The sequence below is a fragment of the Tiliqua scincoides genome, chromosome 4 (assembly GCF_035046505.1).
Source record: "Tiliqua scincoides isolate rTilSci1 chromosome 4, rTilSci1.hap2, whole genome shotgun sequence".
NCBI lineage: Eukaryota > Metazoa > Chordata > Lepidosauria > Squamata > Scincidae > Tiliqua > Tiliqua scincoides.
In genome coordinates this window covers 2,037,275-2,173,184 of record NC_089824.1, presented here as the reverse complement: position 1 = coordinate 2,173,184, position 135,910 = coordinate 2,037,275, and the positions used below count along the sequence as shown (strand labels likewise).

General features: G+C 49.0%; 3 protein-coding genes across 6 annotated transcripts; 2 read left to right on the top strand and 1 right to left on the bottom strand.

The window, feature by feature from the left end:
- The first annotated feature begins 20,189 nt into the window (after positions 1-20,189).
- LRRC24 (leucine rich repeat containing 24) lies at positions 20,190-49,295 on the top strand. The gene is made up of 5 exons (XM_066625822.1): positions 20,190-20,248; positions 40,714-40,888; positions 44,833-45,111; positions 46,466-46,634; positions 47,331-49,295. Exons 2-5 carry the CDS (start codon positions 40,727-40,729, stop codon positions 48,350-48,352), a joined length of 1,632 nt encoding a protein of 543 aa, XP_066481919.1. The 5' UTR covers positions 20,190-20,248; positions 40,714-40,726; the 3' UTR covers positions 48,353-49,295.
- Positions 49,296-67,097: 17,802 nt separating this feature from the next.
- Positions 67,098-86,078, bottom strand: LRRC14 (leucine rich repeat containing 14). Of its 2 annotated transcripts, none has more exons than XM_066624350.1 (4): positions 86,002-86,078; positions 84,563-84,915; positions 71,780-72,415; positions 67,098-70,705 (listed from the first exon to the last, which is right to left on the bottom strand). In XM_066624350.1, exons 2-4 carry the CDS (start codon positions 84,883-84,885, stop codon positions 70,135-70,137), a joined length of 1,530 nt encoding a protein of 509 aa, XP_066480447.1. In that variant the 5' UTR covers positions 84,886-84,915; positions 86,002-86,078; the 3' UTR covers positions 67,098-70,134. The 2 variants fall into 2 exon arrangements, with proteins under 2 accessions (XP_066480447.1, XP_066480446.1); XM_066624349.1 differs by lacking the exon at positions 86,002-86,078 and adding an exon at positions 85,047-85,119.
- A 170-nt stretch (positions 86,079-86,248) lies between these two features.
- Positions 86,249-125,863, top strand: RECQL4 (RecQ like helicase 4). 3 transcript variants are annotated; one of them, XM_066624122.1, is made up of 25 exons: positions 86,249-86,272; positions 87,864-88,025; positions 90,408-90,441; positions 92,591-92,700; positions 93,195-93,338; positions 93,719-94,797; positions 96,477-96,576; positions 96,906-97,044; positions 97,955-98,065; positions 99,041-99,190; positions 100,174-100,266; positions 103,328-103,464; positions 104,009-104,092; positions 105,305-105,493; positions 107,112-107,294; positions 111,037-111,244; positions 113,064-113,341; positions 114,601-114,738; positions 115,572-115,719; positions 116,525-116,654; positions 117,789-117,961; positions 118,654-118,840; positions 119,659-119,827; positions 122,227-122,335; positions 125,141-125,863. In XM_066624122.1, exons 2-25 carry the CDS (start codon positions 87,870-87,872, stop codon positions 125,260-125,262), a joined length of 4,371 nt encoding a protein of 1,456 aa, XP_066480219.1. In that variant the 5' UTR covers positions 86,249-86,272; positions 87,864-87,869; the 3' UTR covers positions 125,263-125,863. The 3 variants fall into 3 exon arrangements, with proteins under 3 accessions (XP_066480219.1, XP_066480218.1, XP_066480220.1); XM_066624121.1 differs by having other exon boundaries at positions 86,268-86,496; XM_066624123.1 differs by lacking the exon at positions 86,249-86,272 and adding an exon at positions 90,200-90,299 and having other exon boundaries at positions 87,890-88,025.
- The last annotated feature ends 10,047 nt before the right edge of the window (positions 125,864-135,910 follow it).

Genomic DNA, 135,910 nt, shown 5'->3' with positions numbered 1-135,910 from the left:
TCACAACTGAAATGGGCAAAAGGCCTTGCTGGCCTCAGCATGGCCAGAGCTCTGTGGTGCCTGAGTGGGAGACCTGTGGTTCTAAGCAGGGAGCTGCGTGAATCCTCCTGGATGTCATGCACAACACACACGTTTTTGTGCTTTCTGCTTTCAGAGCGCAGCATCTCAACAAGCCAGTGCAATGTGTGAAAGGCACCCGGGGGAGGGGAGCGGTCTCCAGTTTGGGCACCCAGCAGTCGTGATCCAGCACCTGGCCTCATGCCCCATCTTTCTCTCCTAAGAACCCAGGTGACTCAGAATGCGCCTCATGTGCTGCAGGAATTGTCAAGAGGCCCCAGGAGGCCAGTAGCAGCTCTCCTAGAAAGCTTTGGACTCAATATTCTGGATTTAATATTGCTCTGGATTTAATATTGCTTAATAAGCTTAATAAAGCTCTGGATTTAATATTGTGTGGTACTCAGGACCTGGTTAGAGATGTCAATGTTACTGAGCCATTGGGGAACAGTGATCATGCTGCGATCCGTTTCGACATGCACGTCGGGGGAAGAATACCGGGCAAATCTCTCACAAAAACCCTTGACTTCCGAAGGGCAGACTTCCCCCAAATGAGGAGGCTGGTTAGAAGGAGGTTGAAAGGGAGGGTAAAAAGAGTCCAATCTCTCCAGAGTGCATGGAGGCTGCTTAAAACAACAGTAATAGAGGCCCAGCGGAAGTGTATACCGCAAAGAAAGAAGGGCTCCACTAAATCCAGGAGGTGCCCGCATGGCTAACCAGCCAAGTTAGAGAGGCTGTGAAGGGCAAGGAAGCTTCCTTCCGTAAATGGAAGTCTTGCCCTAATGAGGAGAATAAAAAGGAACATAAACTGTGGCAAAAGAAATGTAAGAAGGTGATAGGGGAGGCCAAGCGAGACTATGAGGAACGCATGGCCAGCAACATTAAGGGGAATAATAAAAGCTGCTCCAAATATGTTAGAAGCAGGAAAATCACCAGAGAAGCGCTTGGCCCTCTGGATGGTGAGGGAGGGAAAGAGGGGAAAAAAGGAGACTTAGAGATGGCAGAGAAATTAAATGAGTTCTTTGCATCTGTCTTCAGATACCGCTGTCCAAACGCCCCCCCCCCCCGAGCAATTAAGTCAGATAGAGGTTAAAAGAGAAGATGTTTCAGACCTCATTGATAAATTAAAGATCAATAAGTCACAGGGCCCTGATGGCATCCACCCAAGAGTTATTAAGGAATTGAAGAATGAAGTTGCTGGCTCTTGACTAAAATTTGCAACTTGTCCCTCAAAATGAGCGCAGTGCCAGAGGATTGAAGGATAGCAAATGTTACACTGATTTTTAAAAAGGGAAGGAGTGGGGACCCGGGAAACTATAGGCAGGTCAGCATAACATCTGTACCGGGTAAGATGGTGGAATGCCTCATCAAAGAAAGGATCTCAAAACACATAGACGAACAGGCCTTGCTGAGGGAGAGTCAGCATGGCTTCTGTAAGGGTAAGTCTTGCCTCACGAACCTTATAGAATTCTTTGAAAAGGTCAACAGGCATGTTGATGTGGGAGAACCTGTGGACATTATATGTATATCTGGACTTTCAGAAGGCGTTCAACATGGTCCCTCACCAAAGGCTACTGAAAAAACTCCACAGTCAGGGAATTAGAGGACAGGTCCTCTCGTGGATTGAGAACTGGTTGGAGGCCAGGAAGCAGAGAGTGGGTGTCAATGGGCAATTTTCACAATGGAGAGAGGTGAAAAGTGGTGTGCCCCAAGGATCTGTCCTGGGACCGGTGCTTTTCAACCTCTTCATAAATTACCTGGAGACAGGGCTGAGCAGCGAGGTGGCCACGTTTGCAGATGACACTAAACTTTTCCAACTGGTACAGACCAGAAGGAATTATGAAGAGCTCCAGAAGGATCTCTCAAACCAGGAAAATGGGCAGCAAAATGGCCCATTTCAATAAATGTCAATGTAAAGTCATGCACATTGGAGCAAAAAAAAATCAAAACTTCACATATAGGCTAATGGGTTCTGAGCTATCTGTGACAGGAGAGCACACTGGGTCGACACTTTCATCAACTTGTCCATCACCACCCCAAGGTCTCTCTCCTGATCTGTCACAGACAGCTCAGAATCCATCAGCCTATATCTAAAGTTTTGATTTTTTGCCCCAATGTGCATGACTTTACACACTTACATTGAAACGCATCTGCCATTTAGCTGCCCATTCTGCCAGTCTGGAGAGATCCTTCTGGAGCTCCTCACAATCACTTCTGGTTTTCACCACTTGAAAAAGTTTAGTGTCATCTGAAAACTTAGCCACCTCACTGCTCAACCCTGTCTCCAGGTCATTTATGAAGAGGTTGAAAAGTACTGGTCCCAGGACAAGAATGATAAAACTGAGTCAGGAGGAGGGAAGAGAATCTCTTTCACGCTCAGGCAGAGGTTTTATAAGCAAGCCACAACTTCTTTGTGCTGTTTTGGGATTTGTTGTGTTGGCTTTATGATGCTCTTATTATTTATCACCAGTTGTTGGCATTTGCTGTTCTAAACTGCTCTGGGTTCTTTGGGAGAGGGTAATAGATGTCAGCTTTTAACCCCAAGGCATCTAAAGACATTGCATGGTCCCTTTTCTAAGGCCACAGCTGTGGCCCATGATGCTCAGGAAGGGAGACACTGCAAATAAATAAGGACATACATCCAGAGTCCTTCTCCTTGTCCGTCCACATCATGCACAGTTTCAGATGGGACCAAGAGCTTCACAACTGTGCACAGGATACTTGGTATATTGATGTGCCCAATTGCATCTCCTTTGAGAGGGAGTTGCTGGGTGGGCTTTTTCAAAGACTTGCTCAGTTTGGGGTCTGGGGATCCCCCCCCCCATTGCTCAGAATGGCAAGAAGCATCTTCCTGCTAAGTCAGACCACTGGTCGTGACAGGTGGGACACAAGGAAGCCTGGGATAAGGACCTGACCCTTCTCCCTGTCACCTCCCCTTTTGTAGCTGAGAAGCCCTGAGAACCAGTTCTGTCTCAGCCTAGGGGTGGGGCAGGTGATTGAAGTGACTTCGCCTGACAAACGTCTGCCTGTCACAAGTTTTGCCTGCTGAGATGACTCTCTCCAGATCCCACTAGAACCCCATTTTCTAGCTGGAGTTTCAAAGAGCAGTACAGGTGACACTGGCAAGACTGGGCATCCACAGAGTGACAGCAACTGCACTTGTCAGCAGAGTCCCAGGACAAGCCAAACCCTCAATGGAGAACTGACTGAAAAATATCAAGCTTCAATATCAAGTTTCTGTCTTTACATCAGAAATTCTGTTTATGCATTTTCTGTTGTAAGCCACTTTGAATCTCTATGAGGAAAGTGGGGTAGAAACAAAATCCAGCCCGGCTGGGGGCATCTTCGCAGCCAGGGAGGGGCCTTTCCCAGCTCTGCAGCCCTGTGAAAGCCTTTAAACTAGGGGTGCTGCCAGTCAGGGAGTGAGCCCAGAACGTTCTGCCTACCAAACGGGGCTCTGCTGCTGTGAGACAGGGCCTCCCCCTGAACGTGGTTCACATGATTAACTGCTTCTTCTATCAACGCTGCACAAAAAACCAGCACTAACATCACAATAATACATTCCACATACAAGCAGGGGAGTAAAAAAGAACTTAAGCCCTCAATCCCCCAGTGACCCACAACAGCGACAGCAGATGCTCAAAGATGAGCTAGTGAAGTGACCAGGCAAGAGCAGCGCTTAAGCCTCAAAACACGGACAAAATGTCTTTTCACAAGCCTCTGGAGGGAGTATTTTTAAAAGCAGTCCCATAAAACTCTCCTGGGACAGACCAAAGGCCCATCTGGCTTCCCGCAGCGGCCCCCCAACTGCCTCTGGGAAGCCTCCAAGCAGGAGAGGAAGGCATCCCTGCTCTGGCCACTATGCTCCACCTGCCACAAGTGCTCAGAAGCAGGCAGGCTGCACCAGATCTAGAGGGCACATGACCAGCACAGCCAGTAGCCAGGGGTGTTTGCATCTGCCCTCCATGAAATTTCCCAACTCCCCCCCCCCCCTTTTAAAGCCATCCAAACTAACAGCCTTCTCCAGGTCTTGCAACCACAAATTCCACTGGCTAATTTTGTACTGTGCAAATAAGTCCCTCCTTTGGCCTGTCCTAAATTTCTTGTCAACCAGTTGATTGAATGATCCTTGGTTCTTGTCTAGTGAGAGCAGAAGAAACTCTCACTCACTCACTCATCATTTTCCACTTGTCATCCGCATTTGCCATTTGGTTGCCCATTCACCAAAGTCTGGAGAAGTCCTTTCGGAGTTCCTCACCATCTGCTGCGGTCTGTAGCACCCTGATCACCAGTAGCTGGACACGGCTCCAGGGGGAAAGGGTTTATTGAGACCCTTTGTTGTTGAGGCCATGACAGAGAAGGCTGACGCATGTCAGAACCTGCCATTCACCTCAAAAACTCTAAGGTAAAATCAACAGCAAAAATGTCCATTAAAATAAAACAAGCCTGAAGACAAGAAATATAATGAAAATAAAATCAAGTATTGATTTTTGAAATATGAAATGAAGTGAAAATCAATGCAAATCAAATCAATTCTATGAGACTGGTAGGACTAGAGCCAGACTGTCCATAATCAGCATCAATAAGCAGCTGGTTCCCAACCCCCAAAGGCCAGCCCCCCTTCCCCCCGCAATATCCAGTTTTTACAAGTTCTCCAAAGACTTCAGAGGTGGAAGTACCTGGTTGGCATGACAAGCATCTCTAGGAAACGGAGCAATTGGGCAAAAGTCACACCTGCTGAATCTGGACGTTCCGACCAACCCACTGACCCAGGTGACTCTCTAATGCCGTGTCTCCAGTTTGGGAGGCTGGCACACACGCCCACTGCTCTAGCTGCAGAAATGCAGGTGTAGATCAGTGGTTTCCCTCTCACAATTTCCTTCTACAGAGATGTTCTCTATATGTTGTTTGCAACCTTCAGTCTCGAAAGACTCTGGTATCGCGCTCTGAATGGTGGTTCTGGCACAGCATCAAGTGTGGCTGAAAAGGCCGATTTGGGAGTGACAATCCCTTCCACACTGGGAGCAAGTGCAGTCTGTCCCTGGTCTGTCTCCCTGGCTGTGGGCCTTCCTTCTTTGCCTCTTTGCCTCAGTCTGTTGGCCAAGTGTCTCTTCAAACTGGAAGAGGCCATGTTGCACAGCCTGCCTCCAAGCAGCCGCTCAGAGGCCAAGGTTTCTTGGCCAAGACCAAGGTCTCTATATGTAACCCTGTGCAATCGTATGCATGTTTGTTCAGTAACTGCATAGTAAAGTGATCCCACCAAGGTCAATGAAGCTGAGTCCCTAAGAAGTATGTTTGGGGTTGTACTGTAATAGCCTTGTAAAAAGCAAAAGCATCGACAGAGACGCACCAGATGTTTCCAGCAGCAGCAAAGCTTCCTCTCGCCAAGAAATGTGCCCAGGAAAACAAAACCCCCACTTATGAAATCTTTAATTAGCAAACTGATTGATACACTGATGATGTTTTCAGCACTAATTGCAACATAACTGTGCCCTTTATCCCTGCTGTGTTCTCTCGATCAATATAGCAGGGCAGGAAAAAGACTTGGCGGCTGGCTCTGTTCATCTGCACGCACGAGTACACACACACTGAGCAGGAGTGTGCTGGAAGGAGCAGACTACTTGGCCAGGAATGAAATGCATCTCTCTTTTTATTCCCCATCAGTTTTATCTTTGTTTCTCCTGCCCTCCTCAGCACATCAGGAAGAGAAGGCAATCCATTCTGTGGGATGAAGAAGGCAGCGGGTTTTGGGGGGGGTGGAGGAAGAGAAGAGAATGTACGTACATTGCCATAGCAACACTGATGAAGCAATATTTTTGCTCCTGACTTCAAAGGCACAATTCCCTCCGCACAGAGGTCTTGGATTCTCCCTGCATATTACCAGGGCATGCTCAAATAATTTTGCAGCCTGAAGATATGGCACCACTACCCTGTCCATTAATTAGCAGGTGGCTCTCTCCACCAGGGAAGTGCTGCAACGCAAACCTCTCTGGAGCACCAGGCCTGCTCTGGCCCTGCCGGACTGGATGCTTGACAGGCAGAAGCTGTCTCTCTTGATTCCTAGCACCCAGTTCTGTGGATTCACTGCAGTCCCAAAGCAAGGAGACCAAATGCTCCTTTGAGGGAAGAGCCTCACTGGATGGGGAACAGCAGTCACCTACTGTTTGCAAAACTGGAGGTTATTGCAATGGGGGAGGGGTCACCTAGACAATAACTGTGGTCTGGTCAAAGACTTTTTTGTGCTGGATCAGTGATGGAGCAGCATCTGAAAGAGAAATGCACAAGCAGGGTTGCCAACCTTTTCCTCCCAGCAGGGCTGTTGTGCCATTCCAAGTTATCCAACAGGCAGCCAAGTAGCAGGTGCCAGTGAGGCCTGGCAAAAAATGTTTTTGCCAGTTGTTTGTGCAAAGTGCCCCCTTTGTGCACCAAATTCCCTTTCAGCATGGTTCCCTGAACCAAATTTTTTCCTTGAAGGACCAGAGAGTTATGGCCCTGTCACACATCTGATCACTTGAGATGTGGTCCCCTTGGCAGGGGCTGCAGTACTGGGGTTGGTGTGCCACGACTGGCTGTCAAGTGTAGTTTGTATCCCATGTAGTAGTAGTAGTAGTAGTAGTAGTAGTAGTAGTAGTAGTAGTAGTAACTTCATTGTCATTGTGCTACAGCACAACGAAATTTATGCACCTTTGAGATACAAGCATAAATACGTATATACTACAAATCCAACAATCACACTCTACACACTCACCCACACATTCTATACAACATCCATCATAATATAAAAACAGTATAACAGACCATAATGCCCAAGAGCATGGTAACAACTTTGAGTTGGAATCCTTCAGTCTCGGAAGACTATGGTGTCACGCTCTGAATGGTGGTTCTGGAACAGAGTGTCCTCTCCAGTGCGCGAAGCCTGGGTAAAGTAGGTATGGAGGATAGGCTGTTACCCATGCAGCAAATCCCCCCTCTCCACGTCGCTGAAATGGTCCAATGGAAAGGCAGAGGCCAATACGGTTGGTTCCAGCTGCGTCGCAGGAGTTGCCAGAACGTGACTGTGTTCACCCATGAACTGCCTCAGGGACTCCAGCTCCGGATTTTGCCTCGAGGTTGACTCCTGAAGCCTTTTCCATAGCTGGATGTAGCCACAAGGCAGTGGAGGTTTGGGATCAGAGTTTTCCTTCTCTCAGATGAGCTGCCTTCCCAGGCTGACGAGCCCCATCTACCCGGTGGCTGTTCAGTCGCCTCTTACGACAAGTACAGCCAAACCGAGGGCCTATTCTTATCCCCAGCCCCCAGGGGAAGGTAACAACTATATCGCCTTATTCAACGTAATTATGGCTGTGGGATAAAAACTGTTCAGGAATCATATGGTGCTGCTCTAATAGTTCTGTATCGTCCACCCAAAGGCAACAGTTCAAAGAACTTATGAGCCGGATGGAAGGGGTCTCTCAGAATACTATGTGATTTCTGCAGACAGAGAGATGTATAGATGTCCTCCAAAGCTGGTAGATGAAGGCTGATGATCAGCTTCGGCTGATTTGCCAGCTGCGACCGTACCTGAGCTGCGCGGACCTGGCCACAGTAACCCATGCCCTAGTGACATCTAGATTAGATTATTGCAATGCGCTCTACATGGGGCTGCCCTTGAAGACGGTCCGGAAATTACAACTAGTACAGAACGCGGCTGCTCGTGTGGTTGCTGGGGCACGTCGGTTTGACTCTGTCAAGCCGCTGCTTCGGCGGCTACACTGGCTGCCAGTTCTGTTCCGGGCCCAATTCAAGGTGCTAGTTTTGACTTTTAAAGCCCTTTACGGCTCGGGGCCGGGGTATTTGAGGGACCGCCTCCTTCCCTACAATCCTGCCCATGCTCTTAGATCATCTAGGGGGGCCCTTTTGACTGTGCTGCCACTAAGAGATGTGAGAGGGGCGGCAGCCAGGAAGAGGGCCTTCTCGGTGGTGGCCCCCGAACTGTGGAATACCCTCCCCTTAGAACTGAGAACTGCTCCCTCGTTGCTAACGTTTCGGCGTGGACTGAAGACCTTTTTATTTCAAAAAGCTTTTAATTGTTGACAGGCTGGCTGGCGTTCTTGCTTTTTATATGAAAATCCACAGGGTTTGTTTGTTTGTTTGTTTTTAGATTTTTTAATTATTGTAAATTGTTTTTAATAATTGTTTTTAATGTTGTATTTTTAAAGTGTTGTGAGCCGCCTTGTGTGCCCGTTGGGCAAAAAGGCGGGGTATAAATTAATTAAATAATAATAATAAAAAATAATGATGTGCTGCGCGATCTTAATAATTCTCTGCAGAGCTTTTTTGTCCCCTGCAGAGCAATTTTCGCACCACACCAAGATATCATAGGTTAGGACACTCTCAGTGGTGCAACAATAGTAAGACACAAGCAGCTGCTGTGGCAAATTTAACCTCCCAAACTTCCTCAGAAAATATAATCGCTTTTGTGCCTTTTTTATCAACATGCTGGTGTTAATAGTCCATGAGAGGTGTAGGAAAGTGGGTGGGGAAGGGGAAAGATGAGTAAAAGGCACAACTACCTGCTGTTTTTCCCTTCTCCCTTGTTCCCTTTTGGTTACTCCTCCTACATGTGCCAAGGCTTTGGTGTGGTCCAGCAAGGCTCTACTTTTGTTCTACTAGCTAGCAGACACAGATCCTTCTTTGCTTTTTACCTCATCTGGCCTCTGGATGCTGGTCTCTGCAAGGGGAGGGGCCCCATCACTCCCAGGGCTGCAGTATCCACACTCTACAATTCCCTGGGCTACAAGGTGGGGGATCACTCTGTGATCAAGAGCCCCTGGTTCAGTGCTGCAGGGATGTGTGGTGGTGGGGAGGCAGGTGAGGCAGAGCCTCCTCACCAGAGTCCTTCGAAAAGCAGCGCAGGCACCGTGTGAGGCGCCCAAGCACTCACAACCCACATGCAGAGTGTCTGATGGGTACCCAGCCTGTGCGCTGGAGAAAGAGACAGTCCAGCCTCACAACGTCCAGCTGCAGACGCGTGTGGCCTCTGGGAACCAAGTGCCTCGGGAACTAAGTGCCAGGTAAGGCACAAGAGTTTAGCATCTGGGCGAGGAGAAGGCAAGGAGACCTCTGAGTTTTGGAGAAGGAGAGGAGGAGGAGCAGGAGGAGGAGGTAAGTGTACTCATTCTAACGCTTTGTCTTTCTAACTCCCTGTCTTCTAACCTTAACCTTACCTTTAAAGCAACCTTAAATCAAAATTGAAAGTTAGCACCTAAGGGAGGTACATAGGGCTACTCGTGAGTAGGAGCAGAGTCCTACTCGTGAGTAAGAGCCCAAGGGTCAGGCATTTAAATCAAAGTTGAAAGTTAGCTGCACCTAAGGTAGCACCTAATCGAAGGAAGGGAGGAGGATAAAGTGGAAAGCAGGTTTTTCTACTTGTTTAAATTAAACCTATACTTAACCCAGGTTAAACTTAATCTAAGTTAGAACATAACCTAAACAGGTCAGTAAATTGGGACACAGGATCTAGAGAGCAATAAATAATTAAACAAACTCAAATAAAAACTAGCTTGAGGTTACAAAAACAGTCCAGCCTAAGAAAACAGAACTAGGAGGGAAAGGACCTAGGAAGGGCCAATTCCCAACCCATTAAGAGCCCCATTAGGCTAATCCAAGCAGTCCATTCAGGAGCCTGCAGAGTAGGTCACGCCCATCAGCAGCCATTTGCCTTCCTGAGCTTCTGTAAACTCACCTGGGAAGGCCAGCCCCCTTTCAATCAGGAAGGAAGGAGGGGGGAGGAGCCAGCCAGGAGTATAAAGCTAGGCGGGCTATCGCGTGAGGCTCTCTGCAGACGTGTGTGGCCTCTGGGAACCCAGTGCCTCGGGAACTAAGTGCCAGGTAAGGCACAAGAGTTTAGCATCTGGGCGAGTTCAGCAGCAGGGCGAGGAGGCCAGGGCCCCATACACTGCCCTTCCTCTTCCCTTGAGAAAAGGGCTCCTATCCAGTGTATGGTTTTTAAAAGGACCCCTAAATAAAACAACAACAACAACAACAAAAAAGCTATGCAGTCAGACAGCCAGCAGCAGGGTGGGGGCTATCCAGTGTTCTGCATCGAGTGCCACATGTATGATTATATGCCTCTGGGGCATAAGTCATGGGTGTGTCCTCGGTGCAAGGAGCTCCAGGCTCTCAGGGAACACGTCCGCTCCCTTGAAGCCTTGGTGGCCGACCTGGAGAAACGCAGGCAGCCAGAGGAGGACCGTGGGGAGACTTCTGGGGACGATCAGGCTTCGTCCCAACCTCAGGCGTGCAGCTCCTCGGCTGCCCGGGTGGGAAGTCTCGGGACTGGAGGACGTCATCCTGGAGAGGAGGGAAACAATCCCCTAGGGGGGATCCCTTCTCCAGGGGATGGGCCCGTATCCGAGTGCACTCAGGATACTCCTCAGCGGGAGGGGGGTCGGGGGCTTCTTGTAGTGGGGGATTCGATTATTAGAAACATAGAGAGGGGGGTTTGTGACGGATGTGAGGACCGCATGGTGACTTGCCTGCCTGGTGCGAAGGTTGCGGACATCACTTCTCGTCTAGACAGGCTAGTAGACAGTGCTGGGGGAGAGGTAGCGGCTGTGGTGCATGTCGGCACCAACGACGTGGGCAAGTGTAGCTGGGAGGTCCTGGAGGCCAAATTTAGGCTTTTAGGCAGGAAGCTGAAAGCCAGGACCTCAAAGGTAGCGTTCTCTGAAGTGCTACCTGTTCCACGCGCAGGGCCAGCTAGGCAGGCGGAGATCAGGGGTCTCAATGCGTGGATGAGACGGTGGTGTAGGGAGGAGGGCTTTAGATTCGTTAGGCACCGGGGAACGTTTTGGGACAAGCGGGGCCTGTACAAGAGGGACGGGCTCCACTTGAACCAGAATGGAACCAGACTGCTGGCGCATAACATTAAAAAGGTGGCAGAGCAGCTTTTAAACTGATCCCTGGGGGAAGGCCAACAGGAGCCGAGGGGCATCCGGTTCGGGACTCCTCATCCCTATGGGATGAGGATGGGGAGGTTAGAGAACAACAAGACAAAGGCAGGGTAGGAGAAGAAATTGGGAAAGGTAGGGTGATGGGATGTGATAGACGGTTTGGCACAATGAGAGGATGCGGGGACAAAGGAGCGAATAAGCAGCCCATCCTGGGGCATTCCGTGTATAAATGCTTTTATGCGAATGCCCGAAGTCTACGAGCAAAGGTGGGAGAACTGGAATGTCTGGTGACGAGGGAAAATATTGACATAGTGGGCATAACGGAAACCTGGTGGAATGCGGAGAATCAGTGGGATACAGCAATCCCGGGCTATAAACTCTACAGGAGGGACAGGCAGGGGCGTGTTGGAGGTGGGGTGGCCCTTTATGTTAAGGAAGGGATAGAATCCAGCAAAGTAGAGATTGAAGGTGGGTCCGACTCCACCGTAGAATCTCTGTGGGTTAAATTACCAGGCTTGTGCAGCGATGTAATACTGGGGGCGTGCTATCGTCCTCCAGACCAGAAATCTGATGGGGACCTTGAAATGAGGAAACAGATCAGGGAGGTGACAAGGAGGGACAGGGTTGTAATCATGGGGGACTTCAATTATCCTCATATTGACTGGGTCAATTTGTGTTCTGGTCACGATAAGGAAACCGGATTTCTTGACGTGCTAAATGACTGTGGCTTAGATCAGCTAGTCACGGAGCCCACCAGAGGACAGGTGACTCTGGATTAAATTTGTGCGGTACGCAGGACCTGGTTAGAGATGTAAACGTTACTGAGCCATTGGGGAACAGTGATCATGCTGCGATCCGTTTTGACGTGCACGTTGGGGGAAGAATACCAGGCAAATCTCTCACAAAAACCCTTGACTTCTGACGGGCGGACTTCCCTCAAATAAGGAGGCTGGTTAGAAGGAGGTTGAAAGGGAGGGTAAAAAGAGTCCAATCTCTCCAGAGTGCATGGAGGCTGCTTAAAACAACAGTAATAGAGGCCCAGCAGAGGTGTATACCGCAAAGAAAGAACGGTTCCACTAAATCCAGGAGGGTGCCCGCATGGCTAACCAGCCAAGTTAGAGAGGCTGTGAAGCGCAAGGAAGCTTCCTTCCGTAAATGGAAGTCTTGCCCTAATGAAGAGAATAAAAAGGAACATAAACTGTGGCAAAAGAAATGTAAGAAGGTGATAGGGGAGGCCAAGCGAGACTATGAGGAACGCATGGCCAGCATTAAGGGGAATAATAAAAGCTTCTTCAAATATGTTAGAAGCAGGAAACCCGCCAGAGAAGCGGTTGGCCCGCTGGATGGTGAGGGAGGGAAAGGGGAGATAAAAGGAGACTTAGAGATGGCAGAGAAATTAAATGAGTTCTTTGCATCTGTCTTCACGGCAGAAGACCTCGGGCAGATACCGCTGCCCGAACGGCCCCTCCTAACCGAGGAGTTAAGTCAGATAGAGGTTAAAAGAGAAGATGTTTCAGACCTCATTGATAAATTAAAGATCAATAAGTCACCGGGCCCTGATGGCATCCACCCAAGGGTTATTAAGGAATTGAAGAATGAAGTTGCAGATCTCTTGACTAAGGTATGCAACTTGTCCCTCAAAACGGCCACGGTACCAGAAGATTGGAGGATAGCAAATGTCACGCCTATTTTTAAAAAGGGAAAGAGGGGGGACCCGGGAAACTATAGGCCGGTCAGCCTAACATCCGTACCGGGTAAGATGGTGGAATGCCTCATCAAAGATAGGATCTCAAAACACATAGACGAACAGGCCCTGCTGAGGGAGAGTCAGCATGGCTTCTGTAAGGGTAAGTCTTGCCTCACAAACCTTATAGAATTCTTTGAAAAGGTCAACAGGCATGTGGATGTGGGAGAACCCGTGGACATTATATATCTGGACTTTCAGAAGGCGTTTGACACGGTCCCTCACCAAAGGCTACTGAAAAAACTCCACAGTCAGGGAATTAGAGGACAGGTCCTCTTGTGGATTGAGAACTGGTTGGAGGCCAGGAAGCAGAGAGTGGGTGTCAATGGGCAATTTTCACAATGGAGAGAGGTGAAAAGCGGTGTGCCCCAAGGATCTGTCCTGGGACCGGTGCTTTTCAACCTCTTCATAAATGACCTGGAGACAGGGTTGAGCAGTGAAGTGGCTAAGTTTGCAGACGACACCAAACTTTTCCGAGTGGTAAAGACCAGAAGTGATTGTCAGGAGCTCCAGAAAGATCTCTCCAGACTGGCAGAATGGGCAGCAAAATGGCAGATGCGCTTCAGTGTCAGTAAGTGTAAAGTCATGCACATTGGGGCAAAAAATCAAAACTTTATATATAGGCTGATGGGTTCTGAGCTGTCTGTGACAGATCAGGAGAGAGATCTTGGGGTGGTGGTGGACAGGTCGATGAAAGTGTCGACCCAATGTGCGGCGGCAGTGAAGAAGGCCAATTCTATGCTTGGGATCATTAGGAAGGGTATTGAGAACAAAACGGTTAGTATTATAATGCCGTTGTACAAATCTATGGTAAGGCCACACCTGGAGTATTGTGTCCAGTTCTGGTCGCCGCATCTCAAAAAAGACATAGTGGAAATGGAAAAGGTGCAAAAGAGAGCGACTAAGATGATTACGGGGCTGGGGCACCTTCCTTATGAGGAAAGGCTACGGCGTTTGGGCCTCTTCAGCCTAGAAAAGAGACGCTTGAGGGGGGACATGATTGAGACATACAAAATTATGCAGGGGATGGACAGAGTGGATAGGGAGATGCTCTTTACACTCTCACATAATACCAGAACCAGGGGACATCCAGTAAAATTGAGTGTTGGGCGGGTTAGGACAGACAAAAGAAAATATTTCTTTACTCAGCGCGTGGTCGGTCTGTGGAACTCCTTGCCACAGGATGTGGTGCTGGCGTCTAGCCTAGACGCCTTTAAAAGGGGATTGGACGAGTTTCTGGAGGAAAAATCCATTATGGGGTACAAGCCATGATGTGTATGCGCAACCTCCTGATTTTAGGAATGGGTTAAGTCAGAATGCCAGATGTAGGGGAGGGCACCAGGATGAGGTCTCTTGTTATCTGGTGTGCTCCCTGGGGCATTTGGTGGGCTGCTGTGAGATACAGGTAGCTGGACTAGATGGGCCTATGGCCTGATCCAGTGGGGCTGTTCTTATGTTCTTATGTACAAGCGAACCATTCAGTTGGAAGAGCAGCTAGTGAATCTAGCTGGTAATGCTTGAGAGCTGTTCATTTTTCTCCTAGCAGCACACTAGGATTGTGTTTGTTTTTCAGATTCCAGCATCCTCACTATGCTCACTATCTTTCCTTCTGGCTTGAAGCCGTTAAAGATGGAGGCCAACATGCAGTTCATTCCTAATGGCAGAAACATGGTGTCTTGCCAAATACCCTTTCCAAGCTTGTTCTAGAGAATTTGTGCCCACTTTAAGCTAATTAACTCCACTGTCTCAAACATGGTTAGCTCTAGCAGCATACAACCTACCACTGCACTCCAGCTCCAATGGGAAGTAGGTAGCTTGCCTGTGGGGGCTGCAGGTCCCTCCGTCCAGTCAGCAAAGCAGCAGTACTTATAGTGCCCCCTCAGCTCTCCGCTACTCAATAGCCTCCATTCAGCTAGTTTGCCAGGCAGTTAGTCACATACCAGAACCAGGGGACATCCACTAAAATTGAGTGTTGGGAGAGTTAGGACAGACAAAAGAAAATATTTCTTTACTCAGCGTGTGGTCGGTCTGTGGAACTCTTTGCCACAGGATGTGGTGATGGTGACTGGCCTGAACGCCTTTAAAGGGGGATTGGACAAGTTTCTGGAGGAAAAATCCATTATGGGGTACAAGCCATGATGTGTATGCGCAACCTCCTGATTTTAGAAATGGGTTATGTCAGAATGCCAGATGCAAGGGAGGACACCAGGATGCAGGTCTCTTGTTATCTGATGTGCTCCCTGGGGCATTTGGTGGGCCGCTGTGAGATACAGGAAGCTGGACTAGATGGGCCTCTGGCTTGATCCAGTGGGGCTGTTCTTATGTTCTTAGTTAATCTGTCAATGGGTGCTTCTTCTTGGGCTGCTTTGCTGCTCACCCTTATTCTCACCTGGTTAATCATCATCTCTAACTGAAGTGAATCCAGGATATTCTGCCAGCCCAGACTGCCTGCACCCTGCTAGCCAGAGCTCTGCCATGATGATCACAGGAAGCTGCCTCCAACTGAACCAGACCATTGGTTCATTTTGCTCAGACCCTGCCTGGCAGCAGCTCTCCCAGACTTCAGAGAAGAGTTTTCCTTTGCAGTGCCTGGGATAGAACCCAGGACCTTCTCTGTGCAGAGCATACCCTCTGCCACTGAGCTATAGGCCCTCTCTCACTGGAAGCAGTGTTTCTGAACAGTGCCTATCCCGTTCTGTACTGATTGAGGAAGACTGACTCACATCTATCATTTATTATCTTGCAAAATACACATGCTGGTTTTTGCTCACTGGGAATATGACCCTTTCTAAAGTCATCCCAGCATTCATGGAAGCAAACACTTTCAGTAAGTCAAGTACAGCCATTCCCCATGCAAAGGAGGAACAAGCAGCCACCTCCACCCAGCAACGGAAACTCTCTTAGATTCATCACATGGACTTTGTCTGTCACGCTGGAGCAGTTCTTTGGCTTTGCCACAGCCCCTTCTGTGCTGCCATTCAGGCCCTGAGTGATGTGGCTTTGTCTGCAGCCAGAGGTTTCCCCTCCTTCTTGAATAAAGATGCAGATAATGCCTGGGAAGAGATTGACAAGGATATAAAAGATCTTCAAAATGAGACTCTTTGGAAAAGTCAAGAAGGTAGGAGGGTGTGTGAGCTCAAGAGAAAAGGGCCATGGGGACAGGAGGGGTGGGGGGAGAGAAAGGATGTGATGATAGGAGCTGTTCCTAAGAACGATAGGAAGCTGTTTCTAAAAAAGGGAAAGCAGATCAATTGTTCCCGGTGCCCACTGAGGAAACAAGATCAAATGACAGAAAGGAAGGTTTGTGTTTACGGACAGAGGGGATGAAAGTACTTTGAGAGCATCATGACCTGAGAGGTCCATTGCTGAAATTTTCCACAGAAGCAGGTGAGAAGCACAGAACCAGGTGGCTTCTTTCATGGCCTGGTCCCTTCTGATGGAACCTTGAAGAAGCAGACCCCACCAAAGGAGTTGTATAGTGTTTGGGAGGGGGAGTGCAACACACATGCTGCATGAAGTCATCTCTCCATTCTGAAACCAGATGTGGGGGGTGGCTATGGCAACTGGGGGTCATTCCAGGGCCAGAGTCACCAGCTCCCGCTTTGCCCATGGGAGAAACAGCACTTGGGGTTACCAGTACAAACTGCAAGCCACAGAGGACAGGTTGTGTTCTCTGAAGGGGATACTCCTACACCCAGGAAAGGGGAGTGATCAGACACTCATGGAGGACAAATATACACATTCCTGTCAATTACTCAAGATGCGTAGAAGACATCCCTGAAGAGAATGATCTCTGAGCACTGTGTTTGTTCAACATGCTGCTCCAGGAATCACCAACGGGGGGAGGGTGGCAGCGGACAGTGGGTGCAACTCTGCTGGGTGCTGCACGGTGGCAGCTGCCTCTCTCTCTTTCTCTCTCTACAAGTGGAAAAACCAAGTTCCCAGATTTTTCACACTCTGTTGTGACCAAGAAACAAAACGGAGGGTGCGGCAGGCTTGGTGTGAAGGGCAGGAATCTGGAGAGCGTCTGGCCCAGAATCAGCCCAGGTGTCCAACCTGCTCTGTGCTGCTGTCATGACCAGCAGGGTCCCCCTCAGCTTATCTGGAGATGCAAATGGGAAACCCAGCAATTAGTAAATTAGTAAGTAGTGATCTTTTTTGTCTGTTCTGACTCCTCCTCTGGTCAATCTGAGTGGATGACCCATTTCAGGCATTGTGTGACAGGGAAGAGAATTTCCCTCTAATTTTGCAGGTCTCAATCGTGCCTCACCTCAGGCGCCTTTCCTCTAGACCAGCCTTTCTCAGTGCTTGTCCTGCGCTGGGCCACTTCACGGGGTCCACCTGCTGGCAGTTACAGACCTGGCTCTGTGCCGCCTGGGGCACAGGGCTGCAAAATGCCTCCCCCACCTTCTCAGGACTCTGGGGGGCTGTGTTCAGGGGCCCTCCAGAGATCTCCGAAGGCTCAGGGGGCTCTGGCGGTGTGGCGGGCACAGCCCCAGGCATGGCACCCGGGGCTTTTGCCCCCACCCCCAGGCCCGCACTGCCTCTTGGAGGCAGTGCCAGAAGGAATCGGCCACTGGGGGGCAGAGAGAACATAAAAACAGCCCCACTGGATCAGGCCATAGGCCCATCAAGTCCAGCTTCCCGTATCTCACAGCGGCCCACCAAATGCCCCAGGGAGCACACCAGATAACAAGAGACCTCATCCTGGTGCCCTCCCTTGCATCTGGCATTCTGACATAACCCATTTCTAAAATCAGGAGGTTGCACATACACATCATGGCTTGTACCCCATAATGGATTTTTCCTCCAGAAACTTCTCCAATCCCCCTTTAAAGGCGTCCAGGCCAGTCGCCATCACCACATCCTGTGGCAAAGAGTTCCACAGACCGACCACACGCTGAGTAAAGAAATATTTTCTTTTGTCTGTCCTAACCCGCCCAACACTCAATTTTACTGGATGTCCCCTGGTTCTGGTATTATGTGAGAGTGTAAAGAGCATCTCCCTATCCACTCTGTCCATCCCCTGCATAATTTTGTATGTCTCAATCATGTCCCCCCTCAGGCGTCTCTTTTCTAGGCTGAAGAGGCCCAAACGCCGTAGCCTTTCCTCATAAGGAAAGTGCCCCAGCCCCGTAATCATCTTAGTCGCTCTCTCTTGCACCTTTTCCATTTCCACTATGTCTTTTTTGAGATGCGGCGACCAGAACTGGACACAATACTCCAGGTGTGGCTTTACCATAGATTTGTACAACGGCATTATAATATTAGCCGTTTTGTTCTCAATACCCTTCCTAATGATCCCAAGCATAGAATTGGCCTTCTTCACTGCCGCCGCACATTGGGTCGACACTTTCATCGACCTGTCCACTACCACCCCAAGATTTCTCACCACCCCAAGATTTCTCTCCTGATCTGTCACAGACAGCTCAGAACCCATCAGCCTATATCTAAAGTTTTGATTTTTTGCCCCAATGTGCATGACTTTACACTTACTGACACTGAAGCGCATCTGCCATTTTGCTGCCCATTCTGCCAGTCTGGAGAGATCTTTCTGGAGCTCCTCACAATCACTTTTGGTCTTCACCACTTGGAAGATTTTGGTGTCGTCTGCAAACTTAGCCACCTCACTGCTGAACCCTGTCTCTAGATCATTTATGAAGAGGTTGAAAAGCACCGGTCCCAGGACAGATCCTTGGGGCACACCGCTTTTCACCTCTTTCCATTGTGAAAATTGCCCATTGACACCCACTCTCTGCTTCCTGCCTTCCAACCAGTTCTCAATCCATGAGAGGACCTGTCCTCTAATTCCCTGCCTGTGGAGTTTTTTCAATAGCCTTTGGTGAGGGACCGTGTCGAACGCCTTCTGAAAGTCCATATATATAATGTCCACGGGTTCTCCCGCATCCACATGCCTGTTGACCTTTTCAAAGAATTCTATAAGGTTTGTGAGGCAAGACTTACCCTTACAGAAGCCAGGCTGACTCTCCCTCAGCAAGGCCTGTTCGTCTATGTGTTTTGAGATCCTATCTTTGATGAGGCATTCCACCATCTTACCCGGTATGGATGTTAGGCTGACCGGCCTATAGTTTCCCGGGTCCCCCCTCTTTCCCTTTTTAAAAATAGGCGTGACATTTGCTATCCTCCAATCTTCTGGTACCGTGGCCGTTTTGAGGGACAAGTTGCATACCTTAGTCAAGAGATCTGCAACTTCATTCTTCAATTCCTTAATAACCCTTGGGTGGATGCCATCAGGGCCCGGTGACTTATTGATCTTTAATTTATCAATGAGGTCTGAAACATCTTCTCTTTCAACCTCTATCTGACTTAATTCCTTGGTCAGGAGGGGCCGTTCGGGCAGCGGTATCTGCCCGAGGTCTTCTGCCGTGAAGACAGATGCAAAGAACTCATTTAATTTCTCTGCCATCTCTAAGTCTCCTTTTATCTCCCCTTTCCCTCCCTCACCATCCAGAGGGCCAACCGCTTCTCTGGCGGGTTTCCTGCTTCTAACATATTTGAAGAAGCTTTTATTATTCCCCTTAATGTTGCTGGCCATGCGTTCCTCATAGTCTCGCTTGGCCTCCCCTATCACCTTCTTACATTTCTTTTGCCACAGTTTATGTTCCTTTTTATTCTCTTCATTAGGGCAAGACTTCCATTTACGGAAGGAAGCTTCCTTGCCCTTCACAGCCTCTCTAACTTGGCTGGTTAGCCATGCGGGCACTCTCCTGGATTTAGTGGAACCCTTCTTTCTTTGCGGTATACACCTCTGCTGGGCCTCTATTACTGTTGTTTTAAGCAGCCTCCATGCACTCTGGAGAGATTGGACTCTTTTTACCCTCCCTTTCAACCTCCTTCTAACCAGCCTCCTCATTTGAGGGAAGTCCGCCCGTCGGAAGTCAAGGGTTTTTGTTAGAGATTTGCCTGGTGTTCTTCCCCCAACGTGCAGGTCAAAACAGTGAGAGGCTGGCTGGACGGGGCGAGGGAGACTCCCCTGCGGTGGCGTAGCCGGAGGGGGGCGAAGCACCGGTCCGGCAGGGAGCCTCGGCGGGGGCGGGGGAGCAAAGCGGGGGCTGCCAGCCTGGGTGCTCCGCCCCCCCCCGACGACGCCACCGCTGCTCCGTGCCGCCGGAGAAGAGCGCCGTCCTCAGGAGCCCAAGCCCCGCCGCTGCCGCGCCTCTCCGGCTCCGCCGCTCCTGCCCGGACGCGCCGGCGAACTCCAGCCCCGCACCTGCCTGGGGCGCCCCTCGGGGCTGAGCCCCCTGCGCTGCGCTGCGCTGCTCGGCCTGGAGCGGGAGCGCCGATGGGGGGCGCTGACGTCAGCGGGGAGCGGCCTGGTTGGCGGGCGGCCGTCACGCGGGTCGCGGCGCCCCGGCTTAAAAGGCGAGCGCGGCGGCGTTGACGGCGGACGGAGGCGCCTCTTGGCGGGCGGGCGGGCGGGCGGCGGGACGTGATGATGGGGCTCCCCTGGGCGCGGAGCCCGGCGCCGTCTTCGTGGCTGGTGCTGCTGCTGCAGGTGAGCGGGGCCGCGCGCGCCCCCCGGCCCCTGCCCAGCCCCGGCCGCCCCCCGGGAGGTCGTGGCGTGCCCCGCGCCGAGCGCCCCGCCTGCGCGGCGAGCAGCCGGGGGCAGGGCGGCGGAGGCTCTTCGGGCGGCGGCCGCGCGCCTCCCTCCGCCCCCCGAGGCGCAGGGCGAGCCGGTGCGGGCCGTGGCGCCGGCGGGAGCGGCTCCCTGATGCGGGAGCGGGGCTGCCGGCGCGGCTGTCCGGGGAGGGCGAGCGACGGCGGCGCCGCGGTCCCAGGGAGGCGCGTCCCGGGGCGCTGGGGGGGCTCCAGGTGACGAGAGCGGCCGCCAGGTGAGCAGGGGGCTGGCCTGGCTTGCTTGGCCCCTGGCCGCGGGGCCTCCCGCTCCCCCCTCGCGCGTGCCAGCCCGGAGGGCTCCGTCCCTGCGTGCAGGCTGAAGCCAGCATCCGGAGGGCCTCCGAGCAGTGAGCAGCCCCGGCCCGGCTCCAGCCCTTGCGTCGCCTGGCGCCCGGACTCCGGTGGCGAGCGGTGCGCCTGGCCGCCCCCTGGTCCTGCACTGGCTCCTGCGGGCCCCCTGGCGGGGCTGGGTCACTCCAGAGGCCCCGGGCGCCTTGGCACCTGCACGCGGGCCGTCCAGGGCCGCTCCTATGCAGGCGGTGGCCCGCTTTCCCCCGGCTTGCTGGGACCGCAGGGGTTGCTGTGGCGGCTGCTGCACGATTGGAACAAACGGGCGTGGAACTGCTTCCTGACGTGCACTGCCAGAGCCTGGAACTTCTTTGGACTCCTGCAAGCCCAGGCACCCTGAGGCTTGTGCTGCAGGACACTGCCCAGTGCCGGCATCACCAGCTTCCTGGGCCCTGGCACAGCTGCCTGAATGCAGCAGCTGAGCTTCCCCTGAATGGCATCTCTGTGCAGGAGCTGGTTGATTTGATTCACTGTGGAGCGTTCCCTTGAGGTCAACAGAAGACTCAGGGCCCGATCCTGTCCAACTTTCCAGCACTGGTGCAACTGTGATGCAGCCCCAAGGTAAGGGAACAAATGTTCCCATCCCTTGCAGAGGCACCAAAGGAGGCAGCATATGCCCCATTGGCACAGCTGCTCTGGCACTGGATTGGATACCAATTTCCCAGCGTTGGTGTAGTTGTGCCAGTGGGGTGTGCACGGCATCCTGTACTGGGGGCAGTCACTGAGGACTTCTTAAAGTAGGGGAACATCCATTCCCTTAGCACAGGGCTGCATTATGACTACACTGAAGCTGGAAAGTTGGATAGGATTGGACCCTTAATGACTGATTCTGTTCTCTTCCTCATTTCAAGGGATCCTGGGGAGCATGCCTACTTTGTTCCCCCTCCACCCAAAACACGACTGCCCCAAGTCACTGTTCAGGTTGTTGGCACATTGGGACTGAGCCCCCCTGAGTCTGACCACATAGATTGTCTTGAGTTCCCAGTGCCTTCTATTTAAAATGATAATCACCTGTGATTATAGACTTTGCGAGTTTACGTCAATTTAGAAATTAGGAGTCAAGTTTGTAGGCCACACAGGATGGCTTGCTTGCACACTGGTGTTTAGAAATGTCTTCCAGTATTATTGGGGTGTTTTTTTAGTTGGCAACCTTCAGTCTCGAAAGACTATGGTATCACGCTCTGAAAGGTGGTTCTGGAACAGCGTCTAGTGTGGCTGAAAAGGCCGATTCGGGAGTGACAATCCCTTCCACACTGGGAGCAAGTGCAGTCTGTCCCTGGCCTGTCTCCCTGGCTATGGGCCTTCCTTCTTTGCCTCTTTGCCTCAGACTGTTGGCCAAGTGTCTCTTCAAACTGGGAAAGGCCATGTTGCACAGCCTGCCTCCAAGCGGGCCGCTCAGAGGCCAGGGTTTCCCACTTGTTGAGGTCCACTCCTAAGGCCTTCAGATCCCTCTTGCAGATGTCCTTGTATCGCAGCTGTGGTCTACCTGTAGGGCGCTTTCCTTGCACGAGTTCTCCATAGAGGAGATCCTTTGGGATCCGGCCATCATCCATTCTCACGACATGACCGAGCCAACGCAGGCGTCTCTGTTTCAGTAGTGCATACATGCTAGGGATTCCAGCATGTTCCAGGACTGTGTTGTTTGGAACTTTGTCCTGCCAGGTGATGCCGAGAATACATCGGAGGCAGCGCATGTGGAAAGCATTCAGTTTCCTCTCCTGTTGTGAGTGAAGAGTCCATGACTCGCTGCAGTACAGAAGTGTACTCAGGACGCAAGCTCTGTAGACCTGGATCTTGATATGTTCCGTCAGCTTCTTGTTGGACCAGACTCTCTTTGTGAGTCTGGAAAACGTGGTAGCTGCTTTACCGATGCGCTCGTTTAGCTTGGTATCGAGAGAAAGAGTGTCAGAGATCGTTGAGCCAAGGTACACAAAGTCATGGACAACCTCCAGTTCATGCGCAGAGATTGTAATGCAGGGAGGTGAGTCCACATCCTGAACCATGACCTGTGTTTTCTTCAGGCTGATTGTCAGTCCAAAATCTTGGCAGGCCTTGCTAAAACAATCCATGAGCTGCTGGAGATCTTTGGCAGAGTGGGTAGTGATAGCTGCATCGTTGGCAAAGAGGAAGTCACGCAGACATTTCAGCTGGACTTTGGACTTTGCTCTCAGTCTGGAGAGGTGTGTATTGGGGTGTATGTTCAGGCCTACAAAGATTTTTCCCTAGAGTCCACCACAGTTGGAACTGTAGAAAGCTGCTGGCTCTGTGGCCCTTGTTTTCCCCGCTTACTGTGAATTCTTTCTTAGAAAACATTTTTTAAAAGACTATACAGGTATCCCCCACTTTTTCAGTTTGTTTTTTGGCTATCCGCTCTTTGGACACATTTCCGTTATATCCAGAACTCATTCATTCAATGCATGTTCTGTTCTTTCAACCACTCTGCTGTTTTAAAGGCTAAAGTTGCCCTCCCCATGTTGATTTGCATATGACATGTCGATTCAAACTGTTTTGGTGTGGGTGAGAGAGAGAGCGCGCGCAAGAGAGTGCATGCATGCCAACTTTTAGCTCTGGGTTTAGTCCCATTCCAGTAGTCATTAATAAGAATTCATTTGCAGAAATTTTTGTGTGACTGTAGGAATTCGCCAGATAAAAAGGCATTTGCAGTTTGTTAGCTAAAAAAACATTGGAAGCAACATTTGTAAACTAAAAAAAGACTTGGTTTCTGCTGTTCAACCATTTCTGCTTTTCAGCAGTGCTCCAGTCCCTAACCTGTCAGACAAGCGGGAGATGCCTTTACTTTTCATCTAATAGAAGCTTGGTGGTGGGAGTATTGAACAGAATAGCAAGGTATGGCAAGGAAAGCAAGTTCCAACATTATGGAACTCCCTTCCCCTTGACTTGAGAATGGCTCCCTCTCTCGAGAGCTTTCGGCGAGGCCTGAAAACACTATTGTTTAAACAAGCCTTCTGATTTCTGGCCTTCTTAACTTTTTTATACATCTTTTAGTTTTACAGGCTTGATTCCTCGGTGATCTGCTCTTTTACTCTTTTAATCTGACTACTGTTTTTATGGCCCTGTAGTGTGTTTTTAAATGTTTTTATCTGCTTGTATTAATGTTTTTAAAATCTATTGTTTTTTAATATGTTGTTAGCCGCCCTGGGTCCTGTTAGGGAGAAGGGCGGGATAAAAATAAAGTTTTATTATTATTATTCTTAGCAAAACTTGCTTTGAGGAGTATTTAGCAGAATAGTTTCATTATTTATGCAGTGCCTTCTAGCCCAAGTTGCCTTCAATCTAAATGCAGAATAACTCCCTTTCAAATAGGGTACAACCCAACTGGAGAAGTTGAGTAGGGATGTGCAGTGCAGGGGTGGCAGGGGAGGCAGAACCCCCCCATCTTAGTCCATGGAAAAGCACTGCAGCTGCCCTGCCTGCTTATGCCTGAGGAGGCGCTCTTTGCACTTGCTTTCTCAGGTGTAAGGAAAGCCTCCTCATGTTTAAGCAAGTGGAACAGCTGTGGTGCTTTTCCATGGACTATGATGGGGTAGTTCTGCCTCATCTGCCGCCCCCACACTGCATGTCCCTGTAGTTGAGGCATTGTTTAGAACACATTTTTCAAAAAGAAATTGAAAATCCTTCTTTATCTTGTTAAAAACTGCTCAAAGCACTTAACAAAAGCATTAAAAACAAGCAAGTAAATTGCACCAAGATAAGCAACCACAAGGAAACAATTGCAGTAACCAGCAGCAGGGGTCATTTTGCAAACCAAATGTTTGTTGAAGCAAGCTCAGAAGTAACAAAAGTTGACCTAGTGCAAAGCCAGACCTTGGTCTGAGGTGTGTGAATGGGGCGGGACAGAGCCATTGACATTCCAGTGTGAAGGGGAGGAGAGGGATGCTTCAGTATTGGGGCAGGAGTTGGAGATGATCCAGGATTTAGGCAGGGATGTGCAATGGGTGGGGAGACAGGTGAGGCAGAGCCTCCCTACTGGAGTCCTTTGAAAAGCACTGCTTGTGGTTGGCAACCTTCAGTCTCGAAAGACTGTGGTATAAGCCTTGTTTGTTGGCAACCTTCAGTCTCGAAAGACTGATATCGCGCTCTGGATGGTGGTTCGGGCACAGCGTCTAGTGTGGCTGAAAAGGCCGATACGGGAGTGACAATCCCTTCCACACCGGGAGCAAGTGCAGTCTGTCCCTGGTCTGTCTCCCTGGCTATGGGCCTTCCTTCTTTGCCTCTTTGCCTCAGACTGTTGGCCAAGTGTCTCTTCAAACTGGGAAAGGCCATGCTGCACAGCCTGCCTCCAAGCGAGCCGCTCAGAGGCCAGGGTTTCCCACCTGTTGAGGTCCACTCCTAAGGCCTTCAGATCCCTCTTGCAGATGCCCTTGTATCACAGCTGTGGTCTACCTGTAGGGCGCTTTCCTTGCACGAGTTCTCCATAGAGGAGATCCTTTGGGATTCGGCCATCATCCATTCTCACGACATGACCAAGCCAACGCAGCACCCAGTATTCGCAGGCTGTCTCTCATCCAAGTACTAACCAGGCCTGACCCTGCTTACCGTATTTTTCGCTCCATAAGACGCACTTTTTCCCCCCAAAAAAGTGGGGGGGGGGAAGTGTGTGCGTCTTATGGAGCGAATATTGCAAAAAAAAAAAACAAAAAAAACTCTGCCCCGCCCCCTGCCCGTTCTGCTCGCCTTCCCAGGAAATCGTGGGTGGGGTGGCAGTCTTGCTGAGCAAGCCCGCGTGTCTACTCAGAAGTAAGTCTCAGCATCACTGGGGCTCACTCCCAGGAAAGCGTGGGTGGGGTGGCAGTCTTGCTGAGCAAGCCCCTAGAGAAGGGGTGCTCATTATGTCGATTGAGAGCTACCAGTCGATCTCCAGGCGAAATGAGTCAATCGCAGGCTTCTCTCCCGTCCAAGCATCCCTAGGAGTGAGCCCCTGGCAGGCTTGTGAGCCTAGGGAGTGAGTCCAGGGAGCCCAGGGAGTGAGCACCTGACGGTTCTGTGTGGTTCCCCCCCACTTCCATCTGTTGGTTCTGTGTGCAAGGGGTTTTGCACTGGTCTTGCTGTGATGTCTATACAGAGATCTTCCCTCCCCCACACCTTTCCCCTGCTTTTGCACTGGTATGTATGGAGATCTGCGCCCCCCCCACTTCCATCTGTTGGTTCTGTGTGCAAGGGGTTTTGCACTGGTCTTGCTGTGATGTCTATATAGAGATCTTCCCTTCCCCACACCTTTCCCCTGCTTTTGCACGGGTATGTATGGAGATCTGCGCCCCCCCCCCCCACTTCCATCTGTTGGTTCTGTGTGCAAGGGGTTTTGCACTGGTCTTGCTGTGATGTCTATACAGAGATCTTCCCTTCCCCACACCTTTCCCCTGCTTTTGCACGGGTATGTATGGAGATCTGCTTCCCCCCCCCCCCTTGTATTGGAATCCAGGAAGATCTGGTGAGGAGGTAGATGTGGTGTCAGCAGTGGCCCCTTTAAGGGTAAGGCCTGGGCATCCAGCAGAGTGTACTGCACAGCTAAAGCCACTGGAAGGCAATAGGGCCCTCAGGGATATAAGGAGTACCAGAGGCAGAAAGGGTTTGTGGGTTTTGAAGGAGTGCAGGTTGGAGGTAGGAGAGGAGACTGACTGGGTTTATTGAATTTGGAATCTGACTGTGGATTGTGACTGGACTTGGATACCCTGATGGATTTGACTGACCTACCTGGAACCTGACCTTGGACTGTAATTTGGCTTGTTGGCTCTGGACTCTGATTTGGTAACTCTGATTGATGGGACTGATTTACTTGGCATCTGTGGACTGGAACTGGACTCACTTTTGCTTGCTGCACTGGTGAGTTGCACAAGGGGGACTGATCAGCCTTAAGCAGGCACGAGACCCAGTGGTTTGGAATTTGGCAGAACATCATTGTAGCAGAAAGATAATGTGATCCCCTATTTGTGTGCACCTGCTTTTGTGAGCTTCATAAATTCTGACTCTAGTGATGATGTTTTCTTGGGGTTTCCAGAAAACTAGAGTACTCAAACCTTTAAGTCTCTCCATTTGTCAATGACAGTGATAATGGTTCTTAATGCCACTGTTGACTGCTGTTCACTTTACATGGTTCAAATGTTATTCTGTTATAGTTTATTAAATATTTTATTACACTATTTGGTTCAGAATATTTTTTTCCTTGTTTTCCTCCTCTAAAAACTAGGTGCGCCTTATGGTCAGGTGCGTCTTATGGAGCGAAAAATACGGTGGCTTCCGAGATCAGACAAGATCGGGCATGTGCAGGGTAACAGTTGCTCAGGTGTACTCAATCCACGTACGGAGCTTCTACACACCCACCCCATGTCCCTGGATTTAGGACATGTTAAAGAACTGGGGAGAAGTGGAGGAGGCAAGCAATCCGCCTCTGTATAGTGACCAGAATCCTGTGAAATTCACCAGCATAGCCCCACTCCCAGGAGGAAGGAGGTTGTATGTGCTCAGGCTTCTCCAGTTGTTTCCATGCAAGTCAGTTTTTGCTTCTCCCCTTGTCTGCAGTCATCCCCTTGAACCCCTTGCAGATGAATATGGAAGCACGGGGATGCTTGTGATACTCTACCCTTAACAATAAGGCTCATTGCCTGAGCATCCACTTTCACCCCCTGCCCATCCCTGAAGGCTCTTCCCTGGCTAATGTACTTTAAACTGACTATGGGCCCAGTGCTATCCAACTTTCCAGTGCCGATGCAGCTCCAAGGTAAGGGAAACAACTGTTTCCTTACCTTGAGGAGGCCTCTGTGACTGCCCCCCTTCACCACAGGATGCAGCACAAGCCCTGCGGGCTGCATCAGCACTGGACAGTTGGATAGGATTGTTGCCCTTTATTGTTTTGAAAACTTAGAGTGCTTACTGTTAGAAAGACTAGTTGTACTGATAAATAGCTGCAATAAAATGTGTTCAGCGGAATTTAGTATCTGGTGAGGTTCTAGTGGGGGGTGAGGACTGAAGGGAAACAGTGCAGTGGCTTGTTATGCATGCACTGATGTGCAAGAGTGCTAAAATCAAGGTGTCTTTAACTCCCCCAGGAGACAGATCTGAAATGTGAAGGGCACTCTGAAATTAGTTGGAGTGGTGTTTAGTTTTGCATGTTTTTTTTAAAGAGCATCCCCAGTATCTTCCCTGAAGTAAAACAGAGATGGCATTTCCCAGGGACACCTGCCAGGAAGTGGTGACTGTCCCTGGTTCATGTGAAGGATATGCTCCAATTTATTTGTGAAGCAGCGTTGCTGGGATATACTCAGACGTAAAAATATCATTGCTTCCTCTTTCTGTCTATATGTGAATAAAGGCCCCTGTTAAACCTGGTTTATGAAATGCTCTAAATTGGTCTGACAGGCGCCTCCCGTACTGACAGGAAAACAAGGAACTCGTGCCCTGGAGAGACTTGCTTATTATGGCATCTGTGCAGCACCCTCCCCTTGGTGTCTCCCCAGTGTGGACATCATAGCCAGTGCCCTGCTCCACGGCCTGTGGGCTTCCCTCACTGAGCAGCACGTGCCTGGGTCACCACTTAAGCATGCATGCAGGCAAACACATGGCTTCTCCCTCACTCCACAGTGGGGCACGTGTGTGCAGCTTCAACTCCCAGGACACAGAGATTGCTTCTCATAGGATTGCCCCGCTAGGTTGGTTTTAAACTGCCTTGAAGAAGATAAAAGCTCAGTTTTGGTTCTAGGAGATGAAAAATATTAAAATGTTAATACGTTTGTCTAAATTGTTACACAGAATACACGTGAGCCGCGCTCAGAGGCTTGGACAGGATGGATGTCTGTGGGCAATTGCTTTGACTGCAGATGAAGCAGCTTTGTGTGATTTGAAGCCTACCGCCCTGTGGAGGCTGCTTGGAACTGAAAGAAATATGTTCACAGGCACTCTTTTGATTAGATCAGATGCAACAGGGCCCTGGTTTTACCACTGAGAGCATGTTTTAGAGCTGTGAGCTAATTCAAGTTATCTGTCCATAGGCTACATACATACTCGTACTAACCTGCCAGGAATTTTCTAAGTAGCATATACAAAAAAGGTAAAAGGTTAAAACCCAACCATCAAAATAACATAGCAGTAAAAACAGCAACCTAAAGCCAACTCTTGCAGTTATAAGTGCTATAATTAGGACTGACAGGGGTGTCTCCATATATACTTCATTGGTTGACAAGGAGCACTTCCAGATATGGTGTTTCGTCTGGATTGCTACACTTTGTTCATGTGCTGTTGATGGAGGGTTTGCACATCGTTGTCATTGCTTCGTCGTTCACCTGTTTTCCCTGCACTTGGATCATCACAGTTGTTAATGCCGAGAATCCAACTTTTTGGAACCAGCAGCGCAGTGACTGGAGCTTTGGTGTGTGGGAGTGTAGTTGCTGCTGCTGCTGCTGCTGTTCTTAGCAGCTGGCAGGCACTTGGGTGCTGTTGTCCTACTAAGCCTCCAGGGGTCCAGGCAGGGCTATCGCTGCTCTTGGGAAGCTAATCCAACTCCTTAGCAGGTCAGCTCTCAAATCCTCCCTATGCCCATAAGCTGCTTTAGAATTATTTGCAGCTCACTAAATATGCCATGAAACCCAACAGAAAGAGGCCTAATCGGCTCGGCACGCTACCACAGCCGTCTTTGTCTAGGGAAATTGAGGTGTTGCCCATGGCTCTTGGAGTCCATCACTCCAAAATAGCATTATTCCATTGGCAAAAATGTTTTTGTCTTTCTGGCACCCTGATGGATAGTCTTGCTACCCACAATCCTCTCTGGCCATTACGCCAACACATTGCTGCCCCTTGATTCTACTGTGCTATGTCCACCCTCAAGGTCAGGCTTGTGTTTTCCCTGTGCGAGCTTGTGATGAAACATCCTGCTTGATCCACTGTAATCTCAAAGGAGAATCCTTTATAATCCTTTATTATTAAGAGGCTGATAATTTCACATTAAATCCCCACTCTATTTGTTGAGGGTCAGAGCAGATTACAATATTTTAAAAACTACGTTAAGTCCGTACCTTATTTATAAGTGTATTGAACTTGGTAAGTGCATTTCAACCATGACTGCCCTACCCACTTGCAACAGCCCTGTGCAGTGGCATAGCTAGAGGGGGTGCAAAGCACTAAGTTTTCAGGCGCCTGAACATGCCATGCAAGCGGCCCCTCTAACTCCCCTGCTAAGGGCAGTGGGAGCACCTACCCGAATTGACTCCAAAGGGTTGAGAGAGAGAGGCTGTTTGCATGGCTTGTTCAGATGCCTGCAAAACTTAGTGCTTTGCACCCCATCTAGCTATGCCACTGCAGCCCAGCCTTCTGTTGGTTCCTAAGATTCCAAAGCAGAAAGGTTCTGGTATGACACATGGAATGCTGGCAACAAGCTATTTATTCCCAGTGGTAATCCCACTTTTTCTTACAGTGTGCACCTTTTGTTACAGGATTCCCAGTGTAATCCACTTTTTGTTACATAAGGCAGTTGTGTTTTCCTTTTCTGGTTTTTGGGCTATAAAGTTTGATGGAATAGAGATTTCACTGCAATTTGTTTCATTGCATTCTGCATGAAATTACGCATCAAGTGATATATAAATGTTGGTGGTATTCAAAAATACCTAGATTAAAAAAAATTGATAGGCGGTCTCTGTCACCCCCCTGCAGCTTGCCACCTGGGGCCTACAGTTTCCCCAGCCCTCCCCTTTGTATGCCACTGGTCAAGAGAGTCCATAATAAAGGCTATTTCACCCTTTACCTCTGCACCATGGTCCAAATGGAAATCCCTCCCCAACACATACTCACTTTGGAGCTAAATAATGTTGGCTTCCTTCCTTCCTGAGACGAGCAACCAAGGCTAGGGTTGGGAGGGGCGTTTTGTTTTGATCATGGTGCAGGAATAAAGGGTGAAAAAAACAATGCAACTTCACTGCAGCTGATCCTGACCATGGTTACCCCGCTTTCCATGTTACAGCAAGTGAAAATGGAAGAGTGCCAAGTTTGGCCTTAACATTGCAAAGCAAATTCCCCCACTTCTCAATGTTGTACCATCTGCTAAATGTGGTATTTCAAATTCCAGTCTGGGTCTGCGTCAAAGTGGTTTTTCCAGAATTCCATAATTGTGTAAAGTGCTATTTTTGTTGCCATTATAAAAAGTGGAGATACCTTCCAATCCATTTGTCAGATTGTTTCTTCTGCTTGTCACAAGGAAGGAGGATGGAGACATGGCAGGGCTTTTCAAACTGGGGCGTCTTGACACCCCAGCCAGAGAGCCCTGGCCACTTTCCCCCTAAGGGGCAAGGGGGGGAAGAAGTGACATGATCCCCAGGATTGTGCTGCTAAGGGGGCTGCAGGGACTGGGATGCACTCACCAGTTCCTGCAGCAGGCTGTCGGAGGTGCAGGGAGCCCTGCATGAGTGTCCCGCATGATGGTTTGGGCTGATTCGTGGAAGACTTTATAGCAGCAGAACACAGTTCTGCTGTCATTAAATAGCTGCCATTGGTGGCCGTTTTAGGTGTGCTGCTGCACTGGGGGTGGCAGCGCTGGAGACCTGCTGTCAGACCTACAAAGATAGTTGTGACAGCAGCAGGGGCAGAACAGGGTGGGGAGGGCTTGGGATGGAGGTGGACAAGGGAATTGACAGCACTCGCTGTGCCAGCACTCACACGAGCCAGTATCCTAAGCCCACCTGTCTCCCTTACTGCTGCCAGATAAGCAGGTGTAGATGCAAGGAGTCCCATGGCAATGGTGGAGACTTTTCTCATGGTATGTGAACAATATTCATTTACCCCAAGGATACCTTTCCAGTCTCTCCCCTCTCATGGTACGGTGCATGCTCCTTTGGGGGCGCTGCATTGGGTGGAATTTGGGTTGGATTGGACTGCCGTAGCTCACTCCCCTCTAACTTTGGCTGAATTTGCCCAATAGTTTTCATTTTAAATGGTGAGCCCCTTTATGGGCATGGGAAAGCCCAGAAGTGTTTCAGAAACACCTGGGGAAAGGTTGACGTATGTGCAGTCTCCTGATTTTAGAGGTGGGCTACCTCAGAAAGCCAGATGTAGGGGAGGGCATCAGGACGCAGGTTGTATCCTGCTGCCTTGTGTGCTCCCTGAAGCATTTGGTGGGCCACTGTGAGATATAGGAAGCTAGACCAGATGGGCCTATGGCCTGATCCAGCGGGGCTCTTCTTATGACATATCCTGAGATACATCAGGAGAAGGATCCTGCAGAGTCAGACTCCTCTTCCATTTGTCTTCTAATAATGCCTCACCCTGGGAAGTCCAGAAGGCAAGAAGGATTCAGACAGGGAGTGATCAGGCTCTACACCACGTTGGGGCAAACTGTTAAAGACCCTGCTGCTATTTAATTGGAGAACAGACATGTGCATCTCACTCACATGCAGCACATCCAATCCAACAGTGCGATGAAGCAACTATCCGGCTTGGTGTAAGTGACCGACATCTCACCTGAGGTAGTTAATTGTGTGTTGTGTGAAGAACTCTGCCCTGTTGTCGGTCATGCCGCTGGGGGTCACATTTTCTCTATCGTCCCTTCTTCGTGTGGGACTATATGCTTTTCAAGTGGGGAAGGTGCTCCAGTAATTCCCTGATCAATTTGGTTACCCTTTCTGTACTCTTCCAGTACTGCTGCTTTGGGGCACTAGCTCTCTTATTTTCAGTCCCCAACTTTGATCTTGCCCTTCACTGCCCACTGCAACCACAGCAGAGATTGCCCCAGGTAAGCTGGTTGGATTCTGCATCCTTGAGGCCCCTACTGTATGTTCCTGATCAAGTGTATAAAGGGGCCACTTCGCAGCCACCTGTTCCATTTCCCAACTGAGCAGAACTTCTTCTTGTCGTGATGCCAGGAATAACAGCTTAAGTCGGTGCCTGCTGCTTCATGTTTGGGTGACTCAGTCACAGAAATACCCCACCAGGATGCATGCAGGTAAAGCTCTTTAAAATGGCTTCACTCTTAAATCTTTGATGCCTCCATTTATTTTTCAAGCAGGGTTCCCCTGTGCATCTGCAGACCCGTGGCTACGAAAGCAACATTGGGACTGAGCCTCGTGAAGGCTTATTAGCTACTTTCCTTGAATGGTGTGGCCGGAGCACACTGCATGTGTCCAGAGGCATGCTTACTTTCTAGGGCTGAATCATGGCATGGAAAATTGGTCTTTCCTTGTTGCTTCCTCATTGGTCAGCAGAAAGAAGGTCATATCTGTAGCCAGTATTTTCACACTACAGCAGATGTGCTGTGGATGCCTAGAGTGGCACCAGGATTTTCCATCCCCTTTCTTGGCATCTTAGGGAAGTCCTGATGAAGGCTCCTTGCAGAGCAATGGCCAACAACGCACCATGAGAAAGCCCATTGCATTCCCATCTCACTCACCTCTTGGATGGCAGCTCCCACTCTGCTCTCTCCCCTTGCCCCATCTGTCACGGCTGCTGTGGGCTCTTGATGAAAGTTTAATAAGGCCTTGCTTGCTCATTATTTATTATGCCTGATGGAGCCTGGAAGGCAATTAACAGAGCAAGAGCAGATCACTGGCATGCTGAGAGGAGCCCTTTGGGCCAAACAGACAAGCAGTGGCTTCTTGGTTGGCCAAGTGCCTGAGCATTGAAGGGGTGCCCTGCACAAAATGCACAGTCCTTGCACATCTGCAACCCACCCTGCTGTTACTATGGTTGCAACACCAGCGGTGTGTAAAGTGCTACGTAGAAAGGTTCTTGCCCAGAGGTCAAGCTTGAGTTGGTGTAGAGGTGAGAGCTGAAGGCACCACTTCGAAAGTGATGGTTTGCTTATGGCAATGGTTCTCAAACTTGCTGGGAGAGTTTGTGAGCCTGTAAGTTCTTGCGTATGCGGGAGGAAGGCAGTAGAGGCGGGGGGAAGGCAGCAAGGCAATGCCCAGCATCATGCTGCTGTGGGGGGGGCGTAGGGGCACGTTTCTACTCACCCCTGCTGCAGCAGCCTCCTGGGGGTCAGAAGCCAGGACCTCCTGGGGGTGAGAGCCCGGCGCCAGTCTCAGCATGGCTCTCCACGCAGTGCAGACTCCTGCAGGACGTAATCGCAGCCACTTCAGTTTAGCGATCAAGAAACAGGAAGTGGTCGCTATTGCATTCTGCAGGGGTCTGCACTGCGTGGAGGGCCTTGCTGAGACTGACGCCGGGCTCCTCCAACCCCCAGGAGGCTGCTGTAGGTGGGGATAAGTGGAAGCATGCCCCTGAACTCCTCTACAGCAGCACGATGCTGGGCGTTGTGTCACTGCCTTCCCCCCTGCCACCCCTTAAGGAGGCAGAGCCCAGGGCACTCAGGCTGGGCATCGCGACGCCCCAGTTTGAGAATCACTGACTTGTGGGTAGGCAGGGAAGCAACTGTCTGTGCTCACCCTGGCATTGTCCCCCTCCCAGGGGCTGTTTGCTGGTCTCCTCTCTGTTGTTTTTTTGGACTATGAGCCCCTTTGGAATGGGGCATTGTTTTCTCATTTTTTGTGCTGTGTAAACTGGTTTGAACTTTGGGTTGTACTATGTAAATATTCACCATAACAGTATAAGGATGTACAAAAATGCTCTGAGGGATTCCTGCAGGAGAGAAAAGCCGCTTAATGAAGAGAGGCTGCCCCAGGCATCCGAAGCGGGTTTTGCTGTTGCTGCCCTTCTAACAGGAAATTAAGATTCTGTAACGAGAACTCAATTATCCACTTTTGACATCACTCATAAATCCATGTAGTTGTTGTTAACAACATAACACAAAAAATCAACTGATTTTTTTCTCTATAAGTTTGTGAGTGTGCAGCATTGCGAGTGTGCTAGTGGAGGACAAGGACGGGCACTTAGACCCCATGGCCATGCTCTGCTTCGGGTTTAGAGACGGGTGCATTGCTGAGTACCAATTGCTGAGAAGCAATGGCAGGAAAATGCCCTTTATCTTCAGCTTGGGACTTTTGCAGAGGCATCTGGGTGAGCAGTGTGGAAAAACTGGGTGCTGGGCTGGGCACCCCTTTGGTCTGATGTAGGAGGGCTCTTGTATGTTTTTTGTTGTGTTGGTAAGTTTTGCAGGGAGCCTCACCGCAGCGTGCAATTGGCCCCTCTCCTCCTCCTCAGAGCCATTCCAGGCATTGGGTGCAAAATGGAGGCAAACACCTTCATTTTGCTTCCACCACCCAGACTGGCTCCGAAGAGGAGGGGGAGGGGCCACTTGCATGCTACAATGAGGCTCCCTGCAAAACGTAGTGCTTTGCTCCCCCTCTAGCTATGCCACTGTGTGGTAGCCATTCACAAGTGCAAGTTGCTGCTTGTCACTGAAGTTCCCCCGATCAGCACAAGTGACTTGTGCCGGCCTAAACCAGGGGTTCGGATTGTTCTGTAACTCAGATGAAGGTTAAAAGACAAGATGTTTCAGGTCTGGGGGACAAGGACAAGATGTTTTCGGACCTTTGATTGAAAAATTAAAGATCAATAAGTCACTGGGCCCAGATGGCATCCACCAAAAAGTTATTAAGGAACTGAAGAACAGTTGCTGAACTTGTCCTTCGCAGCAGAAGGGCCGTGTTGGTCTCTGCATCCAAAAGGCATGGAGTTGGAAGAATAGCTCTTGGGGTACAACTGTCATAAGCAGAAGCCTACTTCATGAGGAGTATGAAATAGATCACGAAAGCAGTGGGTGGGTTCAGATGGGCTCAGGATAAACAAGGTCAATAGAATGAGGTCTAAAGATAACAGGAATGGAGGGGCACACACTGCATTGCTGCAGAGGGAGACGTTGGTGCAGGACACAGTCAAAATGTAATGCACATTTACTGGAGTGGCAATGCATGAATACTCACGGGGTTGCTAAAGGATGCTGGCTACTAAAGGATGGCTAATTACTTTTGTAGCCAGAGATTACACGAGTACAAAGCTGCTGAAGAGAAGTGGCCCCACAGTTTGGGTCAGCAAGATGGAGAGATGGGCATGTCAGGATAGAGACTTGGGGATGAATGAAGAAATGATCAGAAGATCCCTGAAAGATATGGGCAGGTGTCAGCCCAATTGCACAGGCAACCTGACCAATCACCTAGGGAGGGCAGCAATGCACAGAGCCCAATCCTGAAATCCCTAGGAGTGTCACCAAGAATGCTGGATGGTAGGGAGGTGTGGCTACTTGCAACCTGACTTAACCCAGCATTGTCTGCAGCATTGCAAGGAATCCAGGGGCATAGATAGTAGGTGGTGCAGTTCAGTCAGTTGGGGCAATAAAAGTCTCTGGTGGGCCCTAGATTGAGTCTGGTCTGGGAGGAGGTGCAGGCACTCTAAAAATTGCTGACCTTGAATTGTGCGCATAGTGTTGACTTGTCTAGTAAAGGAAAACCCTTGCTTTTTAGTTAACAATCTCTTCCCCCCCCCCCCCACATTTAGATGTTCTTCCAACATCCATAGCCCACTTCCTCCATTTTCTCTTCCGTCTTTCCCTCCCCTCCTGGCCACCATTCCTCTTGCCTAGACCCCTTACAGTGCACAGGCTGCTGCCCCACTCTAATCTCTCATCAGGATGCCTATAACATTATGGGACTTCGCCCTGATTACTGGCGACATTGGCCAAAGCCTGTAATGGGTTTAGGAGTGACTGCGCTATCTCTGCCCTTTTCAGGGCAGCAGGGAAACGGAGGTGGTCGTGTCAAGCCTAGACGTTGGATGCTGGGGGTACTGGGTGAGTGCAGTCTGCTTCCTCTGTCCCCTAAGCAGCAAGCCCCTACCCTGGTTTCTTTCCAGTTCATCCCTCTCGGCGGTTTCCTGAGGAGGCAATGATCCAATAGCCCCCACTTTGATTTTTATTTTTAGATGCTGGTCGCCATGGCACCCGCACCTTGGTAACAGCCAATAACTGCACCTAGAGAGTCCCTTTACACCATGGGGAAACTGGCTTAGCTTCTGAGGGCTGCAGCAACCCACAGTCTGCAAAGAATGCATAAGGACTTGTGGGTGTTGTGCGTAGGAGGGAGGTCTTTGCGTTGGCGCTGTAGTCCCCATATTTGTAGATAGGCTGTAAGTGAGTGTGAAAAATTCTAGAGATTGGAGCTGCAACAAGTTGGCACGACAAACAATACACCCCAAAAGATGTCAGACTAGCTCAAGAAGTGAGTCCACTGCTTTCCTCTAAGGAAATGCTTTGTAAGATCAGCTGCTTGCAGGTTTTCCCCAAATGCAGAATTCTTTGGCATTTGCACTGGAGCCTGTTGTCTGTGGCAGGTCTCCATCAAGAACACCCAAAGGGTAGTTAAAAGGAAGCGTGCGATAGAATGTGTGCTGAGTGCAATTCACCTCCGTCCTCGGAACTCATGGCTTTCAACTTAGTCTTTGTCCCCTACTGAAACTAAACTAAGCTTAAATATATAAGTACCTGAAATAGAGGTGCCTTCCTCCCCTCTATCCTCCTCCTCCATCTTCCTCTCCTTACCTTGCCAGATGCAAGGGAGGGCACCAGAATGAGGTCTCTTGTTATCTGGTGTGCTCCCTGGGGCATTTGGTGGGCTGCTGTGAGATACAGGAAGCTGGACTAGATGGGCCTATGGCCTGATCCAGTGGGGCTGTTCTTATGTTCTCTACTGTGTTCTCTGCATTGGAGTTTAGATTGAAAGGTCCTTGGGGCAGAGACCTGTCTTTTTGATTCCATACAAGGATCACGCATGTAAAAAGATCTCTAAACATGCATGATTGATAATAAGTCAGCACAGCCTTCCTCCAGCACTGGGGGACTGGCTGGTGTTCTGGCATCTTTCCCTTCCAGAATTAACCTCCAGGTTTTCTGCAGGCATAGGACCATTGAATTTCCCCCCAGGAACTGGAAGCGTCTCTTATTTAATCTAGTCCATCCAACACGCTTGGCCAGCTCATGTTAAATCACCCTTGGCTTAAACTTGATGAGAGTTTGGAATAAAGTACGTGGATTTGTAGGCCTCCTCCGTTGCCTGCTGTTTCCCTTGCTTCCGGTTGCTAAATCATTTTGCTTGGTTTCCAAGCCCTAATTGCCTCAGGCCATGGGGGATGGGGAATAGTTTTTTGACTCAGCATGAAAGCTGCGACATTTATTGGCTTTGGAGAACCACTGGTTGGCTTGAAGAAATTGCCTTGCATTGTGCTGGATTTGTGTCACGTCTGTCAGCTTCATTCACAGTTTGTGCTGTGAATGCACAACCTGTTCCTGTCCCCCTGCCGCTGCCCACCACATACAGCACGAGTTCATGGTCACTGAGGAGTGTCCCCCACCTTGTAGCCCAAGGAGTTGCAGAGTTTGGACCCTGGGAGCAGTGGGCCCCCTCCCCCCTACAGACACCCATCCCGAGGCTAGCTGAGATAAGAAACCTCAGAAGATGAGAAGGAATCCCTCTCTGCTCACAAGCAGACTATGGGTGTGATCCAGTCAAAGTTTCTATTGAACTGGATCAGTGATGGAGGAGCATCTGAAAGAGACATGCTCAAGTGGGGCTGCCAATCATCTCCTTCCAGCAAGGCTGTTGTGTCATTGCAGGTTATCCAACTGACAACCAAGTAACAAGTGCCAGTGAGGTCTGACTGCACCAGTTGGTTCATTGTCTGCCACAGAGTATGCAAAGCCACAGGGTCCTGGCTGGAAAGGTCAATAACCTTGCCGAGCATCAGGTGGGCACACCCTGGTCACTTCTAGGCAGGCTGTAGGCTTCCCTTGAGGTCTTTATGGTGCCTGTGGGGACTGAGAAGAAGCACAGTGGCAGGAAAACGGGACCCAACAGCATCAGTCACATCTGTGCTCTGGACAGTGTTTGTAAGGGAGAGTGGTGCCTCCAAAGTGTATCTTTCAGTGGTGCCCTGTAAAAGGTGAGAGCATGGTGGCTTGGAACATTACCCTGCACCAGAATTCTCCCCTAAGAGACCAGAGAGATGTAGTCTTCCTGGTGGGGCTTCAGTACTATGATTGCCTGCCAAATGTAGTCTGTAGCCAATGCTCCATTGTAGGAAAATGGATGGGTTAGTAGGGTAACGGGGTTGCAGTTTTCTGCGGTTTTCCCTTCCCCATTGTTACCTATGAGATTACTCTCACCTGCATCAGCCCTGTTTCCGGCGTCAGGTGTGTTCGTTGTGTGAAGGGGAGCTTGGATATGGCGTGCATGTGCTTCTCCTTGTCCTCCCATGTCATGCTAAAATCTCAACCCCATTTGGACCTCACTGATGGAGTTGTGCCAGCATCCAAACTATGTCAGCACACCATTTTGTCAGTGTTGCACTGGTATCTGGGACATGTCTGTCAGTGGACAGACTCCTCCACCAGTGGGGCTGTCATTATTGTGGCGCACATGAAGATATGCCAGTGAACCTTGAGGATAGGATTGGGCTGTAAGACACCTATTTTTTTGCATATGCTGCTGCCAAGTCAGGTCTCCTCCGAATGAATAACTTGAGGAACTGTTTGTTTTATACCCAACATTTCAAAAATTCAGGATCTAAAATATGTGAAATGGAATAAACATATCTTAATAAAATACTTCCACAGTCACTAAAATTCCTTCTGTGGAGCAGGGAACACTTTAGGGAACAGACCTGCTGATGAGGTCCAGTGCGCTGCTTTGGTTGTCTCCATGGAGGGGCAAGTCTGAGACCAAGAGGGCAGAAGGCGCTCAGTTCAGTGGGGTACTGACAGCACAGACCTGGGCACAGTTCCTTGGTTCTTTCATGCTGGTTCAAAGTGGGCGTGTTGGTTGCCCTCACTGAGATAGTATGTGCTTGAGTTGTGCTGGGTTTTCACTGTTGTCATTTTAATCTGTTTCTTAATTAAGTTGGTTACTGCTGTTTTTATGCTTTGCATGAAACTATTGTTGCTTGCTGCTATGCGGATACTAACATTTGGGAGACCAAAAGCTACAGTGTCAGTATTTTGATAACTAAGTAAATGCACAGCTGACTGAGGTTTTCAGAGCAAAGTTTTCATGTCCTCCTCTGAAAAAGAATGTCAAGGAGAAAAATGGGAAGCCCAACCTTAATCCATTGGTTTGTGCAGCACCATCTTTCATCTCCCCAAATTATTATTTGATGGGACTGAAAGGAGACTGAGGGCCCAATCCTATCTGGCCATTACACTTCCAGCACGTGTGTTCCAGTGGCATAACACACTTTCCATCTGTTGTAAATGCAACAGTGCCTAGCCACCACTGGAAGCAAAGAGTGTCTGGGTCCACGTGATGATGGACCAAGGATGCCTCCTGTTGCAGGTAAGGCCGTGTAGGAGGTTGGAGGGAAGCAAAGAGGGGATGGAATGGGGCAGGGGTAGGTGGGTGGAACAGGAAGGAGATGGGGCAGAGGAGGGCAAACTGGGACCAGGAAGAGGGCATGTTAGAACAGACAAGAGAAAATTAGAACAGACAAGAGAAAATATTTCTTTACTCAGCGTGTGGTTGATCTGTGGAACTCCTTGCCGCAGGATGTGGTGACGGCATCTGGCCTGGATGCCTTTAAAAGAGGATTGGACAAGTTTCTGGAGGAAAAATCCATTACGGGTTACAAGCCATGATGTGTATGTGCAACCTCCTGATTTTAGAAATGGGTTATGTCAGATGCAAGAGAGGGCACCAGGATGAAGTCTCTTGTTATCTGGTGTGCTCCCTGGGGCATTTGGTGGGCCGCTGTGAGAAACAGGAAGCTGGACTAGATGGGCCTGTGGCCTGATCCAGTGGGGCTGTTCTTATGTTTGGCTGCACTGGTGCCCTCCGAATCCTAACCCCCTTCCCAGGTCTGATCCACCTTCATGGGTCAACACAGATTTGCGATATTGCTGACGCAGGTCTAAGGTGACCCACTTTACCTCAGGAGTTTACTTGAGGCCAAAGCCTCCCCCACGGGATTCAGTGGGCACCACATTGGTGCTGCGTCACTGCTGCACAGGGAATTTGATAGGATTGGGCTACCCAAGTATTTTTAAATAAATAAATGAGATTATCTGTTACTTGTAGAGCATCTAGCCTAAGTGCTGGATTTTCTTTATTTCTTTCTTGCCAGGAGCCGGTCTAGGATGGCCTCAGCAGGGAACCCACTTGTCTCCCTCTTGCTGTTGGGGCTCATAACACTCCAGGCCCGCACATGCCCTGCCACCTGCCGCTGCTACAGCATGACTGTGGAGTGTGGGTCTTTGGGCCTCAGAGAGATCCCGGCCAGCATCCACCCATCCACCCAGGTAAGTTACAAGCGGAAGACCAGCTCCCACATCAGGGCTTCTGGTTCCTATGGAGGTTAAAAAGGCTGTTCAAGAACCCTGCAGTTCACTGACTGGCTAGTTGCTATGCAAAACACAAGGCCTCCTGCATTGCTGCCTCTTAGTGGCAAGAGAACAGCAGGAAGGACTTCTTCACACAGAGCCGATTTAGCCTGTGGAATGCACTACCATAAGATGTGTTGATGGCCACTAGTTTGAATGGCTTTAAAGGGGAATGGGGCAAATGTTCTGGATGGCTGCAGGCTGCCTCCGGGTTCTGAGGCATTGTGCCCGGGTGTAGTGGTGGGGAACAGTGGCATGAGAGGGGAATGTGTTCATGTCCTGCCTGCTTTCAAAAGCAGCTGGTGGCCACTGTGGGAAGCAGGAGGCTGGGCTGTTTGGGCCTTAGGCCTGGTCCAGTGAGAGGCTTCTCTTGCTGGGTCAAGGAACCTTCTTTTGATGGCCTTTGGATGTTCATCCCTGATGGCCATTGTGCACCTGTGCAGCAGCTAGTGCTGGATCCCGGGGGCTTGGTTTGTGAGAATTCCTTGGCTGAGTTTGGCCATGGAGCTGATAAGGGCAACCAGGGTTGGAGGCCCTCCTTTTGTGCCACTAGCAACTCTGTTTGCTCCAGGGCAGGGAGCTCCACTGTGTGACTTTGTCCACAGATCCAAATATGTCAGATGACCGAGGTGCAGCCAGCTGCTCAGGGAATTTTCCAAGAAGTGAAAACCAAGCATGCTGCTCCCCAGCCAGCCTGTAGGAGTGGGGAGGTGGGGAGTGATAACAGGTGGCCTTCCTTGAAGCCCGTGGGGTCTGAGGCCTCTTGCTATTTGGAAGTCTGCTTCCAAAATGCAATAAGAGGTCATGCTGGCCCAGCACGGCCCCAGCACCATGTTTGCATGTAATCAAGCATGCCATGTGGCCAGATAAGAGCAATGTCAAGGTCTTAAGAGCACCTTTATGTTATAGGGTAGCTAAGACTCACTGAGGTTGCTAGTTGACTGGGGGGAAAAAATGTTCATCCATTCACCTTCCTTTTCTAGTTTGTTCCAGAAAGTCGGGGCAAAGTGGTGGTGATGGGGCTGCTAGGTTTGTACTTACTTATATAAGCTACATGCCTACACCTGCCACATCCTGGGCAGGGGAAGCAAATGGGAAAGTAGGGGGTGAGGAGCGTGCAGCAGTTGCATGCAGGCTTATGAAACATCAGTTATTACCCAGCATGTGGAGCTTCACATTGCTGTGCACCCTCCACACTATCCTGCTCCCTTGTTTCATAGTGATGGAACCCTAACACAGTTAATGACCCAATCCCACTAGGGCTTCATGCCACCAGAGCAAGCATTCTGACAGCATAAGGCCCTTACTTCTGTCATAGAATGTGACACGCCGTTCAGTACTGCCTGGTCACTGCCACCAGCAACTGGAGGCCACCTGCTGGTATACGTCAATTTAGGGGTGGGAGGGAGGCGGAGTGGGGCAGAGATGGGAGTAGGAGGAGGGCGAATTGAGCCTGGGAAGGGGACGGTATTGGCAAGAGTTGTGCAACTGTTAGCCTATCCCACTTCCCAGCCTTGGTCCCCCAGGTCCTCTCAGAATGCACCTGTGAAATTGCTGGTGGAGGTCTAAGAAGACCCAGCAGATCATAAGAACAGCCCCCCTGCTGGATCAGGCCATAGGCCCATCTAGTCCAGCTTCCTGTATCTCACAGTGGTCCACCAAAAGCCCCAGGGAGCACAAAAAACAAGAGGCCTCATTCTGGTGCCCTCCCTTGCATCTGACATACCCCATTTCTAAAACCAGGAGGTTGCACATAAACATCATGGCTTGTAAGCCGTAATGGACTTCTCCACCAGAAATTGGTCCAATCCCCCTTTAAAGGCATCTAGGCCAGATGCCATCACCACATCCTGTGGCAAGGAGTTCCACAGACCAACCACACACTGAGTAAAGAAATATTTTCTTTTGTCTGCCCTAACTCTCCCAATGCTCAATTTTAGTGGATGTCCCCTGGTTCTGGTGTTATGTGAGAGGGAAAAGAGCATCTCTCTATCCACTGACCATCCCCTGCATAATTTTGTATGTCTCAATCATGTCCCCCCTGAGGAGCCTCTTTTCTAGACTGAAGAACCCCAAGCGCTGTAGCCTTTCCTCATAAGGAAGGTGCCCCAGCCCCGTAATCATCTTAGTCGCTCTCTTTTGCACCTTCTCCATCTCCACTATGTCCTTTTTGAGATGTGGCGACCAGAACTGGACACAATACTCCAGGTGTGGCCTTACCATTGATTTGTACAACGGCATTATAATATTAGCCATTGTGTTCTCAATATCTTTTCAAATGATCCCAAGCATAAAATCGGCCTTCTTAACTGCTGCCACACATTGGGTCGACGCTTTGATTGCACTGTCCACCAGCGCCCCAAGATCCCTCTCCTGTTCCATCTCGGACAACTCAAAACCCATTAGCCTGTACGTAAATTTTGATTCTTTGCCCCAATGTGCATTACTTGACACTTACTGACATTGAAGCGCATCTGCCATTTTGCTGCCCATTCTGCCAGTCTGGAGAGATCCTTCTGGAGCTCCTCACAGTCACTTCTGGTCTTCATCAGAAATGTTTGGTGTCGTCTGCAAACTTAGCCACCTTACTGCTTACCCCTGTCTCCAGGTCGTTTATGAAGAGGTTGAAAAGCACCGGTCGCAGGAACAGATCCTCGCTTTTCATTGTGATTGTGTGGTCACTGGACTGTGTGGGCTTATCTGGGGCAAGGGAACAAATGTCCAGGACCCAAAACCCCCATGGGATACAGCGAGCAGGGAGTTGTATAGGATTGGGCTGTGAGCTACATACAGCAACATGTGTAACAGAGCAGATGATCTTCCGCTGCTGGTGGAAGAATGGCAGAAAGGGAACCTGCGCATTTTGGAGGGAGGTGCAACCACTGCAACAGTCTTCTTGCAGGTTGCTGCTAGCTGCACTTCTGAGCAAGGCAGACACTGCAGTTGGGCCACCCTGAAAAATCTTGCAGAACAGGTTCTTGTGCTTGTAGCGAAACAAGGCAGAGGAAATCCAGAGTCCCAGGCTGTAAACCAGAAGGCTCATATTGTCATCCTGCCCACGGCTGAGCACTAGACTCGCACTGCAGTTTGAGGAATCCTACAGGGGTGCCCCCCAGCAGGAGGCAAGCAGCCCACTGCCTCTCAGTCACCTCTTGCCTGACGACTTCCTGCATTGGCAGGTGGGCACCGAATGATGAGAAATTCCTGGTATGTCAGGTTCCAAGCCCTCAAGTGAGCTTGACTTACAAGGGGCTGTTTCTCAGACCCTGCAGTGGTGCCTGGGGCATCTTATCAGCTGGTATCGGTAACAGGGAACATAGAAAGATGAGGGCACTGGGATCTGCCTTAGACCTTGTTGGCCCATTAGTCCATCTTGTTCAGCATGGACTTGCAGCAACTCCTGAATTTCAGGCAGGAATCTTGCTCAGCCATGCCTGGAAGCACCAGGGACTGACACTGGGGCCTCATGCATGCAGACTGCATGCTCCACCACCCTTCACTGTGATCTGACCAGCTCTTCTCCATCCCAGTCTGAATGCTCTCTGTCACCGAAATCTGGGGCCATCACCCACACCAGGATGATGGAGGCAGAGATGCCTGGGCCTTGGTCAGACATGGAAGGAACCTGAGAGTGCCTCAACATCTGCAAGGCACAGGGCATTAGGGAGCCTTTGCTGGACTGGACAACTGTACACATGATAGTGTGGTGAAAGGGCTGCAGTCTCCTGGGAGAGTCTCCTGAAAATGCCTGTCAGTGGACTACAAATTAGTTTGGGGCCTGTTGTGCATGTGTTCTGCTTACTGGAGCTGGGCTGCCAAAGGGTTGTTGAATTGAGCACTGCTTCTTCTGTCTGCTCCTGCAGACAGTCTTCCTGCAGGACAACGGCATCACGCAGATCCACCAGCAAGACCTGGCCTCCCTCTCGGGCCTGCAGTATCTCTACATGCAGAACAACACCATCTCTGCCCTGGAGCCAGGCGCCTTCCGCAACCAGAACCGGCTGCTGGAGTTGGCTCTCAACGGCAACCGCATCCACCTCATCAACAGCAGCATCTTCAAGGGCCTGGAGCACCTGCGTGTCCTCTACCTGGCCGGCAATCAGATCACCCGTCTGCCTGACTTCACCTTCTGTGACCTGGAGGTGAGCCCAGCAGGGGGCAGGACAGAAATGTGGGGCCTCATCTGCTGAGAAGCATTGGTTTGTTTTAGATTTATCCTGGTGTATTCTGTCCCTGCAATTTGCATCTCACAGGTAGGAATCGGAGCTCTCCGTTAAGCCCGTGGTTTTGCACAGAACCGACTCCCCATCTGGTCCACAGTGGCTCAGTGCAAATGGGTGGGTGACTTGGATGGCCCAAGTGCCTTTATGATTTGCTTATTCTGGGTCTGGTCATCACCAGGGAAGCCCTGTCCCTGCCTCCTTAAGGGGTGATACAAAGGCAGTGACACGATTGCCACGATCACACTGCTGCCAGGGATGAAAGGGTTTTATTAAACTTATGATTAGCAATAATCTTCTGGGGAGCCCATGGACCCCTCTGCTGGGCCCCCCAAGCCTCAGAAGCAACTAAAAATGGTGATTGTCTCCCATTTCTGGTTTTGTGATCACAGACTTGCACCTTTAAAGTGACTGCCGTGCTGTTCTGGACAAGCTGGTGCATGATCGCTGAGTCAGAGGGCTTCCTTACCAGGAAAATCTTTGTCTTGTCTGGATTTAATTTTAGCTTGTTAGGCCCCATCCAGGCCGACAGGACATTCACAGCCACTTCTGTAGGTGATGACATAGTGATGTGAAGCTGCATGCACACACTGATAGCCTCTCCCAGTGGTTTCATGTCAGTGTCAAAAAAACATAGGGGTCAGGGTAAACCCTGTGGGATGCCATTGGCTGTTGGCTATGATGGAGAGCAGGATTCAACCAGAAGGAATGGCAGAAGGAATTCCTTCTGGAATGGCAGACCAAAATCACCACAAAGCAGTGTCCCTCAAGTCTATTTCACTCAGGTGGTCCAAAAGGATGCCAAATGTCCAGAGGCCCTGTCTGGGCACTGCCACGGAAGGGCTCCACACAGTAGTGGGGATTCTTGGAGGGAATGTGGCTTCTTAGGCTCGTGGTCTGGCATTTGTAATGTCCTGCCGCCTCAGCTCTCATACTGCCTGCTGCTTCTGCACCAAACAACCTTCCCCCCGCCATTCCTTTTACTAATTCCTCAGGTCTTTCCTCCAGATATTTTCCAGAGGTTCTCTTCCTCCTGCAAAGCCATTCCTCTGTCCCCACAGGCTTGGGTGCCTGGACTCTCCTCTACCTCAGAGGATGGCCTGCACAACCAAGGAGGCAAAATCCAAATTATGCATGCAGATGTTTGTGCACATCTGAAGTGATCCTGGTCCAGAACAGTTTGTGTGGTCCACACAGTCCAGTACAAACAAACAAGTGAGGTGAAAAGGCAAAGCGGCAGGGCCACCTTGCCCATGGTCTGATTTTGCCTTTGCAGAGGCTGCAGGAACTTCACTTGCAAGAGAACAGCATTGAGACTCTGGAGGACCAGGCGCTGGCTGGGTTGTCGTCCTTGGCGCTGCTGGACCTCAGCAAGAATAACCTGCGCACCATCAGCCGGGTGGCCCTGCGGCCCCTCATCAGTCTGCAGGTGCTGCGGCTGACAGGTGAGTTCAGCATCAGCTCTTGCAGTTCCAGCTGCAGGTCGAAGGCTTTTATCACAGTACTTTGAAATGGCCCCCAGCAGGGAAAGTTGGGTTGGACAGCAGGAGAGATGCATAACCATCAATCCTGAGCCACTCAAGAAGAACAGGTGGGGGTCAAACAATTGTGCCTGAAGGAAGGCATTCTCTCCTAGGTCCAAAAGGCTAGTAATTAGCGTCGGGGAAGTGAGGTCCTGGGATTCAGTCACAGCCACCATCTGACTGTGCCTTTGGCAACACATTGAAGCCAGTTTCATAAGAACATAAGTTTCGAAGCCCCAAGAGCCATAGGGCTGTGAAGGGGCAGGGGATCTCCAGCAGAGAATTTTCAGCACCCTCCCAGGACTTCAGTTCCCAGGTTTCTTGGGGGAGGGTACCCACAATTAGTTTAAAATAGGTTTGTGTAGTAGATGTGTCTTTGGAATCCCTGTTCTCCTACTGCATTTCTAAGATTCTGCTCCAAATTGCGTGAGGAAATAAGGCTGAGTGGGTATCGAAACTAGGAAACCCCTGGGTTTGGAGCTCTTCTCTGTGGCATCCACCACAGAGCTGAACAATGATGAACGTTGATGGATGAACAATGGAGCTGACATGGGAAAAGAGTGGGTTTGGGTGAGTGCATAGTACTAACTGATTAGGCCTCCCTCTTTCTTCCACCAGAGAATCCCTGGCGATGTGACTGCTCTCTCCATTGGCTCCGCATCTGGGTCAAGGAAGAAGGGCAGCGGCTCCTAAGTCCTCTGGACAAGAAGATCATGTGCTCGGAGCCACCGCGCCTGGCCTACCAAAGCCTGATGGATGTCTCTGGGAACAGCTTGATCTGTATCCCACCTGTGGTGCAAGTGGAGCCGCTGGAGATGACAGCACGACTGGGAGATGACCTGCGTGTCTCCTGCCAGGCCTCGGGCTATCCACAGCCACTGGTGATATGGCGCAAGTTGGCTCACTGGCGAGCAGGAGGATCCAGGGCCAGCAGTCCCCGGCTGCCAGGTGGAACTTTTGAGCTGAGCGAGCGTAGTGTGGGGGAACGCTTTGAGCAGTCGGACACAGGCAGTGGGATGCTCTTTCTCAACAATGTGACAGTGGCACATGCTGGCAAGTATGAGTGTGAGGCCTCCAACCCAGGTGGGACAGCCCGGGTGCTCTTTCATCTCATGGTCAACCTTTCTCAGCAGCAGCAGCAGCAGCAGCAGACCTCGGGGGGCTACCCAGCCTCCGTGGACATCAGCCAAGAGCCCCTCTATGACATGGAGAGCATGGACTTCAATGCCCTCAGCATGGCCACGCAGACTGCCATTGCTGTGGCCATCTCTCTGCTGGCACTGGTAGCCCTCCTTCTGGTCATCATGATCTATCGGAAACATCGCAAGCGGAAAATGGCCAAGAAAGAAGAGAACATCCTCTATGTCAATGACTACTCGGATGGGCCCACCACATTTGCCCAGTTGGAGGAGTACCGTGACGAGAGGGGTCATGAGATGTTTGTCATTGATCGCAACAAACCTCTCTTTGCCACCTACAAGGACCCCCAAGGTCTGGTGGGGGTCTTTCCTGAACAGCTCCAAGACCAAGCTACCCAAACCCTGGAAGGGGAGGAGGACTGCCCACCAGAAGCCCGCGAGCTCTTTGTCAATCAGGGACTGATGTTCCAGCCCCAGATTGCTTATGAAATCCACTGCTAAGTGATTTGGGGAGGATTGTGGGAAGGTGCCCCAGAGCCCTTGGAGTGGACGTGTCCCCTACTGGAGCTGCTGTAGCCTCCTTGACCTTTTGCCTCCGTCCTGGCCTTTCTCTGCTATTTAAGGTGATGGGGTGATTCATGATGCTTTGACTATTAATATCCATGGGGCATGAGAGACTTTGTCTTTAAGTCTCTCCCCTGCTCCCAAAGAGGAATCTTACCCCACCTGGTTGCTATTGGGGCTCAGTCTGCCCTCAAGGCACCTCCATTGCCACTCTTTGAGGTAAGCATGTATTTGCTCCCTTCAGATCTAGCTGTACCCTGCAGAAGGTGGGCGGCAGGTCTCGAGGCCCCTGCCAAAGCACTTGTCTGATGGCAGGAGTCCTGGTGGTATCCTGAGCTGATGTACCCAACAAGCTCTGCCCCAGAATGCATCCTGTCAATCAGTGCTCTGCCTTCAGGTGTGCTGACTTGTAGCAATTTACTATTCCATGACCACCAAGGAAGCAACTCCCAAGACAGACCCAGACTCTCCCTCATCTGCAGCTGAAGAACAGCTGATGGGGGCTGGGAGTCCTGCACTGTGTGCCCTTTCTGTCCCTTCCCCCTGACCTTTGAGGACACTGTGGAGCCACCTGGGTTCTTTCCCTGGATGGGAGAACCGGCTTGTTGCAGGAGGACAGACAGGAAATTTTTCGGTCTGCCTTGGTTTTTTTCTTATTAAAGAGTAAAAATGACACAATCACAAAGAATGGAAATAGCACCACTATGTCATTTGTAGGTCCTAGAGAAAAAGTCACCTACCTGCACAGTCATGCTTCCTGCTGGTGCTATACAGTGGTTTTTGCAGGAGCTTGAGAGCCACAGGAAACGGGGAACCCCCTCGGGCCTGCCATGGAGGGGAAGGCAGCAATACAGAGCCAATAAAGTGTGGTTGGTGCCGAAGGCCACTGAGGGTCTGTTCTGTTCTTGCTGCAGAAACAGGTAGCTGGACAGGCAGGAGTATTTCAGCCTGGGCCTCGTGGGGGAGGGGGGAACACTTCAAGAAACTGTTCCAGTGCTGCCAGGGCTGCTCAGACCGCCTTTCCTCTTTCGCTGGTTCCATGGCAAACAACATCCATAGCTAGGCTGCCACAAAAGGGCTGCTCTAAGTCCTTATAGGTGGAGGCTGAGGGACTCCAGCTCACAGCACTGGCCCAGGAGGCTGCACAACTGGAACTCTAGCCTTGCAAGTGTCCTGGCAGGAGGAGTTGGGACATGCCAAGTTTTGCACAGTGGAACAATTCCAAGGCAGCTCCCAAGAGGGTTTCATTGTATAAATCAGCATGAAACCAGGGGTAGGTGGGGGCCCAGAATCTTTGTTTATTTAAAATACTTTAATCCTGCTTTTCCATGGTCGTATATTCAAGGTAGTTCATATAAAATCCAAAAATGAAATCACCACACTAGCTTTTGAATCCCACGATATAAAAGCCACCTGCAGTCATGCAAAAGCCATAAGATGGCCAAGGGGGGAGTGCAGGGCCTTGCAGCTGGCCCCCACTCCTTGCACAGTTCATCCCGAATCTCCTGGTTCTTGCTGCTGCTATTCAAAGTTGAGGCTTCCAGCCACCAGCAGGCCAACTTGGAAAAGCCACCCTCCTAGGTCAGCAGAGATACCAGAAGATAGGAGGCCCCTGAGATGAGAAAGGAGTGGAAGGAGGAGGGCAAGCCAGCTCCCTCTGGAGAGACCAGGCTGCTGAAGCACAGTTATTCATGGGGATTAAAATTACACACTGACTCAAAAGGAGCTAAACAGAACCCCTGTACAGGCAACAAGATGGCACAAGGGGGTTTGGGAAGGAAATGGGCACTGAGGTCAAAAGGCAAGCTGGAAATAAAAAAAAACCTACCATAAATGCAGCATCATCATGTTGGCAACCTTCAGTCTCGAAAGACTCTGGTATCGCGCTCTGAAAGGTGGTTCTGGAACAGCGTCTAGTGTGGCTGAAAAGGCCAATCCGGGAGTGACAATCCCTTCCACACCGGGAGCAAGTGCAGTCTGTCCCTGGTCTGTTTCCCTGGCTATGGGCCTTCCTTCTTTGCCTCAGACTGTTGGCCAAGTGTCTCTTCAATGCTCAACCAGTGTGCTGCGGCACATTGGAGTGACGCGAATGGTCTGCAGGTGTGCCCCAAGAGTTTGAGGGAGGGTAATTTTATTAGTGGAGCCATTGAGGGATGTGAGACCCCTGCCAGCAGTGTGATGTGCCTTGTCACCTGTCAAAAAACCGATGGTGTGCCTTGACAATTTTAGTGCTTTGTCTGTGCTGTGAGACGAAAAAGGTTGAAAATAGCTGCCCGGAGTACTCACGCTCATCCAGGATTTGAGTCTTGGTTGGATGGGCAGGCAGCCCTCATCAAGATACCAGAACTAATGTGCAAAGGGAGGTGCACACAACTGCTTTTTATCACCTATGGCAGGGGTGCTCAAACTTTCAACTTTATGGACCCTGGACCTTTAAAATTGCGCAGGAGAGATAATTTCAGCAGGTGCAGCTTGTCATCTGTGGGATGACAAGTTGCACCTGCTGAAATTCTCTCTTCTATACACTTGTTAAAGGTCCAGCATCCCTAAAGTTGAAAGTTTGAGCACCCCTGACCTATGGGGTTAATCAAGTTTAACTTCTTGTGCTGGGTGGAAGGAGGGGGTCATGTGAGCCCCTTGAATTTCCCACATGGGCCAGTCCTAGTGGAAGACACTGTGGCATGGGGGTTGGTAGTGATGGGCATAGAGACTGATAGATACTATTAATGGGACTCCCTAAAATATCATGACCAATGTAACTCCACTGTATGCCCTGCCAGTGCTAAGTATTTTCTCTTCAGGGTCGAAGATCTTGCATTCTTCCAGCAATGACAGCAGATGAAAACGGAGAAAACCACATTTGATGTTTTGCCTTTCCCTTGGCCTGAAATAACAAGGTTGGGGGATGGATACGCTAAGAGTGGAAAATTGGCTTTGGATCATTCAAGTGAAAGGGGGGTTTACTGAGGGGGGCCACTTCTCACAAGCCCCCTCTCAACAGGCTGAGTACCAAGACACACACAGGTAGGCAAGAGTGCACTGATGGCCTCAGGCATACATGTGTTCTACCTCCGTTGTGGGCAGCTTTTATATCCAAAAATTTCCCAACAGCATTATCATCATTTTGCCAGAGGATTGTGCTGCGAAGTCTGCCTTGCAGGCAGCCAAAAGACACTGCAGAACTTCAGTGGCACAAGTAAGTCTCATTCTCTTGAGGCCTGAGCATGGTGGTTCTTGCACCCAAGAGCTGGCAAAGGTGCCTGGCCAGCTAGTCCCACTTTCTCTGAACAGCTGGGTCAGCTTCCCCTCCATTGCCCTCTGCAGTAGAGGCCTTTGAGAGCCTAAGCAGGAATGGGGGGGGGGGTCTTCCTCTAGGAAGGAGGGGATTAACCCTTTGTCTCCCTGAGAGGTGACTCTCACTACTACTTTAAAATGGCTGGTTTGTGGCCAGTTTTAAGGAGTCAGTCACGTTTGTGGCCCATCAGCAGTCATGACTTCCTCTCTGACTGCAGTCCCTTTACCTCATCCCTTCCCCCACTCACAGATTGTCCTTCCTCCCTTCAATCCCAGTTCATGCCAATTTCTCAGCCCTCCTCCATCTCAACAGCCTTGGAGTCTGGCCTCTTGGTCCTTTTCCCCCTGCAATGGGGTAAAGACATTTGGTACCAGAGGCACCAACCAAAGCATGACCTAAGCACTCTTACACTAATTTAAGGTGTGACTTAGTTCCTCTGTGCATGCCCCAGTGGAATGGATGGGGAGGGCACAAGAGTGCTGAAAGGGGGTGCCTGGAATTACAGCCTTCAGGCAGCCAAATGCCTCCCTTGGTTTGAAGCAGCTTCCCCTTAATGCTTAGACCCCCTTCTTGGTCAGTCACAGCCTCAGCAGCACAGAAATGATCGCCAGGTGGTTCGTTCCTCTTCTCTGCAGGAACACCCCAGTAGTTGTGATCATCTAATTTTTTAAAAAAGAAAGTGAGCATTTGTTGTAGCAGCCAGAATCTAGCTAAAGTGAACCATCACAGAGAGAGAGAGAGACTGACTGACTGATGATTTAAGGACCAATCCATCAGGGCTAAACAGGAAGCAACTAATTAAAGGAACAGTAGCACAGAAAGGCTTTTAACAGCTCCTTGTCAGTTCACGTAAGGCTGATGCTAGAATTGCTTCTTAAGTCAAAAAATAACAATAAACCGCAAATCAAGAGGAAAGATGGAAAACAGTGGACTGCAATGACCTGTCAGGGATGATGCCTGGATTCTCCAGACAGCGAGTGAACAAACGGTGTCTATTCCAGAGAGAAGAGGGCTGGCGTGGAAACACCAATGCCCCAATGTCATGTTGGTTCAGCTTTCAGAGGGGCTTCCAATTAGGGCCAAGTCATTGGGAAGTAAGCTTGTTTATTGCAGGAGACTGGGGAAGGGGGCTGGGAGGAGACCTCCACTTATATGCATTTCTCTGCTCCTCCCATTGGCAGCGCCAAGGCCCTCTTCTTCGCAGGCGGCAGTCAGTCTGTTGTATCCCCTTCACTCAGTATCCCAGCATCTATGAGGTAGAGTCTGGTTTTATAGCCCCGGTAGGCAGACTGGATCCTGATGGCGGCCTCCTCCTGCTGGCGCAAGGCTTGCCGCGCCTTCCACCCCCGCCAGAAAGCCTGGATGCAGGTAGCTGCCCGTGCCACCTCCCACATTTGCTTCCTTGTCTTGAACACACGTCTCTGCCCTTCGCCCATTCGGTGGGCACAGTAGTTTTCATACAGCCAGTCTGAGGTCCCTGGAGAAGATGCCCCTTGCTGGTGGATACTGGTGGATGAAAGGCTCCTGCCTGTGGCCCGCTCCTTTGGGGGCCGTGCCGTGGTATGTGAAGCATAGCGCTGGCTTAAGCCTCCAGGCTCCCGTCCCTGCCGCCGGGGCAGGTCTTCAGGACCAGAGCCTTGGGAGCCCATCTGGTAGGACACATGACCCACACAAGCATTGCGTCGGGGGGATTTCTGCCTCTTCAGCCTGGAGCCTGGACTCCTCCGCCTAGCAGGGGAAGGGGCAGAAGGAGGGCGAGTGGGCCCCTCGTATTCACTGTCATCCATTTCTGATTCAGAGGGTGGGCCCTTGCCCACCCCCTCTAGCACACGGATAGTGGTGCAGCGCCCACACTTAGGGCATGACTTGGGCTGGGGCGGTGGCTCCGTGGACTCCCTCTCCCTTGGGCAAGACTGGGTCGGCACTGTGCTTCTCCATTCCTCCGGGGTCCCCACAAGGCATTTCTGCCAATGCTTCCTGGGGTATATACCCACCCTTGAAGAGGTTCTGGCCATGGAGCTTGGGTGGCCACGGTAGGCCTCATTTGGAGTACCACGAGGGTAGGTGTTGTCTGGCCTTCTGGCCAAGTCCTGCCTGGTGCGGTAGCCCCTCCAGTGTGCCTGGATGGTGGTGGCTGCCCGGTTACATTGGAAAAGGACCCGCCGGGTCACATACCCTCGGTAATGTGCCTGGATGACTGTGGCGGCTTCCTCCTTGCCCACGTCTGGCCTCCCCCAGGACCGCCTCCCATCCTCCGAGGAGGCAGGCGAGGGTGTTCTGCGTCTGTGCCCGTACGCTTGCCAGCTAGGCACCTGGTCCTGCTGCAGCGCCATGTATTCTCGTGTGATGAAATGCCTCCAGGCTGCCTGGATGGTGGAGGCTGCCTTGTTCTCGGTCCAGACTCGCTTTCGCACTAGGTAGCCACGCCATGCAGCCTGGATGGTGGTGGCAGCCTTGTCCATCAGCATGTCAAGCTCATCCACCAGGAAGGAGTTCCGGTAGCGGGAGTGGCTGTTGCTCCTGGATCGCACTTTGACTAGGTGGGGGTCATGGAGGTGCTCTTCATCCGTCTCCCCCCCGCTCTGGTCACCATAGGTGCACCAAGGGTGGTCCTCATAGTGTTCCATCCTGGGAGGGAAAACAGCATTAGTGTCTAGGCCTGCAGCAGGCCTTCTGAGGACATCAGCAGGTCTTCTGGACATCCAGAAGGCCTAAAAACATTTTTAGGATTTCTGGAGGCCTCAGAAGGCCTTCTAAGATTCTGTAAATAGGCCTGAAGGGGGGAAAAAAAAACGCCACACCAGCCCTCCAAAAAACAGGTATAGGGGGGAGAAGGTTGCAGTGGTGCCATTACCAGGAGGTGTCCTAGGGCGTTTTATTCCCCCAACCCCTCCAGGCATGCTGGACCACCACCAGGTCCCACCGCCACAAGCTGGGAGCTGCACCCAATTTGCTGCCCTGGTTCAAATGTGCGCCCAGTGGTCAGAAGGCAACCAACGCCTAGTTCCTCCCTCCAGCTCGGGAAGGCCAGCGACCTGCCCCGTCCCCCTCCTTGGCAGTCTCAGGTTTCCTGGACGTGAGCAGCATTGCTCTGCGGGCTCCATGCCCACACCAATGGCAGGGGTGGCAGGCTCCACTGTGCTTTCACTCAGCCTGCTGCTGGACTTTGGGAGGAACCCCTCTGGCTCCTCCCGCGTGGCTCTTCACCTTCTTCTCCTCCTTCACCTTCTGCTTCTCAGTCCTCTAGCAAGCAGGGACATGAAGTGGGTGGGGAGGCAGGTGAGGCACAAAGGAGAGGTGAAAAGCGGTGTGCCCCAAGGAGCTGTCCTGGGACCGGTGCTCTTCAACCTCTTCATAAATGACCTGGAGACAGGGTTGAGCAGTGAGGTGGCAAAGTTTGCAAACACCAAACGTTTCTGAGTGGTGAAGACCAGAAGCGATTGTGAGGAGCTCCAGAAGGATCTCTCCAAACTGGCAGAATGGGCAGAAATCAAAACATCACATATAAGCTGATGGGTTCTGAGCTGTCTGTGACAGATCAGGAGAAAGATCTTGGGGTGGTGGAAGACAGCTCCATGAAAGTGTCGACCCAATGTGCGGCGGCAGTAAAGAAGGCCAATTCTATGCTTGGGATCATTAGGAAGGGTACTGAGAACAAAACGGCTAATATTATAATGCCGTTGTACAAGTAGATGGTAAGGCCACACCTGGAGTATTGTGTCCAGTTCTGGTCGCCACATCTCAAAAAGGACATAGTGGAAATGGAAAAGGTGCAAAAGAGAGCGACTAAGATGATTACGGGGCTGGGGCACCTTCCTTATGAGGAAAGGCTACGGCGTTTGGGCCTCTTCAGCCTAGAAAAGAGGCGCCTGAGGGGGGACATGATTGAGACATACAAAATTATGCGTGGGAAGGACAGAGTGAATAGAGAGATGCTCTTTTCCCTCTCGCACACTACCAGAACCAGGGGACATTCACTAAAATTGAGTGTTGGGAGAGTTAGGACAAAAGAAAATATTTATTTACCCAGAGTGTAATTAGTCTGTGGAACTCATTGCCACAGGATGTGGTGATGGCATCTGGCCTAGATGTCTTTAAAAGGAGATTGGACAAATTTCTGGAGGAAAAATCCATTACGGGTTACAAGCCATGATGTGTATGCGCAACCTCCTGATTTTAGAAATGGGCTATGTCAGAATGCCAGATGCAAGGGAGGACACCAGGATGAGGTCTCTTGTTGTCTGGTGTGCTCCCTTGGGCATTTGGTGGGCCGCTGTGAGATACAGGAAGCTGGACTAGATGGGCCTATGGCCTGATCCAGTGGGCTGTTCTTATGTTCTTAAACTACATTCCCAGGAGGCCTTGCAGGTCTTCTTGTTATCTGGTGTGCTCCCTGGGGCATTTGGTGGGCCGCTGTGAGATACAGGAAGCTGGACTAGATGGGCCTATGGCCTGATCCAGTGGGGCTGTTCTTATGTTCTTAAACTACAATTCCCAGGAGGCCTTGCAGGTCTTCTTGTTATCTGGTGTGCTCCCTGGGGCATTTGGTGGGCCGCTGTGAGATACAGGAAGCTGGACTAGATGGGCCTATGACCCGATCCAGCAGGGCTGTTCTTATGGCAATGCCTTCCCACTGCAGTCCTTCGAAAAGCAGTGCCGCCACTGGGTGAGGTGCTCAAGCACACTCAAGCCATGCACTCTGTGCTCTCTGTGCATGAGTTGTGAGTGGGTTGGGATCCTCCCAGCCCTGTAACTAGTTTCTACACACAGCTTGTAGGCATCTCTGTAGCCTCTGGTAGGAAGCGGGATGCTGGACTAGGGTCCCCCCACTTTGGTCAAGCTTCTCCAACAGGCTCGGCTGGAGCATGTGACATGGCCCCCTGCCGGCTCAGACCTGCTATCCACCTTGTTCAGGGTCACCTGCGCTGCCTGGCAACAGCTCTCCATGTTTTGGGCTTGGCAGCCTGTGCCAGCCCCACCTGGACATGCTGCCAGAGAGTGAGCCTGAGACTACCTGAGTGCAAGCAGAGATGGCTCTTCCTCTGAGCTACAGCCCCTCCTAGGTGCGTGGAGGCAGAGTGCGGGTTGCCTGTGCTGTGAGTTTTGAAGGACGCTTTGCAATAGAGACACTTCTTGTCATATCCTATTGGATCTTTATTCTGTGCCCAAACCTGCCAACCAGCTGTTTCTTCTCCTTCCCACACACCCACAAACCTTTTTCCTTAGCTAGGAGGGCAGTCACCCCCCTCCAAGCCTTAATGGGTACCCAATTAAAAATCACAGAGCACTTACCAGTTATCTCTCATTGAGGAAACATCAGCTGATCATCTGAGCTATCACCAGGTTTAATAAAGGAATGGTCACCCAACAGCCTTTTTAACACTAGAAGCCCATCACTGGCTTCTTCCTGCCCCACATTCCTTCCTTCAGGATATCCTTTCCTTCCTTCATCTGTACACACATTTTTTAACATTCTCTCTAATTCTAGGTGGTCAACACCATTTTGCAACCTCACAACATCATAAGAGCATAAGAAGAGTCCCCCTGGATTAGACCAAAAGCCCATCTAGTCCAGCTTCCTGTATCTCACAGTGGTCCAACAAATGCCTCAGGGAGCACACAAAACAACAAGAGACCTTCCTCCTGGTGCCCTCCCTTGTATCTAGCATTCTGAGGTAGCCCACTTCCAAAATCAGGAGGTTGAACATGTCCATCACAGGTTACAAGCCATGATGGGTTTTCCTCCAGAGATTTGTCCAATCCCCTTTTAAAGTCATCCAGGCCAGATGCCATCACCACATACCGTGGCAAGGAGTTCCACAGACTAATTACATGCTGGGTAAAGAAATGTTTTCTTATGTCTGCCCTAACTCTCCCAACACTTAATTTCAGTGGATGTCCCCTGGTTGTGGTGTTGTGGGAGAGGGAAAAGAACATCCCCCTATTCACTGTATCCATCCCCTGCATAATTTTGTATGTCCTAATCATAAGAACATAATAACAGCCCCACTGGATCAGGCCATAGGCCCATCTAGTCCAGCTTCCTGTATCTCACAGCGGCCCACCAAATGCCCCAGGGAGCACACCAGATAACAAGAGACCTGCAAGGCCTCCTGGGAATTGTAGTTAAGAACATAAGAACAGCCCCACTGGCTCAGGCCATTGGCCCATCTAGTCCAGCTTCCTGTATCTCACAGCGGCCCACCAAATGCCCCAGGGAGCACCCCAGATAACAAGAGACCTTTTTTAGACTGAAGAGTCCCAACCACTGTAGCCTTTCCTCATAATGTTTGTGCCCCATCCCGGTCATCATTTTGCTCGCTCTCTTCTGCACCTTTTCCATTTCCACAAGTAACAGTAAGATCAGCTCTTGCCTGACGCCACCTTGTGGGCTTCAGGGCTAAACAGGGATTTGAATCCAGGCCTGCCCAAGCCAAGCCCACCATTCTAGCCACATCCCCAATTGCCTAAGTAGGCCTTCTGGAAAAGGGGAGGGGGGGGAGAAGTACAGTACTTTATTCATTTATCATATGAGGTGAACCAGAATGACAGACTACAAAAGAAAGCAGAAGCATACATGGATATTATCCACAGTTACGAGAAATAAACTTCCATTCCCTTCCTCAAGTCTGTCTTGCCATTATCAGCCTAGATAGTATTAGACTGATGGATGCCATAAGCTAAGGACTCAGTGTGAAGAGGGCAGTGGGGGTAAGAGGAAAGCAAATAAACCAGGAAGGAAATGCCTTGAATGATCACACCCTACTTTTGGAACTGTTCCACAGAAAGCCAAAATGTTCATTAATAAACATTGCTTTAAACAATCTTTGTAGATAAGCTGTTCAAATATTTTCTTCCAAAATGCACATCTATACAGATTCAGCTAAAACTCGTTTAATCCATTTTGTCCTGCCCACAGGTGTACACATTTGGTCCCTGTTGCATATATGCAACGTTGGACAGAAATGGCTTAATCAACATCATGCTCAGTGCTGACTTCAAAGGAAATTGTGCCTCTGCTCAGCCAGCTGACCAAGGAATTAAGTCAGATAGAGGTTGAAAGAGAAGATGTTTCAGACCTCATTGATAAAGATCAAGAAGTCACCGGGCCCTGATGGCATCCACCCAAGAGTTATTAAGGAATTGAAGAATGAAGTTGCTGATCTCTTGACTAAAATATGCAACTTGTCCCTCAAAATGGCCACGGTGCCAGAGGATTGGAGGATAGCAAATGTCATGCCGATCTTTAATAATAATAATAATAATAATAATAATAATAATAATATTTATATACCGCTTTTTAACAAAAAGTTCCCAAAGCGGTTTACAGAAAAAAAATCAAATAACTAATGGCTAATTTCCCTTTAAAAAGGGAAAGAGGGGTGACCCAGGAAACTATAGGCCGGTCAGCCTAACATCTATACCGGGTAAGATGGTGGAATGCCTCATCAAAGATCGAGTCTCAAAACACATAGACGAACAGTCCTTGCTAAGGGAGAATCAGCATGGCTTCTGTAAGGGTAAGTCTTGCCTCACGAACTTTATACAATTCTTTGAAAAGGTCAACAGTCATGTGGATGTGGGAGAACCCGTAGACATTATATATCTGGACATTCAGAAGGCGTTTGACACGGTCCCTCACCAAAGGCTACTGAAAAAACTCCACAGTCAGGGAATTAGAGGACAGGTCCTCTCATGGATTGAGAACTGGTTGAAGGCCAGGAAACAGAGAGTGAGTGTCAATGGGCAATTTTCACAATGGAGAGAAGTGAAAAGCGGTGTGCCCCAAGGATCTGTCCTGGGACCGGTGCTCTTCAACCTCTTCATAAATGACCTGGAGACAGGGGTGAGCAGTGAGGTGGTTGTTTGCAGACAACACCAAACTTTTCCGAGTGGTGAAGACCAGAAGTGATTGTGAGGAGCTCCAGAAGAATCTCCATACTGGCAGAATGGGCAGCAAAATGGCAGATGCGTTTCTATGTAAGTAGATGTAAAGTCATGCACATTGGGGCAAAAAATCAAAACTTCGCATATAGGCTGATGGATTCTGAGCTATCTGTGACAGATCAGGAGAGAGATCTTGGGGTGGTAGTGGATAGGTCAAAGAAAGTGTCGACCCAATGTGCGGCAGCAGTGAAGCAGGCCAATTCTATGCTTGGGATCATTAGAAAAGGTATTGAGAACAAAATGGCTATTATAATAATGCCGTTATACAAATCGATGGTAAGGCCACACCTGGAGTATTTTGTCCAGTTCTGGTCGCCACATCTCAAAAAAGACATAGTGGAAATGGAAAAGGTGCAAATGAGAGCGACTTAAGATGATTACGGGGCTGGGGCACCTTCCTTACCAGGAAAGGCTATGGTGTTTGGGCCTCTTCAGCCTAGAAAAGAGACGCCTGAGGGGGGGACATGATTGAGACCAGAACCAGGGGACATCCACTAAAATTGAGTGTTGGGCGGGTTAGGACAGACAAAAGAAAATATTTCTTTACTCAGCGTGTGGTCGGTCTGTGGAACTCCTTGCCACAGGATGTGGTGATGTTGTCTAGCCTAGACGCCTTTAAAAGGGGATTGGACAAGTTTCTGGAGGAAAAATCCATTATGGGGTACAAGCCATGATGTGTATGCGCAACCTCCTGATTTTAGAAATGGGTTATGTCAGAATGCCAGATGCAAGGGAGGGCACCAGGATGAGGTCTCTTGTTATCTGGTGTGCTCCCTGGGGCATTTGGTGGGCGGCTGTGAGATACAGGAAGCTGGACCAGATGGGCCTATGGCCTGATCCAGTGGGGCTGTTCTTATGTTCTTATGAGACATACAAAATTATGCATGGGAAGGATAAAGTGGATAGAGAGATGCTCTTTACACTCTCACATAACACCAGAACCAGGAGACATCCACTAAAATTGAATGTTGGAAGAGTTAGGACAGACAAAAGAAAATATTTATTTACTCAGCGTGTGATCAGTCTGTGGAACTCCTTACTGCAGGATGTGGTGATGGCGGCTGGCCTGGATGCCTTTAAAAGGGGATTGGACATGTTTCTGGAGGAAAAATCCATTACGGGTTACAAGTCATGATGTGTATGTGCTACCTCCTGATTTTAGAAATGGGCTGTGTCAGATGCAAGGGAGGGCACCAGGATGCAAGTCTCTTGTTATCTGGTGTGCTCCCTGGGGCATTTGGTGGGCCGCTGTGAAATACAGGAAGCTGGACTAGATGGGCCTATAGCCTGATCCAGTGGGGCTGTTCTTATGTTCTTAAGCTCTGGAGTGGTCACCCTTCAAGCATCAGAGAGCAGCCAGACTTCTGAAAGGACATCTTAAGGCCTTTGCTGTTGGTTGTTTGGAGGGGAAAAGGTGGGAGCAAGTACTCTTCTAAGCAAGCCTTCCAGGCCTTGACCAAAAGCCATTCAAAGAATTTAGTGCTGCTCTATTGAAAAAGGGGAATTTCACAAAAGTAAAGTCTATGAATGGGCAGCCCAATCCTGAACTGCTCGGTGCATAGGACTGCAGTGGTGCCAAAAATGGCTGCCGTCACATCCTACACACTCCAGGCAGCTACCAGCAGCTCATTGGAAGAAGGGGACTTTCCTCAGGTAAAGCAAGTAGCCCCGCAATGGGGCAGCGACAAGAGCCTCTGCGTCAGGCAGCCACCCAAAGGACCTCTACCCTGAGACTGCTGCCTTGGTCTCAGTAGACTAGCTACCAGGAAATGATCTTCCCTGCTAGCCCTTAACAGCATGGGGGGGGGGGTAGCATTTTGAATGGGGAGGGGGAATGGGAAAGGGTGAAATCTGCCCCTCACCCAGTCCTTGACTCCACCATGTACTGACTCTGATTCAAGGTGCTTTCAATCTAGAATGTGTTTGGAGTGCTTAGAGAAAAGGTTATTTAAATACCAATGCCTCAGAGCCCAATCCTAAGCTTTGCGTGCCGGCTCTCCACAGGTGCTAGCCCAGTGCCAGGCAAGCACCACAGCTCTGCCACTTGGTGGTTGCACAAACCGAACCGCCAAGCAGCCCAAGCAGCGAAGAGGTAGGTGGAGGCGTGGGGTGAAGGCGGGAAAGAGGCATGCCGGGGGAGGGAGCGGGGTGGGAGGGAGGTGGGACAGTTGGAGCAAAGCTAGACTAGCTACCAAAGTTTCACCAAAGCTCTACCTTTGTTGCTAGCAAAGCTGCACTGGTCCTGCCTCCCTCCCAGCCTGCTCCCTCCCCCGGCACAGCTGCCCTTCACCTCCACCTACCTCTCTGTTGCTCTGCGGTCTGTGCAACCACTGAGCAGCGGAGCTCCGGCGCTCACTCAGCACGAGCCAGCGCTGGGTTAGCACTGGCAGAGATCTGGCAAGCAAAGCTTAGATTGTAAGCACCTTGGAACCGAGACCATGTAATTTATAAATCATTGGCTGTACATGTACATTTACAAAGCACTTCACAATGCACTTGGGTGGTGTTTTAAAAATCTATGCTTATTATTGTCTTAGTACAACTCTGCAAGGTAGATCAGCATTACTACTCCACAAGAGATGGGAAGCAAGGCTCGCAAACAGCCTTTCCTAAGGCTACAGAGTCATTTCATGGTGGAGTCAAGACTCAAACCTGGGACCTCCCAGCTACAAAGCATGACACCACATTGGCAGAAGGGACACCCCTTAAAAATACTTTTCACACAATTACGTCCCATGGAAGTACAGAGCAAGGGGAACATTCTGATCAAGACCAACCAATGTTTGAAATGGGACTTACTTCCAGGCCATACAGAACTCTTCCTTTTCTTTCTCAAAAAAAAAAAAAAAGAGAGGGGAAAGAGATCAGTATGACATGGCTAACGGCCAAATTAGGTATGATGATGGGAGTCCTGTGATTGTCCACTTTTCTCAGAAGGCTTAACAGCAGCTGTGGAGGGAGATCTGAATGAGGCTGAAGGACTAGGTGAGGGGCAGACATCCCCCTTTCTCATTCCTCTCCCCATTCAAAATCCTACCCCCCATGCTGCTATGGGCTAGCGGGGAAGATCTTCTCCTGGTAGCTAGTCTACTGAGACCAAGGTGGCAATCTCAGAGTACAGGTCCCCTGACTTCTGCAGGGAATTAAACCCAGGACACTAATTCACGCAACAAACCTTAGAGAGCTGTTGCCTGTGCGAAAAGGCAGTACTGAGCTCCAGGAAGGAACAGCCTTCCGAGTCCCAGGCTTATTCTTTCAAATGGCATAGATTCAAGAGGGAGATCACAGACAAAACGTTTCTATTCTGATGGGAAGCCTACGTATGCCATACCTGTTGAGATGGAGGTTCCTGCGCACTTCCTGTTCTTTCTCCTTCAAGGACCTCCCACCCACCTCTTGCTTGGCCAAGACTTCTGGGAGAGCGCAGCACCACTTGCCGACATCACTGCAATTGTGTCATCATGCCCAGCATCTAACCAATCATGGCCTGGATCTAGCCAAGGCTCCCTCTCCCCAACCTCTTAGGGGGGGCCTCGGCAGATAGCCTGTACTGGAAATAGGACAACCCCTACCACTGGACTCTTCATTTGTGCAGTCCATGCATGCACAGAACAGTGGTAAATTTTCAGGGAAAATAGCTGTGTAACTGAAGCAGCTGCCAAGAATATCTCATAAAAACATAAACACAGCTCTGCTGGATCCAGCCAAACGCTTATCTGGTCCCAGTCTTTTTTCCATGTCTTTTTGACATGGTCCCTCACAAAGGCTGCTGAGAAAACTCCACAGTCAGGGAATCATTGGGCAGGTCCTCTCCGGGTAAGGAACTGGTTGAGGACCAGGAAACACAGTGGGTGTCAATGGGGAATTTTCACAGCAGAGAGAGGTGAAAAGCGGAGTGCCTCAAGGATCTGTCCTGGGACAGATGCTTTTCAACATGTTCATAAAGGACATAGAGACAGGGTTAAGCAGTGAGGTGGTCAAGTTTGCAGGTGACGCTAAACTTTTCCAACTGATAAAGACCAGAAGGAACTATAAAGAGCTCCAGGAAGATCTCTCAAACTGGGAAAATGGGCAGCAAAATGGCCCATTTCAATATAAGTAAGTGTAAAGTCATGCACATTGGGGCAAAAAAATAAAATCAAAACTTCACATATAGGCTAATGGGTTCTGAGCTGTCTGTGACAGGAGAGGGATCTTGGGGTGGTGGTGGATAGCTCAATGGAGGTGACAACCCAATGTGAGGCAGCAGTGAAGAAGGCAAATTGCATGGTTAGGATTGTTAGAAAAGGTATTAAGAATAAAACACCTAATATTATAATGCCACAATTGCAGGAGAAATGCAGGGAACGACAACAGCCACTCTTTATAGCCTTCATAGATCTCACAAAGGCTTTCGACCTGGTCAGCAGGGACAGCCTCTTTAAGATTCTCCCCAAGATCGGATGTCCACCCAGGCTCCTCAGCATCATCAGATCTTTCCACAAGGACATGAAGGGCACTGTTGTCTTCGATGGCTCCACATCAGACCCCTTTGACATCCGAAGCGGAGTGAAGCAGGGCTGTGTTCTTGCACCAACCTTGTTTGGGATTTTCTTCGCTGTCATGCTGAAGCAGGCCTTTGGAACTGCAACAGAAGGCATCTATCTCCGGACCAGATCAGATGGAAAGTTCTTCAACCTCTCCAGACTGAGAGCAAAGTCCAAAGTCCAGCTGAAATGTGACTTCCTCTTTGCCGATGATGCAGCTGTCATTACCCACTCTGCCAAAGATCTCCAGCAGCTCATGGATCGTTTTAGCAAGGCCTGCCAAGATTTTGGACTGACAATCAGCCTGAAGAAAACACAGGTCATGGTTCAGGATGTGGACTCACCTCCCTGCATTACAATCTCTGCGCATGAACTGGAGGTTCTCCATGACTTTGTGTACCTTGGCTCAACGATCTCTGACACTCTTTCTCTCGATACCAAGCTAAACAAGCGCATCGGTAAAGCAGCTACCACGTTTTCCAGACTCACAAAGAGAGTCTGGTCCAACAAGAAGCTGACGGAACATACCAAGATCCAGGTCTACAGAGCTTGCGTCCTGAGTACACTTCTGTACTGCAGCGAGTCATGGACTCTTCGCTCACAACAGGAAACTGAATGCTTTCCACATGCGCTGCCTCCTATGCATCCTCGGCATCACCTGGCAGGACAAAGTTCAAACAACACAGCCCTGGAACAAGCTGGAATCCCTAGCATGTATTCACTGCTGAAACAGAGACGCCTGCGTTGGCTCGGTCATGTTGTGAGAATGGATGATGGCCGGATCCCAAAGGATCTCCTCTATGGAGAACTCGTGCAAGGAAAGCGCCCTACAGGTAGACCACAACTGCGATACAAGGACATCTGCAAGAAGGATCTGAAGGCCTTAGGAGTGGACCTCAACAGGTGGGAAACCCTGGCCTCTGAGCGGCCCGCTTGGAGGCAGGCTGTGCAGCATGGCCTTTCCCAGTTTGAAGAGACACTTGGCCAACAGTCTGAGGCTAAGAGGCAAAGAAGGAAGGCCCACAGCCAGGGAGACAGACCAGGGTCAGACTGCACTTGCTCCCGTTGTGGAAGAGATTGTCACTCCCGAATCGGCCTTTTCAGCCACACTAGATGCTGTGCCAGAACCACCATTCAGAGCGCGATACCATAGTCTTTCGAGACTGAAGGTTGCCAACTAAAATAATGCCATTGTACAAATAGATGGTAAGGCCACGTCTGGAGTATTGTGTCCAGTTATGGTCACCACATCTCAAAAAGGACATAGTGGAAATGGAAAAGGTGCAAAAGAGAGTGACTAGAACATAAGAACAGCCCCACTGGATCAGGCCATAGGCCCATCTAGTCCAGCTTCCTGTATCTCACAGCAGCCCACCAAATGCCCCAGGGACCACACCAGATAACAAGAGACGTCATCCTGGTGCCCTCCCTTGCATCTGGCATTCTGAAATAGCCCATTTCTAAAATCAGGAGGTTGCGCATACACATCATGGCTTGTACCCCGTAATGATTTTTCCTCCAGAAACTTGTCCAATCCCTTTTTAAAGGCGTCCAGGCCAGATGCCGTCACCACATCCTGTGGCAAGGAGTTCCACAGACCAACCACACGCTGAGCAAAGAAATATTTTCTCTTGTCTGTCCTAACTCTCCCAACACTCAATTTTAGTGGCTGTCCCCTGGTTCTGGTGTTATGTGAGAGTGTAAAGAGCATCTCCCTATCCACTCTGTCCGTCCCCTGCATAATTTTGTATGCCTCAATCATGTCCCCCCTCAGGTGTCTCTTTTCTAGGCTGAAGAGGCCCAAACGCTGTAGCCTTTCCTCATAAGGCAAGTGCCCCAGCCCCGTAATCATCTTAGTTGCTCTCTATTGCACCTTTTCCATTTCCACTATGTGGAATTTTTTGAGATGCGGCGACCAGACTAAGATGATTTCTGGGCTGGGGCACCTTCATTATGAGGAAAGTCTACAGTGTTTAGGACTCTTCAGTCTAGAAAAAAGGTGCCTGAGGGGGAAACATGATTGAGACATACAAAATTATGCAGGGGGTGGAAAGAGGGGTGATCTTTTCCCTCTCATACAAAACCAGAACCAGGGGACTTCCACTAAAACTGTTGGGAGTTAGGACAAAAGAAAATATTTATTTACCAAGTGTGTAATTAGTCTGTGGAAATCCTTGCCAGAGGATGTAGTGATGGCATCTGGCTTGGATGCCTTTAAGAGGGGATTGGACAGATTTCTGGAGGAAAAGTCCATCACAGGTTACAAGCCATTAATGGGTATGTGCAACCTTTTGATTGTAGAAGTGGGCTACCTCAGATCGCTAGATGCAAGGGAGTGCACCAGGATACAGTTATTCGTTGTCTTGAGTGTTGTTCCCTAAGGCATCTGATGGGCCACTGTGAGATACAGGAAGCTGGACTACGGAACTCCTTGCAACAGGATGTGGTGATGGCGTCTGGCCTGGACGCTTTTAAAAGGGGATTGGACAAATATCTGGAGGAAAAATCCATTATGGGTTACAAGCCATGATGTGCATGTACAACCTCCTGATTTTAGAAATGGGTTATGTCAGAATGCCAGATGCAAGGGAGGGCACCAGGATGAGGTCTCTTGTTATCTGGTGTGCTCCCTGGGGCATTTGGTGGGCCGCTGTGAGATACAGGAAGCTGGACTAGATGGGCCTCTGGCCTGATCCAGTGGGGCTCTTCTTATGTTCCCACAGTGATCCACTTGGGAAGCCCATATGTAAGAGAAAAAGACATGCCTCTCTCCAAAGGTGTCACCAGGGTTTGCGTCACCCAGTATGAGAGCTCACTGAGTCACCCTCCCCATGATGGACCTCCTCCTGTACCAGACCATACAAAATAAATTACAATACCATACACACAGCCTAATTGCAGTGGCATCACTAGGATTGGTGTCACCCCCATACACTTTATTTTACTAAACAACAGTACAGGTCATCCATCAAGTCAATAAGCTACAAAAAAGGCAGTAGCCAACTTGATGACAGTTGCACAACTGAATAGAGTTCTAGTATTAGCTCTGATACATGGAAATGAGAGCTGACTCTTACAACATCTGATTGGTTCCCTGCTGAGTCATAACATGTCATTGGTTCTTGGAACAATCAATCTCAATGGTCAGCTCTGAGTTAAAGAAATCCAGCTCTTATTACATAAAGCAACTGTATTCCTTTTCTACTTATTTGGCCATAATTTATTTATTTATTAGATTTGTATTCTGCCTTTCTCCCCGAAGGGCACCCAATGTTTTGATAGAATACAGATATTTCAACATGTTTTATTTTATTACAGTTTGCATTAATTTCCCATTGAAAGATCTATAACATGATGGTATTTTTAATAAATACCAAGGTTTTCACAATTTTAGCTGCTAGCAATGTCACCCCCCTGAGGATGTCATCTGGTGTGGCCCCCCCATTGCTACGCCACTGGTTTGTCTTCATCTGGAACCAGCTAAGACAAAGTACTCCAGCCAGCCCGCTGCCTGGGATTGGCATGCAACAGGCAATGGGACATCCCAGCCCAGCTGAACCAGATCAAGAGGCTAGCGGGAGTGTCCAACATGTCCACTCCCTGTGCTGCATTGTAGGTAAATGAACCAAATTCCTGGGACAGCAAGAACAAGAATAGGGATGCTATTCAGTCAATTACAGCAGGAAATTGGTTTCGTTTGCCACTTTTTTCAATCTCCTTGCCAACCCAACCCACCCCCACTGCTTGATTGTTTTAATCCTCTGCCTTTTCCATTATAGCCCGCAAGCGAGTTCGTGGCAGCGGCAAGATTTGAACTGAGAACACTGTAATTCATTGCCCAGTTTCCTAGCCATTACTCTACAGCAACTACATTCTCCAAGTAAAAGTAACCTGTACAACAGCCTATGTGAAAAATGCACCAGAACATGGTTTGCCTCAATTGCAATTGCATACTTCAATGTTTCTCAAACTGTGAGTTGGGACCCACTAGGTGAGTTATGAGCCAATTTCAGGTGGGTCCCCATTCAGTTCAATATTTTATTTTTTAATATATTAGACTTGATGCTACCATGGTACGTGACTGCATTTGGGAAAATGTTACAGACCTGTACTTTTAACAAGCTACTACGTATATCCTTTTTACAATGAGAATAAATGGGACTTACTCCTGGGTAAGTGTGGGTAGGATTGCAATCTAGGTTTGTTAGAAATTTTCCTGCTTGACAATGTCACTTCTGGTCATGACATCACTTCCAGTGGGTCCTGACAGATTCTCATTCTAAAAAGTGGGTCCCGGTGCTAAATGTGTGAGAACCACTGGCATACTTTAAAGGTACAGGATGGACACATGAGGAATCGTGCCCAAATACACATCTGCAATTGAACTGTGCACAATTTTCCCTCTCCCTCAAACAACTAGTGCTGAACTCTGCATCATTTTACTAGTTTCACTCCAATATCTAAGCATTTAGCAGAAGTCATCTGTTCAGTCTCACAACCCAAAGTGATGTAAAACCCAGTCACAGGCAGCCTAATAGTAATTAAATTCCTGCACGACAACACAGTGGTGCTGGTGCAGCTTCCCTGTGTCCTGTGGAGGACTTTTGGCCACTGGAAAACATTAGTTCCCTTGCCCCAGTGGAACTCCCAGCAGTCACCCTGTGTCAACTTGGACCTGCACCAGCACGATTGTTGGTGCAAGCCTGTATACCCTAGGAAGGCGGATCAGGCCTGGGAAGGGGGTCAGAATTTAGTATGAACCACTGCCACTAAACCTGCCTCCCAGGCCTAATCTGCCCTCCTCTCTGCCCTGTTGCACCAGCTCCCTGCCTTGTTTCGCCTTACCTGCTCCGGTGGCTCTTCGGTCATTTGGTGCACAGGAGGCCACAGGGGCCTGGCAATATGCACCAGGGAAAGCTGCTTTGTGACTACCATAAAGCAGCCTCTGCCAGCACCCAGCTGGCATAAGACTGGGTCATGAATCAGTCTCTCACCATGTTACAATTCTCCAACACTCCTCTCCCCAGGGCCATAATCCTAATCCAATGAGGCCATCAACAGCACTTGATCCAATTCTCTGTCCAAATCTCATGCCTGTTTGTAGGGCACTGCTCTCCTCAAAAGCAGACACACCAAACACTTCAGTTTCTCTTGGATTAACTGACTTTTATTCAGAATCCAGGACTCTCCATATATCTTTACCTCCTCTTCCTTCTGCCCTCAAGGGGATTAGATCTCCTGCAAGATTTTGAATCAACATATTGAGTGCTTCCTCTCAGCACCTTCATGAAAGAGGCCAAAACAGTCTTGTAATTGGATCAGTCAGCTTTTCTTCATCTCGGGACTCCCCCTGACAAAATCCAGGACAAAAACAAGGCAGTCACTCTGCTAGGCCCTAAATAAGAGATGTTCTAAAATAGAAGTAGAAAAAACAAAGCAAACAAGAACCACCCCGGGGAGCGTTGCATGCACCAGACAGAGCATTCAAAAAAAAAAAAGGGGTGGGTGGGACTTGGCATTCATTTTTTGATGCCAAGTGCACATTGGCCACTTTGTACCACCTGCCCTGTTCTACTTTCTCCCCTCTCTCTGCTGCCACCTGCCTGCCTTCTCCTCTGTGATCGCTGCAGAGCTGCTTCCACTTGCTGGAAGGTGGAATGCAGGGCTATCCCACCCATGTTAAGGAGAGACAACAGACATCTTTGTGCTGCTGGGCGGCTGTGCTGTCTCTCACCTCTGGCTCTTAAAGCCAGGAGACGGCACATCCAGCCCCCAGCACACATTGCTTGCAAATCTATCCCAGGTGTATCTTTTGCTTGCGGAAGCACCAGGACAGGCAGACAGAATCACCCCACTGCTGTATGGCAGGCGCAATAGAGGATTTGGCAGGTAAGTGACAGAAGGCGAGAGGGGAGGACCCATTGTGCCTGACTGCCTTCATGCGAGTGGGGCTATAAACTGAAATAATCCAGGCTATTGTGGCGGCAGAGGTTTGTGGTCCAGGTGGCATCCGCCCTGTTTGCGCTCAACAGCATCTGCTGGAGCTCACTGCTGGCTCGAGAGAACTTCTCCTCATCCACAGAGCCATTGAGGAGGTTGGAGGAGGTGGGGGGCCATGGCAGGTCCTCCCCATAGCAGTCCACAGGATAGGGGTAGATGACCAGCTGCAGGTCCAGGAGGCCCGCTGTCCTGTGGAGCAGGTTCTTCAGTCCCTTGGTCGAGATGGGGTTGCCAAAGATGCCCAGATAACGAAGCCGCACACAGCAGCAGAGGGCAGGGAGAAGGAAGCTCAGGTGCGTGTCCATCAGGCGGCACTCCATGATGTCCAGGTGGAGCAGAGTAGAAGAGGCCGCAGTGATAAGGCCCTGGAAAGGCTGGAGAAGGCAGTCAGAGAGGTTGTTTCCACTGAAGTCCAGCTTCTTCAGAGCAGGGGTGTGGAGGCTTTGAGAAAGGTAGGCAAGGTCATTGGGCAGCAGGTAGCAAAAGGCCAACTCCAGGCTCTCCAAGGGGTTTTTCAAGTCTCTGTGGATGCAGGAAGTGACATCGTTACAGACTCTGGACATCCTCTATTCCTTCTACTCCTGTAATGTCTCTCTTCTCCCACAATTTACATGAGCTTTTACAGCTCTTTTCACTGAAAGGGGACACAGGCCACCATTTACCCTGTGGCAGAAATCAAGAGGAGCTGGGGGTGGGAGTTGGAATGACTCCCCTACACAACAGATTCTATAGCCAGCGCTCACTGGACAACTTGCATGCCACAAACACTGGCTGTGGAAACCACTGCACATCATGTGCTTTCAGGTGGCCTAAATGAACTTGCTTCCCATACCCGGGAAAATGGAATAGCCCAATCATATATCAGAGAAGGCTGGCATATCCCAATGTCAAGGCACAGGAAGCAGCCAGCTTGTTGAAACCAAGCAGGTCTAGATCCAATCAGTGCCTGGATGGGAGAATGCCTGAGAAATCCCAAGGATGCTCCCTTATGTTTCATCATGAAAGAAGAGCTGGGTATTAAAGTCTCTGTGGTAAGGGGAAGATAGAGTAGCAGCATATACTTCTCATGAGAAAAGTCAGGTTTCTTCCTGTTAAGCCAAGTAGGAATGAAAAAATTACTAAGGAAGAAACTCCCTTCCCCATATACAAGAATGGCGGACTGCTAGAACAACAGAAACCAAAGGGCACATGGGGGGCTTTCAGAAGTTGATGAATGACCTTTGGCATTCTACACTGTTTCTTTTCCTTCCCCAGTATCTACCCATACTCCCTCCTTTACACTCCATTCAATGACCTTCCTTCACTTTCAGCCTCCAATTTCTTTCAAAAATAATAATTCCAGACACAGCCAGCTAATTTCAAAAAAAGTTATAAATTTGTGACTTTTCCTAATCAAACCTCTGCTCTAGAAGACAGATCTCCAACTTTGGGGGTCTGGACAGCATCTCCCCAATGTTAATCTGGCCAGTGAACAGCACACACTGCCAATGCCTGTGGAACACGCAGCTACATTGGAAATAGCTTGCTCTCACACCCACCCTCCAGATGAAGGCCTCTTGAGGCTTTCATATGTTCACACCTGCTTGGATAGCTTACCCCAATAGTTGCCTCAGTTTGCCTGAAAGCCTAGAGGAGCCCAGATTCAACTCCTTGAGGGAGGGGAGGCGGCTGAGCTGGGTAGCAAAATACTGCAGGCTCCCTTCCATGCCCACTGTGAGGCGCCTCACATCAATGTTGCTGTAGGGCAGCTTCAGGCTTGCCAGACTGGTGAACTTGGCCAGGTGTGGAAGGACTACTCTCAGGCCAGAGAGCCCCAGGTTATTGAACCTTAGGTCCACTTGTCGGACGCCAGCAGGATCCAGAAACTCCAGGAGTCCCACGGTACTGGCGATGGAGAGCTCCTCTGCCCGGAAGTCGCGGCACCTCAGCCTCAGCGCATTGCTGCTGTTGATCTGTAGAGCATCTTTTAGGACCACATAGGAGGTGCTGTTAACAAACAGATCCACCCAAACGTCCACTATCGCTGGCTGAGGGGGTTGCAGAATCACAGAGCTGCTGTAGGGGCCTTTCCTCCTCTTGGATGCCCGCCTCATGAACTTGCTCTGTTGCTTGGAGACATCCAGGCAAGCCTTGGCCAGTGTGACTGTTCTGGACCACAAGCTCATGCTTTCAGGGCCCTGCCCTTCATCCTGAAGGCCGGTCATATCTAGAATCTGCAGCTGCTGTCCTTTTCTGTCAGAGAAGCCAAACAAACAAAGCCATTAGAGTAGCAGGACTTAATTCCTACTGCTAAGCCCTGCTAAAAGTCTCCTCTTCCCTGGACTGTCCCATGTCTTGCTACAGGAGCAGACAGTAATATTATACAGAAAACCAGGTGTGGGGCACCAGTGACTGTGGGTGGATAGGTAAAGTGGCTAAGGTGCCATAGCATCTAGGCCATACCACTAGAGCACAGTTCATGGAATCACCTCTAAGCTTCTAGTTCAGGTCACTCAAAACTATTTTCTATCAGCAGTCACCAGTTCCCCAGCTCTTGAGAAGATGACTAACCTATTCTCATAATACACAAACAAATGTCTTTCCCCAAAAATAGTGCTACATGGTTCCCCCCCCCCCCATACAGATCATGTGGCTGCTTTGCAAAAATGTCTGACAAACATTAAAGTTTGCAAACACTACTAGAGCAGGAGTGGGCAAACATTTTGGCAGGAGGGTCACATTATCCCCCTGACATTGTGTCGGGGCCTGGGAAAAAATTTTTTACATTTCAAATCATAATAAATTTGCATAAATGAATACATTTGGAACATAATTCATATGAATGAATGAATTTTACTGAGCTTATTTATAATACAAATATTTCTACACAGCAACACATATCATACTCACCCAAACACAGCAGGTGCAAGTTAACACGGAATAGGGATCTCACAAGCAAAAGAAAAAAGGGGGGGAAGGTTTCTGACTTGCAGGAGACACACTCACCCAGACACAGCAGGAATAAGTTAGAATAAGGATCTCACAAGCTTCTCCCTCCCACTCAGCAGCCCCCCCTGCACAAAACAGAGTGAAGCCAGCTTGTTACCCCCTTCATAGACAGACCCACACTACTCCTTCCTACTCAGCAGGTCCCGCACACCAAAGTAAACAAATGTAGAAGCTACCTGTGACTTTTCCCCCTCAGCGCCCACCCACTTAACCCCCAACACGAAAAACACTCAAGAATTCAACACGTCATTTCTCACCCCCATCCAACGCTTGGCCTCAGCTGTGGCCTCCCCAAACCTAATGGGCGCATTTGTCGGATGGGTGGGGCTTCTGCAGAGCAAGAGCACAAGAGCTGTTCAGGGCCAGCTTTGCGGGTCCCCAGCGCTGCAAATGATCCACAGGCCAGGGTCTGCCCAACCCTATCCTAAAGCAACAAATGTTGAGCAGAAAGTGAGCACTGCAAAAAAAAGACAGACCCCCCCCCCAGCTAGCTTATAACAGTAAGGACCACATCTTCAATTGAAGACAACTTTCAACTTATATTTCAAATAAAATAAAACAAACCTGAAATTCCTAAGGTGACCACTGGGAGCAGCAGAGAAAGTAACAAAGCTGCGGCAAGAGGAGAGGCAGAGGCTCAACAAAAGCCCGCCCCCCCCAACTCCAGTGTCTAGTTGGCTCAAACAGACCAGTTCCCTTTCCACCATCCTATACTCTAGTGCCATTTTGTCTCCTAAGTGACACCTCATCATTCCATGGCTGATGAGAAACCAATCAGAATACTGATCTGCACCAAGCAGCTTTGGACATTTCCCCCTGCCTTTACTTTCAATTTACAAATCTACTTCTGCATACCTAGGGAGTTCCCCAAGTGTGAAGGAGCCAGACCCTTTTCTGGGGGGCAGCCCCATGACTGAGGTCATTATCAGTATATAGATACATCCCACCTATCAGACTGCCTTTTGCAGAGCAAGAACAAGGAGACCTTCTTTCACAATGTGAGACAGTCTTACAGACTCAATGCGGTTCACATATGATAGGTGCTCTAGGACACAACTGGAAATACAAGTCTGCACTCTTGTCAAAGACAGTACAGACATGCCCTGGTACCTGTAGGGTTCCATTTCAGAATGCCCCACCCACCTCTGGTGGTGAGGGAATCTCTGTGAGGGTCTTCTGAGGCCACGTGCATCCACCAATGGCCTCTGCTGGGCTTAGAATGACTCAAAGTCAAAAGAAGTCAGAGCTCCCCTCACCTTCAGGGGGGGTAGTGTGGGGGGTGTTACGAACCCAATTGGATATGTGAAACCGCCGAAATGGGATCTGCACATACAGAGCCCTTCTGTACAACAGAGATGAGGTCCAAATCCAGACTATCCACTACCAAAGCAGTAGTTCCCACATACCTGGAGGACTACCTAAGAATGCACAAGTAACAGAAGCAACAGCTCCTAAGTTCCCTTTGAAAGCAGGGAGAGGAAAGATCCAAATACAACTCCCCAAGAAGCAAATTCCAAAACCACACAGAAAGAGACATACTGCTTGGACATGGAGATGGAATCACAACAGAATAGCACATTGCCCTGTCCTGGCAGTTGGGCTTTTGGAGTACAATGCCATGGCCTACCCTGGATGCGATCAATGCTTGAGAAACTACCGGTAGGAGCACAGCTGGCAGTCCAGCCAACCTTGGTTGAAAGCATCCCATAGCACCACCACTACAGAAGGGAGGGAGTTTCCAATGTGGTAGTTTCAAGGAACTTACTGTGACAGATCAGGAGAGAGATTGTGGTGTTTTTAAGTGCTTAAGCAGAAGCACACAGAAAGCCTTGGTGATATGGCAACGGGCAAACCCTCCCTTGTTACGGCATGCCGACAGGGATGCTAGTTCCCAGGCTGAAGTGTGACAATAGCTGATACAGCACTCTGTGAAGAAGCACCCATTGTTCTCACCCCTGTATGAGATTCTAATGTGGCTTTATCTGTGAACTGAATGTAGCAATGCTGCAAGTGCAATAAAAACGCAGGAGGCTAGTAGAATCAGCTTTTCTCTCTCTCTGCTTTGAATCCAAAAGTCTGTCTCTCGTCTCTTCCTTGGCTCCTTGATTCTTTCCTGCACTTATCCAGCAACCTAGCCCGGGGGCTTGGTTGCTCCCCCAAGGGTCACTGCAACATCTGGTGCCTCGAACAGGGACATCTAATCCTAGAACAGGGACTTCTAGTCTCAGAACAGGAACCTCTAATCCTAGAACAGGGACCCTCTGCAACAATCAGGTATAGTAGACAGGCTGCTTGTCCTCTGGCTACATCCCATTCATTGCTTTGACTTTCTGTTGCTCGAGTTTTAACTTTCAAACCCTCAGAGTGCTTCTGCTTTAGCACTCTCCCTCAGGCAACAAGATAAGAACATAAGAACATAAGAACAGCCCCACTGGATCAGGCCATAGGCCCATCTAGTCCAGCTTCCTGTATCTCACAGCGGCCCACCAAATGCCCCAGGGAGCACACCAGATAACAAGAGACCTCATCCTGGTGCCCTCCCCTACATCTGGCATTCTGACTTAACCCATTCCTATAATCAGGAGGTTGCGCATACACATCATGGCTTGTACCCCATAATGGATTTTTCCTCCAGAAACTCGTCCAATCCCCTTTTAAAGGCGTCTAGGCTAGACGCCAGCACCACATCCTGTGGCAAGGAGTTCCACAGACCGACCACGCGCTGAGTAAAGAAATATTTTCTTTTGTCTGTCCTAACCCGCCCAACACTCAATTTTAGTGGATGTCCCCTCGTTCTGGTATTATGTGAGAGTGTAAAGAGCATCTCCCTATCCACTCTGTCCATCCCCTGCATAATTTTGTATGTCTCAATCATGTCCCCCCTCAAGCGTCTCTTTTCTAGGCTGAAGAGGCCCAAATGCCGTAGCCTTTCCTCATAAGGAAGGTGCCCCAGCCCCGTAATCATCTTAGTCGCTCTCTTTTGCACCTTTTCCATTTCCACTATGTCTTTTTTGAGATGCGGCGACCAGAACTGGACACAATACTCCAGGTGTGGCCTTACCATCGATTTGTACAACGGCATTATAATACTAACCGTTTTGTTCTCAATACCCTTCCTAATTATCCCAAGCATAGAATTGGCCTTCTTCACTGCCGCCGCACATTGGGTCGACACTTTCATCGACCTGTCCACCACCACCCCAAGATCTCTCTCCTGATCTGTCACAGACAGCTCAGAACCCATCAGCCTATATCTAAAGTTTTGATTTTTTGCCCCAATGTGCATGACTTTACACTTACTGACATTGAAGCGCATCTGCCATTTTGCTGCCCATTCTGCCAGTCTGGAGAGATCCTTCTGGAGCTCCTCACAATCACTTCTGGTCTTCACCACTCGGAAAAGTTTGGTGTCGTCTGCAAACTTAGCCACTTCACTGCTCAACCCTGTCTCCAGGTCATTTATGAAGAGGTTGAAAAGCACCGGTCCCAGGACAGATCCTTGGGGCACACCGCTTTTCACCTCTCTCCATTGTGAAAATTGCCCATTGACACCCACTCTCTGCTTCCTGGCCTCCAACCAGTTCTCAATCCACGAGAGGACCTGTCCTCTAATTCCCTGACTGTGGAGTTTTTTCAGCAGCCTTTGGTGAGGGACCGTGTCAAACGCCTTCTGAAAGTCCAGATATATAATGTCCACGGGTTCTCCCGCATCCACATGCCTGTTGACCTTTTCAAAGAATTCTATAAGGTTTGTGAGGCAAGACTTACCCTTACAGAAGCCATGCTGACTCTCCCTCAGCAAGGCCTGTTCGTCTATGTGTTTTGAGATCCTATCTTTGATGAGGCATTCCACCATCTTACCCGGTATAGATGTTAGGCTGACCGGCCTATAGTTTCCCGGGTCCCCCCTCTTTCCCTTTTTAAAAATAGGCGTGACATTTGCTATCCTCCAATCTTCTGGCACCATGGCTGTTTTGAGGGACAAGTTGCATACCTTAGTCAAGAGATCTGCAACTTCATTCTTCAATTCCTTAATAACCCTTGGGTGTATGCCATCAGGGCCCGGTGACTTATTGATCTTTAATTTATCAATGAGGTCTGAAACATCTTCTCTTTTAACCTCTATCTGACTTAACTCCTTGGTTAGGAGGGGCCGTTCGGGCAGCGGTATCTGCCCAAGGTCTTCTGCCGTGAAGACAGATGCAAAGAACTCATTTAATTTCTCTGCCATCTCTAAGTCTCCTTTTATCTCCCCTTTCCCTCCCTCACCATCCAGAGGGCCAACCGCTTCTCTGGCGGGTTTCCTGCTTCTAACATATTTGAAGAAGCTTTTATTATTCCCCTTAATGTTGCTGGCCATGCGTTCCTCATAGTCTCGCTTGGCCTCCCCTATCACCTTCTTACATTTCTTTTGCCACAGTTTATGTTCCTTTTTATTCTCCTCATTAGGACAAGACTTCCATTTACGGAAGGAAGCTTCCTTGCCCTTCACAGCCTCTCTAACTTGGCTGGTTAGCCATGCGGGCACTCTCCTGGATTTAGTGGAACCCTTCTTTCTTTGCGGTATACAACTCTGCTGGGCCTCTATTACTGTTGTTTTAAGCAGCCTCCATGCACTCTGGAGAGATTGGACTCTTTTTACCTTCCCTTTCAACCTCCTTCTAACCAGCCTCCTCATTTGAGGGAAGTCCGCCCGTCGGAAGTCAAGGGTTTTTGTTAGAGATTTGCCTGGTATTCTTCCCCCAACGTGCACGTCAAAACGGATCGCAGCATGATCACTGTTCCCCAATGGCTCAGTAACGTTTACATCCCTAACCAGGTCCTGCGTACCGCACAAAATTAAATCCAGAGTCACCTGTCCTCTGGTGGGCTCCGTGACTAGCTGATCTAAGCCACAGTCATTTAGCACGTCAAGAAATCCGGTTTCCTTATCGTGACCAGAACACAAATTGACCCAGTCAATATGAGGATAATTGAAGTCCCCCATGATTACAACCCTGTCCTTCCTTGTCACCTCCCTGATCTGTTTCCTCATTTCAAGGTCCCCATCAGATTTCTGGTCTGGAGGACGATAGCACACCCCCAGTATTACATCGCTGCTCAAGCCTGGTAATTTAACCCACAGAGATTCTACGGTGGAGTCGGACCCACCTTCAATCTCTACTTTGCTGGATTCTATCCCTTCCTTAACATAAAGGGCCACCCCACCTCCAACACGCCCCTGCCTGTCCCTCCTGTAGAGTTTATAGCCCGGGATTGCGGTATCCCACTGATTCTCCGCATTCCACCAGGTTTCCGTTATGCCCACTATGTCAATATTTTCCCTTGTCACCAGACATTCCAGTTCTCCCACCTTTGCTCGTAGACTTCGGGCATTCGCATAAAAGCATTTATACACGGAATGCCCCAGGATGGGCTGCTTATTCGCTCCTTTGTCCCCGCATCCTCTCATTGTGCCAAACTGTCTATCACATCCCATCTCCCTACCTTTCCCAATTTCTTCTCCTACCCTGCCTTTGTCTAGTTGTTCTCTAACCTCCCCATCCTCATCCCATAGGGATGAGGAGTCCCGAACCGGATGCCCCTCGGCTCCTGTCGGCCTTCCCCCAGGGATCAGTTTAAAAGCTGCTCTGCCACCTTTTTAATGTTATGCGCCAGCAGTCTGGTTCCATTCTGGTTCAAATGGAGCCCGTCCCTCTTGTACAGGCAAGATACAGTCTTGTGTGTCTCCCAGGCAGCCTTGCGTTGCTACATTCGGATTTATTCTGCCTCTCTGACTTTTCACTGCATCTGTTCTTATAAGCATCCTGTCTCTGAAGTCAAGTTGCTTCTCAACGCTATTGTAGCTATACCAGGCGCCCAGACGTGGGGCCAGCTAAGTATAGGAAACAAGCTTCTTTGCTCTTTTCTATATCAAGTAGCCTGTTTCAGGTTGCTTCCCAGTCATTGCTTCATCTGACCCTGGAACAGGGGCCACGCAGATTACAGCCCGCTCACCTCGCCTTGCACAGGTTACAGACGCGTCAATCATCCTTCGGGATCCCAGGTGAGTATGGGTTCCAGCCTTTCGGCTGAACAAGAACATCATCGCAATGACTTACGGTTCCTCCTCCGAAAAGCACAGCATTCTGTTTCCTCGAAGGAGGTCACAGGCTTAGTGCGCATAATTGGAGAACAATGCTCATGGTATCCGGAGGCAGGCACTTTTAGGGTACACAATTGGGAACGTATAGGAGAAACTTTACATAAAGAACCCCAGGCTTCTATTCAAGTTCTTCATTTGTGGCATCTTTGTTTAAATGCTGTCAAAAGCTGCACTCCAAAGCCAGAGCCACCAGGGCAGGAGAGTAACAATGCTCCTTCTAAAAGCCCTTGTATTTCTCCTCCTCCCCCTTCTGCACCAGCTCTGTTAGAGCAAAAAGAACCACCAAACAGTAGACAACCCTCCTTCATGGAAGCCATGGCTCGCCAGGCCATGAAGTTAGAGAATTTAACAGCAGAAGAATCCCTCGAGCTATCCTGGCTCTGTCCTGTGGTGCAGGGTCACGATGCACAAGGACAGGTTACTAGAGTGTGGTAAACTCTTCCTTATTCAGCACTGAAGGAGGTAAGGGTTGCACTCAAGGATTTTGGCATCACAAGCACATATTCCAGAGGGTTGCTAGAAGGAATTGCCAGTGCATACTGTCTAGTTCCTTATGATTGGAAATCTCTCATTCGCATGGTTTTAACTCCTGCACAAAATGCAGTGTGGCTTAATGAGTTTCGCCAAACTTGTGAAATCCACGCTGCACACCTGCACGCACAAAATCCACAAAACAACGTAATTTGGGAACAGCTAGCAGGAGAAGGTCAATTCAGCACTACAGACATGCAGGTACAACTTTGTATTGTATTGGCAACCTTCAGTCTCGAAAGACTATGGTATCGCGCTCTGAAAGGTGGTTCTGGCACAGCGTCTAGTGTGGCTGAAAAGGCCAATCCGGGAGTGACAATCCCTTCCACACCGGGAGCAAGTGCAGTCTGTCCCTGGTCTGTCTCCCTGGCTATGGGCCTTCCTTCTTTGCCTCTTAGCCTCAGACTGTTGGCAAAGTGTCTCTTCAAACTGGGAAAGGCCATGCTGCACAGCCTGCCTCCAAGCGGGCCGCTCAGAGGCCAGGGTTTCCCACTTGTTGAGGTCCATCCCTAAGGCCTTCAGATCCCTCTTGCAGATGTCCTTGTATCGCAGCTGTGGTCTACCTGTAGGGCGCTTTCCTTGCACGAGTTCTCCATAGAGGAGATCCTTTGGGATCCGGCCATCATCCATTCTCACGACATGACCAAGCCAACGCAGGCGTCTCTGTTTCAGCAGTGAATACATGCTAGGGATTCCAGCACGTTCCAGGACTGTGTTGTTTGGAACTTTGTCCTGCCAGGTGATGCCGAGAATGCATCGGAGGCAGCGCATGTGGAAAGCGTTCAGTTTCCTCTCCTGTTGTGAGCGGAGAGTCCATGACTCGCTGCAGTACAGAAGTGTACTCAGGACGCAAGCTCTGTAGACCTGGATCTTGGTATGTTCCGTCAGCTTCTTGTTGGACCAGACTCTCTTTGTGAGTCTGGAAAACGTGGTAGCTGCTTTACCGATGCGCCTGTTTAGCTCGGCATCGAGAGAATGAGTGTCGGAGATCGTTGAGCCAAGGTACACAAAGTCATGGACAACCTCCAGTTCATGCTCAGAGATTGTAATGCAGGGAGGTGAGTCCACATCCTGAACCATGACCTGTGTTTTCTTCAGGCTGATTGTCAGTCCAAAATCTTGGCAGGCCTTGCTAAAACGATCCATGAGCTGCTGGAGATCTTTGGCAGAGTGGGTAGTGACAGCTGCATCGTCGGCAAAGAGGAAGTCACGCAGACATTTCAGCTGGACTTTGGATTTTGCTCTCAGTCTGGAGAGGTTGAAGAGCTTTCCGTCTGATCTGGTCCGGAGATAGATGCCTTCTGTTGCAGTTCCAAAGGCCTGCTTCAGCAGGACAGCGAAGAAAATCCCAAACAAGGTTGGTGCAAGAACACAGCCCTGCTTCACTCCGCTTCGGATGTCAAAAGGGTCTGATGTGGAGCCATCGAAGACAACAGTGCCCTTCATGTCCTTACAACTAGGGGACCAGTATTTAAGTGAAACAGCCAATTGTGCACTACAGGCTTTACATAAAGTCCCTGTAACAGGGATGCCTGGAAAGTCTTTTGCAACAATTAGGCAGGGGGCAGCAGAATCCTACGTGGATTTTGTGAACCGCCTCCAGGAAGCCATTGGCAAGCAAGTGGACAATAATGACAATAATGACAAGTGGACAATAATGAAGCAGCAGAAGAGCTGTTAATGAAACTTGCTATAGACAATGCCAATGAGGACTGCAGAAAGGCACTTCAACCCTTATCAGCAGTCCGGAACTTAACTCTGGCAGACATGATTAGAACTTGCCAGAATATAGGCACCCACAGTCACAAAGCTAGTCTCCTTGCAGCAGCCTTACAGCAGTCAGACGCCCAACTCCCATCCCTAAAGCAATCACAGTGTTCACTGATGGGGGGTAGTTACATACCAAAGTGAAGGTCAGAAAAAAACCACACTTTATAAAGAGAGCAAATTGTACAATCTTTTTTTTAAAGATGTTTATGTAAAGGTAATAACAAAGCTATTCAGGCTTTTAAAAAGTCTCCCTGTTCCCATAGCTTTGACTGATTCTATCCTGTTCCATCAGAATCCCATAGTTTTAATCAAGCCCTTAAGGCCTTTCTGTTTTCATATACAAGTGACTAGCAGATAGTAATATTTTAAATTAGTTGTAATGATTAGATTAGTTAACTATATCAGAAAGGTTTACACAAGGTTATTTCCAGTTCAAAGTTCAGATTCTCACAGAGAGTAAAAAAGATAGCAGTTTAGCAAAAGTTATGTTGCATTTCAAAGGCCAGAGTAAGTCATACAATGGTTATGAGAAATGAAGTCATTGTGATTAAAAGTGCAATGCCATTTGCTGACTGCAGAGAGTATGTGAATTGTATGTGTAAGACAGAACAACAGAATTGTCTCCAGTAAAAAATGTATGTGTTTCAAGGAGAGAACCCCACATTGTAATAACACACATACAAACTTTTCTCTTCTTCTCACTTCTGAATCTCACACACATACTCAATGCTTAGACATAAATCCCTTAAGATGTTGATGTGACTTCACTCACTCTCATTTCTAACTCTAACACTAATTCTAACTTTCACATTCATTCTCAATGCTTAGAAATAATCCCTTGAGATGTTTAAACAACTAAAGGCCTAAGAATGATCACTTCTGCCTGCTCAGTTTGTTTTCAAACCTAAGCATATCTCCTATAACATCTTAGACCTTGCAACACACATACACAGTGCATCTTACAATTTTTCTATTTAAATAATTAAAAAAACGAGGGATATGAGATCATATTTAAGCAACACTTTACAAGGCTCAAGCCTCCCTGTCTTTAACACTAAATGCAAATATAATGTGCTTTTACCCCCCATGTGCTTTTATAGATAATTGCCAGACCCAGAGTAAAAGGGCAAGATTTATTAATAACTTAGCAGCAAGATTCTGCTATTCTGTTTATTTTCACAAAAATGTTTTAAGTGTCAGCACAGTGCGTGAAGATGCGTGGCACTAAAGTTTCCTGAAGACATCCAGTGAACCAAGAATCCCTAATAAAAAGTTCAATGTTATGTTTGTTTTTGCTTTTTATAATTGTGTTAAAAGATAGTCATTTAGCACCCCCCTTAAGGGAGTGCATAGTATGTAACCAAGTTTTTAAACTTTCCCAATGTTTGCATAGCTCATGATGCAATGTCTCATAATGTAAATGTAATTCATGGTGAAATCCCAATGTCCATTTTGCATGGTGTCAAATGACCCCACAATGCCAAATGCTATCTAAAATTTAAATAAAAAGGGGGACAATGTGGTGTTTTTAAGTGCTTAAGCAGAAGCACACAGAAAGCCTTGGTGATATGGCAACGGGCAAACCCTCCCTTGTTACGGCATGCCGACAGGGATGCTAGTTCCCAGGCTGAAGTGTGACAATAGCTGATACAGCACTCTGTGAAGAAGCACCCATTGTTCTCACCCCTGTATGAGATTCTAATGTGGCTTTATCTGAGAACTGAATGTAGCAATGTTGCAAGTACAATAAAAACGCAGGAGGCTAGTAGAATCAGCTTTTCTCTCTCTCTGCTTTGAATCCAAAAGTCTGTCTCTCGTCTCTTCCTTGGCTCCTTGATTCTTTCCTGCACTTATCCAGCAACCTAGCCCGGGGGCTTGGTTGCTCCCCCAAGGGTCACTGCAACAAGAGATCTTGGGGTGGTGGTGGACAGGTCAATGAAAGTATCGACCCAATGTGCGGCAGCAGTGAAGAAGGCCAATTCTACACTTGGGATCATTAGGAAGGGTATTGAGAACAAAACAGCTAATATTATAATGCCGTTGTACAAATCTATGGTAAGGCCACACCTGGAGTATTGTGTCCAGTTCTGGTCGCCGCATCTCAAAAAAGACATAGTGGAAATGGAAAAGGTGCAAAAGAGAGCGACTAAGATGATTACGGGGCTGGGGCACTTTCCTTATGAGGAAAGGCTACGGCGTTTGGGCCTCAGAGACGCCTGAGGGGGGACATGATTGAGGCATACAAAATTATGCAGGGGATGGACAGAGTGGATTGAGAGGTGCTCTTTAAACTCTCACATAACACCAGAACCAGGGGACATCCACTAAAATTGAGTGTTGGAAGAGTTAGGACAGACAAGAGAAAATATTTCTTTATTCAGCGTGTGGTCGGTCTGTGGAACTCCTTGTTGCAGGATGTGGTGATGTCGTCTAGCCTGGATGCCTTTAAAAGGGGATTGGACAAGTTTCTGGAGGAAAAATCCATTATGGGGAACAAGCCATGATGTGTATGCGCAACCTCCTGATTTTAGGAATGGGTTATGTCAGAATGCCAGATGTAGGGGAGAGCACCAGGATGAGGTCTCTTGTTATCTGGTGTGCACCCTGGGGCATTTGGTGGGCCACTGTGAGATACAGGAAGCTGGACTAGATGGGCCTATGGCCTGATCCAGTGGGGCTGTTCTTATGTTCTTACTGACTCACAGCCCAATCCTACCCACACTTTCCTGAGAGTAAGCCCCATTGACTCTAATGGGACTTACTTCTGAGTAGACATGCATAGGATTGGGCTGTGAGGCAGCAACTCCACTCGCACTTACCTGGGAGCACATTCCGCAGTCCAACAGGACTTCTTTCTGAACAGGTGTACACAGGATGGCATTGTTAATATTGTAAGCTCATGCACCCCCCTTGAGAAAACTGGGAGCAGGCGAACTGACAGATACCTCTTTGTGCGGCGCCGATCCTCTAGTTTCTTAATCAGATATGTCACCACTCCCAAAATAACTGTCTGGATGCAGGACTTGTTGGGCTTCTCCCGGATCAAGGCACGTTCGCAGTGCTGACACTTCCGCAAGAGCTTCTGAAAACTGAGGACTGGAAATGGCCAGGTCTGCACCAAGTCTTGCAAGGCCAGAGTCCTCCTGTCCATGAAGGCAGCCTTGAACAGGACCGGATAGAGTTCCTTGGGGAGGAAGCTCAAGGCACTGTGCAGGGTGGCATGGTGGGAGACCACCTTCTGCGCGCAGAGGAACACCAGAGAGTTCATGGCAGCAAATGGAGAACCAGATCCACAGAACTATGGAAACAATGACATTACTTAGATTTCTACCCAGCCTTATCCCAAATGCTCAGTGTAGTAGATTATAACTTATAAGAGCTCCTAGTTCCATTTGCACCAGAAGCTCAGGGTAAGAAATGGCAACTTACAAAGAGACAATCAATATGCTTCATGGTTGAGAAAAAAATCCTGGAGCTTTCAGAGGCACACTCCACTCATAAGCCTGTATGAAGGAGTAAACTGACTAGCTCAGTGCCACTCCAAGAAAGGATGGTCAGGGCTTCTTGGTGATCATAGCAGAAGCAAACATGAAAAATGTTTATAAAAATCATGCAAGGCATGGAGGGAGGGAAACCGCTTTCTCCCATTCCCTCTAGAACTTGGGGATCCTCGGCTCCAGGGTCTGGTAAGTGGGTCGCTTCAGCGGTCACAAACCCGCCCCAGCCTGGCCTGGCAAAGGCAGGTGGCTAGAGCGTCTGAACCGGGGGGGGGGGCTCCTAGGATACCAGGGTGCTACTCCTGGGGGGGGCAGCCCTCGGTACTCACCCTGACCAGAGACCCTGAGGGGCTTCCCTTGGCTGCTCGTGTTGAGGGGCTTCCCCCTGCCCAGACTGATGGACCCCAGCGTCCCCTAGGAGGCCCCCCCCGTTCGGACGCTCTAGCCACCTGCCTTTGCCAGGCCAGGCCGGGTTCGCGGCCGCTGAAGCGACCCACCTACCAGACCCTGGAGCTGAGGAGCCTCCCGCGGCCTCAACAACCGACAGTAGCATAGCTGGAGGGGGGCGGCGCACCCAGTGCCACAGCCGGGCGGGCAAGCGGCCCCTCCCTTCGGAGCCATTCCCGGCCGGGGGGGGGCCAAAACGGAGCCGTACGGGAATTGCTCCGAAGGGAGGGGCCGCTTGCCCGCCCGGCTGAGCAACCCCGCCGGACTGGCTGCACCACCCCCTCCAGCTACGCCACCGCCGGCGACCTCGGTCCACCGACCCCGCGGCCTCCTGCGCCAGCGCCCCTCCCCCAGCCGCCCCCAGGGAGCCTCCCTCTGGTCTCCATAGCAACCTGACCCCGCGGCCTAGCACGGGCCTCCCGCCGGCGCCCCCTCCTTACCCGTATCGCTCACGGGCGTGCTGGGAGGTGCCGGCGCCGTCCTCAGCCCATCCTAACACCCCAGGAAAGCTCCACCCGCCCGCTCCCCTCGCCGGCCACCGTACTTCTGCAGGGCGTGCGCGCATGCGCGAGGCGTCTGCTCGCCCCCGCCCCGCCCCCTCAGCAGGGAGCCGCCGATTGGCCGAGGCGCGCCCGCACGTGGGCTCCTATTGGCCGGCCGCGCGCGGAGCATTGAGGCGCGCGAGCGGCTGGCGGAGGGATCGGAGCTGAGGTAGTGGGCGGGTGGAGGGGCCTGCGCCCCACTAGCGAGGCCCCCAGGAGCCGCCCTCCAGCTGGCTGCCCCCGTCTGCGGGAGCGCAGCGGCCTTCAGAGCAGCAGGCCGAGGCGGGGACTCTCTTGACCCCCCCGCGACCCCCACAGTGCTAGGGGCCTGGAACTGCCCGGCGAGGGTCCGCCTCTTGGGGTGCCTGCTCGTCGAGGCCTGGCGGCGTTGGTGTAAGCAGCCCCTTCCGCTCGCTCCGTGGGCGGGGGGTCCTTGCTCAGAGGCCCTGGAAATGCGAGACCCTGGGAGCCACAGTGGCGTAGCTGGAGGGGGCGGACCACCCAACCTGGGAGGGGCAAGCGGCGCCCCCTTCGGAGCCATTCCCGCGCGGGGGGGGGAGCAAAACGGAGCCATGGGGGGGAGAAAGCCATACGGCTCCGTTTTGCTCCCCCTGCCTGCAATGGCTCTGCAGGGTGCTCAGCCCCCCTCCAGCTATGCCACAGGAGGTGGCCACTCTTTTCTGCCCAGGACCCTGCACCACCTCTCTGGTCTCCTGGACCATCACAGGTTGGAAGGGAACCCCTGCTTGCAACTGAGGGCAGGGACATTATTTCCCTGCTGGGGCCTGCCGCTGACCCTGGAATGTCAGCTGGCGCTGTTTTCATCCCATCCTGAGACCCTAGGAAGCCTCCCTCTGCCTGCACAGATTAAGATAAATGGAGGGCAGAGACCTAGAACCTCACCTCATTTTCTTTTAAGAGGCCGGTAAAAGAATAGCAAGAAAAGGATTGTAAGCTATAAGGGGATGTGAGAAAAGCCTGGCCTCTAGATCAGGCCACAGGCGCCTCTGGTCCACAAACCTTTCTCCCCCCCCCCAGGCCAGCCAGAAGCCTTCCAGAAGACCCCAAGCAGCACACAAAGGCAATTTAACCATAATGCGGAAGAGGAATTTTGGCAGGTGCAGCTCCACCTGGAAGGGTTTGGAAAGCTGCACCTGCAGCATTTCCTCTTCTGTGTAAAGCTTAAAGGTATACACACTGTGTTCTCCACTGCAGTTGGTTACTCTGGGTGGGCTAACAGTGCACAGTGTTCTTGGACAGGGGTGCCCCAATTTCTCTTAGCATGAGGGTGACTGTTCAGCCTCTTGCATGAGCTGTGGGATGAGGGCTTCTATCACTGCCTGCTGTTTCACATCTGTGATATAGCAGCAGCAGTGAAGGAAAGGCCAGCCTTGGTCTTTTATAGGCCTTAAACTATTGCAAGACCTTCATTCCTATGTTCCATCTCTAATATATTCATTTATGTAAATTTATTCAAATTTGAAATGTAAATTAACTCTGTTTTCCCTGGCCCCTGACACAGTGTCAGAGAGATGATAATAATAATAACAGTAGTATTTATATACCGCTTTTCAATGAAAAGTTCCCAAAGCGGTTTACAGAAAAAAAATCAAATAACTAATGGCTCCCTGTCCCAAAAGGTCTCATGTGGCCCTCCTGCCAAAACGTTTGGACACCCCTGGTCTAGGAGAACCTGTGCTACAATGAATTGGTTAGTAGTCTCTATTGTTTACTTTTGACAACACACTTGTCCTTTCCAGCTATACATGCAGGGCTGTCATGCTTGCTTCTTCCAAACCATTATTTCTCAACACTTTGTCCCCTGCTGCACCGCTTCACATGGTTCATCTTTGGAAGTACCACCAGAAGTAACTGGCAACGATGTCAGGATTAGGAGGCTGGACACAACACTGCAAACACTGGTAAGAGGCTCAGGGCAGCTGGGAAGGCTTTGTCAAGCATGCAAGCAGTTCATGCTGGAGATCTGCCCCCTGAGCCAAGCCTCCTGCTTGTTGCATTGCTTTGCTGGTCTCACTGCAGGCAGTGGGGATCTGGGAGTCCCACATGTACCATCTGACACCACCTCAAGTACCACCAGTGGTACAAGTGGTTGAGAAACACTGTTCCAAACCAATTCTTAGTCAAAATCAGCCACATACGTGCCTGCCCACATTTATCCCTTTTCATTCTGGTCTCTTCTCACTCTCTTTTTCTTACACTGCAAGCTACTTTGAGCAGGAATTTGTCTTTTTGTTCATGCTACAGAATGATGTACAGTAGATACTCACCTATAAGTTGAAAAATTTCTGCTAATAAATCAAGTGTAAATCATCTCCTTGCCTTATCTGCAGATCAGTCAGGTCTGTTCAGGCAGCCAGGAGAAGTCCAGAGGAGAGGACAATGCAGAGATAATTAAGTACTATTAGCCTCCAGGGCAACCAGGGTATTAGTGTCTGCAACCTGCAGCCAAAGTTAACCCTCTCATTCCTCCTCTTGAGATAAAAGTAAGCCAGTGTTCAGCACTTCCATTTAAATCAAGCAAGCCTTATTCTCTTTGGCAGGATCACACCCAACCCTGCTACATCCTCATTTTATTTTGCAAATGTTTGACAGAGGTCTAGTTTTTAAACACCAGGATGTAATTCTCATTAGCATCTGAAACAAAGTCCCAGGCACCATTACTTAAAAATAACGCCCATAGAAAGCAATGAGTCTACTTCTGAGTATATGTGGTTGCAACTGTGCAGCTGTGCTTGCTCACACTCAGTCCTTGTTGCTTGTCTCTCTGCTGTGAATTGAATTGTGCGCTCCCAGTTATATGTAGAGGCTCTGGCTTAACACACCAGTCACTTTAAAGAAGGATTTGATTCTGCTGGTATGTTATTTATAGAGCTAGTGATAGTGTATGATAGTGTTTACAAAAAGGTTGTGTAGACCAGAATATAAAAAGCTAATGAATAAAAATTTATGAACTTGTACTAAACTTTTCATAAATTACAGACTGTACAGTTCTTAGGTAACAATTACTGGTAGGCTATTTTTCAGGATCTGAAATAAAATCAGGCAAAATCATAGTCAGACACACCCCCAAGTTACCCCCTCCCCCACTTATCCAAGGCTCATAGAAAATTCCATTATTTTTGGCTCAAAACCTGCCCTCATTTACCTGTGAGATCAACTTTTACAATACTGGCTGAGACTAATTGTTCACATGGGTTCTGTCCAAGCACTCACATGGATGGCAAAAAATGAACTATAGTAAATCAATTTGAAAAGCAAAGTTTCTTTGCTCCAGTGATTTAAAAACAGCCCTGCTAACCTTTCTCAAGGTGCCTAGAAAAGCTTCACTCTGAGCCCTCCCTTCACCAATGCAAAGTGTCTTTCCTTCACGTACTCAGGGGGAAGGGAAGGGTCTCCTGGAGAGAGAGAAGGATTGATGGATTGTTAGCCAGCTGCCCTCCCTCTCTCTCTCATTAAGGAGGCTATTGTTGAAGGACTGTTCAGTTTTTTAAACTGACTTTAAAAGGGTGCATTTTTCCCCTTCTCCAGGGATTAGCACATTCCTTCTCATCTGCAGTGGCCATTCTTGTTTAGTCAAATTCTTGTATAAAAAATCAGTGTATAAATAAGCTGGACCTGTAATTTGGTTAGAAATTCAAAAGGTCATGCTGGTACAAGAGAAAAAAATCTAGGTGGGATCAGTGGTAGCATGCCTTTGGTTGGATCAGCTAAAAGTGAGTTTTGCAGAAGTAAAATCATCTTGAAGCTTAATATAAAGTAAGGAAATGGGGGGAAATTTTGCTGTTAGAGGACATGAGAGAAACCTAGTTGGTGGAGACTGGGGATGATGCATAAATAATAAAAATGTGAAAACTGAACTTCTCAAGAGTCCTGAATCGCCTGCCACATATCAAATTCTTGACTTTTGTGGTGTGTGTGATGATGACTGCAATCTCCTTTATTATGACCTGCTGGCCCCTTTACATGTTAACTATTAACAATGCCAAGTCTCTGTTGGGTTTTAGTCAGCTGGCACATCCAAGATTCTAAAAGAACAACTTAACCTGAAATTTCTGTCCTATGTCATTTTTTGAAGCCTGCCTGAGGGAGTTATGGACAGATATAACAAGGTTAAACTCTTGCTGAAGAAGTGGGAGGCATTGTTTTTTCAAGAGCACCAGAGGAGACCCAACAAGGTATTTGGAATGATGGACTGGATGTAATGGTGGGGTGATGGCCCACAGCAGACCTGTAGCATGGGGATTTTGAGCTGCTTCTGACAGGCTTGTATTTGATTTTTCTAGGCTGATGTTGAGGAGGCTTCGGAAGAGATCAAAAGTAAGTATCACCTTTCTATACACCATGCACCCGTAATGGAAAGGGCAAGAAGTGAGGTTTTAATAAATTGGAAAGACAAATATGGGTTGCTTTGGTAATAATTAAAAGACGTGACTGGCATGTCTTGTGGAAAGTTGCCCCCCAGAGTCACTTGCCTGCTTCCCAATTTGCTGGTGTGTTAAGGAGGGTCTGAAACTTTGTACCTAAAACTGTGTATCGATTTCAGAGTATATAATACTTTGTATCTAATACTTGATAACTGGAAGGCCACAATTTCACAAGCAAAACAAATTGTCATTTCTCATTTTGATTGCATTCTTGTGTTCATATTTTGCACAGTATGCCCTTTTGATTCATTTAGGAAGGGGTGGCAAGGATACAGAGCAGTCATGGGGTGCTAGGAGAAAATAACTGCATGTAATAGCGAAAGTGGGACTTGGTGGTATGTGTGTCTTGTGAGGGACACAGAGGAATGAACAATACACAGCCTCTCACTTTTGGAGAAGCCCTGTCCTCTTCTCGTTGTTCTGACCCTGTAACAGACAGCAGGGACATTCATATTAATATATTTTGTTTCAGTGTACAAGAACAATCAAGTCCACAAGTGATCAAAGTGAACAAAGCACCACTTTACGATTGGTTCAGCATGTAATGAAATCACTTTATGATGGACTCTCTGTAATAAAATAAGGTTCACTCTATGATGTTGTGTACTTTTACAATAAGTACGCACTGCCATGGCCAGGGAGAGAAAGGAAAGAGGGAACTGCAGCCAGTTTGTGTATGACTGAGCAGAGAAGTAGGCGGAGCTCCTCACCCAGCAATGGCACCATGACTGAGTCTCAGCCGTAAGGCACATTTGCGAGGCTTATCGCCGGGCTACCACCCATGCTAGCCCAACGCTGGGAGGCGCTGGGCTAGCGCCAGCCGGGCACCCACCCTCCGCCGCTCGACGGTCTCATGGACCGCCAAGCTGCGGCACGGTAAGTGGGGATGGGGAGGAGGTGTGATGGGGAGGGGGGAGGCAGGCAGAGGGCAGGGAGGAGCGTGATGGGGATGGGGAGAGGGCAGGCGGGGGGCGTGCCAGGGGGAGGGAGGTGGGAGGGAGAGAAGCGGATCCGGTAGAGCTCTGCACTACCGGATCCTGTTCGTTCGTGTAGGGCTCAGCGCCCTACACAAGCGCATTTACCTTAGGTAAATTGAGTAACCCCATTGCGGGGCTGCTTCCCTTCTCCTCAGGCACCGCCCGCGGCAGCCCGAGGTGTGCAGGATGTGGCGGCAGCCGTTTGAGGCGCCACTGAACCTGCGCATCCTAGGCAGCTCAGGATTGGGCTGTTAGTTGGGTTTCAAGTAGCATCTCTAAGAAAGAGGCTGTCTGTCACCAGGAGTTCCTGAATCCTGAACAACCCAAAATATCTTGATAAGGGATGCGATAAGAGACTGCCAGGGAGGGGATACCTTCAAGGCATCTGGACCAGTTCAGAAGAAAGATGGGGGAAAGAATGCTCTATTCTGTTGAATGGCTTCTGAGGTCTTGGAACACATTATTATTGGGTTCATGTCAGAATATTTTCATAATATGATGGAGTTTGTACAAATTAGTATCATAAAGCAGGTGTGCACTGTATTGCTGGGCTTTGGCATCTGAAGTGGTTTTCCATTCTCTTTCTGCTGCTGTGAGATTTCACAACTTGTAACATGACAATGTGGTTCCAAAAAGCTACCGTGGCATTCTTAAGCAGAGTCCAGCAAAGCAAAATCCTCCATATTGTCAGTCTTGTCTGGCAGCACTCCTGTGTTGCCTCTTAGTTGGAGACTGAGTCTGGAGACCCCTTGACAGACTGAACCTTGGGCTCCATCAGTGCACACATACATTCTGCAACCAAGCTCAGGATCTCTCCTTCTCAGTCCCTTGCAAATTTATAGTATAGTTTCATTAAGGTGAAGCTGCAAGCATCTCTGTCTAACTCATTTTCCACCACTGACTCTTGGAACAAGATCTTCTTGCAGACAGCTTCTTCCCAAGTAATCATTGTGAAGTCCTACACTTATTCCTGAACAACTGGTGTTACTGCTGGATTTGATAGACTCTGGTATTGTTTTGAACAAGTTGTTGTCAGAAGCCATTAATCACAGTTTTTGTGCACAGAGCTATACAGAGAGTACAGAGTGCTGAAAGAAACCAAAGAGCACCAAGTTGTCCCTGGATCTGAAGTGATCTGCTGTCAAGGAGCTCAGGAATCTCCAGCAGTTGAACAGGTAACAAAAAGGGAATTTATGTACATTTTGTATATGCATTTTTCTCTGCAAAACTCAATCTTTTGGAGAAAAACTTGTATCCAGTTTTGTTTGTCAAAATCAACCCACGCCCACTTCTTTAAAGACGTTTTGCCCTGTTTATTGTAGATAGCCCTATTTACAGGAGACAGCAAATGTTCCTATTCAGCTCAGTATATTTTCCCTCCCAGGGTCTATTGGTGCTTTTTTTTTTTTTTCCAGACTGTGAGCCCTCAGGAACAGGCAACCATTGTTTGTTTTTTGTTGTGTAAACAGCTTGTGAAGTATTTTTTAAAATAATAGTCTTATGTTTCCTAGTTCATGTTACTAGTTCATGTCTTTGTTGCCTGCAACACTGGCCCTGGAAGAGTGTTAAAACAGTGCCAGTAGTACTCCTCTATTATTTTACAACATTGAATATGTATAATATATTCTATATATAGTATATACGTAACTGTTTTTCCCTTCTCTGCAAGATATCCGACTTGGGTTTCTGGGGTGCACATCTGAATCGAGGTCAGATGGTTCCTAAACTGACCCTGCGAGATCAAGGCGAGCAGCAGGCTTCTGCACAGTATTTTGGGATGAAGCTGAAACACAATTTGGGAGCAGCTGCTAAGGTCTGAGATGGTTGATTTGTAACCTTGAACATATGCTAGATGCGTAGATAGTTTGGCTTTTGAAAGCTGTAGATTCTTCAAGGACCAAAGGGGCCAAGTCCATTTAGAAAGGAGAAAAGAATCTGGGAGCCCCCTGCCTGTGGAGCATGTGCTCTGCTATTGATCTGCAGCCCACCTATCTGGGCATTCCCCCAATGTTTTCTGACCCAAAGCTTATTGAGCTGGGGCCAACTATTTAAAAAGCTGTATGCAGAAAGACTACAACTGCGAAGGGATTGTTGAGTTAAGGGATAAAATGCTCCTGAAATAAGAGGTGAAGCTGTACAGGTATAAGTTGGGGCAAATGCTGAAAATGAACAGAATTTTGCTTCTGTTCTCAGGAGTGTCCTGTCACCCTCATGCCCAGAAGGAAGTCAGCCTCATTATCACAGAAGGACCAACATCAAACCACTAAGGTTTTATCGTTCAAACCTGCAGAGGATTTTCTAAAAGATAGCTTGGACCAGCTGCCTGGCCCCAATCCCAAAGAACTTGCAGACCTCCTTCCATCTTCCTTTCCTGAGCTGACTCCTGGCAAGATCGCCATCTCAGATCCAAAGCCAAGGCTGCCATCATGGAACACATTTCAGCTACTGAAGCAAAGAGTGACCAAGCGTCTGAGCAGCCTGGATCCAGGTTGGTTGGAGAGATGCCAAGAGACAAAACTGCAGTCTGGAGAGGAACAATTGGGAGACGGCTGCCCTACTCCAGCTGATGGGGCAGAACCAAGCCAGAGATCACCAGGATGTAGTTACCTGGAAAACGGGAGTAGTGTTCTTTCCCATGATGGAGAGAGGCAAGGGGAGATGCATAGTGATTCTCTCAGGAGAAACTGTCAAGGAAGCATATTGGAGAAGAGTTCTGTGGCCCAAAGTGCTGGAGACAACTGCTGGCCCAGCATGCAAGGTAACCAGACTGCAGGAAAAACCACCAAAGAAGAGGCCGTCATTGAAACAAACGTTGTGTTTTCTGTGCTCGATCATTTCCATGAACTGGAGACTTGCAAAAGGACTGCTGCTCAGAAAACAGAGAAGCAGCCTCTGGTGCAAACTTCACCCAAAATGGGAGAAGCCTTTTGCGTATTGGAGGGTGGGAGTAGCCCTGCTGAGAGAGAGAAAACCACTTGCAGGAAGAAGCGACAAGATGCTGCAGCCTGTGCTGACGATGGCACGGATGGTTCTGCAGGCAGTTCTTCGGGAATGAAGCGCAAGAGAACTAAAGAGCTGGTTGAGAGCAGCCTTGTCAAAAAACGATATGGTGTCAGTCAAAAGCCAGATCTGAGTGGATATGATTTTGATGGTCAGGTGCAAGAAGAAAAGGGAACTTCTGCCTCCGTTCCCTTAGATGAAAATCTGCTTGGGGAAGTCGATGGGGAGGACCATCTCCAGCATCGTGGGAGAGCCACTATTCCAGCTTCCAGGTGCGTCCAGGAAAGGAAATGTCTCATCTTTTAGTGAAGCTGTGAGCCCTTCTGTTGTGAGGCCTAGAAAATTATTTTGGGGAGTCGGTGGGAGTGACTGTTTTGGGTGCATGGGGCTCCTGTTTTATACTTACTTCGTTGGCTTCTGGTTCATTTCCAGACTCACAGCCCAATCCTGTCTAAATTCCCCCTGTGCGATCCAGCAGGGCCAGTGCAGCCTCTGCTTCATCCAGGGTGTGAATGGAGGCAGCTGGAGGTCTCCTCAACAACAACAACAGCAGTATTTATATACTGCTTTTCAACCAAAAAGTTCACAAAACGGTTTACAGAGAAAAATCAAATAATGAATGGCTCCCTGTCCCCAAAGGGCTCACAATCTAAAAAGATTCAAAAGAACACCAGCTGACAGTCACCAGAAAAGACACTGCTGGGGTGAGGTGGTCGAGTTACTCTCCCCCTGCTAAAAAGAGGAGCACCCACTTGAAAAAGTGCCTCTTACCCAGTTAGCAGGGGTTTGTTCCCTTACCTTGTGTTGAGCCCCAGCTGCGTCTGTGGGTCTACTCAGATCCATGCCAGCAAAATTGGTGTGGCAGAACCGAGTAGCCCTGTGTAGGGCCTTCAGGCCTGGGACTGGGTTTAGGATGCAGTAAACGCTTTAAGCTTGGGACTGAGATACCCACTGAACTGTCTTCTTCCCCATGAGCCTGGCGGTCTGCCCAGATCAACTGAGGAGGACCTCTTGCAGCAGGAGATGCAAGAGGACCTCCTCGATTGATTGAGGTTGGTGGATGGTAGGAGGGGACTTTCTTTGTGGTGTCTGCCCAGTGAGACCCACCTGACATTCTGTTGTCATCTGATGACTTTTCTATTCCAGTGGGCTCTTGGCTGGATAGATACACAGCTAGCTCTTTTTGGAAGCTTACCTCTGGTTTTGATTGAGACAACCACTGGCTGATATTGTTTGGGGGTGTTTTTGCTTTGGAGTATTTTTAAGAAAGAGGTGTTTTTTCTGAGTTGCCCTGAGACAATTACTTATTGTCATGTTTCTTTACAGTAGTTAGGGCCATAATGACATAATTTGTTTCATTCACCCCACTGTCCCACCCATTCTTCTCTACCCTTATGAGGACTTCTTATTCATCTTCTTTCCAAACCCAGTATGAAAACCTGTTCATATATCTCAACGCTTCATTTCAACTCCACTACTCCCCCACCTCACCCCCAGGTTTACACACAGCTATTCTGCAATCTTGTGGTGACATTTCAGGTGTCATTTTGGCATTGCCCAGCAAAAATATAGCAACATCACAGACCTTGCAGATATTTGACACAGTTTAGAAAGCCCAACCCAAAATGTCAAAGAACTGCCCAGCAATTGATCAGTAGAAAGTCACCTAAGGGAAGACAAGAGAGCAAGGGAACAGCTACATTTTGCAAACTGTAAGATTTTTCAAGGACCCAGGAAATACCAAAGATGTATTTCAAGCAAATATATAATTTCATTGACAGAATTTGTTAACTCTTCAGGCTTAGCTCCTGTGTAGTGAGCTTGGGTCTTAAATAAAACCTGGTTTGAAACTATTCCAGATTCTGGCATGTTAGATCTACTTTGAAAATGTGGACTGGATCTCTAATCAATATATGAACCTTTACAGTAGAAGGAGCCTGTCTTTTTTCAGTGTACCACCAAGGAAGAGTGGCAACTATGTCCGTCTCAATCTCAAGAAGAAATCCCATGTGAAAGGATATGCCTTGAAAGGAAGACAGCTTCACAAGCAAGTAAATTCCTTCTTGATCCAAGTTGTCTTTTTCAAACCTTTGGAATGTCACGGGATAGAAATTGGAATCACTTTAGGGGTTGTAATGAACAATCCTTGAAGGATTGATATTGTGGAGCATCCCCCCCCAACCCGGTATGGAAGCAAGCTGCTTGGAATTGGATAGACCAGACTAGTTCCAGTCTCCCTTGTGCTGACTCCCTGCATGACGTGACTTCAGGAAGGGGCAGGGCAGGTTGTACAAGGAAGAGGAGACCACCTTCATGTAGCCCACCCTGAGCTGTAATGATGTGACAGGGCACCCATTAACTTAACCTGATGTCTCAACAGGTGTGGAAACAGAAGTGGCGAAAAAAGGGAGAACAGTATGGAGGAGGCGGCAGTGGCGGCAGGCTTATAGATCGCTGCTGCGACACATGCTTCAAATGTGGGGGGCTTGGCCACTGGGCTTCACAGTGCAAGGGTAGAGGTAAGTGTGCCTGTCTGACATGGTCAGACCCCGAGGGTTCTGGGATCCAAGCGAGGGCCTGTATGTTAAGAAAAAAGAACACACATTATGAAGTGCCATGAGAACCATATATAAATATCATTTCAAATGTTTTAATATAAAATATGCTTTGTCACAAACACAAACATGTAAAACATTATATTGTATATACCTAACATTTTATTAAGCCTTAGATTCTTAGAAAAAGCTAAATAACCTCAGAAAGAAATGTATAAAAATATTGGTGAAATAATTATGATCTAAAGAGAACTCTCCCAAGAGAGCTGTGACCTCCTGCAGAACTCTTTCTTGTATACTAATGCAGGAGGATTCCACTGCAAAGGACTGCATGCCCTTCACGAAGACCACCAAACCATTCTTCATCTTCATGCAGTTTGCACTAAGGACCAGCACTTTTTCTGGCTATAGGATTAGCATATAGAGAATATGTATAAGTCCCTGACTGTAGAAGAAGCGGGCAGCCTTTTTGTTGTTGTTGTTGTTGTTACTCTGAAGCAGGAATCTTTAGACTTTTTGGCTGAAGGGCAGAATATCTGGCACAGTGTTGAGGGCTGGGGAAAAAATTAAATATAAAATTTAAATAAATACATTAGAGATGGAACCTAGATGAATGAATGGACTCAAATGTCCAGGATATCTCCAAGCACCAACACAGCCCAAGAAATAAAACATACACTTAAATGGATGCCCATTCCCCCACCCCACAAGCACAACTCTCATTGTGTTTGGTCAACTGGGCCAGAGGTTGTCAGGGGATCAGAGGCTGGCCGTGGGCTAGATAGAGGCTCACTGCGTGCCATGTCTGCCCCCGGGCCAGGGTTTGGAGACCCCTGCTCTGAATCAATGTCTCTTTTCTCTGCATAACTTCCAGCCCCTGACCTGCAACTGGAGGAAAATAGCTGCGTGGTTGAAGAAGAGGTGCCATTGCTAACTCTGCAAGAAGTGGCTGAGATGACCAACACAGCCTACACCAAAATCTTGGGTAAGAAGCGCCGCCAGGTAATACCAGTAAGCCTGCTTTCATCTGATGCTAAGTTGACCCAAGTTTGGAGGAACTTTTAGCTGGGTCAGTCCTCCACTGTGTCAGCATGTGGGCTGTGGGAGGCTTTGGGTCAGCTGATGTCAGAATAAAAAGCCCTAAACATTGCAGCCTTTCACCATAAGGAAAGTGCTCCAGCCCTCCTGTTACTTCTCTTGCCCTCTTCTGAACAGGTAATTTATTCTTTTTTGTTGTTGTTGATGTGTGAATTTAGTGTTTTATATGTATACCTTTCATACTTTTCTAAGTGAATAAACATTCCTATAATACATTTTGTCCTAACTGAAAAATATGCAGTCCACGCATGGGCCTTTGTCATCGTACATGGGCCTTAACCACCACTGAAACTAACTGGAAACTAACCAGGAGAGTTTTCTGTGCTCTTTTTAAAAAATGTTTATAACCCATTATGTAACAAGGGCTTGCATAGCATGGATGTAGCAAGTACTCACTGGTGAGACAGCACCTGTGCTTTGGTTCCTAGCATGGTTTCCAAGGCAATTGACATAAGCTTGTTATGCAGATTGAATGGAAATTTTTCTGTGTGTACATAGACATTAAAAAGACAGCATTTACTGCATTATGTTTTTAATTGTGAGCCACCTTGAGTGTCCTTCAGTGGACAGAAAGGCGGGACATAAATTTCTAAAATAAATAAAGTTATCTCTTTAAAAAAAATAATCAAAGAAAATGACTGGCGTAGCAAATGCTGTTGGAATATATCCGTTTGAGTGCATTGTAATTCTTTGATTTTGGGTGTCCTGTGTTTGGAGATCCTGGCTTCCTTGTGCTTGTTGAGTACTGCTTTGTTCCTCAGTTTTTCCTTTCTCAAGTGCTTTTTAAGTGAAGCACACAGTGTGCGTTACCCTCCACAGCCAGCCCAGAGGTGCACATAACTTGTTCTTCTTGTTTCCGCAGCACACAGTGAGAACAGCCAAGGCATTCCAAAGCCATTTGCCCAGAAGGAGGAGATTCACTTCCATGTGCAGAGGGCTGTGGATGAGCTTCCTCTTCCGCCTGCACCAGTAGAGCCTCTCTACAAGCTAGGGCAGGATGGGAAGGTGATAGGTAAGACTTTGAGTGGGTAGCTTGGGTCTCCCACAGATATTATCAATCATCTGGGGAGGGCAGCTTGCTGTGCAGCCTGTTTCAGAAGTCATATGGCACAAACCGTCATCCTCTATGAGAACCAACCAGCCCTTGATCATTTGCATCTGGTCTTATGCTGTGATTCTGTTTGGTTGCACCAGCGGAAAGCATAAGGTGCACATGACATGTCAGGATTTGTGGTGCTGAAAAGCACATGAATCCTGAAGTAAAAGAACCTAAGTTCTAAGTGGGCAGGAGGTCTGGTCTAGAGGGCAGGAGGTCTGGTCTAGAGGGTAGAGCCTCCATTTGCCTGAAGATTAACATCCACAAGGTCGCCAGTTCGAGGCCACCGGCACCGTGCGACCTTGAAGCAGCTGGCAAGCTGCAGCTGAGCTGTTCCATCTGCTCGGAGCGTGGGAGGATGGAGGCCAGAATGTTAAACCAGATCGGAGTGTAACAGCTTGAATGTGGTGGTTCTTGAAAGAGAGAACCTTCTTTCAATTTGTAAAAATCCCTGCGTGGATTTAATAAGCCTGCCTGTGTAAACCGCCTTGAATAAAGTCTTGAATAAAGATCAAGAAAGGCGGTATACAAATACTGTATATTATTATTATTATTATTATTCTAAGTCACACTCATGCCCATACAGAGCTGTGCCTGAAACCTACGTATCACATCTCCCAGACCATACGTGGCACCTTCAAAACCAGACCCCACCCACTTCCAGGGATAAATCCCAGGAGCTGTAGCTTTCAACCCTTCATCACTGATCTACTGAGAATGGGGGAGAGAATACAAGGTTCTCCTTACTGTAGTTACTGTTGAAATTATGCTGCAGCCTGTGCAACAAGCCCCCCACTCCCATTCTCCCTTTAGGTCATCATGAGTGTTGAATGCTTGCTGTAGGTGGGCATTGGTGTGTGGCCTCTTACCTTATTGGACATGTCTTGTGTTTTGTGCAGACACCCCTTCTGAAGTGTTTCAGGCGCTGACTGAACTGGGCTATAAATCTTTCCGACCTGGACAAGAAGTGGCTGTGATGAGGATACTGTCAGGTAAGGCAGTTTGCTAGCTCTAAGCAGGACAGAAAACTTGCTCATCTCACTGGAAATATAACTTGAAGGAAGCCTTGACAATTATTGCTGGAGGCTGAATTTTAACTTGCCAGAGGTGACTTTCCAGGAAGGACCAGGTACCCGACTGCATGCAGTACTTTGGTTTGTGCTGGTTTGCATTCCATGTGGTACCCGAGATGAGTGCAAAGGGATAAAAGTTACCTACCTTTTCCTGGATCCTCTTTTGGGGAGCCACCATGATTGTCTAAGTCCTACCTTTAACCACATTCTTCTTGAGCTATGAGATCCAGTTAATGCTCTAGATATGCGAGTGTAAGGTCTCTCTAGTGGCCCAATGAAAAGGCGAGCTTCACTTGTGTGATCTGTGGGGCCTTTTGTTCAGAGTCCACTTGGGAAAGGAAGAGAATGTGGTACCTGTTTCTTCTCCATCCTCTCCAGGCAAGGGATGGGCCTATGCCGCATTCATTTGTGTGCATGATGAAGCCTGGGGTGCTTTGTGTGTCAGCATGCATCCAGAGCCTGGTGAAGTTCCATCCTTCCTCTGCCTCTGTTCTTCTGCACAAGGAGCCATCATGCAGCCTGGCAAGAATCCTGTTCTCCACGCTGATTTCAGCACCACCCCTGTAATAACATAAGAACAGCCCCACTGGATCAGGCCATAGGCCTGGGGTCGGCAACCTGCCATTCTGGAGCCGCAAGCGGCTCTTTGAGCCTTCAGCTGCGGCTCTGTGCGGGGCCAACCCGTCCCGGGGCAGGGGCTTGCCCCTCCCGCGACACAGCCGCCGCTCACCAGCCTGAGCATACAGGCTGCGGCTGCGCCCCATAGGAGAGGGCGTGAATGGCTGGCGGAGCAGCTCCTCCGCCGAGAGCGAGCCCCCGCCGCCGCATGTTCCCGAGCCACAGCCCGAGCACACGGGCTGCAGCTGCGCCCCATTGGAGAGGGCGCAAACGGCTGGCGGAGCAGCTCCTCTGCTGAGAGCGAGCCGCCACCTCACGTTCCCTCCTGCCGGAGCCGCAGCCCGAGCCTGTGCGTGTCTCCTCAGAAGTAAGTCCCATTGAACACCCTGATGCCCCCCCCTTTCCCACAAGCAGCCCTGACCCCAGGGAGCCAAGGCAAAAGCAAGCAATTGAGTGCAGCTGCTCTATCCTCCTCCCAAGCTCAGGGCACAATCCTGTGCGTGTCTCCTCAGAAGTAAGTCCCATTGTGCTTGCTCCCAGGAAAGTGTGCACAGGATTACAGCCTTCAAACTCCCCACTCAGCATCCCCCGTCACTCACTCACACTCTCACTGCTCCATTTCCTTCACTTGGAAACTTGAAAGGGGTTTGGAGACCCCTGCACCAGAGGGTATTCTGTATATGTTTGTATACTGTATGTGTAACATACTGTATATGTAGCACCAAAACATATTTCATTTTTGTGAAATAATCACTGTTAGTATGCCTTTTATTTTACGCAGTTTTGAACTCTTAGCTTCTTTGTTCAGGAGCACTTTTGTGAACAGTGTTAAGTAGTACTAAGTGGTCTTGTTCAGCGGTAGTATTGTGTGGAAAGGCATTTACAGAAGTACAGAAGTAAATGACAGTAAAGAATGATAGCATCCTTCACAAGCAGTTCACCTGTGCACAATCTAAAACTGTTGTTCTCCAACTGTGGGTCTGGACCTGATTTTTAGTGGGACCTCTAAGAGGGGAGTGTATTATATAACTGGGACCTATAAGAGGGGAGCGCAAACTATATATGCAGTGTTATCTTAATTTTAGATGTCAAAAGGGTTTTGTGGCTCCCAAGGTTTTATTTTTCCCAGAAAACGGGTCCAAATGGCTCTTTGCGTGTTTAAGGTTGCCGACCCCTGCCATAGGCCCATCTAGTCCAGCTTCCTGTATCTCACAGGGCAGTTCCTCACACTCAGTTGTTGACCCTGGGCTTCTGGTGGTCTGAAATTGTGCTTCATAGACCTCTTGGCAGCTGCAGCTTTCTTCAATGGTGGCTTGCTTTTCACATTGAAGAAACTGCTTCCAGTTCTGGAAAGATTGGGGTTGACTGCTTCTGTGCCCCTGCTGTGTTACTCTTACGAGTCTTTGGAGGTCTGGTCTCCTCCTATATCCTTAGCAATAGCTCACATGTTTCCCTTTTCTGCAGGAATGGGGAAAGTGAGTTATGGGGGAGAGCTCCCTTCCAACCTGCCCCTGTCAAGTGAGTGTTTGTTAGTGCTAACTTCAGTTGTGAGAGTAAGTGCACAGAAAAAGTATAGTGTAATGGGTAGATGGATCTCCTCTATGGATCTCCTCTATGGAGAACTCGTGCAAGGAAAGCGCCCTACAGGTAGACCACAGCTGCGATACAAGGACATCTGCAAGAGGGATCTGAAGGCCTTAGGGATGGACCTCAACAAGTGGGAAACCCTGGCCTCTGAGCGGCCCGCTTGGAGGCAGGCTGTGCAGCATGGCCTTTCCCAGTTTGAAGAGACACTTTGCCAACAGTCTGAGGCTAAGAGGCAAAGAAGGAAGGCCCATAGCCAGGGAGACAGACCAGGGACAGACTGCACTTGCTCCCGGTGTGGAAGGGATTGTCACTCTCGGATTGGCCTTTTCAGCCACACTAGACGCTGTGTCAGAACCACCTTTCAGAGCGCGATACCATAGTCTTTCGAGACTGAAGGTTGCCAATACCAATGGGTAGAGCATCCCACTTGGGCCAGGACATTCCAGGTTTGTATTGCTGCTAACCTGTGAAGCTCTTAGGCCAATCTCACTGTCTGCCTGATGTATCTCAAGGGGTTGTTAAAAGTATTAAATAGAACCTTGAGAAACTGTGAGTCTCCCCACAAAAAGAACAAGATAAACATGTCATATAATCAGTGAGCTGCTGAGGCTTCCTTCCTTGGAGAGCAGATGAGCACAGAGAGAGTCTGCACACAAGTCCTTGGTGAGGAGGAAGGTCCTGCCTGCTGTCCTCCATTCACTGCTTGGAAATATCTGCGTGTGAATGTGGCCCCACAGCCTCTAATTCTTCAGCTGCCCTTCCTGACTCTCCTCAGGCCTCTCTTCACTGGTGATCCTGTCAACAGGAATGGGAAAATCTTTGTGCTATCAACTTCCTGCATACCTGTACAACCAGCGGTCCACATGCATCACCTTGGTGATCTCACCATTGGTGTCGCTGATGGATGACCAGGTAAGTTCGCTTATGCCTTGGGAATGTGAGCTTGCTGTGATGTCTTGCTTCTGGTCCAGGGAGAGGGGAGGAGGGAAGTACTTTGAGCTCCAGATCTGTTTTGGTATCCACAGGAGTTTGTGCACTGATGAGTGAGTGTTCAGAGATTTCTCCGCAGGAACATCTCGCATCAATGGCATCTTCTTTCTGGATTCCATCTATCCGTTTTTCCTAGATTCAACATTGGCTGAAGTAGGGGGGAGTTGAATGAAGCAAATTTTGGAGAAGATCTAAAATCTGGTTTTCAAAATTTGATTTTGAGGGATACTTAAAAAAATAAATTGTTTTAAAAACCTACTCATTTTTTTGTGATTTTCTATCATTGTACTGAGTTTAGTACAGTAAATAAAACACGAGCATACAAAAGTACATAACTTAAAGTAAGAATGACCATCGGAAGAGAACAGGTGTCTGCTGACTGGGTTGCCAGGACCAGCCGACTCCCTAGCTCTATTCATCTTTCTAACTCTGACTCTCATCTTTGGATTCTCTGATACCCTGACAGATATCTGGCCTTCCTCAGCGCCTGAAAGCCGTCTGCATACATTCCAACATGTCCAAGGCCCAGAGGGAGGCTGCTATGGACAGGGTGAGCCAAGTGGCTGAGAGGCCACCTCGTCCTCTTGGGAACTGCAAAGCTGTCCGGTAGCCTCCTCTTGCACTCTTGCTCTTGCCTGTCTCTAATTTGGGGTTTGTACATCTGTGTTCCTCCCTCACATCATGGGGGACTGACTGTCTTAAAACAGTTCAGAAGCAGTATTTACTAAGGCTGGGATCTTGGTCAGCACAGACAATTGAGGTCATTAGAAAGTGGGATAGATTCAGACTAGAACAGAGCAGATGAAGCAATGGGAACCAATGCCAGGAGAGAAAAGGCTGAAGAAGTAGGCGAGAGACCAGGATTTCTGTGGGCCCTCTCTTGTTTGTTGATTGACCTTCTTCAAACACCTGTAGGGCTGTCATGTAGAAGAGGTTCAAGGTTTCTTCTCTGCTTCCTCAAAGGGCAGGTCTAGTGGGCTTTGGTTAGACTAGAGCAGGGGTGCTCAATAGGTGGATCGCGATCTACCGGTAGATCGCGAGGCAAAATGAGTAGATCGTAGAGTGCCGCCCCGCCCCTTCAGGTGCCTCTGGGAGGAAACGCCGGGAGTAAGGCCCATTGTACTCAATGGGGCTTACTCCCAGGTAAGTGTGGCTAGGATTGCAGCCTCACAGCCTAATCCTAGGCATGTCTACTCAGGAGTAAGTCCTGTTATACTCAGTGGGGCTCAAGGTATACCAACATACATTGTACACATAAATGTTGTATGTTATGATGGCGCGAACATTGTAAAAAAAACTCTGGTAGATCTCCGGGCCTTGCTGGGTTTCAAAGTAGCTCTCGAGCCAAAAAAGTGTGAGCACCCCTGGACTAGAGGATGATAGGGTTCTGTTGAACACTAGAAGAACCTGCTTGATGATAAGAGCAGTTTGATAATGGAGCCAAGTTCAGGAGGTGAAGGGGAACTCTCCTTCATGGTGCCTTCAGGCAGACTGGATAGTCATCTGTTTAGGATGCTGGAGGTCAGAATTTCCTGCACCAAGAAGGAGGATGGACTAGATGGCTTCCAAGACACGCTTCAGTCCCCAGAGTTTTTGACCAGTAAATTGCACACCACTTTATTTTTGTGTTATGATATGGGAAGAAAGTGTTTCCTCATCTTCATTTCATTGTTGTCTCAATGTTTTCGTGGAAATTGAGTACTCACCTGGGCCAGACTAAGAAGGTAAATGTTGCTCAAAACTGACTGGATTGTCTTTGCAGGTGAAGGCCGGGAAGGTTCACGTTCTCTTGCTCTCCCCTGAGGCTTTGGTTGGGGGAGGCTTCTCTGGCTCCTGCTGCCTCCCACGTGCTGATCAGCTCCCACCAGTGGCTTTTGCCTGCATTGATGAAGCCCACTGTGTCTCTGAGTGGTCCCACAATTTCCGCCCTTGTTATCTGCGACTATGCAAGGTATGGAAGCAGGTTGGAGACAGAAGCTTTGTGTTGCAGGGGATGTAAGGCAGGACGCATGGAGGCTGTCGGGCTGAGAAAAGTAATTTAGAACAAGGAAGGAATTAAACCAAGTCCTGCTTTGGGAGTTGTACAACAGGAGCAGAATCTTCTAAGAGTGTTGGAGAAGCCAGAAATGTGTTATAGAGAGCTTGGCTCCTCCACACAGTTTTGGCCGACAGAAGTGAGGAGTGAGCACGGCAAAGTGGCATCCCGAATGTGAAAAACTCAGCTTTAGCAGCAGAGGTTGGCGCAGCTGCAGTTCATGCAGCTGCCACACCTGTTAATGATTGTGAATCAGTGGCAGGATCAGGTGATCCTTGACACTTGACTAAGTGTCAAGTGGAGCTTAATGCTGAGTTAGGTTGCAAACCTTGAATGCATGATGGCAAATATGATCGTGTACAGAGTGCATTTCTCTCTCCACAAGGTATTGACAGCCACACATTTTTGGGGTTAGAGGAAAGGTTCTGGGTCAGATGAAGGACCTTCCATGTGGGAATGCACCCCCCCCTGGCTGAAATTAAGCAATCAACAGACATCTTACATTGGATCAGTTCTGTGTTTTAAGAAATGCACATTTTGGAATGTACACTGGACTTTTTCGAACGGCATGATGGAATCTTTAAAAATGGGTAATGTGTGATTGCAAGTCCAGGTTATTTTGCTTAGGTCCCTCAGACCAGTGTTTTCTCAAACTGTGGGTCAGGACCCACTAGGTGGGTTGTGAGCCAGTTTCAGGTGATCCCCGTTCAATGTTTATTTTTAATATATTAGACTTGATGCTACCATGATATGTGACTGCATTTGGAGAAATGTGACAGATATGTACTTTTAACAGGCTATTATGTACATGCTTTTAACAATGATAGTCACTGGAGCTTATTCTTGGGTAAGTGGATAGTCTGGGTAAATGTGGGTAGGCAGCCTTTGGGATGTTTGGGGAATATTTTTTAAACTGATTAGCAACTACTTAGGAAGGCTAGGAAGATTCTTCTTTATTTTAAATACATTTTTAAAGTTATTGTGTAAACTTTATACATTTATTTACTTACCTACTTAATTGATTTGATCGTATGGGGGTGTTAAAAAGTTTCCTGCTTGATAATGTCACTTCCAGCCATGACACCACTTCCAGGTTAATGACATCACTTCTGGTGGGTCCTGGCAAATTGTCATTCTAAAAAGTGGGTTTGAGAGATCTAAAAAGTTTGAGAACCACTGCCTTAGACAATAAAGGAAGGAGTGTTTGTGGGAAACTTGTACAACCATCTCTGAAAGATGTGCTTGGGATTTTAAATGTTATCTAATCTGTTGGACAACAAAATAACGATTCGGTGGAAATTTTTAATTCCAGGTTCCTGTGGCCCAGTGTTATAGACGTGAAATATTAGGGGTGTTAAAAGTTCTGTGATTTGAGACTTTCCTATTTAAAGCAAGTTGGAGTTTTTCAGTTAGTAGTAACTTTGCTGTCTTGCTCACACCCCTCTTTTCTATGGAGCCTGATTTTGTGTGATGTATCAGGGTGGGGGGCTTTTGTGCTCTCCGAGGCCTAACTGTGACACCTTTTCTGTGATAGGTTCTTCGGGATAGATTGGGTGTGCGCTGCTTCTTGGGCCTCACTGCTACTGCCACACTGTCTACTGCATGGGATGTGGCTCATCACTTGGGCATTCCAGAGGGTGAGAGGATAGCTGTGAGGTCTTCTGCTGTCCCTCCAAACCTGCATCTCTCTGTCTCTACAGACAGAGACAAGGACCAGGTAAGTCTGAGGACCAGCCAAGGAGAGAGGATGGGGGGTGAAGTTTAGAGTGTCTGCTGAACTGACAGCAGTTGGTTGCTTGAGAACATAAGAACAATCCCACTGGATCAGGCCATAGGCCCATCTAGTCCAGCTTCCTGTATCTCACAGCGGCCCACCAAATGCCCCAGGGAGCACACCAGATAACAAGAGACTTCATCCTGGTGCCCTCCCTTGCATCTGACATAGTCCATTTCTAAAATCAGGAGGTTGCACATACACATCATGGCCTGTAACCCATAATGGATTTTTCCTCCAGAAACTTGTCCAATCCCCTTTTAAAGGCATCCAGGCCAGATGCCGTCACCACATCCTGCAGCAAGGAGTTCCACAGACCAATCACGCGCTGAGTAAAGAAATATTTTCTTTTGTCTGTCCTAACTCTCCCAACACTCAATTCTAGTGGATGTCCCCTGGTTCTGGTGTTATGTGAGAGTGTAAAGAGCATCTCTTTATCCACTTTATCCTTCCCATGCATAATTTTGTATGTCTCAATCATGTCCCCCCTCAGGCGCCTCTTTTCTAGGCTGAAGAGGCCCAAACACCATAGCCTTTCCTCGTAAGGAAGGTGCCCCAGCCCTGTAATCATCTTAAGTCGCTCTCTTTTGCACCTTTTCCATTTCCACGATGTCTTTTTTGAGATGCGGCGACCAGAACTGGACACAATACTCCAGGTGTGGCCTTACCATCGATTTGTACAACGGCATTATAATATTAGCCATTTTGTTCTCAATACCTTTTCTAATGATCCCAAACATAGAATTGGCCTTCTTTACTGCTGCCGCACATTGGGTCGACACTTTCATCGACCTGTCCACCGCCACCCCAAGATCTCTCTCCTGATCTGTCACAGACATAAAAAAATAAGAGGGAAAAGCTGGAGGGGGAAGAGGGAAAATTGGTTGTCACAGATGCATGTATGTCTAGTCATCTATTGTGGATTGTTTGCAGAATGAGAACCTAAAAGCTGATTTACATGATATAACTTTTATTCATCAACTTAATCTGTCTGAGTTTGGCTTGTTGAAAACTTTTGCCCTGTGGCCTCATTCCTCTTCTGATCCATCCATCCAACAACACTTTCCTGTGTCATGTGACTCTTTTCGGCAATAGTCCCTGGCAAAGAATGCCAGATTCTGAAAAAAAGCAAGCCCCCATCATCAGAAACTGGAATCTGAATAAATAAGTTCCTTGCATGTTTGTTTTACTGGTTTACTTTTAAGTAATGCTTGTTGCAGAATCTAAATTTTCTGGTAATACCTTTTGAAAGGGTTTTCTTGGAGCAGAAATCCACAATCTTGGACTGAATGAGTGCTGAAAGAGTCCAGAGACATCTGTCTGTCTGTCTGTCTGTCTGTCATTCTTTCATTCTTTCATTCATTCATTCTAATTTCTGTCCTGACTTCAATTTAAAGCAGCAGGAGTACTAATCAAAACAACAATCCAGAACCACTGACTGAAATACAACAAGTGTTTGCCCTGCCTGTCCAGAACAAGCAGCACAAGCACCTCCTGGGGGAGTTTCTTCCAGCTCTGGGCCCCACAACCCAAAATCTGGGAAAGGGCCTCCAAAGAGAAATGAAATTCCTAGGCAGGTGCATGTGGGAAGAAGCAGTTCTTTAAAGGTTCTGGTCACAGGTCTTGCTTTGCTTTTTGGCTACACCCCAATGCTGGAGAACCATATGCAGGACTGGGCTTGTGCTGTGAGAGCATAAGAAAAGCTTTTCTGGATCAGGCCAAAGTCTCACCTGGTCCAGGTTCTGGTTTCCCACCAGTTGCTCCTGGGAAGCTCAAAGGCACACGTCCTCTTGTTGCTCCGCTGCAACAGGTATTCAGGGTGGCTAGTGATAGGCTTGTCCTGCATGAATTTGTCTATTATTATTAAGAGTAGTTACATACTGCTTTTCAGCAAAGATGTTCACAAAGTAGTTTTCGGGGGGAAATGAATGGCTCCTTGTCTCAAAACCTAATTAACTAAATTAATTTAGATCTACAACCTAATTTAACTAATCTATTCCCTCTTTAAAGCTATCTAAATAAACATCACCACATTTTCTAGTAGTGAATTCCAAGAATTAAGTATGCGCCTTGTGTTCTCTTATCTGTTCCTTACTCTCCCACCAATCCGTTTGATTGGATGACTCTTGGTCCTAGAGTTGCCCAATATGCATCACTTTACGCTTTGTGACATTGAACTGTATTTGCCATTTGGGTTGCCAATTCATTTCGAAGCACTTCACAATCTGCTTTGGTTTTAACCACCCTGAATAGTTTGGTATCATTTGCAAACTTGGCTACCTCACTGTTTACTTCTAACACTAGACCTTTTTTGAACAAGTTGAAAAGCACAGGTCCCAATGCAAACCCTTAAGCGTCCCCGCTTCTTACTTCCCTCCTTTGTGAAAACTACTCATTTATTCAGTGGCAGTTCTGGTAATTTTCCTGCCAGGGGCCACTCCCCCATTTGCTATCCCCTCACTGGAAGTGATTGCAGTGATGTCATTGTCACCGCTATTACTTCTTCGCCGCCTCCTCTCACACAACACCAGAACCAGGGGACATCCACTAAAATCGAATGTTGGGAGAATTAGGACAGACAAAAGAAAATATGACCTAGATGCTTTTAAAAGGGGATTGGACAAATTTCTGGAGGAAAAGTCCATCACGGGTTACAAGCCATGATGTGTATGCGCAACTTCCTGATTTTAGAAGTGGCCTATGTCAGAATGCCAGCTGCAAGGGAGGGCACCAGGATGAGGTCTCTTGTTGTCTGGTGTGCTCCCTGGGGCATTTGGTGGGCCGCTGTGAGATACAGGAAGCTGGACTAGATGGGCCTGTGGCCTGATCCAGCGGGGCTCTTCTTATGCCTGCCTCCTGAAAGTGGTGCTCAACACCTGGGCGCCACTTCCAGCTGCTCCAAAAAGCTCTGATGGAGCCTTTTGTGCCACTTAGTAGTGGCGCAAAAGGCTCCATCAGAGAACATAAGAACAGCCCCACTGGATCAGGCCATAGGCCCATCTAGTCCAGCTTCCTGTATCTCACAGCGGCCCACAGCGGCAGGAGGTCTGGTCTGATCTAGAGGGTAGAGCCTTCGTTAGCCCGAAGATAACATCAGAAGGTCGCCAGTTTGAGGACACTGGCAGCTCCCTGGACGGCTGAGAATGGTGAGACCTTGAAGCAGCTGACAAGCCGAGCTGAGTGTTTCCACCTGCTCTTAATGTGAGCAAGAAGCGTCTTGGCTGCCCTCCATGTGAGAGATGGAGCTGCTTGTCAGCCTGCGTGGGAGAACTGGAGGCCAGAAGTGAGACCAAACCAGGAAGATCCATTCTGAACTGTTGTTGGTTCTTGTAAACCGCCTTGAATCAAGTCAGAGGAGTAATCCGATGACCAGAAAGGTGGTATATAAATATCTAGTTGTTGTTGTTGTTGTTATTATCCTGGTGCCCTCCCTTGAAGCTAGAAGTGGCGAGCACCTCCTCTGAAATCAGAGATGAGCGCCACTTCTTTCTTTAAAGGGGAGGAGAGGAGGGTGGCCCTCAGATTGGCACGGAACTGCACTGATAGTTCTGGACTGGCCAAAAAAACGAGCGGTGAGGGGAGTGGGTTGTGACGCTCCCCCTCCGAGCATGGTGCCAAGCATGGTATTTCAGGAAGGCAGTACTGCTTCTCCCAGCTAGACTCTGAATGTCTTCACTGATTTCAGGCCCTGGTGAAGCTGTTGCAAGGGGAGAGATTTGGCAGTCTGGACTCGATCATTGTTTATTGCACCCGCCGAGAGGAGACTATCAGGGTTGCAGCCCTCATCCGCACGTGCCTCCAGGCTGTAAAGCTCCAGGAGCCTCCCAGTGCTGAGCAGCAAGAGGGTGATGAAGAGAACATTGCAGGGAAGAAAAAGAAAAAGAAATTGAAAGGTACATGGGAGGATTGGGAAAAGCAGGCTAGTAAACGGCACAGCCTGGAAGCACAGGAGTTGGTGGATACTCAACAGGTGGTTTCTTTTTATTCTTGTCTGCCTGTTTGATTGAGAATGCACTTGTCTGCTCCAGATTTAAGAAGATGCAATATCCTGTTAATATTCACCTAGTGTGACTAAGGGCGCAATCCTAACCCCTTAGGTCAGTGCTTTCCAGCACTGTCTTAAGGGCAGTGCAGCTCCGAGTTAAGGGAACAAACATTCCCTTGCTTTGAGGAGGCCTCCGTGAGTGACACCCAACTGCAGGATGCAGCACGCGTCCCATTGGCGCCACTATGCCAGTGCTGGAAAGTACTGACATAAGGGGTTAGGATTGCACCCTAAATTATGAAGCTGCTCAATGACTAGGAGCCCAATCCTACTTGTATGCAGTGCACACAGTGCACCACTGCCAGTGCAGTGCCCATCCGGGCAACACTATGCCAGTTCCACCCTCCCGGAAATGCTGGTGCAGTCCTTCCCAGTGATGCCAGGGGCATCCATGGAAACCTTCACAAAGCCCATCATCAATGGGACAGCCTCCAGATGCCGATGTGACATCCAAGGAGCCAGTCACCACATCCACATCCACCCAGTTCCAATGCTGGGAGCCAGAGAAACACTGCTAGGGTGAACTGGGCAGGGCAAATGCCATAGAAGGGGTGCTGCCCCTCACCATCCTCTTGGAAACTGCAGCAGGTGCACCACTGCCAGCTGTGGGAACATGCCACATATATGAGTACACGGCAGAAGGATGCCACAAAGCCCCCACCTGCTGCAGAAGCTGTTGTGGCCGGAGCAGCAACGAACTGCTAGGAATCACTGCACCCAGAGTTTGTCCCCTTATTCCACCCACCCCCAAGGGTCATCTGAGCAGAGCGAGGATAGAATGATAGCTCCCTCGGAAGAGAGCAGTCATATGAAAGAAACACACAAGTCTCTCCAGGGAATGGGATGGAATCGCTGAGGGGGGATTACAAGCTGGAAGTAACCCTTTTGCCAGGAGAGAAACTGGGAGAAGTCACAAGGCAAGCCTTAGCAGTGCTTGAGCAAAACAAGGTGCTAGTAGCTGTGCAGAGATGCAGGTTGGGAGCCAAGCAAGGCAGGTTCAAGCCCAGCCAAAGAGCTTGCCCTGACCAGCAAGGTGCTCGCCTTCTGCATGACTGGCCAGAAACAACTGCATTAGGGACACAAGAAGGGGAGTCGCAGACCAAATACTGCAGCCAGCTGCTCTCAAAGCATCCAGTGACAGCAGAAGAGGGGCAAAGACAGGCTCATTGGGCGTTTAACACCTTGCATCGCCACACACGGGCACACCTGGCTGGGAATTTGCAGCACACGAGCCTATTAGAGGGAGTCCTGCAAGCACAGAGAAGAGGAGGCAGTCGTTTATAGCGTGCACATGGAGTCTGAGCCACTGAGGCCTTTGTAGGTCGAGACCAGCACTTTGGTCTGTCATGGGAAGTCCTTGCAGATGCTGGATTGCTGGTGTGAGGGACTCTCAGTGACTCAGCCTTGCCAGAAGACAGGTCACTGCATTGGGCTGGCATGTGACATAGGGTGCTGCGGCAGCCCCCCCATGCAGCCACACCTGCACCCACCCAGAGTACGGCTTAGCTTCTAGCACAAAGTCCTGCCGTTGACTACTTCACAGCACCTTTGAGTTCTTGTTTGGGATTTAATGAAATTCAGTGTGTTGTTCTGCGGGTGTGGCAAAGGTCCTGCTTCCATCCTTATTCTCTCTCTCTCTCTCTCTCTCTCTCTCTCTCTCTGCATAGCTAAAAAGAACATCTGCCATCCACTGAAGTGGATTGCCGACGCCTACCATGCTGGCCTGTCTGCTGCTGAGCGCCGCCGTGTGCAGAACAACTTCATGTCTGGCCAGCTGCGGGTAGTGGTGGCCACAGTGGCTTTTGGCATGGGTTTGGACAAGTCTGATGTGCGCGGAGTGGTGCATTATAACATGCCCAAGAACTTTGAGAGCTACGTGCAGGAGATTGGGCGGGCTGGGAGAGACGGCAAGCCAGCCCAGTGCCATCTCTTCTTGCACCCAGAAGTAAGGCCTGTTGGGTGTCCTGGGGCACAGCCCTTGGGATTCTGGGAAGAAGTGAAACTTTCCTGCTTTGAAGCTAAATGCCAGGCTTTACATCTGCTCTGCACCGGCTTGTGTGCAGAGGAGTTTGTAACTTTTCGCAGTCAATGATTCCTCACTAAGCAGTGCTGCATGGGCGAGAAGGTGGGCAGGCGTGTAAGAGGTGGGACTAATTGTGGCATTGGTGGGAGTAAGATTTTTTCCTCATTTCTCTCCCTTCCCATCCCTGGGTTTCAAAGCCAGCTAACAACCATGTCAAGAGTCTTCTGAATAAAACAACCAGTTTTTAAAAAGCACATAAACACTGGTTATAGTAACTTCGTTCCTGCTTTATCCCAGCTGATGTCAGTCCAAATAACGGGGCTTTATGCTGCTTCTAGAAGGCTTTGGGTCAGGTCTTTGAATTTCCAGGGGAAGGGGATTCTGGACATATGGGCAACCACCCAGAATGCTGCTCTGCATGTTTGGAACACAACCCAAAAGGCAACCTTGGCTGACCTTGAGGATCATGGGGGTGCACGGAGAGGAGGAGGCTGGTTTACAGCGTGCACGTGGAGTCTGAGCCACTGAGGCCTTTGTAGGTCGAGACCAGCACTTTGGACTGTCATGGGAAGTCACTGCAGGTGCTGGATTGCTGGTGTGAGGGACTCTCAGCGACTCATCCCTGCCAGGAGACAGGTCACTACATTCAGTATTAAGGGAACCTTCCAAACATCCAAGGCAACCCTAAATAGGGCACATTCCAGTATTGTATGTATGAATTGCATTAATTTGTATCCCGCCTTTCCTCTGGAAAGCAAAGGGCATTATGTCTAATAAGAACTTAAGGTAGTGCCCAACTGAGTCAGGCCAAAGGCCCCATAATCTTCTTTTATCGGAAACTAAATTGAAATATAGAGCTGTAAAGGCCTGAATGACAGTTGCATGAAATCTGCTTCAGCATTCCCTCTGTGCAAGGAGGGGGCAATGCAGCTGTGCTTGCAGGCCACTGTCACACAGCCTTGCAAGACCTTCTAGTTAAAAAGGGGGTTGGGGATAGCAATAAGGTTTGGCAACGTGGGGCCAGTGGGCACAGTCCCACTCCACACGTAGTCTGCAGGTGGAGGTAATGTCTGAAAGGAATGTGGTTCTTTATTGGAAAAGATCACCAGCATCTTGCCAGGCAGAATGGGGACGGGCTTCTGCTGTCTGACTCTTACATCTCTGACCTACTTCTTCTCCAGGGTGAAGACTTGCATGAGTTGAGGCGTCACATCTATGCTGACACTGTGGACTTCTTTACAGTGAAGAGGCTTGTGCAGAAGGTTTTCCCTCGCTGCAAGTGCCAAGAACTACACCAGAAACAGCGGGAGCTCGGCAAGGTCGGGATGGAGGGGTCGGTAGGGTAGGCAGTGACACCTCTAGGGGCCACGAGGCCAGATAGAAAGGTTATCGGGAAGCGTGGAGTGGAATGAGAGAAGTGGAATAGCACACTGGAGAGAGAAGTGGAATGAGCTGGGAATTGGGCCTCCCCCAGTTCAGGTCTTGCCTCTGCATGAATTCTTGCTCAGTTGCCTTCTCAGCTCCCAGCTGCAGTGTGGGGATAGTGGCTTGTCCTTATAACCATCCTGTAAAGTGAGGAACAGCAAGAAAATGCCGGTGAGGCAGTTTGCACTCTCAAACTGTGTGCAATGACTGTAGAAGATTAAATGTGCCCACAACAAAATGCAGCAATTTATAACCTGTTCCTTGTGTGGAGGATCTGTTTGATTGTATTATTAGGGCACCATTATTAATTAACCCAGACCATCTAGTTCAAATGGGGGAGAGCAGAAAGTCTAGTGTGTCTGAAGTTCACCCACATATAACTGCCAGACACGTCGAGAACACTCTGCTCACTGCTCCTCCTGCCTCCACTCTCATCTTCCAGTTCCTCAGCTGCCCCCTTGGAGATGCACTGGCCCATCCTTGTGTTTCTCTCCTCCAGTTATTGTGAGCTTCCTGGGGATGACTTGATTCCCTCTTGCCTGTGAGCACTACTGATGAACCCCTACCCCAGCTTGTGATGCCCCAGCGCAGTTAGGCTACCTCCTGGTCAAATGCCGCCAGCCCAACATAAGTGAGAGACATGTTGCCCTCTGGAGGGCTCCTGTCTCCCCTAGAGAGGTCTTTGGTGTCTCCTGAATATGGTAGAAAAGATACTTCTTACCCCCAGGGGAGTGAAGTGGAAGACACAGAGATGCTGGAAGCAAATGGAGAGGAGCAACCACAGAGAGGTGATGAACAACCAAGGGTGTGTTACAAACATGAGAGAGCAGTCCCTATCCAGCAGACAGTGGAGGACCTGGACTTCCGCGAGGAAGGTGAGGAGGCCTCCTGTTAAGAATCACAAAAAATGGACTGACTTTCCAGAGCCTTGTAAGTAGGACAAGCCCTTGAGGCTAGAGGAGGAGCTCGGTGACAGGGTATGCACTTTGCATGCTGAAGTAGCCAGCTTCAGTTTGTGGCCTGAGCAGCTAAAAGGATATCAAGGAGCAGGTGCTGGTGAAGACCTGGAGAACTGTAGGCAGGATGGAGTGAGACAAGCAAAGGGTTGACTTGGTGTGTGTGTGTGTGTGTGTGTGTGAGAGAGAGAGAGAGAGAGAGAGAGAGAGATTAGCTCTATGGAGCCCACGGGGACTGATCTGTTATGGGAGGTAGATTCAGACGTGAGTAGAACCTGGGGTGTCAGCAGCCACCATGAAAGTAGTGGAATCAGTGGAACAGAGGGGGATGAAGAGGCAGCAGTTTGGCAAGTCTGGTGGAACCTTCAAGCTACAAATGGAATTAAGAGGAGTCTAGTCAGGAGTAAGAATCCCATTTGCCCACATGTGCCCTTGTGCCTTTAGGAATCTCTTTGCCCCAGGTCTAGTGGAGGTGGATCTCAAACTGGGCCCATCAGTACTATAAAATGGGGAGTGGGAAAAGATTTCCAAAATGCATTCCTCCCTCCTTGCTTTTTTGCTCCCTGAGATGGAGCCTAGTTCTGGTTCCTTGTAAGCAGATGACCTCAAGAGCTAGATGATTGTGCAGGAGGAAATGTGCAGATGGAGTGTAGCTGCAATTCATCTCCAGCCCAAGAAGGTAGTATGCTTACTGAGTGGCTGCCTTTCCTTTTTCCTTGTGCAGGCATAGAGACGCTTCTGTGTTACCTGGAATTGCATCCCTGCCACTTGGTGGACCTACTGCACCCCACCTTAGCCACCTGCCGGGTACTGTGTTATGGTGGGCCTCAGCAACTGCGGATAGTTGCTCAAAGGTGGGAGGGGGTTCTCTGACCTTGTTTCAAGCAGGGGGTGATGGAAAGATTTTTAGATTCTTTTCACTGACACAATGCTAAATAGTCACAGACCTTTTAAATGGGTTTTGGAAGCTTTATTTACAGCTGTTTAGTAAGTTATACAAGCCAATTTAATTTCAGTTTGGATACAAATGTTCACCCCTCGCTTTCCATCTTGTTTCTCAAAGAACCACACTCAGACAATCACGTTAATAACGTGAAACAAGTTACCCATGTGACACTGTATGTCACTTCCACTTCCTTATTGGGCATATTATGACACTGTTTGGTCTCGGCTCTAACTAGGAGGTCATTCTGCCCTGCATCACAAAAGTTCCTGGCCCACAACTCTGGTTACATAAGATCCTGGAATTCTCCCTTTGGGAAAGTTATGATCTACACGTTCTCTTTGCTCAGGTCACCTTGACATAATGACCCTCCTATCCTGTTTTTAAGGGAAACGATAGTCATTCTCTTGGCTCCAGTTTCAGTTATTTTTCTCAAACAAGAGAAGATAGGTTAACCCTCTAAAATCTCTATCGGGATCTGGGAGATAAGAAGCTGGGGCACCAAGGGGGGCAATACAGTCCTGCAGCAAGTGCTTGAACTCATCGTTTAGGCTTCAGAAGCTGTTCTATCCAGGGCTGGGTTGCGCCTTGTGGTTTTAAAAAAGGAAAACCAAAAGGACACAGATTCTGTGCCAGGGAAAGTGGGATTTCCACTGGATTAAATGGTGCATATTTGCATGTAGTAGTGGTCGTTTAGTGTGTACTGTTGCTTCTGCCAGTCATGGGGAATGAATAAAAGGCTATGTATGCCACAGAATACTGGCAGTTTGTCAAACCCCTCCTCCTTTCAATATTTCCCAAGGTGTGGCACCTGTGTTGTGCTACTGAACTCTACTCCTGTGAATGGTAAAAATCTCCTTTGCAAAAAATGGTGCTTTCTGTGCCAGGTGCCAAGTTCTATGCGCCTCTGTGTGATCATGCAAAATATGTGCAGGTTTCATTTTATCCAATCTGTTTAGGGTTCATTGCGCTCCTGTATCAGTTTTGCTGGGTCCCCGATTAGATTCAGCTTTTCAGTTGCTGCCTCTGTCTCTTGCCTACCCAGGTGCCCTCCTCTTGCAGTCTGCCTGGCCCAGCAGCGCCTGAAGGGGATGGATCACACTCATACCAGCTCTGTGGAGTTTGATGTGATTGAACTGGCTGACTCGATGGGCTGGGAGGTCCTGCCTGTGAAACGAGCCCTCCGTCAGCTGCAGTGGACCCCCAAGCTACAGAATGGTAATCCATAGGGGATCCTAGCTGGGATGAGCAGGTTGGTTTGGAAATGGCCTTCCTCAAGTGGCTTGTCACATGTGGCTCAGGAACGGGGCAGAGAAACCAGTCCTCGTTGGCCTGCTCATCCCTTATCTGATCATAGCTGGAGAGGCCAGGCTGATGTTTACCCCATGCATGTGAGCAAGATGCTTCTGTTGCACTTTGGAAGTTTTGGTGGCCCTTTGAGTGTTGGAACCTTCTGGGGTACAATAAATTGTACCTTCAATAAATGTACACCAGTGTTGCAGTAGGCATGCATAGCTTTGCGTTGTCAGAAAGTAGATATTAATTTAGGTATGTAATTTACTTACCTATTAATGTAGGCAATTACCATAGAATAGCAAATGAATTATGTCCTTATTTTTATTGCAATGTCTTGTGCAGACACTTATTGAATGTATGTATTATAGGCATTTGTATCCTGCCTTTCCACCATATCAAAATGGTGTCCAACATGGCTAGCAGTGAGCCAAAATAACACTTATTTATTTATTTATTTATTGGATTTGTATTCCGCCTTTCTCCCCGAAGGGCACCCAAGCCTTAGCTGGCCTTTAGCTAAGGCTTGGGTGTCCTTTGGGGAGAAAGGTGGAATACAAATCCAATAAATAAATAAGGCCCATTATATTTTTCTTTTATTTTCCTTCATGGCTCAGGTTCCCATGTGTCTGGGAAGAGTGGAATCTTAGTGGAGTTTAGTGAACTCTCCTTTCATTTGCGCTCCTATGGTGATCTCACTGATGAGGAGCTGGACTCGGTGTGTGACTTCCTGCATCGCCGAGTGATAGACCGTGAAAAAGCAGCCCTCCGCCAGCTCCGGGTGTGCTTCCAGGCCTTCCAGAGGTAGGTGCAAAGAGGCATCCCTGAAAAACTGGAGCGGGGCATTCAAGAAAGGCCTTACTCTGTTTCCTCTTTCAGAATCTCTCTATTACACGTAGAGGTGCTGGGCAGGAAACACTCAAGTTTTTGCTAAAGGAGAAGAGCTTCTCTGCCCTCACTTGAATCAGGGCAGGGAATGTTCCATTGCATGTCACACTTGGTGGATTTTGCTCTGCTATTCTCCAGTGCAAGTTTTGACCCTTAAAGCTCTTTACCGCTTAGGACCAGAGTACCTGAGTGACTGGCTACTTCCAAATAGACTGCCCTGAGATCCTCTGAGGTGGCCTGTTTGTGTGTGCTGCCCCTGACAGATCAGGGAACGGCAGTGAGAAGTAAGGCCTTCCTGGCAGTGGCACCACAGTTATGGAACCCCTTTCCGACTTAAGAAGGGCTCCCTCCTTGAAGTATTCTGTCTGGGGTTGGGACCTGGCCTTGCTGCTGCTCTTGGCAGAATGTTTCTCTTTGGTTGTTTATTGACTTCTATTGTGTGTAGCTGCTCTGCTTTTGCATGTCCATTCCTCTTCTGATGACCATTTTATGACTGTTCTTAATTTGCTGCATTTTATTGCTCTCCCCTTATAGTTTTATGCACACTGATGGCTTTTTTATGTATTGATTTTTAAAAATTGTTTGAATAAAGTATTTTTGTTAGCCACCCTGTGTGCCCACATAAGTGGGGAGGGAATGCAGAACAAAAATGTATCAAGCAAATATTTCTGCCCCTCCCCTTCCTTAGATGGGCTGCTGTGTTTGTCTCACATGTGTGTCTTTTCTCTGAGCAGTGTGGCCTTCCAGAGCTGTGAGTTATGCTCTGACCTTGGGGATGAGGAGAGAAGCTCGTGGCTGAAGGCCCTGTTGATGGACTATTTTGAGAAGGAGGCCCTGCCGGGTGAGGCGGATCCTGCATTTCTGGAGGAAGAACTGGGTGCTGAGGATCTGCAGGAAGTCAGAGTAAGGAGACACCATGTGTTGCTCTTTTCCTCTTTCCAGAGCTGGGAATCAGACAGGTCTCTCTCCTGGGAAACCTTTTCACTCTGGAGTGAGGCTTATTCAAAGGATAGTTTGCCAAACCCCAGGAAGGCACTGGAAAGGTTTCCAGGCCTTTGTAGGCACGGTCAGTCTGCTCCATGACATTCTTTCTGAGGCTGTTAGGGAAAGCTGAGGGGAGTAGTGCCTAATGGGTTTGCACTTAGTGCTGCTGTTTGCTGTTCTACTGATTTACTGAGTCAGTGGCTGAATGGGAGGGTTTTGGTAAATATCCTCTGCCATCATCCCAGGTTAAGGAAACCAGGCAAAGGAGGGCCATCTATGAAAAGCCCACTCTCCCAGGAGAGCACAGAAGCCACTGCTTCTTATTTAAAACCCAATAACAGTAGCTCCTGTGAGCAATCAGATGTGACGACCCATGAACATGAACTTGACAGGCAAAGAGCCTTAATCCAACCAGTTTATTTAAACAGCCCAAAGAAAAACGAATTAAACAAAAATGAGGAGGGGGATATAGGAAAGCGCAACCGGCAGGCTGATGAAAGATGCCCGAGCATGCCTGGGTGGATACCAAGAGGTTGACCAAACTGAATGCCGTAACTAGTAATGCCCAGCAGGGGGTGTGAAAACCCCACGTGAACTTTGCAGGCTGACTTGGAGTGAAAAGAACAAGTAAAACAAAAATAACTCCCAAAATGCTTCTACCTAGAAATATTGTCCCTATTCCGAGCTATTGACACTGTCCCAGGGATCCTGGCCTTCTACACTTGCTGGAGCACAAACGAATACGCCTTCCAACAGCAGAGCTGGCAAAACACACTCAAGCATCCTTGTGCTTAAAACTTAGAAAAAGCTTAAAAGACTTTTTAAAAAAAACTTAAAAGACCTAAGTTTGATGATGTGGGCATCGTCACCAAGCAGTTGGCCATGCCACCCCTCCTTTTTACCTAAACTGGTAGACTTGGTGCCCAGAAAGCAACACATGCAGCCACAGCAGGAGAGCTAGCAGGGAGCTATTGTCTCTAAGCCCAGACAGAGAGAGAGAGATACATATTGGCCCCTTGTAGCTGTTTGGGGATGGCATTTCAAACAGATGCTACAGGAGGATGTCCCAGCAGCTTTTAGCAGGCTGAGCTGGCACAGAAGCTTCTGGGGATTAGAAATGCACAAAAATAAGAGGAAATAGCAGAAAAAAATACAGGAAAAACAGTGCATGTATCCTAGAACTTAATTGGATTTTGCTACATAGCCTCCATGGGAGCGAAGGGAGCACTGGTACTCATCTGTATGTATAAATTGTCCTTCCCTGTGGCTGTGTGATTAGGGAATTGCTCTGTGAAGTGAGAAATTTGGGTTCTAGTCCTGCTAACTGCTCTCATTTTTTTAGGGGAGGGACCATATCTCAAGGGGTAGTGCGCATTTTTTACATGCAGAAGGTCCCAGGTCTGATCCCTAATATTTCTAGGCAAAAAGATCTCCAGTGACTAGGCTAGTGAAGACCAAAGGTGGTAGAGAGCTGCTGCCAGCGAGGCAAAATTAGACTGGTGGTCTGACTAGATAAGAAGTGCTTAATATGTCCATTCGGTGGCATTTTTGTTGATCGGATAGTAAAAAACAAAGTACAGAATTGATCTGGCTTAAAGGTGAGGAAGAAAAGTCTCCTTACTAGTTGCTGTTCTTACTTATATAAGAACATAAGAGCCCTGCTGGATCAGGCCAGAGGCCCATCTAGTCCAGCTTCCTGTCTCACACAGCGGCCCACCAAATACCTCAGGGAGCACACAAGACAAGAGACCTGCATCCTGGTGCCCTCCCTCGCATCTGGCATTCTGAGGTAGCCTACTTCTAAAATCAGGAGGTTGCCCATACCCACCACAGTTTGTAACGTGTGGTGGACTTTTCCTCCAGAAATTTGTCCAATCCCCCTTTAAAGGCATCCAGGCCAGATGCCATCACCACATCCTGTGGCAAAGAGCTCCATCTGTGTTCCCATGGATGACTCAAGAGTTCAGTCCATTACCGCTCCATCAGTGTACACACTCTGTATTGAGTGAGAGGACAGGTCCCAGCCCTGAGGGGTTTACAGTCAAGATGCTGACACAGTGACAACAGAGGGCGGGAAGGGGATAGTGGCAGGAGTAAGCAAGGGTCCGCTGTGCAGTTGTGTGTTGCAGTACTCAAGCTTAGTGGCAGCAGGGCCCAGGGAAAGCCTGCTCACATTTTGATCAAGAGAGTTTCAGTTGTAGTCAGGTGGCACAGCCAGCATTTGCTTGCCTTGCTGAATCATCATATTCAGCCTGTATAACTTAGAGCCCAAAACTGTTCTTAATTCACTCCTGGTGGGCTTTGTTTTCTAATCACAGCTACGGGATTGGGAAGAGCAAATCCGAGCTGACATCCGCAACTTTCTGTTCATCCGTCAAGATGAGAAGTTTTCCGGCAGGGCTGTGGCCAGAATATTCCATGGCATTGGTAAGGCTGAAGATCACCGGATGTATCTTGGTATAGTCACACCTTGGTGCTGTCGAAGTCGCCTAGACCAATCATCGGCTAGCATTAGGGTGGCCCTGTACTGATGTCCCTAAAATGAATTCTTGCTCAGATGATGAGGGTGTTGCTTTGACCTCAACTATGTAGGACCAAAAAATCAGGTCTCTTCGCCGATTTAATAGTGGTTGATTGTTGGTGAATTGGGTTGGATTTGATCCATAGAATTCCTGCCAAGTTTGCTGAGCAAACAAGATGTGCTCTTTTGCAGTCATGCAGATAAGAGGCTGGGATAGGGTCTGCTGGGTGGCTAGTTTCTCTCGAGTCCCTTGTAAGACAGGAGTTGTGATTATCAACAAAACTCAAACCCTCTGTTCAAAAATGAAAGTGAAACCCTCTAACTGTTAGTCTAACAAACCATAGAGATTAGTTCTTACTTTGAGAAATGACACAGCATTTGTTGGTCTTGGGGGTAATGTGGACTTGCTTCCTTCCAAGCTGAGGCATCATTGTGAGGAAATCCTAGCATTCAAACAGCAATTTGATGCTACTAGTTAGACGCAGCCTCAAATGTGGCCACTCATCCCTCACAGGCACTTCCTATGACTAGAATTGCCACTCACAAGGCTCGCAGCCCCATAGTGTTTGGTATTATCAAGGTACCAGTATACCTTGCGCTTAATTGAAAACAATCTCATTTCAGAAATGCCTTCTGTAAGGAACAATGTCATGTAACTGTATGAGGCTGCCTGCCTCTGTTTTATGTATGTGCCATACTGGGAGAGAGGACTGTCATTGCTGGACTGATTCTCTCCATGGTGATGCTGTGGTTCAGGAAAATTAGCCCGAACTCTGGACACACCTCAGTATTATCAGCGACAATTCTCTTCTGTAGAATGGGATTAATAGCTACAGAGCTTGTGTGGGGCAGTTGTGCAGCCAGCACGTGAAAGAGAACTGTAAGCTAAATGGTGCAGTGTAGCCAAAGTTTGGTGCTTGTGAATCCTGTCAGTGATCAGTCCCAGTGAGAGTCAAGCTCGTGCTTAATTTGCTCCCAATTGTAATGTACTGGTATCAACATACTACAAAAACTTCCTAAGCTCACAGACGTAGAGAAGTTTGTACCAGGAAAGATTTCCTCCCCCCCCCTTCTTAAAAAAAGCAGCCTGATGTGAACTTTGGCAAAAACCAGTATACTCGTTGGCCCCCAGGAGCCACAGAACAAAAATAAAAACAACCCTGCAGAATATACTTGGGGCAGGAAGAGGGGATTGTGCTGTTTGAGCATATGAACATACGACAGCCCCACTGGATCAGGCCATAGGCCCGTCTAGTCCAGCTTCCTGTATCTCACAGCGGCCCACCAAATGTCCCAGGGAGCACACCAGATAACAAGAGACTTCATCCTGGTGCCCTCCCTTGCATTGGCATTCTGACATAGACCATTTCTAAAATCAGGAGGTTGCACATACACATCGTGGCTTGTAACCCATAATGGATTTTTCCTCCAGAAACTTGTCCAATCCCCTTTTAAAGGCATCCAGGCCAGTTGCCATCACCACATCCTGTGGCAAAGAGTTCTGCAGACCGACCACTCACTGAGTAAAGAAATATTTTCTTTTGTCTGTTCTAACTCTCCCAACACTCAAGTTTAGCGGATGTCCCCTGGTTCTGGTGATATGTGAGAGTGTAAAGAGCATCTCTCTATCCACTTTATCCTTCCCACACATAATTTTCTATGTCTCAATCATGTCCCCCCTCAGGTGTTTCTTTTCTAGGCTGAAGAGGCCCAAACGCCGTAGCCTTTCCTCTGTGGGTTGGGGATATGCAACATGTTGTTCAAGTCACTGCTGTATAAATGAAGCAGTCATAAACGAAATCGTTTTATCTGCAGTGTTTAGGTTTATTTGGGGATTTCTGCCCTACTTTTTGGGCCCCTAAAACTGCCCCAGGGCAAGTCTATGTGTTTTATTTGTTTTGTTCTGATTCTTAGACTTCTGAGTCCTCTTGAGAGCACTGATGTATTGAAGGGTGGCATCTAAAGATAGAATATTCATTCTGTGATGGCTCTGTGCAGCTTAGGCCCAAATCCTAACCCACTTTCCAGCACTGGCATAGCTGTGCCAATGGGACGTGTGCTGCATCCTGCAGCGGGGGGCACTCACAGAGGCGTCCTCAAAGTAAGGGAATGTTTGTTTCCTTACCTAGGAGCTGCATTGCCCTTATGTCGGTGCTGGAAAGCGGGTTAGGATTGTGCCCTTAATCACTGATAGGTAGCTTGTGACGTCCGAAGGGTTTGGCAGTCGGGTCTGGAATCCTATGGAAAGGGGTGAGCTTAGAGGCAGGGAGACAGGCTGGCTGGGTGCACAATGAAGTGAGACCCCATTATTGAGCCTTTCTACTATCCAGCCTACTTCAGGCAGGCCTCTGATGCCCTGCCGCTGGACATGAGAAGAGAAAGCAGATGAGTACAGATGGAATGTCATTTGGGGGGGGGAGGTTCCTAGTCATCTCAACCAACTGGTAATGTTTGCAGCCATTCCTGGTGAGAAATGGCATGTTGTCCATGCCCACTGTCACAAAGGATGTGATCCTGATTAGAGCAGAAAAATATGGACCTTGAAACCATTTTTGCCCAGCATTGCATATACGCAACAGGGATCAAATGTGTACACCCATGGGCTGGGCAAAAATAGGCTAAGCCAAAGTTTCAGGCATCTTGAAGGGCTTTGTCCTTTGTGCTGGGAACTGGTGATACTTGACTTGACTAAGGCTTTTTTGTCTCGATAGGGAGCCCACGCTACTCTGCTCAGGTTTATGGCAGAGACCGGCGCTTTTGGAGAAAGTACATCCACTTTGACTTCAACAGGATTATGCGCTTGGCCACAGAGGAGATCATCTGCTGGAAATGAGTTGAACCCTGAAGAAATCTGGTTGCAGCTGAACAGACGGTCTCAAAAGACGACACTTCCAGAGCAGAGGTTTAAGGCGTCCCCAAAGCTTGTTCTCTGTTGCTGTTGTTGCTGGATGGAGTGGCCCAAACCCATGCCTCAGTTCGGGAAAGGAGATTTCACTGGCCAGAACACCAGTTGCTGCCCCCTTGAGATTTCTCAAACTTAACTGAAGGATACACAAAGAGTCTTTGGATTACTGAATAGCATCTTCCTCTTCTCTGGAATAAGCCACAGTTGGAGGAGAATGGCTTGTTTTGATTTGCCCACTCATGATGGGCAAATCCTTGTTTTTACTGAAGAGTCCTATGAAATAGCTCTTGACCTGAGGAAGGGTGCCAAGAAATCCTTTTTTTTTCTCTTAGGGTTTTCTATTTCTACTGACTTTGATTAGGAGTTCTGCACATTTTGTTACCGAACACCTTCCCTTCCTCCCTCCAGATGCTGGTAGGGGATAGGGACAAGGGCTTAGATGGTGGGGAATTGAAATGAACACCTCCAAAAATTATTTCAGAGAATGGACATGCAAACCTGCTGTGAGTTTTTCTAAATAAACATTTTATCTTGGAAAAGTGCGTATCTGTTGGCATTTCGTCCTCTGTGGGGTATCTGGCAGTGCCATAGACCCAGGTTAACTGGTGGGGTTGTTACCATCTGAGGAATTCCCCAGCTCTGGAGTTTGCATGCATCTGACTACAGGTAGTGACAATATTTGCTGAGGATGGGCTTAGAGCTCCCACGCAGGGCAAACCCTTTTATAGCAGAACAGATCTAAGGATGTATTCAGAGTTGTTTCATATTCCCGCTAAGGTGTTTTTTTTTTTTAGAGATATAAGGAATGAATACCACTGGGTAGATTGGTAGATGGCGGCAGTAAAGAAGGCCAATTCTATGCTTGGGATCATTAGAAAAGGCACTGAGAACAAAACAGCTAATATTATAATGCCGTTGTCCAAACTGATGGTAAGGCCACACCTGGAGTATTGTGTTCAGTTCTGATCGCCGCATCTCAAAAAAGACATTGTGGAACTGGAAAAGGTGCAAGAGAGCGACTAAGATGATTATGGGGCTGGGGCACCTTCCTTATGAGGAAAAGGCTATGGCATTTGGGCCTCTTCGGCCTAGAAAAGAGGCGCCTCAGGGGACACACGATTGAGACACAAAATTATGCAGGGGATGGACAGAGTGGATAGAGAGATGCTCTTTACACTCTCACATAACACCAGAACCAGGGGGCATCCACTAAAATTGAGTGTTGGGAGAGTTAGAACAGACAAAAGAAAATATTTCTTTACTCAGCATGTGGTTGGTCTGTGGAACTCCTTGCCACAGGATGTGATGGCATCTGGCCTGGATGCCTTTAAAAGGGGATTGGATAGGTTTCTGGAGGAAAATTCCATTACACATTTTGGGGGGGGGGGGTATGGGACTGCCCTAATCTTATCTAACTTCCTCGAGATGACAGTCTTCTGGATTTGGCCCCTCCCACTATGCCTCAAGACCTTGCTATTCCCATTCTCCTTAACTACTCTAAAAGCCCTAAATCTACCTAAAGGTGTCATGATGGAAATAAAGTTGATTGCTTCTTATGTGTGACTTCTGCTAAAGTTATGAAGGCACTCTGTACATGTATCGTCCTTCCTGAGAAGGTAACAAGCCAATCTTTGTCTCATTGCAAAGAGTCCTTTGTATAAGTCCTCTTTAAATTTTAGAAAATACAATCAATTGTTTTGAGAGAGATATGCCACTGGCTTGGCCACGTCTGGTACTCTGAATCAGTCAGTTCCTCTCAGTTCAACCCTCCTTTGGTCAGGCCATGTGGCTCTTGATTCCAATTTCTTTCTTTTTTCTTTTCTTTTTCTGGACTGTCCAACTTTAAAGGGCCGGTGTTTTTTCAGAACTCTGTACATGGCTTGTTTGTCAGTTGGCTTGCTGAAACAATTAGAGAAGAGGCAATAACATTTAATACAGTAGCAGAAAGACTGTGCTGGCTTTACTTACATTCCTATTGAGCACAAAAGATTAGGTGTTCCAAAACATTATTCACAGAGAAGGTAAACAGATTGCCCAGAGCTGACTTTGACTGATTGCAACTTCTTACAATAAAGGCAGCAGAAAACTGGAACAAATCATGAACTTTACACACCACAGTCAGCCAAACCTGATTTTTGCTTCTGCTTCTTTTACAGCTGTTTTGGTTCCTTGGAAGAGAGAAAGAACCTGAGCTTTTCTTCCAAGGACACAAGTTGGTTTTGCCAATACTTGTACAGCTCATCCCTTCTTAAAACAGCCATAGGAAAAAAGAACAAATCATTAGTCGGACACAAACGAGAGGCTTTCACTATGTTTTGTTTCCTTAGGGTGCCTTTTTCCAAAATAGATACATGAGCCTGATGTTGAGGTTTGGTTTAACTTTCCAGAAGCTGTATCAACTTTCACAATACATGCTAGTTCAGCAGGCGTGGAGCCTCATCCAGCTTCCAAGTAAACACCAGAGTGACTTATTTTCCCTTTCTTAACTGCAGCTTCTGAGAAGATTCTCATAACAGATTTTAGCACAACCAGAGCAAACCAGGCTATACTGCATTCAGCACAAGATACATTTAAACAATTTAACCCATCATTGAATACATTTTAGTCACTGAGATTCCTAAAGCACACTGGGTCATCAGTTTAGACACACCGCTTTAGACACACAGGTGACCCACCATAAAAGGTCCCACCAATATGTCTTAGTTTTGGACTGCTGGTCTAGTCTCTCTTAGTTATTTCTATTTGGCGAGCCTTGTTCTTCCTGCATGCCCTGGAGTTCTGTTCCAAATTGTCAGTTGATCCCTCCATCCTCACAGGTAAGATGAGGCATTTTTATTTATAGCTCTTTCTGTAGGCTTTTCTTGGACCTACTAATTTGGATAGATAGACAGGCAACTGAGTACTTGCTAATACAGAAGATACAGCAGAGAGAGAGAGAAAGAGAGATCTTGTGACACTTTCACAAGTCTTTCCCCACACACTCATGTACTCACATGAAGTCAGCTGCTAAAACGCTTAATCTACCTCAGGTCTTCCACGGTAGACTCACGCTGCACTCCGTACTCACATCCACTTCACATACCACTTGAACCTATCATCACACTCAGAATCCATACAAAAACCGGTTTTCTTGGCCTGATGTTTATGAAAACAAAGCCACCTTATTACTCTGAAAATCTAGAACGTAAGGACACACTCTGAGGGGTTCCACTGGGTAGTCTGACTCCGTTGCAACTCTGACTCTGACCCATATTCAACCTGTGAGTCCACTTTAAACAGCCCTTTTGGACTTATGACTTATCTCTGCCTGTGGGACTTATTCAGCAACTGATGCCCTGGGCTGCCAAGCATCCCTGTAGCAGCTCCAACCCCTCCCAGCCAGCTTCTTACCTTATACCAAGGTGGAGCAGCCCTAGAGGCACTCACTCCCTCTCCACCTGAAGCTGGTCTGCCACCTTCCAAGGATTGCCTTGCACCTTCGTGACTGCTGGGTGGCAGCTGTCCCATCTGGAGTTGGGTTTCCCCCCGTGAACTCACTGGTGCCAGCTGGAAACCATCATCCATTCAGGCCCTCTGGCATCTGTCCAGGAAAGGCTAATTTGGGGGGGGGGGTGTGCAAAAAGCCTCGAGCCCCGCATTGGAGCACCGAAATCTATTACCTTTGAACCCACAAAGGCAGCGTGAGGTTCGTTACCCAGAGTGCTAGATCCCAATTTAACGCTCTGAGGGAAGGTATAGCAGAAAACAGCATGTTTATTGCTGGTACCAAAGCAAGGCAAGGTACCAGAAGGAGGCCAGTTGCCTCAGATCATGCGCAAGTGTAGCTAGACACAGCTAGCTTTTTATACTCATTCCAAACATAGACAAGCATAGACAAAGGGTCCAGTAAAATGCCATCCCTGCCACACTCAAACACCCCCTTTACCCTCCTTTTAGTTGTTGCTTTGGCAAGATAACGCAGACCAGATCTATCTGGTCTTCAAGGACTAGGGCACTAGAGAGCCAGGCACTGGGTCAGGGGTGGCTCACAGCTTCTTGCTAACAATTATTTTAGGACCAGAGTCAGAACGGATATTAAAATGGCATTACTTTGGCCAGAGTTTAGTGAGGGCTCTTGGCTCACGGCATCAATTCCCTCCTTTGAGAGTACTCAATGTATCTCCGTTGAGTTTTCTCATACTATTTGGCTAACCCATGGTTCAGGTCTGCAAGTTGGTAATTTTTTTGTGAGAGTCATCATTCTCTGGGAGAGGTGAGGTGCAACATGCACTTTTGGGCTAAAGGTACACACATATAAAAGCAGCAACAAGCAATTAGCATACTCAGCATACTCTTGACCCAGATCATCCATTCTCCAATTGGTGTGGTCCTCAGTGACCTTATAGAAGACCACCACTGTATCTTTTTCCTTAGGTCTTCCTTACTTGATCACTGTTGTTATATAGAAAACAATTTTTGATTACATAAACTAAATAGGTACCCACAGCTGAGTAGCTGAGGTATGATAGGTACACAGTGAGATACTGAGCAATGTCCAGATGCCCCTAAAGGGACAAACAAACTTCAAACGTTAGTTCTGGGTCCCCCTCTCCTGGGGGTGACATTGCCCAAGGGTTTCTTGGATGCAAGGGAGGGCACCAGGATGCAGATCTCTTGTTATCTGGTGTGCTCCCTGGGGCATTTGGTGGGCCGCTGTGAGATATAGGAAGGTGGACTAGATGGGCCTATGGCCTGATCCAGCAGGGCTGTTCTTATCCTCCTCGAACCTAGTAATTTAACCCACATCAATTCTATGGTGGAGTCAGACCCACCTTCAGTCTCTACTTTGCTGGATTCCACCGCTTCTTTAACATAAATGGCCACCCCACCACCAACACACCCTTCTCTGTCCCTCCTGTAGAGTTTATAGTCTGGGATTTCAGTATCCCACTGATTCTTTGCATTCCACCATGTTTCTGTTATGCCCACTATATCAATGTTTTCCCTATTCACCAAACATTCCAGTTCTCCCATCTTTGCTCAGAAACTTCAGGTATTAGCATAAAAGCACTTGTAAACGAAGTCCCCCAAGATGAGCAGCTTATTCTCTCCTTTATCCTTGCTGTCTCTCATTTTGCTGGATAGGCTATCACATCCCATCATGTTTCCGTTCCCAATTCCTACTGCTACTCTGTCCCTACCTTGTTGTTCTCTAACCTCCCCATCCTCATCCCATGGGGATGAGGAGTCCCGAACCAGATGCCCCTCGGCTCCTGTCGGCTTTCCCCCAGGGGGGTCAGTTTAAAAGCTACTCTGCCACCTTTTTAATGTTACGTGCCAGCAGTCTGGTTCCACTCTGGTTCAAGTGAAGCCTGTCCCTCTAGTACAAGCCCCACTTGTCCCAAAACGTTCCCCAGTGCCTAACAAATCTAAACCCCTCCTCCCTACACCACCATCTCATCCATGCGTTGAGACCCCTGATCTCCGCCTGCCTAGCTGACCCTGCGCGTGGAATAGGCAGCACTTTTGGGAACACTATCTTTGGGGTCCTGGCTTTAAGCTTCAGTCTCTTCCTTTTCCCAGCCCCTGGCAGCCTCTGTGAGGGATATTACCTGGCCAAAGGTGGAGAAGGGAGAGTAATTAGTTCCCCGGCAAAGGTCCTCCTAGCAATTTTGAATGTTTTTCTCTTGCAGGGGATCTGGAAGGTTGTAGGGACAGGATGTCTGGCTCAGTTGGTGGAGCTGCTGCCTTGTATGCCTGAGGATCTGAAGCTGCCAGCTTGAAACAACTGGAAGTATCTGAGAACTGACAACATGCTGATATGGTGTCAAGTGAAGAGTGGGGGGTGAAGTGGCCAGAGAGAGGCCAGACCGGGAAGGAATCCAGCTGGAATGAGGAGTTCTATGAAAGATTAGAACTACAGAATTGTAAAAATCCCTAGGAGGGTTTAGAAGAGCCTGCCTGTGTAAACCGCCTTGGATTAAAGTCTGAGGAGAAATCTGATGACCAAGAAAGGCAGTATATAAATGCCTGTATTATTATTATTATACCCCTGAGCAAAATGGAGACAGACATGCCGAAAAGTGGACCCTGCCTGCCCTGCCCTGTCAAGAAGCCCGTTGCGGAGGAGACAGGCCAGGGGTTCTAGCCTGACCGTTGCCTTGCGACGGTGGCAGGTGCAGGCGGCGTTGGCATCAGCATGAGGCCTGCACCCCTCGATGGCTGGACGTGTCTGAGCTTTGTGGCCCTGGCACTGCTGCTGTTCGTGGCGGTCCTACCTGCTCGTGCGTATATCTGAGAACTGACAACACGCTGATATACTGACGAGCTGACCCTGCCTGGCCCTGCTGCTGTTTGTAGCGCTGTCCTACCTGCTCGTGCATGCTGCACGGCCCAGGGACGCCCTCCATGGCCCGTCTGTGTCAGGACGCGCACGGTCACGAGAACCCAGCAGATAGCGTACAGGGAGCAGAGATGCCCCAGCGCACACTGGGCGGCTGGGAGGGCTTGGGAGCTGCGGCAGCACCTCCAGGTCAGGGCTGCAGCCTTGCGCCCGGCTCTGTGGGGTAGTTGCTGGAGACCACGCCGGCCACAGGAGTGAGCAGCACGGCTCCCCCGGGACCACACTTGGAGGCAGCGGCTTTCAACCACTGTGCCGTGGCAGAGGCAGCCTCAGGTGTGCCAGAGGGCAGAGGAGACAGGCGGGGGGGGGGGGAGTGCCTGCTGGGGCCCAGAACCGCCCAGCCACCTTGGGCAGGGGGAAGGGCTTGGCTGAGCAAAGGGGCCAGTGGCGGCAGAGCCACTCAGCACTGCGCAGAGCCCCCGCAGCAGCCAGTGGGGCCTGCGCCCTACGGCTCCTCTTGCTCCCCTGCCGGAGTGGCTCCAAAGGGAGGGCGCTCGCCCGCCCCCTGAGGCACTGGCTGCTGCACCCCTCCCGCTACGCCACCGCTCCTGCGCGTTCCCCGGGCGTCTGGGGGCCTCGGCCTGCTCCAGCCGTAGGGGCCCTTCTGGTTCTCGTTCCTGGTCCTGGAGCAGCCAGGCGGCCACCCCGAACCTTTTCCTCAAGCGAGGCCCGTGACGGCCCCGCGCCCGCTGCTCAATCGCCGCCTCCCGCCCTAACGGTCGGTGGCACGTGACGGGCCCTGAAGCGCCAGCCCTCGCGCCGCGGTCTCTGTCACGTGACAGGCTCGCCATAGAGAGCGCGGGACAGAGCGCCCCCCGCCAGACGGGCTGCGGGCTTTTCCGGCAGCCACCGGAAGTCCGGCCCGGCCGCCGCCGACGTGCCGCATACCTGGGAGCCACGAGCCTGGAGGGCGCTCTTGCCCTGGCCTCTGGGCCTCCGCCGCCTCTCTGCAGGGGAGCGCGTCTGAGGCGGGGCGCCCCCCGGTGAGGAGGCAGGAGCCCCGCGCTCCAGGCCGGGCCGGTCTGTGCCCCCCGCAGCAGCGTGGCCTGGGGGGGCGAGGCTGAAGGTGCGAGGCAGGCAGTGCCAGTGGCAGAGCCAGAGGGGCGGAGCGCGGGCCCCAGGCGAGGCCGGGGCGTCCGTCAGCCGCCCGCTCAGTCACCCCCCCCCCCGCTTCCGCAGCCTGCCCAGACAGACGGGACCTGGTGCCTGTGGCATAGCTGGGGGGGCAGAGCACTGAGTCTTGCAGAGCACTGAGTCTTGCAGGGCCCTTCCCCTTCAGAGCCAGGTGTGCGCTTCCGTTTTGCTCCCCCCAGAATGACTCCGAAGGGGGGGTGCTTGCACGCCTACAGACACAGTACTTTGCATCCCCTCTGAGGCTAAGAGGCAAAGAAGGAAGGCCCATAGCCAGGGAGACAGACCAGGGACAGACTGCACTTGCTCCCAGTGTGGAAGGGATTGTCACTCCCGAATCGGCCTTTTCAGCCACGCTAGACGCTGTGCCAGAACCACCTTTCAGAGCGCGATACCAGAGTCTTTCGAGACTGAAGGTTGCCAACTATTATTACTGGCTACACCACTGCTCCAGGCACCCAGGCAGGCAGCACCAGTGCTCCTGGACGGCTCTGAGGCGCTGCTCCTCCTGAGTAAGTGCAGCGGAGCCTTCCCGCCTCGGGCACACTTCTCACAGGCAGAAGTCTGGCAGGCGGCTTCAGGCGGGCTGCTGCAGAGGCAGCAGGGATCCTCGCTGCAAGGACAGGCATGTGGCAGGGGCCTGGCACAAGGACGAATCTGGAGCATGACAGTCGTCAAGCAGAAAATGCAGCTACGTTAACTCTAACATAGCATCAGAAGAGCCCACTGGATCAGGTCAAAGCCCATCTAGTCCAGCTGCCTGTATCTCACAGGGGCCCACCAAATGCCCAGGGAGCACACCAGATAACAAGAGACCTGAATCCTGGCGCCCTCCCCTGCATCTGTCATTAAGAGGCAGCCTGCCTCTAAAACCAAGAGCTTACACATGCCTACTATGACTTGTAACCCATAATGAACTTTTCTTCCAGAAATTTGTCCAATCCCCTCTGTAAGGCATCCAGGCAAGATGCCATCACTACTTCCTGTGGCAAGGAGTTCCACAGACCAACCACACGCTGAGTAAAGAAATATTTTCTTCTGTTTGCCGAACTCTCCCAACACTCAACTTTCGTGGATGTCCCCTGGTTCTGGTGTTGTGTAAGAGGGAGAAGAGCATCTCTCTATCCACTCTATCCTTCCCCTGCATGATTTTTTATGTCTTAATCACGTGCCCCCTCAGGCGCCTCTTTTCTAGACTGAAGAGGCCCAAACGCCTTTCCTCATAGGGAAGGTGCCCCAGCCCAGTAATCATCTTAGTCGCTCTCTTTTGCACCTTTTCCATCTCTACTATGTCCTTTTTGAGACTGGTGACCAGAACTGGATGCAGTACTCCAGGTGTGGCCTTACCATTGATTTATACAATGGCATTACAGTATTAGCCGTCTTATTCTCAATGCTTTTCCTTATGATCCCAAGCAGGGAATTAGCCCTCTTCACTGCCGCTGCACATTGGGATGACACTCTCACAAGGACCCCAAGATCTCTCTCCTGTCTCGGACAGCTCAGAACCCATTAGCCTATATGTTACTCCGCTCCATTTCTAGTAGCGTATGCGAAACAGAGAACCGGATCACTACGGTTAGGATCCCATATATTAAGTACTGGAGAACATGGATCATCCCAGTAATTGAATGGGAAAGAAGGTGATTGGATTTTGCTCTCATAAGCAAAGAGATGTCAATGGGAGCTTCTCTTCCAGGACAAATAATAGAAGCCTTCTCTGTCTGGGCTTCCCATCTTTCCCATCTAATCCAAACCCAGTTTCTTCAGGAAAACAGGCAGAGAGAAGCACAAAGCAGGAGGACGCCTCCTTGCTTCCAACTTCAGCTGCTTATGTGGTGGAGATAAATGCAAGGGATTTGCTCTTCTCTCTTATTCACATGCTATCCAGGGGTCTAACCCCACTCTGGCAGGGTTCCAGCCTCTGATGAAGACTTTCTGCAAAATCATTTACAGCACATATGCATATTTACTCAGATGCCCTGCAGATACCCGCCTATAAGTCCCATCGCACAGAAAATTGAGGGCAGGGTTGAGCCAAAAATTCTAGAATTTTGTATGATGTGCAGAGACGTCAGGGGTAAAACTGTGAAATTCTTTTGAAATGACTTACCAGGAATTGTTCTGAGGCAGCAGCAAAAAAAAAAAAGATTTAAACGGAGCCATTTAACCTTTTTGAAGCAGGAAGGGAGATGAAGGTGCTTATGGGAGTTGTAGGCTTTGTACTGAGTACAGTGTTGTGCTTCCATTATAGTAACTCATACAGAACTACCCCAGCCAGTAAGGTGTTGCCTCGCCACGGTCCGTTAACCTCATGGGGTGCGTGGGGTTTAGGGTGAAAACCGACAAGCGGATCGACAACTCTGCACCAGGCAACAGAAAACAGAAAACTACTGCCCTAAAGCTGGGCACCTGGAACGTTAGGACAATGACACCTGGCTTCTCTGATGACCTGCAAGAAATAGACGACGCACGCAAAACAGCTGTCATCGACATGGAGCTGAGCAGACTGCAGATGGACATCGTCGCCCTTCAAGAGACTAGGCTGCCAGATTCCGGATCTGTCAAGGAGAGAAATTTCTCATTTTTCTGGCAGGGAGAACCACCAAACGAAACCAGGGAACATGGCGTTGGCTTTGCGGTCAGAAATACCCTGCTGAAATCCATCATCCCACCTACTGTGGGAAGTGAGAATTTTGTCCCTGCAGCTCCAGTCATCAGCAGGACCTGTCACTCTCATCAGTGCTTATGCACCGACTCTGTCGTCTCCAGCAGAAGCCAAAGACAAATTCTATGATGACCTGGCCACCACTGTCAAGAAAATCCCTGTAAAAGAGCCATTGTTCATCCTCGGCGATTTCAATGCTAGAGTTGGTGCTGATAACAGTTCATGGCCCACTTGCTTAGGTCAGTTTGGCACTGGGAGGATGAACGAAAATGGCCAACGCCTGCTAGAGTTTTGCTGTCATCACGGTCTCTGTGTCAGCAACACGTTCTTCAACACAAAGCCCCAACATAGAGTTTCTTGGAGACATCCAAGATCAAAGCACTGGCACCAGCTCG

Excerpts from the sequence above, each read along its gene's own strand:
- LRRC24 (XM_066625822.1), top strand. The coding sequence starts at position 40,727 with ATGGCCTCAGCAGGGAACCCACTTGTCTCCCTCTTGCTGTTGGGGCTC. Across the intron at positions 40,889-44,832 it reads GCATCCACCCATCCACCCAG|ACAGTCTTCCTGCAGGACAA; the intron begins GTAAGTTACAAG and ends CTGCTCCTGCAG. Across the intron at positions 45,112-46,465 it reads TCACCTTCTGTGACCTGGAG|AGGCTGCAGGAACTTCACTT; the intron begins GTGAGCCCAGCA and ends TTGCCTTTGCAG.
- LRRC14 (XM_066624349.1), bottom strand. The coding sequence starts at position 85,070 with ATGAAGCATATTGATTGTCTCTTT. Across the intron at positions 72,416-84,562 it reads GATCGGCGCCGCACAAAGAG|AAAAGGACAGCAGCTGCAGA; the intron begins GTATCTGTCAGT and ends CTTCTCTGACAG. Across the intron at positions 70,706-71,779 it reads AAACTGAGGCAACTATTGGG|AGACTTGAAAAACCCCTTGG; the intron begins GTAAGCTATCCA and ends CTGCATCCACAG.
- RECQL4 (XM_066624122.1), top strand. The coding sequence starts at position 87,870 with ATGCAGGGCTGTCATGCTTGCTTCTTCCAAACCATTATTTCTCAACAC. Across the intron at positions 114,739-115,571 it reads AACAGCGGGAGCTCGGCAAG|GGGAGTGAAGTGGAAGACAC; the intron begins GTCGGGATGGAG and ends TCTTACCCCCAG. Across the intron at positions 119,828-122,226 it reads AGGATCTGCAGGAAGTCAGA|CTACGGGATTGGGAAGAGCA; the intron begins GTAAGGAGACAC and ends TTCTAATCACAG.